The 117,213-nt window shown below is 42.7% G+C and overlaps 1 protein-coding gene across 2 annotated transcripts; it reads right to left on the minus strand.

The window, feature by feature from the left end:
- Positions 1-442: 442 nt before the first annotated feature.
- SYNGR1 (synaptogyrin 1) lies at positions 443-58,206 on the minus strand. Of its 2 annotated transcripts, none has more exons than XM_089674288.1 (4): positions 57,798-58,206; positions 18,354-18,591; positions 16,098-16,243; positions 443-3,339 (listed from the first exon to the last, which is right to left on the minus strand). In XM_089674288.1, the coding sequence occupies exons 1-4, from the start codon at positions 57,894-57,896 to the stop codon at positions 3,127-3,129; spliced, it is 696 nt and encodes a 231-aa protein (XP_089530414.1). In that variant the 5' UTR covers positions 57,897-58,206; the 3' UTR covers positions 443-3,126. The 2 variants fall into 2 exon arrangements, with proteins under 2 accessions (XP_089530414.1, XP_089530415.1); XM_089674289.1 differs by lacking the exon at positions 443-3,339 and adding an exon at positions 5,931-9,280.
- Positions 58,207-117,213: the final 59,007 nt, after the last annotated feature.

The following is a 117,213-nucleotide window of genomic DNA, read 5'->3' on the forward strand; positions in this document are numbered from 1 at the left end:
GACCATTTCAATGATATGTAATTGCTCATATTTGTCCATGATGATTGAGTAATATTACTAGACGAAAAAGTATTATAATATACAGGAGATAATGTCCTCATAAATCATTGGATACCAGACCTTACCTGAGTTCATCCAGCTGCAATACCAACTGCAAACAAGTCACAGCGACATGTTCTACTGAAGAAGGCTTTTTCACTTTTGGGAGCTTTGTTATACAACTGGGCAATTTTTTTAATCAAGAATAAAAAGTAACGATCAGTAACACTTCTTTGTCAAAGCAGCAAAAAGCACCAGATTTGAATAGAGATTACAATACTGATTTTCTTCATTTTTAGTTAAACCCATTCCTAGTTATCTACTCAACACAGAATTACCATACAACAGAATTTTAATTAGATAATAGCTTCCCTTTCAGGTTTCTGTTCAATCAAGGAAGTGCTTCAACCAAAGAATGTTTTATTTAAACAGAAAGATGTGCAATGTCTGCTGAGCTGAAGCATATGTACATTTTGCAGATGGCATATCCAAAATGGCTCTCACAATCTACACAGTCCCCACCATCTGATGTGTTGCTCCTCATCCTTTGCAAGGTCCCATCTGGCTTCAGATTTCTTTTCATCTAGATGGAGCAATTTTTAAAAGAACGGTTTTGCCAGATTTAATCCATGCCATTATAAAAAAAATTCCTCTCCATCCAGGAGACCGTAACAGGTTTATGTGGAACTTGGCTGGAATAATCCAATTTGGGGGGAGGGGGGGGGGGGAAGAAGACGTACCTTATAGCCAATATCAAAACTTTCTATACCTGTCATTTCCATATCAACATTTCTGTAATCAGATTTAAGATGCGTTGTATTGATTTTGTAGAAGAGGGAAAAATCCAAAAAGGGTTTTTTTCTCTTTTTTTTAATGATAAATTGAGTTCGGAGCCTTATAGGTCTTACGGATTTCAGCGGTAAAACACCCATTCCGCCTATCTCTGAAACTCCCCTCTTCCTGCTTCTACTGGACTGTGCCCATGGCTGGTTTAGATCTACTGAATATAATGTAACTATGGTTTATTTCAGAAATCAGGTCAACTCCTGCTTTGCTAAGCAAGGAAAAGCAATGAGTTCACTCAGTTGGTACCCTCCCCATCTGAACATACCTTTCTTTCACTCTTGCTGTGAAGTGAAGTGCCATGTAAGCTGTGGGATGCAGTGCTGGGTGTCTGAGCAGAACTCACCAGTACTGAGCATTAGGAGGAAGGGTAGTAATTCACACACCCCTTATATACACACACAGCAGGCATTTTCGTAGCTCTAACCAGTGTAAGGGAGTGGTAGTGGAGAGAAAGGAAGGCTCAGCAGGTCAGCAGCTAGGTGAACCTGTAGTTTAGCTGTACATGAGCAAAGAGCAGGTTTACTTTAAGCTACAGAATGGACTTTGCTTGTAATGATGCTTAAAGTAACAGTTTCAAAGGATGCATAGTTTGCTTGTAACTTTATAGAATATTTTGCTTACTGCTATTTTTGTACATTTGGTTTGTGGTTTGCCATGGAGTAAAGCTGGGAAATAAATTGGCCAGTCATTTGAAAGCAATTAGTTACCTGCACACCTGGAACTAGCAAATTCAAAATCTTTTACACTATTGCTGGAAAATATCTATCTACCCCGGTACTCACAATCAACCTGCCACAAACCTAGGCAATTGATTTATAAATGCTTAAAGTGTTACTAAACCCACAACAGTATAATTAGTCTGTATATGCAGTAAAGTATGTTTGAGATACCCACTGTGGAACCTAAGGGGTTAATCCTCTGCATTGTGTAAAAAGGCAGTTTGATGTTGACTTCTCTGATCCTCCCCTTCCTCCAGTGTCTCCCTCTTATCTCCTGATAACACATCTTGTGGAGACACTGCACATGCTCAATTTGCTGTGTATTGCTTGAGAGGTTTTTGTTTTTTTTCTTGGGAGAGTGCATATGATCAGCACAGGGCCAATCAACACTGCCCAGACAGAGGTCAAGGGTTCTGCATCCTCCTAAACAAAACTCATCATACAAGCTCTAACCAGTGCTCTGCTGAACACCAATAGAAGTCACAAGACTGCTCTAACTGTTGATGAGAAAAAGGTATTTAGCAGTTTATATTTACAAAAAAAATTGCATTTCCATGTTCTGTGTACTGTGAGAGAGCAGATATAGTGCATCCAGAGTCCTAGGTTTAGTAACACTTTAAATTATATCAATAAGATCTGTTTGGATAAATGAATGGAAAGTTTAACTATGCCCTATTCTAAAACATTCTATTGGCCCTTTCATGTGATAGGCAATTTCACTGATCACTTTGAAAGCTTAGGGCTCTTTCACACCATGAACGTGGTTCCACTTTCGCTGTGATCGCCTAGGCAAATCGGAAGTTGTCCTCCCTCCCTCCCCACAGTCTTCTGGGACACATGACAGGTTGCAGAAGACTACAGGGCCATTGACAAAGCGCAGCACTTCTCACAGCCGCAAACTGTCACAGCCGGCTGAAGATCCCGGCACCAGGGAGAGAAGACAGCCAGTGAAACCAGCAGTGGGGAAGACACCGCTGGACCGAGGGACAGGTAAGTGGCTGTATTTTAAAAGTCAGCAGCTACAGTTTTTGTAGCTGCTGCCTTTTTTTTTTTTCTCCGCTCTCTTTCTCTCAGGAGAAACTCTGCTTTAAGCTCTAATTCATCGTAGGCTTAGTTAGGATTTCCCAGGTTTGTGCTGGTTCACCTTAAACACTTCTCAAAATTCTCAGCCAGGTATTGACAGAATACAATTTGCTTTGTAATTTACAAATGACTGGAGAGGTAGTCATTGCCTACAACTGCCAAACATTAAAATCAACAAAATGTGGATTGCAAGGACCCTAGAAATGGCATGGTATTAAAACTGGCAAAACTGTAAATAGCACATAGAGAGAAAAAAAAAAAAAAGACAAGACTGTATTAACAAACAAATGTAAAAATAAAACCAGATCCTTCCTTGACAGTGTTATAAAAAATAAGGACATACTGTTTTACCTCTTTCACTATCAGAAAGGCCGCAACAAGTTGCAAGGAAAGGAGTTGCTGGCCTGTCAGGCAATGAAAGGTCCTTCTTGGAGGAGTTTTAATAATCCTGGGACTGATAGCCCTGTGAGCCAGCCTCATAGGCATCCATAGGAGGCTGTTGATAGCCAGCAGAAGGGTCTAGATCCTCATTGCTGGCATAAGGGGGGTAAGGAGGCCCTTGATCTTGGCTTGGGTCCATGTAGTCCTGAGAGAACAGTGCCGAATCTGAGCCCAGACTGTAGCGTTGGTAGGCCAGTACAGCTTGTCCCGCCTTGGATCGTTGATGAAGGATTAAGGGGTTAAGGAACGGGAACAACATAAGGTTTGGGCCAATAGAAAAAAAAAAAAAATTGGGAAAGATGGAGGGGACATAAAAAAAAAAAAAAAAAAAGGGGAGAGAAAAAAGACAGACACCCATCACCATGGTTAGTAAGTGTTAAAAACAGCAGTCTCTAGGATCCTACACTTTTACTGACTGGACCCCATTACATATATCTTTAACTTTATATTAAAATGGTTAGCTTAAAAGTTTTTAATAACTTAAAAGAAAGCATCAGTTGCACTTTACTAATGAAATGCAGGCTCCATAAACCCTACAAATATTTTATTTACTGTACTCGTGTGCTGCAGTAAGGGCTAAAATGCCCTGTACTGGCAGCATGCTGAGATCTGGACTGCTGCTCAACACAGTAGGGTGGGCCAAGTCTCCAGCAGGCCAATATGCCCCCAGAACATGAGTGCTGCTGAGTGCAATGTTATGCAGTTTGCATGTCAGACCACTGGAGACTGTTGGCCAGCAGTCTGGATCTCCAGCATGCTGCCAGCACAAGTCATTTTAGTCTTCACTGTAGTACATTATAGGGAAAAAAAATGCAAGATTTTTGCACCCTGACTGCATTGCAATATAAAAAAAAATGAAGCTTTAAAGAGCCCTTTCATATCTGAGCAGTTTAGCACAGCATTACATGATCAAAAAGGAGAAATTAGACAACTTTATTCAAATTTTCCAGTTTAAAACGATATAGTGTCCTCCGCTTGCATATCGTAGTTTGGGTGTACATAACAGAGTGCAGCGATAGTCCATCAAAAACCATCTCCTCACTGCACTTAAACTACTTTGAAAGCCATGGATCTTTAGACCTGCAGTTTTTCTGCAGAGATATAAATGAGTCCGGAAACAAACTTTAAAAGGATAAGTTCACCTTTTAACAAAAAAAAAAAAAAATAAAATGCACTTTTTTTTTACCTACAAAAATGTGCATTATTTTTTGTTTCTGGAGCCTCTAAAGCATTGCCATGCGGGTTGCTTTTTGGCCTATCAGTGTATCTGCTTGCTCGTACATCCTGTATGAAGAAGCAGATAATTATAATTATTATTCAGGATTTATATAGTGCCAGTAGTTTGCTCAGCACTTTACAATATAAAAGGGAGACAATACAGCAACGATACAGTTCAATACAAGAGGGTTAGGAGGGCCCTGCTCCTTGGATACTTGATAAGTACATCTACCAAAAACCTCAAGGTCCCTAAAGATATTATGATTAGGGACTCCCAGAATACTAATATAACTCCAAAAAAGAAAAAAATTTGTTGTGGACTCAATCAGGAAATGTGGGTTTTCATAATATCCATCAAACAAATCATTAATGGGTGGTAAGAGTTATATAATCATATAAAATTTCTTTTATACATACAAAAAAGATAAAAACCGCACATATACAATAATATAAAAAAAAACTCCATGAACCTCCAGCAATTCACATAAGAGGGGTTTTTTTGATGCCATATATCCTGTAGACAAAAATTAATTGTGCAGTCATTAACCACTTTTGAGCCTATCCAATTTGATGTATTTTGAATTTATCAGTCGGCCAGTTGGACTTGTCTAGATGGATCCATTTTAGAAAGTCGAATGCCCCTTGCGGAATGCAACTTGGTGCATGACAAAAAATAAAAAGATAAAAAAGAAAACAATGTGTAGTCCAGGAGGAGGAATATGGGTATTTTATTATAAAATATACTTTGTTTCCATACTAAACCTCCCTCATATACTATGTGTGGATATATAAACAATATCCCAATGAAAGATTTATATTTTTGGGAGTCCCAAAAGATGCCAGAGCCTTTCCAAATAGGTGTGGTCCAGAGGAGGAAACCAAAAATGACACAAAATATCCTACACCTCCCTCAGACGTCTGATGTAAGTGTCATCCTGGGGAGGATTGAGGTAATATATGAATAACCTTCCTCACACAACAATGCATCAAACAGTATTAATCCAGGCTAAATATTTCCAAGCCATTCAATACCCCATGGCAGATGAAGAAGTCGATACATAATGGCCACAGTCCCTCCACAATGTTAGGGATATAAATGGTAGGAGCTATATTGTGGTTAAGTGGGTATAAATATACTTATTCAAGAGTGAATCGCAATGCTGTGAGATCAAGAGAGGTAAGAAGCCATCCTGACTGGTTTCGTCAGGATACTTACTGACAGGAAAGCGCAATGATCTAACACGGCGCTGTGGAGTGCCGTGGTAGTTCATTCAGAACTACAAGCAGACAGCCACAAAGCCTGTCTGGACCTGTAGTTTTCCCATTCATACAATACTGTGAACGAGAGTTTTTATTTTTTCCTTTAAATTGTGATGGCTAGCGGGGAGGAGAAGATGCCCCACTAGCCGTCACAATGGGGATGTTGCATGTTCCATCCCGAATATGGGTGTAACATAAGGTGAACTTACCCTTTAACTGCTGGAACATGAGTAACTAAAGCTAGTCCTATACTAACCTGTATGTAATGGTATATTTTAAAGTTGGAAAAACTGGAAAAAAAAAAAAAACACCACACAAAATAGCTAAGATTTTCAAATAGTCGTTTTACTAGTAACATTTTTATTGCAGTGTACCGACTTATGTATATAAACTTGTAGTCAAAACAAGCAGACAAATATCTGGTCACAGAGTATAAATAAGCAATTCAAAAAACAGTCAGATCGGTAAATACTAAAACTGACGTGCTATTAGTATAACACATTATTAAACAATACTCTGCAAAGCACATTTCTATCCATATCATATTAGTGACGTTTAAAAGGCTTTGGCAAGCAGCAGACAGTATATGACAATGGGACCTGAGTATATAGAAAGGCACATTAAATTTGGCAGTTGTAACAGTTTGGCAACACAGAACTTGGCACTCAGACTACAAAGAAATAGAATGGCTTGTTTGCATGTGTGATTAGGGCAGCTCCCTTCCTTGAAAGAAAGCTAACCCCCCGAAAAAAAAAAAAAAAAAATAATTATGCATATAAAATAATTCTATAAAACAATCCATACCAAAATATCTATCAATTATCAAAAAACTCCAGCCAGAACTTTTTTCTGTATGGTGTGGAGATGGCTGGAAAATGGTTTTTAGTTTCTTTTTGGATTGGGAGTCTAATCAGTGAGTGAAGAGATCCTATTCTCAGTTCCTGTCCCAATAAACAGCATCATCAGAATAGGAAATCTCCTTGCTGGGAACAAAGATGGCAGAAGAAACATGGGTATGGCATGGACTGTAACTCTAACCTACTTTACTAAAAAAAACAAACAAAAAAAAAACCAAAACACCTATATCTATCTATATATATATTTTATTAGCCTAGAATTTATCTTGTATTACAACCTCTGATGAGTGAAATGCAGCACATGCCATAACTAATTTCCTTCTGAAAATGCTTATTTCCTGCCAGTCATGTTGGTCCCTCTGACATTACTTTCTACATCACTGACCTGAACAAGTATGCAGATCAGCTCAGTTAGTCATTAACATGCATATTTGATCCTAATTGGCCAGACTAGCTACAGTGTTTGTTTTTAGTTCCATTTGAGCTTAAGAGAAAAAACAAACAGGTTGTCACTGCCATTACAGCGGCCAATTAAAAAAAAACAACAAAAAACCCAAAGTCTAAGCAGTAGTCACATCAGGTTAAAATGACATTACATTTCTATTTTTCTTACGTGTTAGAAGTCTTTAACATTAAAATCTGTTTTTTGTTTCAGTATAAAGCAATTACTGGCCAGATGTGTTGATCCTAGTTTTAGAAAAATAACCATTATACCAATTCTGTAACATATAATGCAAAGCCAAGCCAGAGAAAAAAAATTTCAGCTGATGAAAATATTCTTTTGATAACAAAAATTGGAAAAAAGTGCTGAAATTACCCTGAGCTTACAGAATAGGGGAGGTTAGAGATGGAACGCCTTTAGATTTACATTATGAAGTGGTATGGAGGTGTACCAGTATTTAAGAAGTGGAAAACCATTTAGGTATACAGCATGTCTGCTTTGGAATACAGCTTTCTGAACATCATGAAAGGAAATCTATGCTGAGGGAAATCTGTAGGCTACCAATGCGGACTGTTTGTTGCCTGGCTCTGTGCTTTCCAAGTCATGTGTTTTAAATAGGTTCACAGACCTGGGAAGTTAGAAGTCAAATTAGAGCTTATCTGCATATTTGTTTAATGATAGAGTCATAGAAAATACTAAAACCGTAAAATCAGAGACAGCCAATGAACTAGCATTTTCAGAAAGATGTCAGAAATTAAAGACTCCATATTTGATTTGTACAGGCTTACTTAAATAAGCTGCATCACTTTGAATATTATTAACATGTTCTGTTCATTGAGTGACAAAGTGCTGCATGTACTTTGATAGCACATAGGAAGATGGGACTGACAGAGTACCCTTCCTCCCTCCATGGCCATTCGACCACATAGCTAGTAATGAAAAGGCCAAATTTCATTGATGGCACTCTTCTCTGTCTCCTGATCCCACACTTTCCTACAAACCTCATGAGACACTTGTCTGGGGAAAGTGCTTGGAGATGGATAACATGTCATCAAAGCTTCTGTTTCCTTACTAACTGCATGGTTGGATTGCCATGGAGGGAGGAGGGACGCCTTGTCCAACCTCACAGCTAGTCTTAGACAGCACAAAAGGAACATGGGACAAAAAGTACAACATGCACTTTGTCCCCTAGGAAACAGAACACAATAATAAAAATTTAGATGAGACTACTTTAAAAAGCAAACCTTTACTGAGCAAAATAAGAGGTTGCCACGGTTAGCCATCTTGGACTAGTGTGGCAACCAGGCAAATGGCATTCTAATGACTTCAATACTTTCTTGATCAAGGACAGACATGGTCAGAAGAAGCATGCAGCAAGTAAAGTCATAGCCAAGTCATAGCTCCCGGTCTACATACTAGTCCCACGTTATGATCGAAATAGCATTGAAGTCATTAGATCAAAGTGACAGCAAGACAACTAGCTTTTTAAAATGAGCAGGTCATCAATAAGACTTTAGAGGTTTCCTTAACAAAATGGGAATGGCACCAGTAACCTCATTAAGACTTATTTAAAAGTATAGTGTGGTCAGCACATTGTGCTGTAATCCAGGGCAGCACATGCTCTAAAATGAGCAAATGCATTTGTAAAATGAAAAGCATGCAACTAAAGTATAACTAAAGACAATTTTTGATACAGTGAAGGGGGGGGGGGGTGATTATATTCACTGTGCTTTGTTTTTGCTATCTATGGGGGGATTCCCCTTCGCTTCCTGTTCCATACCCCAAAAACAAGAAGCAGGAAGAAATCCCTGATCAGCACTAGGGTAGCTGAAACTAGTTCACCTATTAGACCCATGGAGATCCCATCTATTCCTGTTCTGGTGACACCTCAAAATTTGGGATTTTCCTTCACTTTCACGCTCAGTGATAGCAGAATAAATAGAGAGAGTAGATATCCCTAAAAGGGGACACAGACAGCAATAAAAACCTACAGGTGTTCTAAACCCTCTCCACCCTCACCCTACCTTTATTAATAATTTAAAAAAAGCCTTTAGTTCTACATTGAATAAACCAAAATATGCTGAATGTGCTCACTAAAGATCCCAGATTTTTCCTTTCTTTAGCACCTACATGTGTGAAAAAACCTTTACGCAACAAGGCACCAAGCACAATGATGTTGGCATAAATGACCCTAACTTAAAATTGTCTGAAAACACTGAAATACATTTGGACGGAGCAGTTTAAGGCACAATGAACTTTAGTGTGTTAATGAAATGTTAAGGAAAGGGCTGAGGGTTAGAAGGGAAGAGTCTGCTGTATTCTTCCTGGAATGTAATTTCCTTCAGATGCTGGAGCCTCAACACTGCTAGGAAGGCCTGTGGAAGGGATAAAGTTATCATAATGTGAGATTTCTCTCTTTACAGCACTCTCTCACAGCAGGGTCCCAACACTAAGTGGGAAATATGAACAAACGTGTGTAAGCACAGAAAGTTATACTTCTGCTGGATCACATCAACTCTGACACTCCACAGTAAAATAGTAATTGGATGGAACCATGCTAAAATGGTCAACTATCTTACAGTGCAGACTTCTCATCGGAGAATGTTCATTAACCTTTCAGCTTATGCAAATACCATATAAATAGACTAAACCTTTTAGTGTGCATCAATGGGTATGTAAAGAGCACATAGGATGACATTGTCAACTGGGATTACTTGATGGACATCAGTTGCAAGGCCCTCAAAGCTGATGAAATTCTCAAGAACAAGGAAACAGGACAGAAATTCTGGAGCGGCCATTTCAGACTGGCTTTCGAGGATGTTTGTGTCTGGGCTCTAATTTTTCACTACTGAGTAATTGACCTACAGCAACAAATGTAAGTTCAGAGATCAATATTTTGGGCTACCCAGGTTTTCTTTCTTCTGACCAAATTTGTAAGAGTTGCATTGTGAACTTCAGTTTCAACCTTATTGACCATGTAACATGTGCAAACAAGGAAAGAATTATTAAGGCATCTTCATAAAGAAGTCAATGGCATCTTGCATATTTCATTCCTAAAAGGTTCTCTTTAGCTTGGGTTTTGGTAAGAAGCAATGCTGTTTGTAGAGAGGTAACCAGCAAAAATTCAGCTTTAGGGGTCATAAGGACCATTTATAGTCAACAATTAATAATCACAGGAAACTGCAGTGTTTACTCCACACTGCACCTGGATTTTTTTAAAGTCATTCATAAACTGCAGAGTGTTGTCCAGAGATCGCAGTGTCTTTCAACGTATTTTCTGCACAGAGCTGCAAAGACTATACTTTGATAGGAGAGTTAAGTCACACAACTGACAGTCACTGGGAGTGGAGTGACGCTGGCAGACAAAGGCAGCATAGATTATCTCAGGGAACAGTAGTGATCAAGGTAGGCTCTCCAACCTATACTATCATCAATAATCCACCACAAGAACAGGTAGATGGCAGACATCCTCTTACTGCCATAGACATGGGTTTTGTAAATATGTTAATGAAGACCAGAATATCCTACAATGGGACTATCATATGATCTGACAGAAAACCACAAACCATCATCTACAGGTAACTCAAGGCCAATTTTGTTTATTCCAGCATTACTAGGTTCGGTTGGTCTATTAGATCTACATGGAAAACCAATTCTTCCCTCAGCTGTCCATTTACAATAAAAGATAGTCAAGTTGGTAGACAACATTATAAACATAATTGCTTGGGTTGTCTGGGTGTTCATGTGTACAAGTGTATGACTTAGGAAAGCAGAGAGGGGAAGTCACATGCAGAAAAACTGCAAAGCTGTCCAATTTCGCTCTGCCCCAGATATAGAATGCTAGTGCCTGCAGGTGGCTTGAACCATTAAATCATCACCAGGCTAGTAGAACATTGATTTGGGACTATCTCAGCCTGATTCATCCATTTTATACTTACTTTTGTAGAAATGGAAAACATTTGTAAGCAACTTTTATCTACCATTGTCAAGACCGCATATTGTAAATGTTCTTCTCTTGACCACTGATTGCTAGGAAATTCAACGTAAAACATTGTCCGATGTTTGTTCACTGCACTAGTTCAGAGAATGACTTAAGGGTTTGTGCACATGACGACAGCCTTTTACTTTAGATTTTTTTCTTTTTAGAACCATGCAAGTTCTGGTTACTGTTTTAAATGTCACCAAAATGACACTTTGCAACATTTGTCGCACCTGATGCCAGACTTCAACTAGTGTCAGATTTATTTAATCTGTCGCCATACAGGAGGGCAGCACTGAAGCAAGAGAGTGTAAATTCTGGATACTTCTGGCTGATGTCATTTACCAAATATAGCCATTGACATCACGCTCTCTTTCCCCAAATTTACTGAACTGTGAAAGTGACAATTCATTTGTCTTTCTCACCATAGTAGCTTGCTATGCAGTGTACTGTGCCTCAGCATGCTGCTTAAAAAAAAAACAAAAAAAAAAAAAAAACAGGGTACTACATGTCTCACCTTTTTTCAAGCACACACTATTGTGTCTGAATTTAACTAAAAATTGCCTTCTCTGTATGTTTGGACTGCATTGGACAAGGCTACCTAGTGCAGCCTAATGCGTATGGTGAGAACAGAACAGGTCCTCAAACTGATGAAGAAAGACAGTAAAGCACTTTTTGAAGGAAAGGTCAGCAATGACAGCTTTCTTATTTCTGGAAGGTTAAGTCCTGGTTCCAGCCCAAAAAAATAAATACAATTAGTTGGGAAAGGGTACAACCTCTGTCTAGTTTATATTGGTATCCTTGTCTCTTTTGGGGAGGTTTCCTTTCACTTTACCTCAGGATGGGACAAAAATAAACAGCGATGAAAGGCCAGAACATTTGAAAGTATTTTGTGCCTTCTCCTAGTGACAACTACACATCCCATTTCTTGTGTGGGTGTCACAGGGATGGGAAAGGAAGAAAATCTTCCCTATGGGCTCACATACTAAGGCTCTGAAAGGATCCACCTATAAGCCTGGACCGGCACCTGGCTAAACCTCTCAGTGATCCGCTGAGAGCCTGAGTCAGCTGCTCTCTTCCCTTCCACAGCCCAGCGCTCCAATGAGTGCTGGAGAGACAGAGCAGAAAGCCAGTGACTGACTGACTGTCACCAGCTCTCTGTTCACGGAACACTGAGAAGTGAGTGATCAGCGGTCTTTGATTGCTCAGTTCTCAGTCTTCGAGCAGGCGAGGGACAGATGCTGCATCCACCTAGGCGAGTATAATTTTTGTTTTATAGGTAACCAATACTTCTTTTAGGTGTTAGGTTATGCTTTACAGTTATGATTAAAGTGAAACAAAACCTATCCATTTAATAGTTTCCCAAAACAATTACATTCAAGGCATTCCATCAATGATCACTTTAAAATGGTTGCTTGTGCTCTCAGCCAAGCTATGAAATGGCGGGTATCATAACCAACAACATGTGCAACGCCACGGCCACTGCAGATCAAAGAGGCTAAGAGGGCAGATTCCTTGGTTGTAAAGGATAGGAGGGTCTGGTTTCACTTTACGTGTTATTTTTATGGTTTGGTAACAGTGAGGTTATGTCTAACTTTATGTTAATAGTAAAGTTAATTTTCCAGGTGTGGTTAAAAGCTGAAGTTTAGGAAATCAGCTAGGTACTAATAAAAAAAGGTACCTCTTATGAGGTGTGCCCCACTGGTGGCTGCGACTTCCATCTTGAGAAGTGTTATTTACATGCAGCCTCTGACAGTAATGTCAGCACTAAAGATTCAGGAGGTGAAACCTGACATTCATGGCTGAAGCACAGTGATCACTAGGGGTTGTTCACTGTGCAGCTCCTCCATTCAGAAAAAATCTTTTACTCCTAAGAACACAATGGATTCTGTAATTAGACAAGGGAAGATTGATGCTAAAATGCCTCTTGTCTAATCACAGAAAGCCTTGTATTCTTTGAAAGAATACAAAATGTTCTTTGAACAGTGGAGCTGCTCAGCGAACAACCTGGTGTGATCACTGTGCTCGAGCCTCGACTGCAGGTTTCACTATCAGAACTTAAGCAGTGAGATCAACCTTTTCAAGAAATAGCAACAGCCATCAGTGTGGCACAAAAAACTAAAATAATATGGTTGCATAAGTGTGCACACCCTTAAACTAATACTTTGTTGAAGCACCTTTTGATTTTATTCCAGCACTCAGTCTTTTTGGGTATGAGTCTATCAGCATGACACATCATGACTTGGCAATATTTGCCCACTCTTCCTTGCAAAAACACTCCAAATCTGTCAGATTGCGAGGGCATCTCCTGCGCACAGCCCTCTTCAGATCACCCAACAGATTTTCGATCAGATTCAGGTCTGGGCTCTGGCTGGGCTATTCCAAAAAACTTTAATCTTCTTCTGGTGAAGCCATTCCTTTGTTGATTTGGATGTATGCTTTGGGTCATTGTCATGCTGAAAGATGAAGTTCCCCTTCATGTTCAGCTTTCTAGCAGAAGCCTGAAGGTTTTGTGCCAATATTGACTGGTATTTGGAACTGTTCATAATTCCCTCTACCTTGACTAAGGCCCCAGTTCCAGAAAAACAGCCCCAAAAGCATGATGCTGCCACCACCATGCTTCACTGAGGGTATGGTGTTCTTTTGGTGATGTGCAGTGTTTTTGCGCCAAACGTATCATTTGGAATTATGACCAAAAATTTCAACCTTGGTTTCATCAGACCATAACACATTTTCCCACATGCTTTTGGGGGACTTCAGATATATTTTTGCAAAAGATTTAACTGAGCTTGGATGTTTTTCTTTGTAACAAAAAGGCTTCCGTCTTGCCACTCTACCCCATAGCTCAGATATATGAAGAATACGGGAGATTGTTGTCACATGTACCACACAGCCAGTACTTGCCAGATATTCCTGCAGCTCCTTTAATGTTGCTGTAGGCCTCTTGGAAGCCTCCCAGACCAGTTTTTTTTTCTTCAATTTTGGAGGGACATCCAGTTCTTGGTAATGTCACTGTTGCGCCATATTTTCTCCACTTCATGACGGTCTTCACTGTGTTCCATGGTATATCTAATGCCTTGGAAATTCTTTTGCACCCTTCTCCTGACTGATACCTTTTAACAATGAGATCCCTCTGATGCTTTGGAAGCCCTCTGCAGACAATAGTTTTCGCTGTAGGATACGACTAAGTGTGCACACTTATGCAACCACATTATTTTAGTTTTTTTTTTTTTTAGGTTTACTCCCCCCCACTCCAAAAAAAAAAAGATTTCAGTTAATTTTTCAACTGAGTTATACAGTGTGTATTAGGTCACATTCTCCACTTCATGACGGTCTTCACTGTGTTCCATGGTATATCTAATGCCTTGGAAATTCTTTTGCACCCTTCTCCTGACTGATACCTTTTAACAATGAGATCCCTCTGATGCTTTGGAAGCCCTCTGCAGACAATAGTTTTCGCTGTAGGATACGACTAAGTGTGCACACTTATGCAACCACATTATTTTAGTTTTTTTTTTTTTTAGGTTTACTCCCCCCCACTCCAAAAAAAAAAGATTTCAGTTAATTTTTCAACTGAGTTATACAGTGTGTATTAGGTCACATTAAAGGATTAAAAGGTGGAAAAAGTCCTTAAATTATTTATCTTAGTCTTTTTTTTTTTTACATCAGAGAAACCAGACATTTTAACAGGGGTGTGTAGACTTTATTTTCCACTGCAGTATCCCCCCCCCAAATACTTACCCAAGTCCAGCACTGCTCTTTCCTCACTGGACATGGAGACAGCAGCGGGAGCCATTAGCTCCTGCCAATCAAATCAAGTGAGAAGGGAGCAGCCCGAGCCGCTCTGTGTGTCTCTGGACACACCTCCAGACTCTGCAGCAAGCTCATAGTATCTGCCCACATAGCAAGCGGCTTGATGGTGGCAGACACAGAGGAGGAGGAGCACACATCGTGGGCAAGGGGACCCAGGAGAGGAGGTCTGGCCCGCTATGTGCAACACCATTAAATAACATTTTTTTATTTTAATTTAAAAAAAATTAAACTTTAGTAACACTTTAATTTAGAGAGTTTAGGTGTTAGGGTTCAGGTGAGGGTAAAATTATAGGAGAGGGTAAACCCATGGCTGGTGTAGGAGACACTTTTTTAAACCATATTTTGGTACTAAAATGCCTACACTGAGAACCAATTGGCACTTCGTTCTTTGCACAAACAGCCATACTGAAAAAAATTACATATCCGTGCAAGCATAGTTTATAAAAAGAAAAAAAAAAAAAAAACACCTTTACAAAAAAGGATGATGAAAATTAAGTTTTAAGTCTTTATTCCTCCCTATGACTGAACAAATACGTCCATGTGCACATACCCTTAGACAGACTTGAACCCCACAGTAATTAACCGCTTCACGCCTAAGGGTAAAACAAATCTTAAAGCCCAGGGGGGCGGGCTTCACAGTGACTGATCACTGTAATATCCAATCAGAGGCTTTCACAGTGATCATGTGACCCGGAATCAGGAGTTCCAGGTCCCGATCGTTAGCACAAAGACTGGGTTGTCAGTGAAAACCCCGAGTTTTGTTCCGAGAGTGCGCTGCACTCCCAGCACAATGATAGGTATGCAAGTTAACGACCTCATGGAAAAAAGCCCAGTCCAGTGGGGCTGCCAATTTGAGTACACTCGGTGCCAAGGGGTTAAAGATCCTTACAGGATGATTCAGGAAAAAACTGTATAAATTAAGCAAGACACTGAAGTTCAAAGAAGCAGCCAATCAGGTTTCACCCTTAATTTTATGTAAACATTAAATAAATCTATTGGTTGCCATGGCAAAAACTCCAGTTGCTCCAGTTTTCATGAATCTTCCTTACACATGGTGTTCTAAAACATATTATAGCTTATCTAAGCTCTTTTTGCTTAGTTAGTTTTCAAGAAGGCCTGAGAAATGGCATGCTACATGTAAAAGGTGAGAAAGTGTGAGAGCTGGCCTGAAATTTTTATTAGGTATACCTTTACTAGATGAAGTAAATGACAATAATAATGTTCATGATCTAAACAAGGAGCGATACGATCATTTATAAGGCTGACTTCTTGAAGGACACTTCTAACTCTCCCTAGCCTGAAAAAAAAATAAAAAAATGCTGACAATATATATGCAAAGATCTGCTGCTCACTCAGCAACAAAGGAAATTCTGTATGACATATTTAACAGTGCTACTCACCCAGGTGAAGATGGAGAAGAATGAAAAAGCAATGGCTGCACGTGCTGCATCTGCACCTTCATTCATTGGATTGTGTTCTTGTTTCGACACCTGCCACTGGTTGGCTAAAAAGCAGAAACCAACAAACCAGAAGAAGGACCACAAACCTACAGCAAGGATAACACAGTTTGGGTTAAAAACTGCATTATGACTTATTTGGCATGTAGACTTTTCTTTCACCATGTAAAATACATAATCTAAGCGATTACCCATGGTAACACTGCACACTAGAAGAGATGGCAGAAGAGCATCTAATAAACCCAAAAGCCAAGATGTGTTTTTTTTTTTGTTTTTTGTTTAAATAGAAGAGGAAGAGTTACATTTTCTGTGAGGTTTTACTTAAGTCTGTGATCCACTGGGAGATTTTTCCCACACTCTGTTCCTGTGACATTCATACAAGAAATGGGGGTTGTGAGTGACACCAGTCCAGGAAAGCACAGACAGCAATAAAAGAATGTCAAGTTCTAATGCCTCCCCACCCCACTAATTATGTTTTTGATATGTCTGAGTCCCGGTTGGAGAGATTTCCGATCACATCCTGGACAGAAGGAAGGCTAAATCTCCCCAATAAGGAGTACTATATATCCCTTTAAACCCTTCGCCTTTCACATGGGTTTGTACAAATACAATAGCACCAATGTATTTCATTTGGAAATATAAGCCAACATGTATGCACAACAAAAAGGTCAACCTCCAATACACATCAAACAGACAAAACAGAGAATTATCATTGCATTTACTTTAGTATATTGCAATACTGACTTGCTCTGCAGTTGACAGTCTGCATTAAACAGAATTATTTTAAAGAAATTCAGCACAAGATATGGTACTTGTAATGGCGGTTGCTTGTCTTATTTAAATTTTCCATCCTCTACACCCTCAAACCCCTGCAGCAGTTATTTTCCAGAGCTGCAGGAGTTAATAAGGCAACTGGACCAGTCATGGGCACAAATGAAGCTTGCAGTCTTTGCCTGCCCTTTCCACTCCCTGTACTACAGTTTACATCAAGCAGAATGCAAGGCGGACCTTGCATTCATCTGCCCATCCTCCATTCATTGACCACTTTTCATTGATGGAAGTTATAATACAGCTTCTATGAATGGAGGAGGGGAGCGGAAAGGATGGGCATAGTTCACACTCTCTACAAGTCTCTATGGCAGAACCAGTGGCTGTATTACCCAGGAAACACCAGAAGATCACCATTGTGAGGTTACTGGGGGGAGGGATCATATTTCAACAAAACAAGCAGCCACCAGCACAGGGGACACACTGAACGTATGTACTGTTCCTTGTGCGGATAAATTTACAAAAAACCTTAGGCTTTAATAAGAAGCAATCTGTACATATAAACATGTACTTCCATCTGTGTTCAACAGCCTTAAAGTGTATGTATAGGCCATTTTTTCAGGTTAAAATTAGGCAGGGAAGGGTTAAAAACCACTCTGTTTTTTATGCTGTCCATTTACTTGCTGCCCCAAGGATGCAGCTGGAAGTGAGAAGTAATTTCCCAAAAGTGAGGTTACTCCCCCTTTAAAACAGGTGTTCCCGTTGAAAGATTCAACCTTACCTCTTGCTTGGGTGACAACTTTAAAGTGGAAGTAAAATCATAATTACAAAAAAAAAAAAAAAAAAATGCTGCCAGGCAGGCTGTTAACAGAAGAGACCCTAGAGGCCTCTGTCATATATGTCCCCTCTGCCTGTCAGCGGGTAAATGTGATCTGAACCACATTTAAGGCCGTCTGTGTGTTGCTGTGATGTAACCCCCGCATGGAAGTGATGTCACTGCGGCCTGGCCATGCCGGCAGCTGAAGATACGAAACCCAAAGGAAAACCAAGGTGGACACTGAAACCACTGGCGACCAGGGGGAGCTGTGACAGTGCAGCGCTGGAGGGCTCGGTTTGCAGGCAACTCTGTCATAATATGTAGTGCATACTAGTACATGCCAACTTAAATCTGCAGGGGGCCCTAATTTATTTTATTTTGCTCAGAAGACTTCACTGCCACTTTAAAATTTTGTATTTTACAGTTGTCACCAGGACAAAAACCTGACAAAAGGCTCCATCCCTTTCCTACTCCAGCTAAAAAAAGTTTTACAAATTTAATATACTTTAAAAACAAAATATATGTGCAGCTGACACCCAAATAAAAAAAAAAAAAAAAAAAAAAAAAAAAAAACACGTTATAAGAAAAAGGGATTTTCTGTATTTTCTGCTTACCAGACACAGCAATATCAGATATCACAGTTTTCTTTCGGTCTTTGACACTGCTTATTTGTGGAAAGTGAATGTCAACTGCCAGATACAGAATGCAGGTAAGGAACGCCAGCACCCCTACGGTCACTCCATAAGTGCAGGCACTTCGGTTTCGGTTGAAAATGCAATGCTCTTCCTCTTCAGTTGAAAGGTTAATATATCCCTCATTAACTATGCAACCAAAGACCACTATGGAGAAAACCTGCAACACACAAAAGAAAATGTTGAAATACATAACCAGTTACATAAAGTATTCTCTACATAGCATTCAATAAATATTTCTAGCTTCATAAGAAATTGAAAATCTCAGTCTAAGCCAGGTAAAGATTTTGAAAGTTTGGCCACTTACAAAGAAATGAAGGGTCTATAATTCTTATTATAGGTGTATTTTAAATGATAGATGGCGGCATATTGTGTTACCAATGGTTTGTTTGGTGACTGTGTCCCAACTGCCTTGAGATCATTGACAAGCAACTCCTGTGTAGTTCTGAGCTGATCCCTCACTTTTCTCATGATCATCCTTACCCCATGAGGTGAAATCTTGCATGGAGCTCCAGACCGAGGGCAATTGATGGTTATTTTGTATTTCTTCCATTTGCTAATAATGGCTCCAACAATTGTCTCCTCATCAAGCTTCTTGCTGAGGGTCTTGTAGTGCATTCCAGGTTCCAGATTGCAGGTCTACAATCTTGTCCCTGACGTCCTTTGACAGCTCTTTGGTCTTGCCCATGATGTTGACTCTGTAGACTAGTGTCTTTTATACACAAAACGAGTTATCGTTCGGAGCACCTTCTTAAAATTGACAGGACTATACTGTGTGCCACGAGCACATTTAAAATGCACCTATGATAAAAATGATAGACCCTTCATTTCTTACCAAGTGGGCAAATTTACAAAATCTGCAGGGGATCAAATATTTAATTTTCCCCCACTGTATATGCTAGGTGCATTAAAAAAAAAAAAAAAAAAAGAAGGGGATGCGCAAAGTCTTACAGTTTTTCTTCCTAAAGCAGCTGTTGTCTCAGTACGAATGCCTATCCCTTGCCAGCATACGGATGAGGAGCCGTATTCCGTGCCTGGAAGCAGTGGTTACTTCGCAGAGGTCCAGCACACTCCCGATTTAGTCAGACCTATATCTCTTCAATCAGCAAACTCACGCTTCCTGTTGACTGGAAAGCCATGTCTCTGACTCAGCAGGGGGCATGTTGAATCTCAGCAGAGAGATCACAGATGCTACACAGAGAGCAAAGGGACCCTCTCTGCAGCATGCTGGTAGGGAAAAAGCTTTTCTCAGTTGCTTTGGAAAGAAAAACTATTAGACCGTGAACACTGTTTTAATGTACCTAGAATGTATTTAGTTAACGATTTTAAACAAATTTCAATTGGGCTTTAAAACTCACCATTTTATATATTTCAAGAGACAGATTAGAGGGCCAAAAGAATATTGCCCTCTGAATAACAGTAACTACCACAGGCCAACAAATACAAGCAATGCCCCTGCTTGAGCATCAGGCCACAAAAGGGGTTCACTAGAAACAATGGGTATGGGGAAACTAGAAAATAGTACAAAAGATTTATAAAATTGACAGCTTCCTCCTCTCTACAGAAATAGAATAACAGGCATTACCACACATTTGCTACATGAATACACTGGCAGCATGATGGAGAAGACAGTGGAGGTGGTGGTTGGTATGGGTTTTGGCTTTCAGGCGCACATGTCTCACCACCCATCTGTAATTTAAATCAAAATGCAAAAGACTGGGGGTAAGGGGCTTCCACGCTGATCTCATTCCAGGGGTCTTTGAAAGCAATCAGAAGACTGTAGAACTGCTGGATCACTTCCCTCTGCCAGTGTGTGAAGTTTACACTCAGCAGGAAGTGTGTAAAACCTCCCGTTGCTGCCAATGTGTTAAAAGAGTAAGAGGTAAGCGGACAGTGGAAAAGATTGGCTAGAATTGAAATATGACTCTTGGTGGTATTTAAGGCCAAAGGCTGATCCAAAACAGACTGCAGCAGAGACTGGATACATCTTACGGAGTACTTTCTATAAATTCCTAGTCTTGTACCATGCAAAATAGGCCATCCAGGTGTGATGATAAAAACTTTGTTGGAAGTTCACATCCTAGCTTTTAGGAGTGTAGGAATTACTGAATCCAATGGAAGCCTGTTTCTCAGTACCTGTGTTTTAACTGTTATGCCATTAAAGCTAGTAACAGTAGGATGATGTACCGACCCCAGGATAGAAAAGTGCCACTTCCTACTGGGCCAGTGTAGCACAGTAGGAAAACTCTCTCTCTTCATCCTGTAAAGCAGATGAAGAAGAAGCTTTAAACGGGGATAGACAAACTTGAACTGATCCCACGTTGTGTATCTTAAAGAATCCAGGTTCACAATTTGGCATTGATCACCTGCACAGAGGTCTTTAAAGCACCTCTGGGTGAAGAGACTATTCCCCTGGGCACAGTTGTATATGAAAAGACAAAAAAGGGCACAAGGACCTAGTGCATTACCTTTAAAATTGAGATATATTGAGAAAAAGTAAAACGCTCACAAGAGAAAAAAATCAAATCAAATGGAAAGCATATCACAAGAGATGCAGTGTGGTCCAAGACACCTGAAATTAGTCTGGGGACTGTAGACCTCTGGATAACAGATGTCTGACACATTTCGAGGTTGTACCTCTTCCTCTTTGGATTTCCCTGGTCTGTTGCGGGCAGCAAGGCTTGCATTCCTTTCATACACATGTGGGGATATTGACATTGTGGAGTCCCCTGTCCAGCATAGGAGCTCAGGCATTCGGTTGTTTTTTTTTCTCCCTGGGCACAGTTGCCTACAAGTGAGAAAGACAGTCTGCAAATTTGTCCACATCTGACATGTGGACAGCGGACAGGGACGCTACAGAGAGTTTCAAGCATACTAGACTGAAGCTTGCTCCTCTTACAGCTGCGTGACTTTTTGAGCCCCTTGATGGTTGATGTAAGTCATGCATTGTCCAACTGAAAGCTGGTTGGGTGCCCTCATAGTCCAGAGGCTCAGCATGGCAGGGACAATCAAATTACCAACTGCAGCGCTGCTCTGGAAATTATGAGGCTAGGGCAAGTCAATTTGTTGAATTTCAAAGGTCTGGCGTGAAATTGGGTGCACGGTACTGACCTAAAGAAAGCTACCAGCAAGCCTACCACCTTCATGCAAAAAGGGAATGGTGGAGTGTCTGTTGGAATGTGGGAGTGGAGGGCCAGAAACTTGTCTCAAGGGGAAAAAAAATCCTGTCCAAAATCAGACCCAAACAAACACTCTTAACAGTAGGCTAGTTCCAGCATTGACTTCCGGAGATTTAGAATGAATCTGAATCTCTTCAGGGTCTGCATTATCCAATGGACACTGGCTGACAAGGCTTGATCCTTGAGGAGGTTGTCAAGGTTTCCCATGATGGGGATACCTTGAGAGCACAGCACAGCTAGGACAGAGGATCAAAATGCTGTGAAGAGATGAAGTGCCGTGGACAGGCCCAATGGAAGGGCAACAAACTGGTAACGTCCACAGAACAACACAGGTAAAGTGAATGGAGGGGGGGCCCATGTGGATGAGCAAGTTGGCATACTTTATGTCCACAGGGGCCTAAAGGTCCCCAGGCTGAAGGGAAGCAATGACTGATCTGGCAGATTCCATACAGAATATCTGAATCTTAAAAGGAACCTTTTGCAAATCTTTACTGTCCCCAAGGCAAAGGGTAGCATCTTCCCTATTCTGGATGTAAACAGGTTGGATTAGAACCCCTGAAACCTCTTTCTTTGATACTAGGGCAATTACCTACTGTGAGAGTAGCCTCTTTCAACACTTCTATAAACCCAAGGACACTAGTAAATGAATGAGGCTTGCTGGGAGTGGGAGAGGTTATGCTAAAGAAGACATTACAGCTTTGTTTACCAATGTCCAAGTACATGAAGGTAGCTTCATAACACATGGTCTAAAGACTAAGATCCTGTGTCCTGTAATGTACGAATAAGAAATGCACGTGTGTATAATAGGATACAACATGCAGAATTCCTAGATTGTAAGCTCGAAAGAGCCTCGAACTCCTCGTGTATTGTATTGTTACCGTTTTGTCTCATGTTCTGTCCCCCTCGCTATTGTACAGCGCTGAGCAAACCCTTTGGCGCTATATAAATACTGTATAATAATAATAATTCCACTAGCAGTGCTAAAAGTCTGCCTACTCTGAAGCACATGTAGGCTGCACAGGTCTCACACCCCAAGCGCAGGTATCAGATAACGCATTAAGAAAAAAAAAAAAAAAAACCCAGGCATAGAATTTCTTCAAACAAGAGTGTAAAATATTAATTCACCTGTCTCTACTTTAAATACAGGATAGCTGTCTTCCCAGCATCTTTAACAGTAAACACAGTGTGTTTCATATATCAAGTGATATTCAAAAAGAAACCTGTATTAAGAAAATGTATACCACACGGATTTTAAAAAGGGAAAAAATTATGTATTTTCAGAGAATACATGTATAATTGTTGCAACGTCTTCCTTAAAGTGGTTCTAAAGGCTTTTTTTTTTTTTTTTTTTTTTTAAGGGACAAAAACATGTCTATACTTACCTACTGTGGGCAGTGATTTGGCACAGAGCAGCCCAGATCCTCCTCTCCTCAGGTCATCAAAAAAAACACATTGACAGTAGGTTACATGGTTTCCAATGGCATAGTTCACACCAGTGCAGTCAGTTCCAGAAAAAAAAAAAAAAAAAAAAAAAAAAAAAAGTAGAACATGTTGCATTTTTTCTGCACGGAACTGCACTTGAACACAGTAAAATGCATCAAAAATGCACTGGAACGCACCTAAAAAAAATGCACCAAAATTGCACTGGAACGCACATGTCCTTATTTAAGTTGAACTAAAACTAAAGGGGAAAAAGGGAACCGGAACGCATCAAAAACCCACATACAGAAATGCATCTATACTGCGTGTCTGTGGTGTGAACCAACTTTTCCACATAAGAAAAAAAAAAAAAAGTAAATATACATTTATAAAACACATTTTACCCTTTAACAGTAGCCATCTCATCCCTATGGATAAGATAGAAGCTCTCTCAGGGCAACGACAGATGGTTGGCCTTATTAAAAGAATTCCAAAGCATCTAGTGTTCGGTTTAGTTTGTCAACGTTATACCAGGTAGAATATCTAAAACAGGGCCACAATGTCTTTGATTTGCAGAGGTGTTAAGAATGTCATTCAGGAGGGGGGGGACCACACATGTCTATACATTTTAACAGTATTCATAGACTATTTTACATGCATTGACTACTTACTTTACAAGAGTTTGCTTAAATGCTTAAATTCTGAGTAAAAAAAAAAAAAGTCACCCTTTTGAAAAGAAAGCAGTTAATAAATCTGAGTAATATAGCATGACTAATACATATTAGCGGCTCTGCTTGCTCTTTAGGTCAGGCCAGACTCACAAATCTTCAGACTAACTAGAGTAAGACAAGAAATGTATTTGTCCCAGAAGCAAAAGAACTCCTGAGTGTCACAAGGCACTGGTCACATTGACTACTGTAATTCAGTTAAGGGGGAAACAAAGAGCATTTGGCATGTGACCCTGCAGGAAAATGATGGAACACTAGGCCTATCTCCGGTATAAAATGACCGTTCTAAGAGAACTAGAAAGCACATCATATGCATCCATTTGCAATATCCTTAGGAATTAATGTACTGTACATAAATTAAAAAGTACAATAGAAAAAAAAAAATAGTAACATTGGAAGCAAATTAGATCTAATAGTATATAGATCATGGGAATATATGCACTATTTAAGTAAAGTATCATTTAACCACTTGCTGTCTGGCCGCTGTATATAAAAACAGCCAGACGGTGGCAGTCCAGTTGCCGTTCATAAATGGCGCCAGCCATTTTGGACTGTGCGCGCTCCCTGGGAGCGCGCAGCACCACAATCTGGTGCGTGCTGTGTCCTCCAGACACAGTGGAACACCGATCGTCGTACAGGACCTCTGTGCAAGGTCCCGATCATGTGATCACTGATTGGCCAATCAGTGATCACATGCAGTGTAGTACGCAAGATGTCACTTCCTGACATCATTGCTTACTACGTGTGAAATCTGTGAATGATCACAGCGGTCACATGGTACAGCGCTATTCACAACAGCCTTGTACTATGACAAGCTGTGACCAATCGCAGCTCACACAGTATCTCTCAACGGCTGCAAGAATGCAGCCAGAGACAAGGAGAAATGATTGCTTTTACAGCCTTTATGGGCCTTAAAAAATATATATATATAATATAGTAATGAAGATTTATAAGCATTTAATGGCCTGTGCACTTTTAAGTTCACCCCTCTGACAGCATGCTTAAAAAACAAAAAAAAAAAAAAAAACCCACACCTAACTACATGGTCCTTTTACTAAGCCAAATCATTTTCATCCCGATTCATCTCAGGAGGAGGACACACACACACACACACACACACACACACACACGCACACACCTGCAGATTTTGTAAGTTTGCCTTAACAAAGCCGACCCAGTCTGCGCTTGGGTACTTCTATTATAATACCGATCCCCGTCTGAACACCGACCACAGCTGACCAAACAAGACTAGACGACACCAGTCTGTCTGAACATGATTGTAAACCTGCACAAGGCTGGAATAGGCTACAAGACCATCAGCAAAAAGCTTGGTCAGGAAACAACTGTTGGGGCAATTATTCACAAACGGAAGAAATACAAAATAACCAATCGCCCTCGGTCTGGAGCTCCATGCAAGATTTCGCCTCATGGGGTAAGGATGATCATGAGAAAAGTGAGGGATCAGCTCAGAACTACACAGGAGGAGTTTGTGAATGATCTCAAGGCAGTTGGGACCACAGTCACCAAACAAACCATTGGTAACTAAATATACCACCATGGATTTAAAATTCTGCAGCACCCGCAAAGTCCCCCCTCCTCAAGTAGGCACATGTACAGGCCCACCTGAACTTTGCCTAGGAACATCTGAATGATTCAGAGGATTGGGAGAAAGTGCTATGGTCAGATGAAACCAAAATTGAGCTCTCTGCATTAACTCAACTTGCTACGTTTGGAGGGAGAAAAAAAAAAAATGCTGACTATGATCCTGAGAACACCATCCCTAAAGTCAAGCATGGAAGTGGAAACATTATGATTTGGGGCGGTTTCTCTGCTAGACGTACAGGCTGACTTTGCCACATTGAGGGGCCAATGGACGGGGCCATGTATTGTAAAATCTTGGATGGGAACCTTCTTCCCTCAGTCAAATGACCCAACACATACCACCAAAGCAACAAAAGGAAATGGCGCAAGAAGAAGCACATTAAAAAGGTCATGAAGTGGCTTAGCCAGTCTCCAGACCTTAATTATATAGAAATTTTAAAAATGTAAGCTGAAACTTCAAGTTGCCAAGTGACAGCCAAGAAACCTTAAGGATTTAGAGAAGATCTGTAAAAGGAGTAGACCAAAATCCCTCCTGAGATGTGTGCAAACCTGGTAACCAACTACAAGAAACCTCTTACCTCTGTGCTTGCCAACAAGGGTTTCTCCACTAAGTACTAAGTCATGTTTTGCTTGGGGATCAAATACTTATTTTACTCACTGAACTTCAACTCAATTTATAACATTTGAATCATGTGTTTTTTTTCTGGATTTTTGGTTGATATTCAGTCTCTATCATTTAAAATACACCCATGATAAAATTAAAGAAGCTGAAATTTTTTTTTTTTTATAAACACGAAAAAAAATAAAACCCAAAACACACACACGCGCTGCAGCATCAATGTGATGCTGAAAACTATCACACGCTGGCTCTAAACCTGAGAACTGAGATTACATAACTGCTGTCCGCTCCGTTTTTGATCTTCACTGAGCAGAGAGTGGTGACACCGCCTCTCTACTCTGCCAATCGAGCGCACACTGGAGTGCCAGACAGGACAGGGGTTGAGAGTGGCTGGCTCATTATCTCAGTGGTGCACTGAGAGGCTGAGCCAGCTACCTGTAAGGCATCTGGGTGGATCCTAACATTATCGTCAGGATCCCTCCAGAATCTGGAGCGGATTTGTGACTAAAGCCCACTGTCTTCTGAATCGGAGTTACAGGACAGCACAACTAAGGGCACTCCTGTGATTAACATGAGACATGGGCAAAAAGTTCCTTTAAACCTATGGTTCTAAAGTAGTAGTTAAAAGGATAAGTTCAACTTTTGGACAAAAATAATAAAAATGCAAATTTTTTTGCAGGAAAAAAAAAAAGTGCATTTATCATTTTTTGTCCTAAAAGGAGCCTGGAAAGGATTGCGCCAGAGATCTCAGTAGATTGCTGATGCCATGCAGGTCTCCTGCAGCCCTGTCAGAAAATCTGCTTGCCGTACGGGTGTACGAGCAAGCAGATATTATGACAGGAAGCTTCAAAAGTTCATTGAAAACTACAAACCCACAGCCGCTAAGGCTGCTGGGACTTGCAGTTCATTTGTTCATGGAAGTCTGGGGTCCGCCCACACAGCCATGCTGTTTTCAAATCTGACAATGCGGGGAGACCTCTCTCTCATTCTCTCTCTCTCTCTCTCTCTCTCAACAGGTTATATGTTCCATCCTAAAAACAGGTAGAACATGTAGCATGTTCCAAAGGTGAACTTATCCTTTAAACACGATTCTAAAAGTAGCAGCACCAAATAAAAGTGTTGTTTGTTTAACAGTTTGGTAACTACTGCTTTAGAAATTCTAATTTGTTCAAAAGTACTAGTTTCTACATCCTGATCTAAAGTAGTAGCTTCCAAGATCTGTTATAAGGCTACACTTAAACAGGTGTTTAGCCACAATATGAATGGCAGCGGCAGGAATCTGCTGGTTTCTGCTCCTGTTTTTGACACCTGTGGCCACCGACCCAGTATATTACACTTTAACCACTTTAAATGACTGGTTAAAAGTACATATATGCCATCAGGTCTAAGAGGTATCATCCTGGTATTGTTTATTTTCTGTAGGCGATTCTTATGTAAAAGCAACCCTAGCACCTAATTAGCCACTGGATTGCTTTTACAAGTGGTGGAAGGGGGTCCCTCCCCATCCCGCCATTCTCTGGTGTCTCTTCGGGCTCTTTCGTTCCGGGACAGAATCTGGTGGCTTACCATAGAGGTGATCAGGGACCGGATAGTCTCTGGTCACCTCTATGGTATTAGAAACCAGAAGCAACAAGTATTTTGTCACTTCCAGTTTACCCAGCATGCAAACATTGCCCAGCACCATACAACAAAATTGGTGTGATCAGATGTGAGATCTGGGGTCTTATAGACACTAGATCTCTCCATAAACAGGGCCTGTCACTACTTATTGCTATCACAAGGGATGTTTACATTAAATAAAAGTAATCAATAAAATTAAAAAAAAAAAAAGACAGTAAAAATAAAAAAATTAAACTATAAATACAGTGGGTAAAATAAGTATTGAACACGTCACCATTTTTCTCAGTAAATCTATTTCTAAACTTGCTATTGACATGAAAATTTCACAGCTTGTCAGTAACAATTCATGCAATGCATACATGTAAAGAAACGAAAATAAATAAGTTCAGACATGAAGCTGTGTAATAAAATGGAATGACACAGGGAAAAAGTATTGAACACACTAATTGAATTGTATATAATACTTCGTACGAAGTCCTTTGTTGGTAATGACAGCGTCAAGACGCCTCTCCTGTAAGGAGGAACAAGTCACATGCTTTGCTACAGTGCGATTTTTCCACACAATCTTCAAATCATGAAGGTTCCGTGGGTCTCTTCTATGAACTCTGACCTTTAATTCTTTACATAGATTTTCTATTGGATTCAAGTCAGGTGATTGGCTGGGCCATTCTAGCAGCTCCCTTTTCTTTCTTTGAAACCAGTTGAGAGTTTCCTTGGCTTTGTGTTTGGGATCATGGTCTTGCTGAGATGTCCATCCTCGTTTCATTTTCATCATCCTGGTAGATGGTAGATTTTTATCAAGAATGTCTTGGCACATTTCTCCATACTTCCTTCAAGTACATGAAGTTTGCCAGTACAGTATGGTGAAAAACAGCCCCACACCACGATGTTCCCGCCTACAAAATTCACTATTTGGGGTGATATGCACAGTGTCATTTGTCCTCCAAACATGGTGCGTATTATGGCATCAAGAGAGTTAAATTTTGGTCTCATCTGACCAGACTAGATTTTCCCAGTATTTCACAGGTTTGTCTAAATGTTGTGCAGGAAAAAGCACTTAAATGAGCTTCAGCATGCTTTTTCTTCAGCAATGGAGTCTTGCGTGGTGAGCATGCATACAGGCCATGGCAGTTGAGTGCATTACTTATTGTTTTGTTTGATACAATTGTACCTGCTAATTGCAGGTCTTTCTGAAGCTTTCCATAAGTGGTCCTTGACTCTTGGGCAACTCTTCTAATAATTCTTTTCACTGCTTGGTCAGAATTCTTGCGAGGAGCACCTATATGCGACTGGGTTATGGAGAAATGATAACAGTGCTCAGTGGAACATTCGGAAGTTTACAAATCCTTCTATAACCAATGCTATCTGTATGTTTTGTAACAATAAGGTTGCAAAGGTCTTGAGAGAGCCCTTTGCTTTTACCTATCATGAGAGATTATTTGCGTGACACCTTGGTAATGAGACACCTTTTTATGGGCCATCAGTTGAGACTGAACCAGCTAATATTAATTTGCACTGACAGGGGGCAGGATTACTTTCTAACTACTGACAGATTTCAGTTGGTATCTTGGATTTCCATGCCTTTTTGCACATCCCTTTCTTCATGTGTTCAATGTGTTTCCCCTTTGTCATTCCATTCCCCCCCCCCCCCCCCCCCACACACATAAAAACTTAATTTCTGAATTTATTTGTTTTGGTTTCTTTGTATGCATGAATTGCATGGGTGTTACTGACATGTGGTGAAAATTTCATGTCAATAGCACCTTTAGAAATGTATTTACTGAGAAAAATGCTGATGTATTCAATGTTTTTTTTACCCACTGTAAAATAAAAAATAAATGTAAGTCTGTTGCCCGAAAAGAAGCTCATGCTCCTTTTTGAGCAACAAGCTTCAATTTTTAAAAAAAAAAGGTGTGGATTGCCACGATTGCTCTGTGATCCTGTCATTCGGCAGAATTGCATTTGAAGTGCCATTAAAAAGGAAAATGGCACCCAAGAATGTGTTGTACATTGTACAGTAATTGGCAAGCAATTTGGAATCACAGGCAGTATTAGGCGATTTTGCCCATGATTTCAAATCACAAAGTGTGAATGGAGCCTAAGGCATGGCATAAACACGCTGAAAAAGTAAGCACAAGCTTACGATAACTTTGTTGTATTTTTCCATTCTTTTATGTCCTTCTCTTTTCCATAAAGCTTCAGAATCATCCTTGAGACGTCAGAGACGTCATCCCTAACTGATTTCATGCAAATTGGCATTTAAAAAAAAATATATATATAACTGTTCTATCCAGTTTTTACAGTTCCATTAGTGTTGGTCTGCGCGAAGTCTGATTAATCAACTCCTGACTCGCAATGTTTGTAGTCTGGCATGCAATGGTTCTGGTCAATAGAATTTCCTTTGGCAAAGAAAAAGTGTAAATTGTAATTGTGGCTAGTAGTGAGTGGTCATGCTAAGTGGGTCTTTGGTAATTTAAGGCCAATTCCATTCTGATCTATGGGGATCTAGTGAATATCATGGACATGCTGTCCTATGATGAGTATTTCTTACAATCAACGCTTTTTCTCAATCTCTGCACTACAAGTTTGGTTAAGATGTCTGCATACTAGTCAACACTGAGCAATATGCACAAACAATTATCCCATAGCACTGACACCTGCAAAACTGAGATTTGAATAGGAGCAGCTACTGTGCTTAGCCAACCATATACTGCATGCAGATGGCCTAGTAATGAATGACAGGAGTGGCAGGGGATCAACAATCCTGTTATCCCAGCCAATCATCACTGCCCACAACCTACTACAGCAAGGAACACAAACTACACCTGTTCAAACAGTTTTGGTTCACCTTCAATGCTTGTTACTTTGTCAAGGGCATGGACGAGACAGATAACTCCTATAAGGCCTTACCTGGCCAAAGTCCATCTATCAGGATTTCCTTAACGTTACATTAGAATAACTAACACACACACAATATTGAGTAGGTCCTCCTTTTGCCTCCACAATAGCCCTGACATGGCGCCGGTTGCCACTAGCCCTTTCGACCACTAGATCTGGAACCAAGCCATCAAAAGCAAATCCTTTAAGTCCTGCAAGTTGCATGGTGAGGCCCACCATTGATCACACTAATTTTTCCAGCACATCCCACAGATGCACTGAGATCTGGAGAACTTGGAGGCCAAGTCAACGCCTCAAACTTTCGGTCCTCATTTTTGCGGTATGACAGCACACACTATCCTGCTGAAAGAGGCAACTCATCAGGGAACACCATTTCCATGACGGTTTCCATGATGGGGTGTACTTGGTCAGCAACGTTTTGGTAGGTGGTACATGTCAAAGTAACAGCCACATGAATGGCAGGACCAAGGTTTCCCAGCAGAACATTGCCAAAAGCATCACACTGCCTCAGCCAGCTTGCCTTCTTCCCATACTGCAGCCTGGTGCCATCTCTTCCCCAGGTAAACAATGCACATGCACGCTGTCATTCACATGATGTAAAAGAAAATGAGATTCGTCAGACCAGACCACCTTCTTCTGTTGGTCAGTGGTCCAGTTCTGATGGTCACGTGCCCATTGTAGGCACTGTTGACTGTGGACACCCTGAATGGTCTGTGGACAAGCAGCCCCATATACAAATTGCAATGCCCAATTTTCTGCTTTCAACACATCAACCTCATGGACAACATGTTTAATCTCATTACAATGGCATCTGAAAGTGGGTGGGATATAAGATATATTCGGCAGAAAGTAATCAATGCTATTCACTTTACCCATCAGTGATCTTAATGTTGTGGCTGAATGGTGTATATCACAGTTGTCTGTTAATGATCTGCAATGCTGTATGGCCCCATTTATAACAGAGATCAGACATCGATATCCAGTCTCCAATGGACACTGCACTGTTTACTCCACATTACAAAGTAGGGTTATAAAACAATTTCAAATGCCTGGGTTTGCACTGCATGTAGTTTTGAGAAGATAATTTATACCTTTTATCCAGGAATTGTGGTAACAAAATGGAAAGGGAAGCTCTGCACTGGTGACCTTGTGAATTCTGTCTCCTGTGCTGGTCTTCTCCTTGTCACCCTAACATTCCTGTCTTCTCACACCATGATCTCTCCTTTCTTCCTTCCTGTACAGGAGACTGCAATTCAAGTGTGCATGGAACATGTGAGAAATAAAACTATGGGGCGAATTTACTAAAACAAGAATGCAAAATCTTGTGCATCTGTTCATGGTAGCCAATCAGCTTCAAACTTCAGCTTGTTCAATTAAACAAAACACTGGAAACTGGATTAGTTTCTATGCAGAGTTTCACCAGACTTTGCTCTCTTCAGTTTCAGTAAATCAACCCTTAGGCTAGGTCCACACTAGTGTTTGCGCAAGCACGGCAGCCCAGTCATTTGAATGGGTTCCACGCAAGCACCAAAAACGCGTACTGCAGGGTTTCCCTGCACCTGCAATTGTGCTGCGGGCTGAGAAGCCGTGGGGGTGCCATTCAGAATAAGCGAGATTCAGTTGTGGGTGGGGGGGAACAGGTATGATTCCTGCACTTGCAACCTGTGGGCTAGTGTGAACCAGGACTTATGCCTGGAGGTGTTCAGACATGGCATAATATTGATGCAGAGCAAAGAATCAATATGTGAGCAAGAAACCCCCATTAAGAAGTTCCAACAGAGAACCAATCTGCGGCTTGAAAAATATTGATTGAAAATATAAAAATGTCGATCGTAGCCGATATCCCTCCACAATAAAAACTAAAATGACAACGTTGTCATGCACAGTAACTCCGCCCGGGCTCACAGACATACAAAAAACACACACACACACACACACACACACACACACACACACACACACACACACACGCGCGCGGAAACAGGAGTAAAGCCAAAAGGCAATATAATTGTGACTAGCTGTACTGGACCAACTATGTCATCTATGGCACTATTTCAATGGAAATATAATTATGCTGGCCCCTTTGAAAACTTGGGCCAGAGATATGGCCAAGCTTGGAATCAATAGACATATATATTAATAACAGTCCATAAATCAGAATAAATAAATGCTGGAAACTCAAGCTTATATTGAATTGTCCATACATGCAATCAAATCATGCTGCATAGGTAATCAGTATAGCAATGACTCCACTGGAAATAGCAGCAGAAAGGCATCACAGTTAACAGATTGAGCAGATAGGATGAGGCTTAGGCAGCAAGCTGGAGCTCAATGGCAAAAATGCAGATATGCAATATTGGTAGCCATTCACTTCATACAAGCAGACAGAGGATACCAGGTGTGTAAGGCTCCACAGAGCAATCATAATCACAGGATCAATCCCCCGATATAATCACAACCTGGTCCTAATGTGAGCTGGCTCACCACTCCAGATACGGTCGTTCACATTAGTCGATCCTGACCCTCTGTGTGATGCTGATGCTGCTTTAGGTTTCCATATGGGGATGCAATGCATGTAGCTACCAAGTCCATGCTCCATGTGGCACAGCAGATAGGAAAACAAAAAATTGCGTGGTGAAGCTTGGAGCGTGGGTGGCATGACGTTGTGATGTCAACACGTTTCGTCCACTGAATCACATGAGTTTCTTCAGGATCATAATCTTGATCACAATACTGATGCAACAAGAATAAAGTCCTGACATTGCATGGTCATTAATTTGTAAGAAAATAAGCCTACAATTATGACACAAAACATATATCCTACCTACATCAGTAGACTGAGCCACTAATCTGTAGGTACCGAAACTCATGGAACAGGCTGAAAATGATCAAACTATGGATTATGCTGTCCAGGAGTTAAGGCTCATCACACCAGCCTGCATGCTAAAAGCGTGATTGCGCTGGTCTACGTGGTATATGGGAGGTGAGGTGTAATTCATTACAACATAATCACACTGGGGTTGATTTACTAAAGGCAAATAGACAGTGCACTCTGCAAGGGCAATTGCTCCAGAGTTTACATGAAGAGAGGAAGGCGCCTTGTGTGGTGTAATAAGATCCAGGTGAGACATCCAGCCGTCCAGCAGCAAACTGTCTATAGATCCTATAGAGAGAGTTTGCTGCTGGACGTCTCACCTGGCTCTTATTACACCACACGAGGCGCCTTCCTCTCTCTCACGTTTACTGCATTAGAGCCTTGCTTCCAGTCTAAGAAGAGCTGCCTCAGTGTTACTGCTCCCATCCATCCATCCATCCCTGATATCCATCTGGCACCTTTATCCTACAGCTACAGAGGTCAGGCTCTAACAAGCGCACCCTATATAATATACATACTCCAGAGTTTAGTACAAAAAGGTAAAGCTTCGCTTTGCAAAGAATACCCAATCACATGCAAGGAAAATAAACTGCATTGGATAATAGAAAATCAGAAGAGCTTTTATTTCAGAGCTTGGCCTCAGATCTAAAGTAACTGCACTTGTAGTGCACAGACTATTTGCTTTTATTAAATCAACCCCACTGAGTACTTTTTTCTTAACTTTAGTGAAGTGTTACAAACGGACATTAAATTTACTTCGATGCCTCATAGCACGTTGCCAACGCAGTGTGGCGAGTTGTGTTGTGGGGAAGGATTTAGGACAGGGGAAGATTTCTACTGAAATTAGTCAACATAAGAGACACATCAAACTAAAAATTACCTTAGATTGTACGTCCCTTGAGGGTTAGGGACTGATGTGAATGTACAATATATATGTAAAGCGCTGCGTAAATTGACAGCGCTATACAAGTACCGGAAATAAACTAAGTGTTTTATTTTTTAACATGGTTCTAAAAAGGCATTTTTTTTTGGTTTTTTGATTTTTTACTAAAAAAAAAAAAAAAAAAAAAAAAAAAAAAAAAAAAAAAATGCAAAAAACATGCCTAAAAAGCAATAAAATACTGGTGCAGCAAACACACAAAGAAAATATCTCTTCCAATATTAGCGACAAAGTAATGTGTTGCGCTCACTATAGGTAATAATGAAAAACAGAAAATAAAAATATATATACAAAGTTTGTTTTTTTTCCTTTTTGCACATTGATATTTGTTGATTTGTATTTCAAAAAATACACAGATTATAAATAAGTGTACAGATAAAGTCCCATCACGGTCAAAAATAAGTGCTCCAAAACACTCTTCCAATATACAGTGTAAGATAGTGTGTGTGTATATAACATGGAGGGCCAGTGGGAGAACCGAGAAGAGGGGAATCAGGCCTGCTCTGTGCAAAACCGTTGCACTGAACAGGTAAGTATGTTTGTTATTTTAAAAGGAAATATGGGTTTACAAATCACTTACAGTAAGTAACTAACACTTTCAGGTCAATCTGTGCCACCCATGCTAGGTTAAAATGATCAAAAATGAACAAAGGAAATGGTGCATTTTTCAGTATAGAAAACTGGTGCATGTACCTCCCAGGTCAGTGAATGCAAAAGAAAAAACAAAAAGAGTGCACTGGCCTAGTGTATTATCGTAAAAAATATTTATTGGAAGGAACAAACAAACAAAAAAAAAAAAAAAAAAAAAAAAAGTAGGCATCATACTCACAATGGACATATAAAAACACAGGGACATCACAATGAACAGTGGTGTTCAATCCATATAGCATCTGTGATGGAACCCTGGATGACCAACTGGCTGACACGTTTCGAGGACTCAGCCTCTTCCTCAGAGCCAACACTCCAAGAGTCCTAGGGAGAAGTGCACACTCTTGGGAGTGTTGGCTCTGAGGAAGAGGCTGAGTTCTCGAAATGCGTCAGGCAGTTGGTCAACCAGGGTTCCATCGTTGTGGAATCAGATGCTATATGGATTGAACACCACTGTTCATTGTGGTGTGCCTGTGTTTTATATGTCCATTGTGAGATTGCAAAAACATTAGGCGTGGCCAAAACAACTGTTTGGAACATTCTTAAAAAGAAGGAACGCACCGGTGAGCTCAGCAACACCAAAAGACCCGGAAGACCACAGAAAACAACTGTGGTGGATGACCGAAGAATTCTTTCCCTGGTGAAGAAAACACCCTTCACAACAGTTGACCAGATCAAGAACACTCTCCAGGAGGTAGGTGTATGTGTGTCAAAGTCACCAATCAAGAGAAGACTTTACCAGAGTGAATACAGAGGGTTCATCACAAGATGTAAACCATTGGCGAGTCTCAAAAACAGGAAGGTCAGATAAGAGTTTGCCAAAACTACATCTAAAAAAGCCTTCACAGTTCTGGAACAACATCCTATGGACAGATGAGACCAAGATCAACTTGTACCAGAGTGATGGGAAGAGAAGAGTATGGAGAAGGAAAGGAACTGCTCATGATCCTAAGCATACCACCTCATCAGTGAGCATGGTGGTGGTAGTGTCATGGCGTGTTTCAGGCAATATTATCTGCTCATATTCAGCCAAATGCTTCAGAACTCATTGGACGCCGCTTCACAGTGCAGATGGACAATGACCCAAAGCATACTGCAAAAGCAACCAAAGAGTTTTTTAAAGGGAAAGAAGTGGAATGTTATGCAATGGCCAAGTCAATCACCTGACCTGAATCCGATTGAGCATGCATTTCACTTGCTGAAGACAAAACTGAAGGGAAAATGCCCCAAGAACAAGCAGGAACTGAAGACAGTTGCAGTAGAGGCCTGGCAGAGCATCACCAGGGATGAAACCCAGCGTCAGGTGATGTCTATGCGTTCCAGACTTCAGGCTGTAATTGACGGCAAAGGAATTGCAACCAAGTATTAAAAAGTGAAAGTTTGAATTATGATTATTATTCTGTCCCACTACTTTTGGTCCCTTAACAAGTGGGAGGCACATATGCAAACTGTTGTAATTCCTACACCGTTCACCTGATTTGGATGTAAATACCCTCAAATTAAAGCTGACAGTCTGCATTTAAAAGCACATCTTGTTCGTTTCATTTCAAATCTATTGTGGTGGTGTATAGAGCCAAAAATGTTAGAATTGTGTCGATGTCCCAATATTTATGGACCTGACTGTATGCTTGCCCATACAGGCAAGCAGATATTCTGACAGGTCTGAAGGAGACCTCCATGGTACCATTGATCTGCTGATCGCTGGTTCAATGCTTTACAGGCTCCTACAACAAATAAAAGCACATTTATTTTTACCTGAAAAAAAAATGTGCACTTATTTTTGGTCAAAAGGTGAACTTATCCTTTAAAGCTTTATTAAACCCAGGACCCTGCATTCACCATCTGGTCTCCCACAGTACACAGAACATGGAAATGCAATTATTTTAGTAAATATAAACTGCCAAATACCTTTTCTCATCAGCAGTTACAGCAGCCTAGTGACTTCTATCAGTGTTCAGCTAAGCACTTGTTATAGTTTGTAGGAGGAGTTTTCTTTCTGCTGTAGGAGGATGCAGAACCCCTGACCTTTGTCTGTACAGTGCTGATCACATGCACTCTCCCAAAAAAAAAAAAAAAAAAAAAAACCCTCACAATACACACCAAACTGAGCATGTGCAGAGTGACTCTACATGGTATGTTTTACCAGGGGATAAGAGGGGGACACTAGAAGGGGAGGATCAGAGAAGTCAGGATCAAACAGCATTTTTACACAATGCAGTGGATTAACCCCTTCCACCGTGAGTATAACAAATATGATTACTGCATATACAGACTGATTTTACTGTTGTGGGTTTAGTAACACTTTAACTGCTTCTCAATGCATACTGTGAATGATAATGGTCAAAGTTGCTTGAGCTCTCAACTTAACGGTCAAGCCATTAAATTGCTTGTGTCATAACTGATGCAGCACCATGGCAACTGCTACAGCGTTCTCACAGTCCACTGGCACATCCTCTGGATTTCAAACAGAAAGCCTGTATAGAGGTACAGGCTGAAAACTGGAGGACATGTCTGCAGGAGCCCACATTGCAGGCTCCTGCAGGGAAAAAAAACCCAAAAAACAACAAAATGCACTTTTTTTTTTTTTAACTGTAAAGTAAACCTTTAATAACCCAGAGAACAGACTAACAAGTGACAAGACTAGTGCATATACAACACATTCTCACATAACAGTATTTCACAAAGAGCATTTGTGATATTTTTGTATTTTTCTCGGAGAGACTTAGATTATGTAATATGGTCAGATCCATATAAAGCTGAGTACAGCTCTACTTTTTTTGTTTGAATTTAATGATGACAAAGTAGTATCTTTTTATTTTCTAGAAAATCCTTTCTTAAACACTTTATCCTTGAAACACTTAAACACAATCCAATCCAAGAGGATTCCTGGAGAGAGATGCCTCAGAAAGACACAGGCTTCCAAGAAAAGGCTATCAGTCTAAAACCAAACATCTCTCAGCGGAAAAACCTTACTAAAAACTGTGCTTACCTAAGAATCATAGGAAATACCACACCCGGGTGTCAGCCTCAGGCTGGTGAGAGGGACAGATGGACTCTGCTCCACTGTGCTGTGCTAATCCCCCCTTCTCATTACCCTTTTCTCTTAATCTCCATCCTGTTCTTCATTTGACATCTCTTGTGTTCTCTGACCACGCTGTATTAGAAGATCAAAAGTATAGTAATATATAAATATGTATGGCCAGGTCATGAGGCACATGTAATCCACATTAACGTGAAAGATTTATTTCTATATATAAAAATATATCCCAAAATGTCAAGAGGAAAGCTCCAGTCTAATCTGAATATAGAAATGTTTAGAAATTAGAAGCTGTTTAGGTCATTAAAAGTGGAACTTTAATCAGAAAATGAAGGCTCCATTCACACAAGGGAGTTTCAAATAGCAGTCGGAAACACTGATTCTGCCCGTGATTTTAAAATGTGAAAGCACACATTCACATGTTCAGGTGCCATTCATTTCAATAGCACCTGAAAATGTGGGACATTTTTTCTCACAATCACGGTGCGTTTTTCCATGCAACAAAACACGCCACAATCGCGCAAACAAAATTAAGGGACACACAACGTCCAAAAATAGTTATGGAACTTTATTTGGGCATTGTGCATCCCGCAAGTTTGTTTACATGATTGTGGCACGTTTGTCACATGGAAAAACGCACTGCGATCATAGCAAAACGTTCTGTGTTTTCAGGTACCATTGAAATGAATGGCACCTGAACACGCGAACAGTGCGTTTTCACATTTTTTAGAGCACATTTTCAAATCACAAGCAGAATCGCAGCAATTCCGCTGTGAATGAAGCCCAAGTCCTGCTAGGTCACTTCAGGCCCCTTTTCCAGGTATAGCTATGTAAAACATTAAAAATAAAGTGCCTATACTGTTTAAAATCCAGTAATACACTAGCTCAACCAGCTCTGCACATTCGCAGTTGCTTTTTTTTTTTTTTTAAAAAACCCTTGAAAATGTAGAGGCTGATCTGCTGAGCCTAAAAATTTACTGCTGCTCTGGGCTTCAGCAGAATAGCAGCCTCCAGCAAGAAGAAACAGGAACAATGCTGGAGGAAAAATTACAGCACACACCAATTGTGGTAGCATAAATTATTATTGTGAAATGTTCCTTGCTAAAGAGTTTTATTATTATTTTTTTTTTTTTAAATCAAGTTGTTATGGGTAAAGTTTTGCTTTAAATATCTTACCAAAATAAATATTTTAGCTACTGCCATTGTAGAGCATTTAGTCTCGGTTCATACTACTGCTACCTGAAGGCCACGCGACTTGAGTACTACTTTGAAGAAACTTTTCAGGGAATGCCTGGGTAATCTTCCTGTAAATGTCGTATCCAAATCATAGCAATACAAACGAGGATCCAACTTCTATTAAAGTCTATGGGCACAAGTCGCCTTGAAGTGGTACAGGAAACTTTTGTAAAGTTGGAGCAACTTCAGTAGTGCTAATTAAGACAGTGCTCATTGACGAACAAGAGACTTTACATGCCATGTGACTTGAGGTCTCACAAGTCCGAACCGAGCCTTAGGCCTCATGCATACTGAGCGTTAAAAATGCTGCTTTTGGGGTGTCTGGCGTTCTTTTCTGCCCCTAAAATGCCCCTCAGTGCGTCCATGCACACATAAGCGTTCATAGGCAGGAAAAACGGACAAACACACACACACACACACACACACACACACACACACACACACACACACACACACACACGCTGAAAAACTTGCTTTACCAGCATTATTAAACCGCCCAGTGTGCATGGAGCCTAAAAAGTAAAAACCCATATTTGTATTAAATTTGCCAAACACCTAATGACCTGCCTGAGACAGTAGTGTTCTTGTGCACATTATAAACACTACCTACCCATAATCAAATTTCGTGCAAGAACAGAGCATAGAATGTTCCCATTGCATCATGGGAGCCTAGTTTGTCATATGCTGAGGAATTGAAGTCCTATACAGGTATTTATATTTCAGCATGCTTGTATTTAGCAGGTCCTATGGAGAAGTTTGAAAGAAGTGGTTTGGCCTGTTGCTCTAGACAAAACCCAGCTAGAAAAGGTAATGGCTGAAGAGCAAGTGCCCCTTCACACATGTGCGTTTATAAAAATCCTGCTTGCTGCATCTTTGACACACTTACGTTAAAATGCACTTTATATAGAATTCATAAAGGTAATGCACCTAAATCAGCATAAATTTGGAGCGGCCTAAATGTAGAGTGAACTACCTTCAGATATCCATGAGTTTGCACAGTTCGGTCAGCTGCATGTTAACTTTGTCTTAGAAAATGAGAGGTTTCTTTTAGGGCTCATTCACACAAGCACCTAAGACACTGCGTGTAGATTATTATTATACAGTATTTATAAAGCGCCAATAGTTCACTCAGCGCTGTACATTACAAAGGGGGACAGAACATGTGACAGAACAATACCAATACAATGCAAAACATGAGGGGATCGAGGGCCCTGCTCTTTCGAGCTTACAATCTAGAAGGGATGGGATAGTGGTACAGGAGGAGATAGCTGTGGGGGATGGAATGGTAGGAAGAGTGGAGGAGGTCGGCAAGTTAGCAGGGGGTGGGGTAGGCTTCCCTGAAGAGATGGGTTTTCAGGGTGCGCCTAAAGGAGAGGAGAGTAGATGATAATCTGATGGGTTGGGGAAGGGAGTTCCAGAGGATGGGTGACACCCTGGAGAAGTCCTGGAGGCGGGCATGGGAGGAGGAGACCAGGGAACTAGAGAGAAGGAGGTCTTGTGAGGAGCGGAGTGTGCATGTTGGGTGGTACTTGGATATTAGGTCAGTGATGTAGTTCGGGGCAGTATGGTGGACAGCTTTGTACGTCAGTGTTAGGATTTTAAATTTGATCCATTGCGCAATCGGAAGCCAGTGGAGGGATTGGCAGAGGGGGGTGGCGGAAATGGAGCTGTTGGAAAGGTGAATGAGTCTGGCAGCCGTATTCAGGATCGACTGAAGCGGGGATAGCCAGCGGCGAGGCAGGCCAGTGAGGAGGGAGTTGCAGTAGTCGAGTCGTGATATGATGAGGGAGTGGATGAGCTGTTTAGTGGTTTCTGGGGTTAGGAACGTGCGGATTTTGGCGATGTTGCGGAGGTGGAGTCTGCACGAGTTTGTTAAAGATTGGACTTGGGGCTGGAAGGATAGGTTGGAGTCCAGAATGACACCAAGTACTCTGGCCTGCAGAGCGGGTTTGATATTGGCGTTGTTGGATGTGATGTAGAAGTCAATGGGGGGTGGGGTTCGGGCTGGGGGGAAGACAAGGAGCTCGGTTTTGGAGAGATTCAGTTTAAGGAAGTGGAGCGACATCCAATCTGATATGTCGCTCAGTAGGTGTGTGATTTGGGCAGAGACCGAGGGGGTGAGGTGGGGGGTTGATAGATAGATTTGTGTGTCGTCGGCATAGAGGTGGTAGTTGAAGCCGTGAGAGTGTATGAGTTGGCCAAGGGAGGAGGTGTAGATGGAGAAGAGAAGGGGCCCAAGGACAGAGCCTTGAGGGACCCCAACAGAGAGGGGGAGTGAGGGGGAGGTGGTAGCATTATAGGTAACGCTGAAAGAGCGTTGTGACAGGTAGGATGAGAGCCAGGAGAGAGCAGAATCTCTGAGGCCGAGGGAGTGTAGTATTTTGAGGAGGAGGGGGTGGTCAACTGTGTCGAAGGCCGCAGAGAGGTCAAGGAGTAGGAGCACTGAATAGTGGCCATTAGCTTTGGCGGTTAGAAGGTCGTTGGAGAGTTTGAGTAAGGCGGTTTCGGTGGAGTGTAGGGGGCGGAAGCCAGACTGTAGGGGATCGAGGAGGTTGTTGTTGAGGTGAGAGCATAGGCGGGTGTAGACGAGGCACTCGAGGAGTTTAGATGTAAGTGGGAGCAGGGAGATGGGTCTGAGGTTGTTCGGGTCATTGGGGTCCAGGGAGGGCTTTTTAAGTATGGGGGTGATGTGTGCATGCTTCAGTGGGGAGGGGAAAGTGCCGGAGGAGAGGGAGAGATTAAAGATGTGGGTGAGGGAGCGTAGGATGGAGGGGGAGGGAGGTCGTAGGAATTGTGAGGGGATAGGGTCGAGGGGGCAGGTGGTGAGGCGGGCATCAGAGAGGATCTTGGAGACTTCCTCGATGGTAGTAAGGTCAAAGGTGTGGAGTGTTGGGGGAGCTTCAGTATGAGGAATGTAGGGTGGGGTGGGAGTGGAGGTCAGAGCAGTGGTGGGGCCGTGGGAGAGGGGTGATGAGGGGGTAGCTGAGTGAGGGTGAAGGGGGTTGGAGAGAGTTTGAGCAGCGATGAAGTCCCTGCGGGTTATGTCGAGGGGGAGGGGGGATGAGGGGGTAGCTGTGTGAGAGGGGACGGGTTGAGAGGGCGTGTGAGTTGCGGCAATGTCCTTGCGAATTGTGTCAATCTTGTTTTTGAAGTGATTGGCAATCTCAAGGGCGGTGAGTGAGGTGCTGGGTGGAGGTGGGGGTGGAGAGAGTAGAGAGTTGAAGGTGGAGAAGAGTCGGCGAGGATTGGAGGAGAGGGCCTTGATGAGGGTCAGGAAGTAGGCTTGTTTGGCTGCGTGGAGGGAGGAGGTGTAGGTGCGGAAGGCAGATTTGTAGCAGGTGAAAGCTTGTTGGGATTTTGTTTTGCGCCATAGTCGCTCCAGGGCACGACTGCGTCGTTTGAGGGTTTTGGTGTGATCAGTCTGCCAGGGCTGGAGCGGTTGGAGTCTGATGTTGCGTGTGGTTAAAGGCGCTAGTGAGTCAAGGGCTGCTGACAGCGCGTTGTTGTAGGCAGTCATAGCCAAGTCGGGGCAGGACAGGGGGAGGATGCGGTCGTGGAGTTGATCAGCTGCAGAGTGGAGGGGGGCAGGGTTAAGGTTGCGGAGGTTACGGCTGGTAGTAGTGTGACATTTGGAGGGGTAGGCGTTGGAGGACGAGGAGATAGAGAAGGTGATCAGGTTGTGATCAGAGAGAGGGAAGGGGGTGTTAGTGAGGTTGTGGGGAGCGCAGCAGTTGGAGAAGACAAGATCAAGGATATTACCGTCGGAGTGGGTGGTGGATTGTATGCACTGTGCAAGTGCAAAGGAGGAGGTTAAGTGGAGGAGACGGGCTGTGTCTGGGTTGTCAAGGTTGACAGGGATGTTGAAATCCCCAAGAATGATGGTGGGTAGCTCAGAGGAGAGGAAGAAGGGTAGCCAGGAGGAAAAGTCATCCAGGAAGCGGGGTATGGATCCAGGAGGCCGGTATATCACAGCAATCTTCAGGGGGGTTGGGGAGAATAGTCGGACGCAGTGGGCCTCGAAAGAGGAGAAGGATAGGGAGGGGGGGTTTGGGAGGACTCGGAAGGTGCTCTGCGGTGACAGGAGCAGACCAACCCCACCACCTTCACGACCGTTAGGTCTGGGTGAGTGGGTCCAGGTGAGACCTGATGTGTACAAAAGTAGTTTTGTACACGTTTAAAGACAGCACTATAGGAATCAATGGGGCCATACATACAGCTGTGTCTGAAAGAATGTGTGCTGAGTTTAGCGGTGTACAAAAATAAAATTATATAAGACAATACAGCTGCATTTGGGCCATACATATTAGCGGATTTGATGCATGTAAACATGCATAAACGTGTAAACTGTATGTACATGATATGTATAAACAAGTAAAAGAAGAATCACGCGCATCTAAATGCAAGTACTCCAGGCATGTGTTTTAAATACAGCATCTTTTTCTAGCATCCATGCAAAATGCCCACGTAAAAAATACGCATATTCCCATGTGAATGAAACCTTATACAACAGGGAAAGTGAATATTGAACACATCACCATTTTTCTCAGTAAATAGATTTCTAAATAGGGGCTACTGACATGAAATTTTTACCCATGGAACCTTCAAGATTTGAAGACTGACTGTGTGGAAGAATGGGACAAAAATCACACCCGAGTAATGCATGCGACTAGTTTCTCCATACAGGAAGTGTCTTGAAGCTGTCATTACCAACAAAGGATTAAATAAATTTCAGTTAGCGTGTTTAATACTTTTTCCCCGTGTCATTTCATTTTATTACACATAATTTCAGAACTTATTTGCTTTGGTCTCTTTGTATGTAAGGATTGCATGGGTTGTTACGGATATATGGTGAAAATGTCATGTCAATAGCACCTTTAGAAGTATATTTACTGAGAAAAATGGTGATGTGTTCAATACTTACTTTGCCCGTTGTAGGGGGGGGTCTTTGGAAATCAAGTAGTTGGCGAGAGAGGGCTTTCATTGCAATCTAAATGTTAGTGTAGCATCTTTGCACACAACTGATCCATCTCATGAAGGGCTTTTGATTCCTGAAGCTGGTCATACACTTGTCGAAAGCATGGACCAGCTGAATTTCAATCAGTGTGTAGTTGTCACTGCTTGACAGAAGTCGATCATTTTATCAACTTCTGTTGAAAGGGACATGCTGGAAAAAACTTTGACAAGCGACAGGTCCCGTTAACAGAATACATTGTCGCAGTGAAAGGGGGGGTTGGGGAGTTTGTTCGATAGCACATTGTGAATCCGAAGACCCCAAAATAAGCAACACCTGAATGCTGTTCATTTATTGCTTGTATGCTCATTTGACCAATAACTGGATGGAGAACCAAGGAAGAAGGGTAGGGAGGGTGGGACCTGGGATCATTTGTTTGACCCAACGCGACATGCAGGCGAGTGTGTGCGTTTGGGGATCTGCACCTGCATGTCGTATTAAACCGCTGACACAGGGAGACATGCAGCACCTGCATACGCGTATCCTTGTGCCAGGAAAGCTTGGACTTGCATTAAAGCGCCCCATGTGAACGGGCCCTATAGTTAATGAAATGAGTGCCAGAGATTTCTGAACCTAACGGCATGCCATTTTAAAGAACTATACTGCCAGAAAAGTGTTGTTTTACGGAATTTCCCCCAATGCATGCAGAGGTGTTAAAGGTGCCCTTACATTTAATAATTTTTTTCCATGCTATTTTTTTTTACTCAATGTCATTACTATCAAACGAGGACTGTGACAAGCCCACTTGTGATACCATTGAGGTGGGTACAGGTTCTCTTTATGGATGCCTCCTCTGCTTCCAAGATTCTACAGATTGGGTACACAGAGTCCTAGATCTGCATATTACCTGGCTCCTGTACCCCTATTCTGGAGTGCTGAACCTTGAAGAGTGAAGAGCCAAAACACTGTAAACTAGTACATTCACCACATCCAAACCAGAAATCAGCTGGAGAGCCAAAAGAACACCTTACAGCTAGGGTCAATCCACTGGTTACGTGGTTGGCATTCTGATCTCTCAGAGCTAGTGTCCTTGGTTCAATACCCACCATGGACCTTTGATTTTATATGATCTCTTTACACATGTTCAGGGTCCTAAACTTCCCAGCACCACACAAGTAGCAAATGAAAGCTTTCAATGTGATTCCAATGCTTTTATGCCACTTAATTTTATTGCATAGTGCACATGACAGGTTTTCTGCAGAAGACATCTAGGGTCTATTATTCCCTCAACTGTCATCCCTGTACTCTGTTGTAACCAAAGTGAGCAGAGAATGACCGCTCTAAACATGGAAGTGCAAATCGAGCACTTCTGTGATCACTTCTCACAGGGGAGATCAGTAATGGTGTATTCCAATCTCTCACCACGCTCCATCCTAAATACTCAGCAAGATGGTCCTGGGCACCATCTTGTCGGGTGTCATGATGGAACAGCTGGGAGTTTGTTTACATGCCAGAGCTGCCCCAGACATAGTACTTACATCTGTGGCACACTGAGGATCTTCTAAATGCTTTTCTCCTGCCTGGAGAAAGAAGCTCAAAATAAATAAATAAATAAATAAATAAAAAAAGGGAAGAAGTGCATTTATTATTTTTGGTTGCAGAAGCCTGGGAAGCATTGCACCAGTGATCAGCAGATCACTGGTGCCATTCAGGTCCTGTCAGTATAGCTGCTTGCTCGTATGGGATGTATGAGCAAGCACATATACTGACAGCAAGATTCAATGAACTACCAAGGCAATCCCCAGCACTGTGGTAGTTCATCGAGAACTACAAGCTGGCAGTCACGAAGGCCATCAGGACTTTTAGTTCATTTATTCACAGAACACTGAATGAATGATGCAGCCGTGCAGGGCTATGCCACTGTTTTTAAGTAGCGACAGCTAGTATGGGTAACTTCTCTCCGTACTGGGTCAACTTTCGGGGTCACCTTTGTCATACTAGCCAGGGAGGAATGTACTGCCCTGCAATCTGCATTGTAAAACTTTCAGTGGAGCACAGAGGAGACATGCAGGGTCTTATAGACCCTGCATGTCTCATTAAAAAGAGGCAGTCACCAAAAATTTTGAGGCCCCATATATACATACAAACGTGAAAGCATGCATCGGGGGCGCCTACGCGTGAAAACATAGATTCCAATACATGTTACATATCGCTGTGCACGCAGGAGTGAGAGCAATAATTCTAACATGAGACCTCCTCTAAACACTAAACGGATGACCTATAGGGGGCTTTTGAAGCATCACCTATATAAAATATAGGGTACTGAAGTTTGTCAGCATTTCACTGGCGCACACAAAATGTAAGGTTTGACATGTTGTTTGGCATCTATTTACTTGGTGCAACCTCGTAAAAAAAAAAAAAAAAAAAAAAAAAAAAAAAAAAAAAAAAAAAAAACACACGACAAACTGGGTAATTTATTGAAATGGTTTGTCCTAAAATTCACTTTAGTGCATTTTTTTACTGAAAATTTTCCTAGACCTTTGTGGTAATATCGTGACAACAGAATTTAAACTACCACCATTTTATTCTCTAGAGTGTCTGCTTTCAGAAAATATATATAATATATATTTTGGGAGTTGTGTGTAATTGCCAGGCCTAAAATTTTTTTTTTTTTAAACATGTGTGCAAAAAAATGCAAATGGTTTAAAGTATTACAACGTTAATTTCTACAATGAAAAAAAAAAAAAACACAAACAAAAAAAAAAAAAACCCCCCACACACACACACCACGTGCCATTTACCACTCTGCTGTCATATCATCTGATGTTCAGAATTTGGCAGTTTTCAAAGTCTTAATCCTCATGCACACTGGAGGTTTATACAGCTGCTGTTTTTGGCTTTTGATGTTTTTTTCTACAGCCAGTAAACGCCCCAGCATGTTATCCTATGTGTCCATGCACACAGACTGCAATCAACACTTTTTTTGCAGGAGCATTTTTTGGCTGGAAAAAAAAAAAAAAAAATGCAATGCAAACACGCTAAAAAAAATTCACGTTTTTAACGTGACTTTACACAGCTAACGTTACCAGTGTTATTAAAATGCCCAGTGCGCATGGAGCCTTAGAAGAGACTTGTCATAGCACATGCAGTACACACCGATGGTTACAACTGCAGATGCTGTGTCAGCAACCTCTTGAAAAAAGAAATCCTAGAAGTGCTGAATACTTAAAACTACTTCAGTATCACTGGATGCACAGAACAGCCAAGTGTAGCAATCGTACCCACAGTGATGGACGCGGTTCAACCATTTTGCTCCAACCCTCCATCTTGTAGATCTCTCTCCCCCCCCTTTGCTCATCCCCCTTCCCTCTCTGTTGAGCGACATGCGGTTGGTGTGTGTTTGCAGAGATCACAGGCACGAAACTCAGTGGGAGGGCGTCCTGGCTATAAAACCTCACTAGCTGGGTACCTCTCTGTCTAAGAAACTGTGCAATCTGGGACATCGTAAAAGCGTAAACCAAGCCCTTCACCGAGTTAAAAGACATTCTAGAGCAGTAATAAACTAGACACAACATTCAAAAACCAATTTTACCCCTATGATTTCATATCTGGGAATATGAGGGACTTACACAAAACACAGGCATATCTTCAGATTGGTCACGTTGAGGCAAATCGTTTGGTATATTACCTTCCCTAGCTGAGATCAACAGGAGTGCAGAAAATAAAATCTCCTTAATCATCCCAGCAGGTTTGTTATATTTCATATGTAGACCTTCAGCAGACAATTCTACATATTAATCTACCCGTGGGTGGAATGTTTCATGTACCTAGGAAAGGTTATGGGCCAAAATATAAGCTATGAGAGTTTCTGGTTATAACTTAGGTCTCCACACAACACCCCTCCCCAAATAAGGCAATTGGTTCTCTGATTGTAAGGAGACACCCTGCTGAGATCCTAGAAAAAGGCTGTTATGCTTGGAGTGTGAGAGAGAAAGAAGAGTCTCCCGTTTAACACTTAAACTGACAGTGCGAGACAAGAAATCTTTTGGGCTCATAAGACTTGAAACTGTTTAACCCAAGGCTGACTGACAAGTACTTTAACCCTTTAAACTCCTGTTATCTCCTCGCTGTGCTATTCTCTGTGTGATATATATATATTACATCTTTTTTCTGTAAATATTTTTATCGCACCCTTTTGACCTTTTAGTAATAAATCTTACTTTCTGAAAGTGTTAAACTGTTTCTACCGCCTTTAATGCAACGACGAATTCATGCCGCTGAAGAACGCTACTGTGTGTGTTTAACCCTCTGTATAACCTGCCTGCGGTGACAGTGGTATACAGATGTTTATCTAACCATCATAGCATTATTGCTGATATTGCCAAGTTTCCTCTCTGTACAAAAAGGAGGTATGGCAGTGTGAAGGGTTAATTGAGTAATTAACCTGACCCAGTAACAATCGCGCTCAGGATTCAAGTACACAGGTCGTGGTCCATTAGCTGGAAAATCTGTGTGCAGGGTACCGCTGGGCCTGGCATTGTTACGCACGTGACATTGCGGTTTTAGATTGGCTATTCATTTGGTCACGAGTTTGGTGAGAAGGGCAGGGGTCTGACGCCGTGATTGTCACACCAAGGTCTGAAAGATCCAAACACTACAAGCTTGTTCATATCAGCACCATTAGGCTAGAACAAGGCAAGCAAAACACAACAAAGAAGAAATCACACTAAGAGGCTTCCTGAGCAGCTGGCACAACAATTGATAGAAATTGTGTAAAAAAAATATGAATCAAAAAGTGCAGCAAAAAAAAAAAAAAAAAAAAACAAACACACACACACACACACACACACACACACACACACACACACACACACACACACACACACACACACACACACACACACACACACACACACACACACACACACACACACACACACACACACACACACACACACACACACACACACACACACACACACACACACACACACACACACACACACCTCAAAAAAATTTAAAAGAACACTTTGAAAAACACATCAGATCTAAAATGGAGGAAAAAAATCCAGCTGGATATCTATACTGGTATGGACTGGGTAATATGTTGTTAGGAACAGAAGGATGCCCAATCGTTTGATGGAAAATGAAAATTAGCAGCCTACAGAGGACTGAATTCAAGGACACCACAAAAATCAAAGTGAAAAAATTATGCAGCAGGCTAGTCCAATTGCTGACATTTCATTGCAGCAACTCAAAATGGTACTCAGTTGTATGCCCCCAGGTGCTTGTATGCATGCCTGACAACATCGGGATGGATGGAGAACAGATGGTGTCCTGGGGTATTTCCTCCCAGATCTGATACAGGGCATCATTGAGCTCCTGGACAGTCTGAGGAGCAACCTGGCAGCGTCGGATGGAGTGAAACATGATATCCCAGAGGTGCTCTATTGGATTTAGGTCATCCAATCCAGGAACTGCCTGCATACTCTCGCCACATGAGGCCAGGCATTGTCGTGCACCAGGAGGAACCCAGTACCTACTGCACCAGTGTAGGGTCTGACAATGGGTCCAAGGATTTCATCCCAATACCAAATGGCAGTCAGGGTGTCTGTAGAGGTCTGTGCATCCCTCCATGGATATGCCTTCCCAGACCATCACTGACCCACCACCAAAATGGTCATGCTCAACAATGTTACAGGCAGCATAACATTCTCCACGGCTTCTCCAGACCCTTTCACGTCTGTCACATGTGCTCAGGGTGAACCTGCTCTCATCTGTGAAAAGCACAGGGCACCAGTGGCGGACATGCCAATTCTGGTGTTCAATGGCAAATGCCAATTGAGCTCTATGCAGTGAGCACAGGGCCCATCTAGATGTTGACAGACCCTCAGGCCACCCTCAAAGTCTATTTCTGATTGTTTGGTCAAGACATTCACACCAGTGGCCTGCTGAAGGACATTCTTTAGGGCTCTGGCAGTGCTCATCCTGTTCTTCCTTACACAAAGGAGCATATACTGGTCCTGCTGATGGGTTAAGGACCTTCTACAGCCCTGTCTAGCTCTTGCCTGTAACTGCCTGTCTCTTGGAATCTTCTCCATGCTCTTGAGACTGTGCTGGGAGACACCACAAACCTTCTGGCAATTGTACGTATGGATGTGCCATCCTGGAGGAGTTGGACTGCCTGTGCAACCTCTGTAGGGTCCAGGTATCACCTCCTGCTACCAGTAATGACACTGACCCTAGCCAAATGCAAAACTAGTGATAAACAGTCAGAATAGAGGAGTAGGGCTACAAATGTCAGCGGCCTCCACCTGTAAAACTATTTTATATAGATCACATATGTACGCATACACACACGAAGTGACAAAAATAAATGCGAGTCCTTGTGTAGGTGCACAAATATTATTAATAGCCCCAAGGAAGTCAAAACAACACAAAATGCCCCAAAAAATTAAATAAATAATGAAAATTCATGATATGCATAAATCGGTTGGTGTTCCAAACACCATGACACCTTAAATGCTCAACCACCCTGTGCACAATAAAACTTTTAGAAGAGCTAATGGACTAAGACTTTAGACATAAAAAGAGAAACGCAATTGTGCATCCTTGCGTTCCCTGCTTGGGTAAAGGAGTCTCCTCAGGGTTTCCACTACATCCTCATGGGTGCCCCATCCACAAACAGAAGGCATACAATCATGACGTGGTAAAAGAGCCAGGAAAGCCTCAGTGTAAAACAATATTTGTAAATTTATTAAAAACTATATTAACCACTTAAAAGGATAAAAAAAAAAAAAAAAAAAAAAAGCGCTCATCTATAAAGACCAGTTCCGGGAGTCAGATGGACCACTTCCTGGTTACGAGGTGCAAAATGTCACAAGCGATGGATCTGTACCTCGCAAAGCAGGAAGTGGACTGATGCAACAGGAACCAGCATTCTATGAGTGCATGGAGCCAATGGCTGAAGTGCTGATCAGTGTATTCTGACTGGGGGAATCACTTGTGTGGATACGGGGGTCTATGAGGGTTTTTTTTTTCCTTCAACCCACTAGTTAAAGCAGGGTATACATGAGCAGTTTCTCTTGTTCAGTCTCCATTCACACTTGGGAATCCCTGTTCACACGTACATTTTTAGGATAGCCTGTGTGTTTCTGCAAATTTATAGTGCCTGAAGAACTCTTCTTCTCCAACTGCCCAGTCAACAAATTCCTGAAGCTGGATACATGTGCAAATAATGCTTGTAAATACCTGAAGGTTTGTTCACACCAGAACGCAGTGTGGGAAACCTACATTGTGTGCGGGTTTCCCGCACAGCATTCATAATGTACGCACTAGGTGTGCGATCTGCCGTGCGTGTGAAAAGAATCCTAATGACACTGTAAATGCAGTGCATTTTCCTGCATCAGATCGCATGGCATCACAATACCATGTGATATGTTACAGTGCATGCACTACTTTTGGTGCAATATCAGCCCATTCAAACAAATTGCCTGGAAAAAAACGTACCGCGTTGCGTAGAAATGGCACGTGAACGTGGTGCACGATTCAGGTGCCCCTAAAGGAAACACACACGGAATGTGCTCTGCTCAGGTGTGAACGCAGGCTTATGTACTTTAATGTATGTACACAGGTTAGTTTCTGGTATGATTGGTGTTGCTTCACATCTGTGCAAAGTGTTGATGTATGATGTCCATTTTATGCTATGGAGCCTACTCGTGACAATGGAGATTATAGGGCCTATTAATGATCATGACAGTGGGGCAACACATTAAAATGTATGACTGTAGTTAATGTTTGTAAAAAAAAAAAAAAAAAAAAAAGGGAGGAGGAAGGAAGCATGAATCCAATCTTAGACAGTGGAACATGTAGTTTTGTCTATAGAGACACCTAAAATCTACTGGCAGATTACTAAACATCACCAATCAGAACAGCTGTACATTAGTGTGCGTGGTGCTTATGAAGATGGAAGATTGGAAGCGTGCACAGACTTCTCCTGCCATTGGCCTATAAGGCAAACCAATGGCAATTAGGCCAGAAGGTTTTCCATCATCTAATCACAGTTTACCCCAAGAAGTGTCGACCAGCTGAATCTTCCAGTGAGCTCACACGCAAGAGATCATCTCTTCACCCTGAATAAGCAGATCAAGCAGTGTTCATCTACTGGCTAATAATCAAAATGAGAAGTGGAGTAATGCATATCTAACAAATGTAAGAAAGATGAGAGAATACAGTATGAGCAATACAAGAGAACATACTTAATAGGGACATAGATTGTATGCTCCTTGAGGGCAGGGACTGATGTGAATTTACAATATATATGTAAAATGCTGCGCAAATTGTTGACACTATATAGGTGCCTGTAATAAAGAAATAAATAAAGTGAAGGGAATAGTAGCATCAGCAACATTTGATAAAAAGAAGCACATCTCCAATCTAGTCTAATGCTTTTCTCATTGGAAGTGACCTTGACTTCTCGCCACATGTCATTACAATAACGTTCTCTGCTGATCTTCCTTCCAGCCATGTGGAAGAAGCAAGAGTCATCTCTCTTATGTACATCTCCTTTTCTGCCAGACAAATACAGGCTGGTAAGGTCATCTACATTATCTGTAACCTGAAAAGCAGGTACGAAGCCAAGAAAATGACTGGATATATACAGTTGTGTCCAAAATTATTCAACCCCCAATGCTGTAAAGGGGTTTAGGGACTATAGTGTACATTTGGAATTGTATTCAGAATCAAATCCTACAAGGACGTTGTAACTACCCAAATGCAACTAAAATGACATCAATTGTTTATGTAATACAGTAGTAAATGGTTCTTATGTGGTTTCTTCATTGCCACAATTATTCAACCCCTTAAAGACTACCACTCTGAAGAACAGAGGTTCATACAGGTGCTTTCCATCAGGTATTGAAAACACCTGTGGATGTCACCGAGCAGCAATCAAGCATAATAAGCACCAATTAGGCAGCTTTAAAATGACTGTGATACTCAGCTCCTTCTAGACATTTACTGGTGTGGTTACAAACATGGTGAAGGCAAGAGAATGGTCCAGGAAGACAAGAGAAGAGGTGATTTCTCTTCACAGGAAGGGCAATGGCTATAAGAAGATTGCAAAGATGTTAAACATACCAAGAGACACCTTAGGAAGCATCATTCGCAAATTCAAGGCAAAGGGCACTGTTGAAACGCTACCTGGTCGTGGCAGAAAGAAGATGCTGACTTCGACTGCTGTGCGCTACCTGAAGCGTAGAGTGGAGAGAAGTCCCCGTGTGACTGCTGAGGAACTGAGAAAAGATTTGTCAGATGTGGGTACAGAAGTTTCAGCCCAGACAATAAGACGCACACTGCGTAATGAAGGCCTCCGTGCCAGAACTCCCAGGCGTACCCCCTTGCTGTCTCCAAAGAATAAGAAGAGTCGACTGCAGTATGCCAAAAGCCATGTGGACAAACCACAAAAGTTGTGGGATAGTGTTCTGTGGACTGATGAAACAAAATTAGAACTGTTTGGGCCCATGGATCAACGCTATGTTTGGAGGAGGAAGAACAAGGCCTATGATGAAAAGAACACCTTGCCTACTGTGAAGCATGGTGGAGGGTCAATCATGCTTTGGGGCTGTTTTGCTTCTGCAGGTACAGGGAAGCTTCAGCGTGTGCAAGGTACCATGAATTCTCTTCAGTACCAGGAGATATTGGATGGAAACGTGATGCAGTCCGTCACACACCTGAGGCTTGGGAGACGTTGGACCTTTCAACAGGACAATGATCCCAAGCATACCTCCAAGTCCACTAGAGCATGGTTGCAGAGGAAAGGCTGGAACATTTTGGAGTGGCCATCGCAGTCACCAGACTTAAATCCGATTGAGAACCTCTGGTGGGACTTAAAGAAAGCAGTTGCAGTGCGCAAGCCTAAGAATGTGACTGAACTGGAGGCCTTTGCCCATGAAGAATGGGCGAAGATACCCGTAGATCGCTGCAAGACACTTGTGTCAAGCTATGCTTCACGTTTAAAAGCTGTTATAACTGTAAAAGGATGCTGTACTAAGTACTAAGATTGAATGTCACTTGGGGGTTGAATAAAACTGATAATGCTGTGAGCACAGAAAAGACATTTGTGGTTATTTCATTATAACTGTTATGTTATATTTGTCTGACCTACAAGTGCCTCTTTAATGTAAATGTAAGCAAGATGACTGAATGATCAAAAGCAATGTCAAACTGGCCAAAACACTCAATTTCAGTGGGGGTTGAATAATTTTGGACACAACTGTATATATATAAAAAAAACACATTTCCAATGTTACATCATATACATCACATACATACACGCTAGCATAGCTACCGGTAATAAAGTAATACTAATAAAAATCAGGGGTTATGTCAGACATCGTTAAGTGACCAATGATTGGTTATACTCTTCCAATACAATATCATAGGAAATGGTAACCAGTAGTAATGTCAGCATGAATTAGTGACATAGCATGCATTAGTGATTAGCATCACAGCATACACAGTTTATTGGTCATATGAGAATGTATTTTTGTTCTGCTGGAATAACAGGCTTCATTTAACAGATCACATGATTCTGCCAATTACACATGGCTGCACAGGACTAAAACTAATTTCAAGATGTAGCTAGCAGAGATGGAATCCAGTAATAGGGGAAAAAAACAGATCAAGTTTAAAAACGTACAAGCATAAGTACAACATTGACACATATACTGCAGGTACATACTATATATGTTAAGTGTATCTAAATTCAATATTTGCTTCATTTTGGATAGGATAAGCAAGGCTCTGTTGGGTTATTATTGCATGCTGGGGAAATATGTCCTATTTGTCTTGGTAACCATTGTTGCTGGAACATAAATTGAAGAATAATGCTAAAAAAATCTGAGATGTCACAGCAACAAAAAAATAGAGAGGAAATTGTCCAATAGGAAGGTTCCAGTGGCAAATGTCAAATATATGTTTCTGCTTACTTTGGCGAGATCCCCTCTCAACTTTTGTGGTGTTTGGGGACAAGACGTCAAGGAGTGAAGGAAAATCTCCCCAGTGAGATATAGATGAAAAGAAAAAAAAAGAAAAAAAAAAAAAAAAAAAAAAGTATTTTGACCAATACAAAAACTAAGGGCTCATTCACACTAGAGGCCACAGGAGAAATTATATCTGCTTTCAACAGGTGTAGGGGCATAACCAAGCAATTGGCGCTGTTCCGCAAGTGCCCCACAAATACATGAAGGGGATAGAGTGCAAACACTAGTGTGGGGTTCAGCTGGTTAAGCAGGCAGTAAGGAAGCGATGCAATGACTCCTCACGTCCAGTCAAATGCTCTCTGAACAGCAATCCAAAGAAGAGGACACTTCAGAGAGCAAAATTAGTGAAAGAGCAAACACCTCATACACAGATCCAAGTTCTCTAGGACCAGTTGTGTCATTCCAAGCATTTAGGTCTTCCCAAACAAATGCAAAAGTAGGCAAACAGCTTGTCTGAAGAACATGGGCTTAAAGGCAAACCACCATTACAAATCACAGACCATGTACAACACAAAAAAGTTTTACTGAGCCATTCCCAATCCCAGAGGAGTAACACCAACCAAAAAAGAAACATATCACTGAGTAACTAACACACACACACACACACACGATTTTTATGGTCCGGTTTTAAATAATACCACTTTATAAAATAGTACACCAGTAAGTGCTATACCATAGAAATCAAATGTAAACTGTGGAAAAATACAGATGTATGTACAGCCCTTTTTGAGTATAGAAGGGTTAAACCCCTGCTAGTGTTTCGTTGCTGTCTGTGTACCATTGGAGAAACTTCCCTTAACTTTCTGTCCCAAGGCCACAACAGGAATTTAGTGGAAATCTCCCTTAGTGAAAGGAGTTCCTGTCTAAGGTCATACCAGCCTATTCTCTGAAAAGTGATCCATGGTTTATTGCTTTTGCAGAATTCTGATCTGAAATGTACAAAGGAACTAATGTGCCACTTGAATGGCCATGTTTGACAGGCTGTGGTGTCAACTTGACATGCCACATTGGATTTGCTGTGGTTGCGATCCAGCTGTATTGTAGACAGCATGTTGACAGTTGGGAAATGTGGGAACCTAAGAGAGTTGTCCCCATTAGAAGATTCCCCACGTCTTTTGTTATGAAGACAACTATGAAATGTTAGATTTTCCCCATTTTCTTTTTTGGTGACAATAGTCATTCATAAAAGAAAAAAAAAAAAAACCCCACAGAGGCATGAATCTCACCACCAGGAACTCTGTCAGCAACAAAATCCTGAAAGAGTGTCTAACGCTTCCCCACTTTATTAACAACTAAAATAAAACATTTCTCCCTGGAGTTACACTTTAAAATGGGACCCATCCTACTTGTTTGATTGTAATTTTATTCCTTAATAATACAGCAGGATGGCCTATAGGATGAGACTTGAAGACAGGGGAAGTAAAGCTGCTCAGAAGGGAGCAGCCAAATGTTGATCCATCGATGGCCGTTTCCGTTCAAGAGGAGTCAATTGAAGGCTCCGTGCACACTGGACATTTATTTTAATAACGCTGGTAACGTTAGCTGTGTAAAGTCACCTTAAAAAAAGTGACTTTCAGCGTTTATTCACGTTTTTGTTGACAAAAAAAAAAAAAAAAAACACACACAACATGTCCACAAATGCAGTTTTTTCCACGATTTACCGTGTTTTGCCACATTAGAGCGTTTTTACAACTAAAAAACTCCTCTCGAAACCCACCAGTTGTTGGGGTTTTTTTCAAGCCAAAAAAACGTTGGATTACAGTCTGTGTGTGCATGGACACATAGGATAACATGCTGGGGAGTTTACTGGCTGTAGGAAAAAAAAAAAAAAAAAAACACACCACCACATCAAAAGCCAAAAACAGCAGCTGTAAAAATGTCCAGTGTGCATGAGGACTAATGATTAACTCTTCTCCCATGTGGTCTTTTGGTTTATTTTCATTTGATCATTGCTTGCAGCACAGATCAGTGTATTCTGACAGCAGAGGAGTCTCACTGTCAGAATACAATAGTGCGGTGTGGATGATTCCCCCATCCACTTCAATTGTGGGGACGAAGGAGTCCCAAAAAAAGGAAGAAGAAGAGGGAAGGAGAAACTGAAATGGTATTAGTGTCCGAAAGTATGAAGTAAAGAAGTCCTGAATAAAATGAACGGATAGCATTTGTAATAGTGATTTTAGAACCAAAATTAATACACTTTTAGAATACATCTTTTGCTGATCTTGTGAATGTGTGAACGCAAATGAATTGCGTGCCTGAACGACTGAAAGGGAAAATGCCAGGCAAGGATTTACCAAACCTGGAGCAGCCATGCATGGCAACCAATCAGATTTTAGCTTACATTTTAAAAGGCTTCTATGAACAAGCTGAAGTCCAATTGATCAGTGTGCACAGCTGCTCCAGTGTTGGATGGCAGAGGCTGATCATTAGCAATGACATGGCTGTCAGCTGTCACCGAACCTTCCTCAATGCAGGATGATGTGAAGACACAGAGGTGACAGGTGTGAGAGCTGGAAGCCAATGAACAAGCCTGATGATAGTAAAGATGTGATGAGGGATCGGTGGGACTTACCCAGGACACCATCCTCAGGACAGTGTGTGGTTGTCTGATAAACGTCTGGGGGTCAAAGGCTCCTCCAGCCTTACCGGCTCCATAAGCACCTCCCTCCATAATGATCAGTTCTCTTCCAGCACGAATGTCCTTGTAGCGATTCCGATGGAGGAGCAGAGAGCAGATCAGATAATGGCTACACGGCTCAAGGACATGGACAAGCTCTGTGCAGGTGAATCGTGCCCAAGCGCAGCAAGCAGCGATGACAGATCACCACGACGAAGCAGACGATGGAGATCCGGGGGTGACAGCCGGGGATGCGGTGGGAGCAGCTGATGGGATCAGAAAATGCAGCCAAACCCCGACCACGGCCAGTGCGACAGCTATAGGCAAGAGCTGTGTCTGTAGCAGAGCCCCGCGCATGCGTACTGAGCCCTCCTACCCAGCTGCCTCAAATAGAACCATGTGATCCCACTCCCAGCCTTCGCGATCTTGGTCCGAGACGGCTACTTATCCCCATGGCAACAATAGGAGGGAAAAAAGATGGTGGAACCATGTATATTAGCACCATAAAACGTGTGCTGCGCTTGTTTTACGAAACAGATATATTTATAATCCATAAAACAGTAGAGAGAGTTCTGTATTCACATCACAAATCTTCTCAGTTGTATCTGAGGTGACTCCAGGGATTGTCCTGCCATGAGCCCATGTAATACTCTGCACAGCAGCCATGTTCTGGGCCTGGGAGCAGCACTAAAGGCAAAGCTTCTCGTTCTGAGAGGGATTAGGACCCCTGCCAGGAGTTTATTGCTGTGTGTTGCCCCTTGCAGGGACTCTGTTAGTCTCTATTGTCAATTATCACCCAAAGTGAAAGAAATTCCCAAATTTTAGGTTGTCACCAGAACAGAAATACAGGCGTACCTCGGTTTACGAACGCCTCGGTTAACGTAATTTTCGGTTTACGAATGAAAATCTATTGAATATAATGGCTCAGTTTACAATTTTTTTTCGCAATACAAATGGATTAATTGGTTTTCAATGCATTTACGAATATTTTTTGTAATCATGTCCCTGTACAGTACTATGCCTTAAAAGGGCACTTTATAAAGAGTTTTGAACAGATAAAACGATTTTTGACTTTTTTCTGACCTCCGGAACGGATTAATTGGTTTTCAATGCATTTACGTATTTTGTTTTAATCATGTCCCTTTATGCCTTCAAAGTGCACTTTATAAAGAGTTTTGAACAGATAAAAGACTTTTTTTGACATTTTTCTGACCTCTGGAACTGATTAATTGGTTTTCAATGCATTCCCATGGGAAACCGCGTTTCGGTTTACAAATTTTTCGCAATAAGAAAAGTCCCGCAGAACTAATTAAATTCGTAAACCGAGGTATGCCTTTAGAAGAGAATCATACCAATAGGGGGGCACCGATCTGGTGACAACCAGGGATTCCCTCACTTTAGAGGGATTTCTTCTCACTTCCTGTTTAGTCAGGGCCACAACTATTATTATTATTTTATTTATTTATTTCAGGTACTTATATAGCACCGTCAATTTACGCAGTGCTTTACATATATTGTACATTCACATCAGTCCCTAACCCTCAAGGGGTGTACAATCTAATGTCCCTAACTCACATTCATACATACACATACTAGGGCAATTTACACAGGATCCAATTCACCTACCAGCCTTTCTTTGGAGTGTGGGAGGAAACTGGAGTACCCAGAGGAAACCTACACAGGCACAGGGAGAACATGCAAACTCCAGGCAGGTGGTGCCATAGTTGGGATTTGAACCAACAACCCTAGTACTGCCAGGCAGAAGTGTTAACCATTTAATCACTGTGCTGCCCGATATTATGAGGTGGACCCATGGGATTGCAAGCCCCTGGGACCCATTGTTATAATCAGGTGAGACCTGTTTTAGTTGTAATAAGGTTTTTGTACTGGGCAGTTTTTTTTTTGGCTCTTCTTTTGTCTGTTTCAGGCACCCCCTTTGCTGTATCCTGTCAGAATTTCAACTGTTGCTAAGCAGATCAACTAGTTGTTTTTCAACCTTTGATTGGCTATGGACTTTCTGCGGTAAACCTGTCATCCAACCAGATTTCACACTCAATTTTAAACATTTTCTCCCTGAGGTGTTGTCAGCAGTTAGACCTTCAATCAAGAAAAGCTGTTCCCAACCTTCCTTCTCTTTGTCGTGGCCAGGGCATTTTTTCAATGGGAACGTTGGGAATGCAGTTCTGGCACCTCCAGCACTGGACGTATGTAATGGCAAGGGGTGCTGGAGTGTACTGGGGAGTCTAGTGATTCTTTCTGATTGGGGATCTATTGTTGCTGGGGGAAATCTATTTTTGAGTGAGGGGTCTAATGTTTCTGTGGGATCATTTGTTGCTGGAAGGGATTTAAAATTGACAGAGGGGTCTATTATTTCTGGCTGCTGGAGGGTTTAGAGATGTGCTGTTGGGGTCTATTAATCCTGGGCAGGGGCGGACTGACCATTGGGGAACTCGGGCACTGCCCGAGGGCCCGGGGTCAGTAGGGGTCTATTGTTGCTGTCTGAGAAAAGAACAAAGAGAGGGCGCACAGGCCTAGTGCATTACCATAAAAAATGTTTAATAAAAAATAAAATGGGTGTTGTACTCACAAATGAGAATAAAGTCAAGGCACATCATAAAAGAACAGCTGGGTCAACACTGCGCTAACAGTCCTCAATGGGGGGTGTAGACATCCAATAGGCTGACGTGTTTCGAGGACTTGCCTCTTCCTCAGAGCCACCGAGGAAGGCTCTAAGGAAGAGGCAAGTCCTCGAAACGCGTCAGCCTATTGGATGTCTACACTCCCCATTGCGGACTGTTACTCAGCGCGATGTTGACCCAGCTGTTCTTTTATGATGTGCCTTGACTTTATTCTCATTTGTGAGTACAACACCCATTTTATTTCTTATTAAACATTTTTTATGGTAATGCACTAGGCCTGTGTGCCCTTTCTTTGTTCTTTCCTCATTCAGTATATTTGGATTTCCCCGGTCCATTTGAGGGCAGCAAGGTGTGCATGTTCCAGGACATTCTTAATGTGGTTGTAGCCTGCATGGAGTCCATCCCCAAGCGCAGGAGCATTTGTGTTTGCTGGTTTATTGTTGATGTCTGTAAGAAATCTATTTTACTGCTTTTCTTGTTATCAGTAACAAATTCCAAATTACTTAGCACAACAATATTATACTTGTTCCTGTATTATGGGGGAAAGGGGTTCCTGCACCTATTCTCCGAGGAAAAAAAAGCCCTGGTCGTGGCTTTTCTTTTTTGGGGGTATTGTAGCCCACTATTGTGGGTGGAGAGTGTGGTTAAAGGGATAGTTCACCTTCACCAAAAAACTGCCTATGCAGGTAAGCACCGTCTGTGGATATAAACAAACTGTGTGTCTAAAGTTAAATAATGTCATTGCTATTTACGTACCTCATATAGCTTAGCTGGAATACTCCCAGCACGTTGCTAGGACATAGCTAAGTGAGGCCTAGTCATTACTGCTCACCCCCACCATCACAGGGGTGAGCTTTTTCTCTGATTCAGACCCCCTCTGTAGCAATATGTTATATGCTGTGTATGGCCTCTAGGGGTCTCACTACTTAGATACTGGTGCAACTGTGTTATGGCCTCTCTTTAGTTGTAGTTCTAGGGCAGACACATGTATAATGGCAGCTAGAAGCACCTAATAAAATGTCTCCTGTTAACTACAGTGTGTGAGCATCTGAGCAGGATCCACTAACAGAACATGGTGGCAGCTGGGCACTGAACCTCTGAATAGCAAGTCTTCTGTCTACAAATACAGATTGTGTGACACTGGAACTGTACAGAGAATCAGCAACTGTAAGTACAGAGTCCCTATCAGACTGCACTATGGAGAGTGGCCTGAAACCCCCTCAGAGACTGGATGTCACTTCTGACAATCTCTCACAGACATGGAGACACTGGAAGGAAGAGTTTACTCTGTATGTGGACCTGACAGTGGCACCCAGAGATGAGCAGAGGGAAGTAAAGCTGTTTTATTACTTGATTGGGGAAAAAGGCAGAGAACTAGCCGAGACCCTGCTCACAGACAGCATGGCACTGACAGACATACTGCAAGCATTTGATAAGCACTGTGACCCCAAAAAGAATGAGACGGTGGAGAGATACAAGTTCTTCTCAAGGAATCAGGAGATTGGGGACAGTGTGGACAGATATGTGACAGAGCTGAGGAGACTGGCTGCAACCTGTGGATTTGGGGACATCAGGGACTCCCTTATCCGAGACAGGATAGTGTGTGGCATCAGAGACTCTCACCTCAGAGAAAGATTACTGAGGGAGGAAGAGCTGGCGCTGGAGAAATGTATACAAATCTGCAGGGCTGCAGAGCTGACTAAAGACAGGCTGAAGATGATGGAGGGCACCAGTGATGCCTCAGTACATGCAGTATCTGTGAAAGGCAGAGCAAGGTCCAGGCTCCCTGTGAGCTCAGTCCAGTGTAAATACTGTGGCAAAAGACATGAAAGAGACAAAGAGAAATGTCCAGCGTATGGGGAGTCCTGCAGGACTTGTGGCAAGATGAACCACTTTTCAGCTGTGTGCAGATTCAAAACCAGCAAACAGTACAGACAAGTCCACACAGTGACCCAGGACACAGACGAGGACAGCACAGAGGGCATCACATGGCTGCAGCTGCAGTCTGCAACAGAGAACGTCAATGTAGTCAAACAGCCAGTAGCCAATGATGCAAAGCAGCTCTTTGCCATATTTATGGTGGATGAACAGCCCATAAGATTTCAGCTGGATTGTGGAGCAAGTTGCAATGTCATTCCATTTACTCTGCTTAACAAACAGGTTCCCATTGAGCCCACTGATAAGGTACTGGTCATGTACAACAAAAGTGTTCTGAAACCCATGGGAACATGCAAGCTAAAATTAAGAAATCCACGTAACAGAAAGAGCTACAGAGTGGAGTTTACTGTGTTGCAGGAGGACGATCACATTCCTTTGCTGGGAGTTAAAGCAGTTCAGGCTATGGACTTAATAAAGGTGCAGTCCCATAACATCATGGCTCTGGAAGTTTCTGACAATACTCAAAATCCTACACAAAAGGCAGAATACATTTTGGATTTTCACCACATAAAAACAGAGTATGCTGATTTATTTGAAGGTGATGGGTGCCTGGAAGGTAAATACAAACTAGAAATTGATCACACAATACAGCCTACCAGACTGCCTACAAGAAGAGTACCTGTAGCCTTAATGCAACCGCTTAAAGAGGAACTGCAGGATTTGCACAGCAGAGGTATGATAGCACCAGTACAGGAAAGCACAGACTGGATAAGCAGTTTGGTGATAGTGAAAAAACCATCAGGCAAGTTAAGAATATGCATTGATCCTAAGCCACTGAACAAGGCCCTTAAAAGAAATCACTATCCAATGCCAACAATAGAAGATATTCTACCTGATCTATCAAAGGCTAAAATATTTTCGGTATGTGATGTGAAAAATGGGTTCTGGCACGTGGAACTGGATAAAGAATCAAGTTTATTAACAGCATTTTCTTCCCCATTTGGATGCTATAAGTGGCTTAGAATGCCAATGGGAGTAAGCCCAGCTCCAGAAGTGTTCCAACAAAAATTGATGCAAGCTTTGGAAGGACTGTCTGGAGTAAAAATAATAGCAGACGATATACTAATAGTTGGGGAAGGTGATGATCTAGAATCCGCAACAAAGGATCACGATAAAAAGATGATACAATTCTTAGACAGATGTAGAAAAAAACAAAATCAAACTGAACCTGGAAAAATTCAAACTAAAAATGACAGAAGTACCATATATTGGACATCTTCTTACCTCAAATGGTGTTAAAGTCGATCCAGAGAAGGTGAGGGCGATACAGGACATGCCGACACCTACAGATATACGTGGAGTACAACGATTCCTGGGCATGGTGAATTATCTTTCCAAATTTTGCAAGCATTTATCAGACATGTGTGAGCCACTGAGACAGCTAACTCACAAAGACGTACTCTGGGAATGGACAGAAAGCCATGAAACTGCTTTTCAGTCAGTGAAAAATGCTATTGCAGACGCAGCAACGCTAAAATATTTTGATCCAGATCAAGCAGTGGTAGTACAATGTGATGCCTCAGAAACCGGCCTTGGAGCCACACTAATGCAGGATAAACAGCCAATCACATATGCAAGCAGAGCGTTAACTCTAACAGAGCAAGGATATGCTCAAATCGAGAAGGAACTACTAGCGGTAGTATTTGGGTTAGAGAAATTTCACCAGTACACCTACGGTCGACAAGTGGTGGTGCATTCAGATCACAAGCCTTTAGAAAGTATTACAAAGAAGCCACTACTGAATGCCCCAAAAAGACTGCAGCGTATGCTGTTAAGGCTTCAGAAATATGATTTTAACATTTGTTACTGTCCAGGGAAGGATTTACTGATTGCAGATGCCCTAAGCAGAGCTTACTTACCCATCACAAATGAAGAAGAAAAAGACATTGAAAGCATCAATATGTGTGAATATCTGTCTGTCTCAAAAGACAGACTGAAACAAATACAGACCTGCACAGCGGAAGATAAAACTCTACAGATCCTATCGACTGTCATCTTGAAGGGATGGCCAAAACACAAGCAGCATGCTCCAATGGAGGTTTCTCCATTTTTTCACATAAGAGATGAACTCTCTGTGCAGCATGGAATCATCTTTAAAGGAGAAAGAGCTGTCATACCACAATCACTTAGAAGAGACATTATAGAAAGATTGCACTCGACTCACTTAGGTGTAGAAGGATGTCTACGTCGTGCACGAGAATATGTTTATTGGCCTGGAATGAATGACCACATAAAAAACTTTATAGCACAGTGTGAAATATGTGCATCGTGCAATGATAAGCAACCGAAAGAGACATTGCAACCACATACAATTCCAAACAGACCATGGTCAAAAGTAGGAACAGATCTGTTCACGTGGAACGACAAGGAATATCTGGTAACTGTGGACTATTTTTCCAACTTCTGGGAGATAGACTACTTACAGGACACAAGGGCCAAAACAGTAATTAAAAAACTCAAGGCCCATTTTGCCAGATATGGCATTCCGGATATTGTGTTCTCTGACAACGCCGCTCAATTTACATCGGAAGAATTCAAAAAATTCAGGGAGAGGTGGGAATTTGAGCACCAGACATCATCTCCTGGATATCAGGCAGGTACAGAGATATACCTGTCTATACTGGACCACAGAAACACACCCACACAAGGCCTAGACACCAGTCCAGCACAGCGGCTTATGAGTAGACGTACAAGGACTCTCCTACCAACTGCAGGTCAACTACTAAAGCCAAAGCTTGTGGGCAATGTTAAAGCCAAACTAACGAAGAATCAAGATAGGCAAACTTTCTATTATAATAAATCTGCAAAAGATCTGCCTGTTCTCCAGAGCAATGACAATGTACGGATTCAGCCAATAGGGAAATATGACAAACACTGGAAAAAAGCGAAGGTTGTACAGAAATTGGGACCACGGTCCTATGAAATTATAACAAAGGAAGGAAGAAGATGGAGGAGAAATCGGAGACATCTGAGAAAAACACAAGAAGGAGATGATACAGGGCCCTGGGAACAGTATATGGACACTCAAAGCGATGAGACTATGAATACCAGCAACAAAGAAACAGGAACTGCTGAGGAGCATAGGGAGGTCTCTAGGCAGAGAGAGACAGTCCCAGAAAATAGACTGCCAGAATCAGAAGAAACCTCATATGTTACGCGAGCTGGCAGAACAATCAGAAAGCCGGCTCACCTCAAGGATTATATCTAATTTATAGCTATGTTCTACTTCACCATTTTGTGTTTGTTATATTTCATTGTTCTTTTATTTAAAAGAGAGGATGTAGCAATATGTTATATGCTGTGTATGGCCTCTAGGGGTCTCACTACTTAGATACTGGTACAACTGTGTTATGGCCTCTCTTTAGTTGTAGTTCTAGGGCAGACACATGTATAATGGCAGCTAGAAGCACCTAATAAAATGTCTCCTGTTAACTACAGTGTGTGAGCATCTGAGCAGGATCCACTAACAGAACACCCTCACATGCTCTATCTCTCCCCTGATACAGTAGATCTGAGCTCACTGTCTAAGAACTCATTCCTGTGATGGTGAAGGTGAGCAGTAATGACTAGGCCTCACCTTGCAATGTCCTAGGAGTATTCCAGTCAGGCTTCATGAGGTATGTAAATGACCTACACCTATAGCAAGGACATTATTCAACTTTATCAGAGCTGCCCAGTTTGTTTTTATCTACAGACACCCTGTACCTGCATAGGCAGTTCTTTGGTAAAGGTGATCTATCCCTTTTAAAGACTTTAGCCACTTGCCCTCCAGAGGATTTATCCCCCCCCTTCCTGACCAGGCTATTTTTTGTGATGCAGCGCTGTGTTATTTTAACTAACAATTGCACAGTCATGCAACACTGTACCAAAATGGAATTGACGTCCTTTTTTCCCACAAATTGAGATTTCTTTTGGTGGTATTTGATCCCCTATGCATTTTAATTTTTTTGTGCTATAAACAAAAAAAGACCGACAATTTTGAGAAGAAAAACAATATTTTTGACTTTTTGCTATTAAACATGTCCAGTAAAAACATTTAAAAAATCAAATTTTGTCATAAATTTAGGCCAAAATGTATTCTGCTATATGTCTTTGCTAAAAATAAATCCCAATACGTGTAAATTAATTGGCTTACATGAAAGTTATGGCGGTATATATACTGGAATTTTTTTATTTTCACTAGTAATGGTGGCGATCAGCAATTTATTGCTGGACTGCGGTGGGCATTCTGACACTGGGGGGAACTGACTTAGTGCCACCAACATCCCCAGTGACACCAATACAGTGATCAGTGCTAATAAATGCACTGACACTGTACTAATTGCACTTTGCAGGAAGGGGTTAACATGTGGGGTGATCAAAAGGTTAACTGTGTGCTGTTTCACAGTATGCTGTGTGAGTGCTTTCCACTGTAAGCACACTGCTTTGTATGGCTCTGCTATGGAAAACCATACAAAGCAGTGTGCAGAGCTGCTGTTTATACACAGGTCTCTCCCCTGTCAAAGATACTCGGCGATCACAAGTAATCACCGTCCGAGAACCAGTGTTTGCAAGCGTCAAGCGTTTTTTCTGCCCAAACTCTGCTGCTCCTGGATGCACTGGCAGTGGGTTTTTTCCTGCCTCTAAACTTTCCTGTCACAAAACGCTGCTAAAAGTCTGTGTGTGTATGGACACATAAGTTAACATGCAGGGGAGTTTACAGGCAGGAAAAAACAAAATGTCGGCTGCCTGTAGAAGCAGCTGTAAAACCGTCCTGTGTGCATGAGGCTTTATTGGTTTGTTTATAGTTATAAAGTTTAACAACCTGCCAACTGCAGATAGCCAAATGACGGCTTCACTGCAGCCAGCCAGTTCTGGGTGGGCGTCATATGACGTCCTCCCAGAATGCGCTCTCCTGTGCGCCCCTGGGGGTGCGCACCTGGCGATCTCCATGATCCCTGTGTCCTACGGACACAGCTGATCACGTGGTATGGTAAAAGGCCAATCACAGCGGTCTTTTACCACGTGATCAGCCGTGTCCAGTGATAAAATGATCACCGGGAAATGCAATTGCTGGTTATCGGCTGCACTTTCCTCACACTGTCACAGCTTGAGGCAAGTACTGCTGAAAACCGGCAGTTGTCAGAGGAGGGATCGGCACCAATCATCAGGGCACTGCTGATCAGTGCCCTGATGATCGGTGCCCAGCAGTGCCGCCCACAAGTGCCCAGCAGTGCCACCCACCTGTGCCCAGCAGTGCCACCCACCAGTGCCATCCATCAGTGCCGCTCAGCAGTGCCACCCATCAGTGACGCCAGTCAGTACTGTCAGTAAGTGCCACACATCAGTGCCGCCAGTCAGTGCCCATCATCAGTGCCACCTATCAGTGCCCATCAGTGCTGCCTATCAGTGCAGCCTCATCAATGCACATCAGTGAAGGAGAAAAATTACCTGTTTGCAGAATTTTATAATAGAAACAAGAAATTTTTTTTTTTCACATTATTTGCTTTTTTTTTGTTTATAGCACAAAAAATAAAACACCCAGCGGCGAGTAAATATCACCAAAAGAAAGCTCTATTTGTGTGAAAAAAATGATAAAAGGTTCATATGGGTACAGTGTTGCATGACCACGCAATTGTCATTCAAAGTGCGACAGCACTGAAAGCTGGAAATTGGCCTGGGCAGGAAGGGGGTATAAGTGTCCTGTAGGCTAGTGGTTAACTTATTTCCGCCGGAGGTACGCATATATGCGGCTTCTTGGCAGGTGGGCTTTAACGTCACCTTATCTAAACAGTTTTCTGTTTCGAGAGCACGTGCCCCTGCGCACTCCCAGCACATTTACTAGCAGGAACCAGAAAGCTCCCAATGCATACTTACAGCTTTTTGATCATCTGACTGCTAATCACAGCGGTCACATGAACACAATGTCCACCTCCACAGACATATAGAACCTATTAAAGGGCCAGGATGCAGCAGTAGGAGGGTGTTAAAGAAAGCTTAATCATTTTACTTATATAAACCAATGACTCTTGTTCTTTCATATAAGTATCTTTTCTATTTCAGGTGGTTTTGTTATTATTTCATTGAGTGCTTGTGAGGGTCTGCAATCCCATGGCTATTGACAGGGGTTATAACCCTCCTACACTCTATCCAAAAAAAAGTCTCTCTCTAGTTTTAATTCAACTGGGTACACAAAATACAAATTTTGGCTGGTTTGTGAGGAATCAAAAATCAGTTTGTAGTGAATTTCAACATATGGGTGGCCCTGTTGGCCATCTCCTGTCTGCCATCCTTTAATTGAAAAATCCAAGGAGCCAGGCAGAGCATTTTTGCCCAAACAGTGGCTGCATTTTGGGCATTCAGACTACAAAAGCAGCAGTAGTAGATTCCTCCTTCCATGCTGTATAACATCAATGTTAGGCTTCTTTCAGACTTGTAGTACTGCTTACTGACCTCTGAAAATTGATCGCCTTACAAAAGGCGGGATAACAGTGGCTGACAGGAAATCAGGAGGCACTACTGCTGATTTCTTAACACCTTTGTTTTGTTTTTCAACTGTCAATCCAAGGACAGCTGAGAGAGGGGTGGGGCCAGAGAAGAAAATACACAGCAACAGAGATGGAGAAGAGAGGCAAAGCCATCCCAAGCCCAGCTTCTCATTGCAGTCTGCAGAGAGAAACACTCCATCAGACCAAGATTTTGGAGGAGGAGGAGATTTAAAGTTACACACCTTTAAGGACATTGGTGTTACTGCTTGATATATATGCCATGGAGAGGAGCCCTCATTTGTCTTACCACTGAGATCATCGGCCTGTGTTTATGCTTTGTGACCCATTGTGGGTCGCAGTTGGAAGGTGAGCGTGCACACTAGCTGGTGAAGGATTGCCCGTTTGTTGGGGTCACTGATGTCTCATGGCTTGTGCTGAAGATTCACCTTTTGTAGGGTTTTTTGGGACTATTTGTTCGATGCCACATTTTTGCCATTGACATTATTTGTTTTCTGTTTATTTATTAATTTTTTTTTTTCATGCATCTTTTATTCACTGAACACTTTTTTCACTTGATGATTTTGTGATTTTTATTGTATTTACCATTTTTTGGTCACAATTTGTCTTGGTTGCTACTTGTGGCACTTATTGTTGCTTTTACACACCTGCTGGGATAGTTTTTTTTATATGGGTTGTTCCCTTTGCACATGATTTATCAGTTTCTATGCTGATTGTTCTCCCACTGTATAAATAAGTAGCACAACACTTTTTGCACATTCTTTATATGCTTTTATGCTGATTGTTCACTCACTGTATGAGTAAGTAGCGCAGCACCATTTCATTTATATAAGGTCACTTTAAACATGGCCCCACAACATAATGGCCCCACAGTGGATATATTCAGAGTTGTAGGGGGTAAAGCAGGTGCTCTATAGTCTTGACACATTTTTGATAAAACCATCATACTTTTTAAAACATCCTATAAAATATACAGAAAAATGGATAATATAGCTTCCTTTCATTTCACATTTGAAAAGACTTGAAGCTCTCCAGAACATAATATGAACTCTGAACTTTAATGCAAGGTTTTAGAACCGAGACAGTGCCTTGAAGTTGTTTAAATGGGAGTTATAACTTAAACAGCAGCCTTTTCAAAAACTTGTACTAAAATATTTGAAATAGAAGAAAAAACATCCATTACAATCTTCAATAGTAATTGCTCACTTTCGGATCAAGTTCAAATAGATTTTGAAGGTTGGTAAATTTTACATAAAATACCTTAAAGCAAACCAGTCACAAATGATCATGCACAAATGAATACTCACAGTATAGCAGATCTCATCCAGCAGGTCTCCCATGTGCTGTGGGTGTACTGCAAGGTACTGGGTGTTCAAAGATGGCATCTGCCGAAAGTGCATAACCAGAAGTACGTTACCGCGCTCTACGCGTTACTCCATGATATCACGTGGCTTCATCAGGCTCCACGTGATAACGTGGAGTAATGCGTAGAGCGCGGTGACGTACGTCTGGTTACGCACTTTCGGCAGATGCCATCTTTGAATACCCAGTACCTTGCAGTACACCCACAGCACATGGGAGACCTGCTGGATGAGATCTGCTATACTGTGAGTGTTCTCTTTTGGCTTGTTTTCATCTGCTATATGGAATAAGCGGCATTTCACTATGGAGGCTCTCTTTGTCTACCTCTCTATGGCCTTGTGATTATCCCGGCGGTATTACCATCTGAGGGCATAAGTGACCTGGCAGAGGAGATTGAGTGGTACTACAGGAGTATTATTACAGAGATCCCCAGTCTGGTGGAGCTATATTACCTAAAGCATTGTGGCTCTTAGCGGTTGCACTGTTAAGGTGAGGAGGCACTTTAGCCACTTTTGGAGTACGATATACACGTGTGGCATGCTAATATGCATCATGTTTGGAGTGAAGAATTGAAGCACTGACATTGCGGTGTTTGTTTGCACATGAAATGTCAAGCACTTTGTTATTGCACTTTATTGTGGATTTTACTTTTAACCAATATTCATACTGAGCACCTGTCACTTTTAGTTAGTGTGCAATGTCATTGTGTATTATTTCACTGTGCATATATTGTATTTTGGCACGATCTAGTCAGCAAACGCATGACCTGTTTTGCACTTTATTGTGGATTTTACTTTTAACCAATATTCATACCCATACTGAGCAATTTCCACTTTCAGTTAGTGTACAATGTTATCGTGTATTATGTTTACTGTGCATATATTGTATTTTGGCACGATTTAGTCAGCAAACGCATGACCTGTTTTGCACTTTCAGCACTTGGCACTTATATATTTTTTGGGGGATTATTTAGCACTAGTTATCTATACCTTTCAAAACAGTGTGGTCACTTTATATGTATTTTTATATCTTTGCATCTACTTATTTAGTTTTTTTATGTGAAGCGCTTCACCAATATTGTTGTTTTTTTTTTTTTATACCTTTATAGGCTTACCTATAAAAGTTTGTATTTGCTCCTTTTCTAGTTTTACTTTTTTTAAGTGCAACTCTAGGCTGTGGAAGTCAGAGATAGGAGATCATGTGAGCCAGTTCAATGTGGTTACTGGGTTCTTCTGGGCTATGTAAGGCACTATGTGGGTGGGGTTACTTGTCCTGCACATGGGGTACCTTTATTGTGCTGTGGTCATCAATGTCTGGGATGATGTTTTATTAAAAGTCAGCAGCTACAAAAACTGCTGATTTTAATAAAACGCAAACGTACCTGTCCCAGGATCCAGTGATGTGCTCACCCGCGCTGTCCCTTCTCTTCTTCTTCTTTCCCTGGCTCCAGCATCTCAACTGTGGGCACCAGGCTGTGACAGCTTCACAGCCAGGAGCCCACTACGCATGCGCGAGTTGCACTGCACCTCCTGATTGGTCTGGCAGTCTTCTGGGACCTGTGAAGGGAATTGCTAGGGGAGGGGGATCCCAAAGGCAACCCCCCTCACTACCAGAAAGTGCCTTGCCTGCCACAGGTACTACGCTTCATGACAGGCTGCTTGTTTGGTTTACTAGACTTCCATTGTCCTTGATAAGCACTTGTTGTACTCCACACCATGTTAACTCCTGCAAAGCTGTCTTCATACTCCAATGTGCTTTAATTGACCCTAGCTGCAGATTAGGTGTAGAATGTGGGATACTTTCATACACCCTTTAGAATAACTGTAGACTAGGCATTAGGATGTTTCACAGATTTAAATTCTAAACTCTTCAACAGAACAGAGTCCATAATGGCAGATCCCAAGTCCCAGCAGTCCCCCTACATGAAGGTAGTTGCAGGGCTCAGCAGCAGACAGACTCCCGAGAAACCGGCTAAAGCCGCTGACAGTGACCATGTGCTTGCCCCCCCCCTTTTATCATCACACAGGGTAAGTGGGCTTGTCCCAAGAAGCCTAGTAAATTCACCCGGGAATGATGGCAGTAATTTTAACCCATCCCTCCCTTGCTAGGGCAGCATCCTGGCTAACTACAGTACAGTAGGAAACCTGCCTACAAGCGTAACTGCCGTCATGTTTACTGTGCCCAGGCAGCCCAGGTGCAGCGTACAGCCTGTCATTGACATGAGTGCCCGTGTGCTGCTGTACTTGTATATGAGACAGTGCTATTGTAAATGTAAGTACAGCGTACAGGCATATAGGCAGCTCTCTATACATACCCTCCCTTTGTTCCACTGATACTCTGCTTGCTGGTAGTGAAGAGAGTTAGCTCAGTTTAGGCTTCAAGTTGTGATTTACAACTAACACAAGGCTGAGGACACATTCCCTGCCCGCATGTGAGCAGCTAATCAGAAAGCACCAGCACAATCGTATGGGAGGGGAATAAATTGGATGCTCCCCTAAATCCATAAGTTCTGGATGGTAAATCAGCGGAAGATTGAGATAAATGTGAGTACATACTGCTTGAAGTACCACCTGTTACAATTTAGCCTGCAATTTTCCTGCCTGTGAAATTCTTACCTCCTTGCTGCAGTGCTTTTCTTAGACCTGTGATTCCATTCACATGTGTTGTTTGTGTAGCCAAGTGCTGGCTAGCTCACATGCACAACCAAGGTACATTAACAAAGACTGCTATGAGCTTGTTTTCCTCTAGTGATAAGCCTAATAATTGTGACATTGTGCCCAGGAAGCAGTGAGAGGAGGACTACTACTGAGAACAGGGGATCATGGGACATGAAGTCGTGGGCTGGGTTTTCCAATGTAGCCATTGCTGCATGGGGAAAGCTTGCTCTCTTGGGACCACCTCCAGAGGTTGAAAGGAGTGGCCTAGCCGCACTGGAGAGTTAGAGCCGACCCTACGGCCCAGACAGTGCGTGGAATCTTCAGCGGGTGATCCATATACCTGCGGGCAGGCAATCTGTTCCAGCTCCCTGGTGGTTGAGTGTTGGATGTCACTTACATCATCACCGTGACAGGCCCAGCTGAGACCCAGCATCGCCAGGTGCCCAGTTCAGGCGCCTCTCACTGGACACGGATTCTTCAAGAGCCTGTTCTGGGGCGTCTTCTTCTCTTGAGCCCCGGTATCTTCCGCATTATTGAGTAGGCAGAAGCCCACAGTGATTACACACTAAGGATTCCTAAGGACACTACATGTAGCTACTAACAGGAAACACTTGCGCATGCTATTCATTATTGCTGGTCGCCATTGCACAGCAAACCCTTTTTGGATCTTGATTGAGCTAGCTGATGAGTCTGAGCACAGCACCTTGGCAAGACTTTTTTCTCTTATTTTCCCGCTCTCACTTAAAGGACTCTGTGTTCCATCTCTGTGTTTATTAGGGGGAATTCTCATTCAGAAATAGTCTACTGCAATGCTCACATATTGACTTATAAATTGTGTTGATATTTTTCTGGGCCCGTGACATCAGTACTTTAAGGGAGACGATTGACACAGGAATGTCTTCCTTCTTCTTTTTATACCTGGGGTCATTGGTTCTACAAGGGCCTGTCTATAATTGCTTTTTGATTTACCTTCATTGCATATCTTCATTGCTTGAACAATTTTTTATTTTTTTTGTCTATTGACTGGATAACTTCTAGTAATTACCCCAATTGCTTTACTACAATTGGTGTTGTTGCAAGTGTAATTCTTTGTAAACCATGTCTGAACCCAGGGAATCAGAGGTATTGGAAGGCTTGCAAGGTCAGGGCAACCTTTGGGGACCATCATCTTTCAGCGGCCCTTACAGGGATGTCACTACATTTGGGGGTTCGTCCAGGATACCCCTTATAGTTGGCTCTAGCCAGGGGCTGACTGACCATTTGGAAACTCGGGCACTGCCTGAGGGCCCGGGGTCAGTAGGGGGCCCCATGAGATGCCCCTGGTACCTTTTTCATAGGCTTTTTTGAGTTTGGGTGAGGACACAGGGGCCCCATGATCCCCTATTGCCCGGGGGCCCCATGACTTATCAGTCCGCCCCTGGCTCTAGCAAGTAGCAAAATAAACTGAGAGATGGAGAACGAATGGACTCAGCTGCAACAGCCACATGGAGCAAAGAGCAAGGTGGCCAACTGGAGTTGTGCACAGTGGTGGATATACTTGGAAGTGAGTGTAGCTGGTAAGGAAGGCTGTGCCAGAGCAAGGGGCGTATCATGTTGACACGAGGAACGGGTTTGGCTTAGACTCTACCCGTGCCTTGCTAGAGTAGAGAGAGGCTATACCGGAAAGCTTCCAGAAGGACATTGTGAATTTGGCAGAGGGAGTCGAGGCACGAGTAACACCCCTGCTGCCGCTCAGAGACCTGATGGAGGATCGCTCACAGGTCGGGTCAGTAAGCCCGAAGCCAATGGAAGCTTATGTACCCGCAGCCAGTCTGCCTCCTGCCTCCCTTTATACCAATATGAGCAAATTGATCGAGCGCTTGGTGAAGAATTATGCAGCTTCGGCCAATCAAGGATACCGAAAGTTCTTCTCAGGCTGGATCCCAACCCATGTTGGAGAGGAAGAGTTTGAGAGTTGGATGGATCAGGCCATACAAGCAGTGGAGGATTGGGGTGTCCCAGAGGCAGTGAAGAGACAGAGACTGAGTGAGAGTCTTAGGAGCCCATCAGTTGAAGTGATTCGTAGTCTGCGGATGGGAAAACAAGACTGTGCGGCCATGGACTACATTGAGTTCCTGTATGCTGTATTTGGCAGAGCTCCCTGATCCATAGTACATTGTCAAACACACACATAAATGTAAATGTGAGAAGCTGTCAGACTGTATCAATAGAGTAGATCAGATCCTACATCAGATCATCCTAAAGAAAGTGATTGACCACCGTGATGCTGACAAAGTCCTTTTTGGTTCCAATCCTGCAAGGTGCCAGGCCTAATCACCCGATCATACTGAAGTTGTTACTCAAGGAAAAGCAAGTAGTTCCTACCTACCCTGCTAGCTGAAAAAAGAGCCGCCAAAGCCTAATCTGAAGGAGGAGAGGGTGTCCGCCCAGATGATTCAGGCGGTGCCCTGGCTGAGAATAATAATGAGATGGAATCAGACGAATATTCTAACCCTCTCAGTCTTAAGTCCAGGAGATAGCCCCAGTTGAACTGCTGACCCAAGTTGTCCAGGCTCAGGACAAGATGCAGCAGGCTCTGTACCGAGCAATGGAGACCTGAGCAACCCTGCAAGTGACTAAGCCCGACCTGAGAATATGCTTCCATTTTAAAGTACCGGGATATTTTTGAGCTCAGTGTACCCAGAAGAGGGTTGAGCCAGACCTCACAGCAGAGTATTGAACGCTTTACATAAACTCTTCCTTGCTCAGAAGGTTGGAAACTTCAAGGGGTCTCAATGAAGGAGCCAGCTGAGAACCCCGACAAAGTCCAGAGATACAAAAGTAGAAAGAATGGGAAATCCCTACCTCTCTTCCTGAGTGAGACAGCAGACCATCTAAGTCAGGAAAAAGGACACAGAGAGTCAATACTTCACCACATCCCAAAGCAATGGTTAGGTCCTTTCAGTGGTTAGCAAAGGAAGAAGGGAACATAGCACACCCGAAGAAATGGGCTAACTTGCTGGAAAGGCTCATAGGCCCCTCCCCCATAGTGTCAGCGCAAGTAGAAGATATCTACACCAAAACTGTACTGGACACTGGAGCACAGGTGATCCTATTATTATACAGAGAATTCTATAACAAACATTTGAAACATATCCCTGTGTATAAGCTGGAATTGCTGGAGATCTGGGGAATTGGGTCTGAGAAATTCCCTTATGATAGATACACCCCAGTCATGATCACTTTTGGGCCATCTGTAGCAGGAAAGATGGAAACATTAGATACACTGGCCATTGTGTGTTCCCGACCTCCGGGACTGAAAAAAACTTGATCCTGATTGGGACCAACACTGACCTAGTGAGGATGTTGCTGACTCCACTGGCTGGAAGGGAAGATTCCGTGCTTCAGAGGATACATACCCAAATACATCAAGCCTTTAATCAAGTGGTCCAAAAACAGAACGCCCCAGCTGAAGGGGTGGGGAGACTATGAAGGCAGGGAGCAAAAGAAAGGGTGCTGCAGCCAGGTGAGAGTCTGTAAGAAGGCGAATGTCAAGTTGACCTGGAATCAGCCAGGACCCTTCGTTTTCTTTGAGACTAACCAAGGTTTTGTCCCGGAATGAAGGGAAGGTGCCAGTCAGCCTTCGGAATGTCACAGATCACTCAGTCACATTGCAGGCTCAAGTGCTGATTGGGCGAGTAAGTTCAGCTACCCCGTTGACGCCAGCAGAAATGGTGGAGAAAGGGGTCTCCTAAATGGCAGGAAATAGTCCAAGATCAGATGTCCAGGTGGAAGAAGATGTTCTCCAGGAATGATTTTGATGTAGGTTGTGCCAAGAGTGCTCAGCATTGGATTCGGTTACAGGAGGACAAACTTTTCCGAGCGAGGCGTGTACTGTTAAATGACCTGGAGGATCTTAGGAAACAGCTTGCTGAGCGAAAGAAGTCAGGAGTAATTGGAGAATCTAGGAGTCCTTATGCCTCTCCTATAGTGGTAGTAAGGAAAAAGAATGGAACACTGCGAATGTTCATCGAATATAGAACCCTGAACAGGAAGACTATCCTTGATCAGTACACCACCCTTTGTATCAAAGATGCCCTTCAGTGTTCATCTGGGGCAAAGTGGTTCAGTGTCTTAGACCTGAAGAGTGGATACTGCCAAATCCCTATGCACCCAAATGACACTGAAAAGACAGCCTTCATATATCTGTTGGGGTTCTTTGAGTTCAACGGGATGCCCCAGGGGTTGTCTGAGGTCCCAGCCACGTTCCAGAGGCTGATGGAACGTACCACTGGTGACATGAACCTGATCGAGGTACTGGTGTATCTGGACAACATAATTGTCTTTGGAAGGACTTTGAAAAAGCATGAAGCAAGACTCGAAAAAGTCTTTGAGAGGATGCGTGAAGATGGGATAAAGCTGTCGTTAGAGAAGTACCAATTTTACCAAACTTTTGTCACCTATCTAGGGCATGTCGTTTCTGCCATAGGCATTGCTAAAGATCCGTGAAAGCTGAAAGCCATAACCACCTGGCCCCGACTGAGAACTGTGACAGAATTGAGGTCCTTCCTGTGGTTCTGCTCTTATTACCAAAGATTTGTGGTGAACTTTGCAAAGAATGCTTGACCACCTAATGAAATGATCAAGAATGAGGTGGAGGATGAAGACTGTAAGTTACGGCAAGTGAGACTGGGGGCTCGAAAGTCGAAAGAATCTATAAAAGAGCATTGGACCCCTCAGTGAAAGAGAGCTTTCCATCACCTCAAGAGGAGCCTTACAGAAGCACCAGTACTGGCCTATGCAGACCTGACCAAGCCATATGAGCTTCATGTGGATGCCAGCTGAGAAGGGTTGGGCGGGGATCTGTACCAGGAACAGGAGGGTGTACTTTGTCTCATAGCCTATGTGAGTCGAAGCTTGACCCCATCTGAGAAGAATTATTCTGTACACAAGCTGAAGTTCCTTGCCTTGAAGTAGACTGTAGTAAACAAGTTGAAAGATTATCTGTATGGGGCTTCTTTTTTTGTGAAAACCGATAATTAAATCCACTGAATTACCTGTTGCCCTCGGCCAAGCTGGATGCTACTGGACATCGATGGCTGGCAGCCTTGTCTGGATTCCAGTTCAGTCTGAAGTATCATCCCAGAATGGGGAATAGAGATGCAGATGCTTTGTCTTGGAGGCCCCATTGGCTGGATAGAGAGTGTAAAGACTGGACTTATGTGTCGCCGAAGGAGTACAGGCTATGTCTCACGGCATCACCCAGAGGCAGAAGGGTCGGTTGGAGCTGAATCCATTGGAGCCACCCCCTCCGGAGTACCAAAAAGCTATTGCGACCTGACACAAGTGAGATGCTATCCCAGCTATTCAAAAGGGAACTGAGAATGGATAATAAGGAAGACTTGCTGTGTCAATGGCTATGGAAGCGATAGTTAAGCAAAACCTCAGTTTACTGTTGAAGAGTTCTGTTCCAGATTCCAAAATAGTTCATCGAGAATGGAACCAGTTACAGATGCAAGATGAACTTCTGTACAGGAGAGGCCCCTCTGAGGACTCCGAAGACACGTGGCAGTTATTCCTCTAAGAAAAACACAGACCGTGTTAGTTGCTCATCATGATAAACGCAGACAGTTAGGCCTCGACTGGACCTCTAGGTTAGTCAGGGATAGGTTCTACTGGCCCAACATGAGAGATGAGGTGGAGAACTATTGTCACTCTTGTCTACCATGCATCCAGAGAAATACTTTACCAGTGAAAGCTTCACCCAAGGGGCATTTACAAAGCCAAGGGCTTATGGAGCTAGTTTGCATTGACTTTTTGTGCCTGGAACCCGATGCCAGTGGGAGAAGCAATGTTCTGGTGGTGACTGACCATTTCACCCGATACGCTCAAACCTATTCCAGCAAAGATCAACAAGCCCTCCAAAAAGTATTCACAGCACTTAACTTTTGCCACATTTTGTTATTCAGCCTTATTCCAATATGGATTAAATTCATTTTTTCCTCAACATTCTACAAACAATATCCCATAATGACAACGTGAAAGATGTTAGTTTTGAAATCTTTGCAATTTATTAAAAATAAAAAACAAAGAACACATGTACATAAGTATTCACAGCCTTTGCCATGACACTAAAAATTGAGCTCTGGTACATCCAGTTCCCACTGATCATCCTTGAGATGTTTCCACAACTTGATTGGAGTCCACCTGTGGGAAATTCTGTTGATTAGACATGATTAGGAAAGGCATAAACCTGTCTATATAAGGTCCCACAGTTAACAGTGCATGGCAGAGCGCAAACCAAGCCATGAAGTCCAAGGAATTGTCTGTAGACCTCCGAGACAGGATTGTATCAAAGCACAGATCTGGGGAAGGGTACAGAATCATTTCTGCAGCATTGAAGGTCCCAGTGAGCACACTGGCCTCCATCATCCATAAATGGAGAAGTTTGGAACCACCAGGAATCTTCCTAGAGCCGGCCACCCAGCCAAAATGAGCAATCGAGGGAGAAGGGCCTTAGCCAGGGAGGTAACCAAGCATCCAATGGTCACTCTGAAACAGCTCCAGCTTTTCTCTGTGGAGAGAGGAGAACCTTCCAGAAGAACAACAATCTCTACAGCACTCCACCAATCCGGCCTGTGTGGTAGAGTGGTAACATCTCAAGGATGATCAGTGGGAACAGAATGTACCAGAGCTCAATTTTGAGTGTCATGGCAAAGGCTGTGAATACTTATGTTCATGCCAGCATATAATGTATATTTCATTACATGGCTCACCACCCTGCTCTCCCAGATGGTCATCAATTCAAAATGTCTAGGGCTTAGCTCCATCCACCTACAGTTGCAAGAAAAGTATGTGAACCCCTTGGGATTATGTGGAGTTTTGCATGAATTGGGCATAAAATGTGCTCTGAACGTCATCTAAGTCACAACAATAGAAGAACACAGTCTGCTGAACATAATACTACACAAACATTAGATGTTGCCATGGTTTAATTGCACATAACATGTAAACATTCACAGTGCAGGGAGGAAAAAGTATGTGAACCTTTGGACTTAATAACTGGTTGACCCTCCTTTTGGCAGCAATAACCTCAACCAAATGTTTCCTGTAGTTGCAGATCAGACCTGCACAACGATCTGGAGTAATTTTGGACCACTCCTCTTCACAAAACTGTTTCAGTGTAGCACTATTCTTGGGATGTCTGGTGTGAATCGCTCTCTTAAGGTCATGCCACAGCATTTCAATCGGGTTGAGGTCAGGAATCTGACTGGGCCATTTCAGAAGGCGTATTCTGTGCTGTTGCAGCCATTGTTTTGTTGAATTACTTGTATGCTTTGGGTCATTGTCCTGTTGCATCACCCATCCTCTGCGGAGCTTCAGTTGGCGAACAGATGGTCCTACGTTTTCCTGCAAAATGTCTTGATAAACTCTGGAATTCATTTTCCCATCAATGACAACAATCCGTCCAGGCCCTGAGACAGCAAAGCAGCCCCAAACCATGATGCTCCCTCCGCCATGTTTTACAGTGGGGATGAGGTTTTGATGTTGGTGTGCTGTGCCTTTTTTTTCTCCACACATAGTGTTGTGTGTTCTTCCCAAACAACTCAATCTTGGTTTCATTTGTCCACAGTATATTTTGCCAGTAGTGCTGTGGAACATCCAGGTGCTCTTTTGCAAACTTCAAACGTGCTGCAATATTCTTTTTAGACAGCAATGGCTTCCTCCGTGGTGTCCTCCCATGTACTCCATTCTTGTTTAATGTTTTCCTTATTGTAGATGTGTCAACAAAAATGTTAGCATGTGCCAGAGATTTCTGTAGGTCTTTAGCTGACACTCTGGGATTCTTCTTTACCTCATGCAGCATTCTGCGCTGTGCTCTTGCAGTCATTTTTACAGGAACGACCACGCCTAGGGAGAGTAGCAACAGTGCTAAACTTTCTTCAGTCTGTCTTACCGTGGACACATGAACATCAAGGCTTTTGGAGATACTTTTGTAACCCTTTCCAGCTTCATGCAAGTCAACAATTCTTGATGGTAGGTCTTCTGAGAGCTCTTTTCTGCGAGGCATGGTTCACATCAGACAGAGCTTCTTGAAACCAGTAAACCCAGAACAGGTGTGTGTTTTTTAAGGGCAGGACAGCTGTCAGCAACACATCCAATATCATCACACTGATTGGAGTCAAGGTTGGCTCACTGCTGGCTCCAATTAGCTCTGGGAGAAGTCATTAAGCTAGGGCCTCACATACTTTTTCCTCCCTGCACTGTGAATGTTTACATGTTATGTGCAATTAAACCATGGCAACATCTAATGTTTGTGTAGTATTATGTTCAGCAGACTGTGTTCTTCTATTGTTGTGACTTAGATGACGTTCAGAGCACATTTTATGCCCAATTCATGCAAAACTCCACGTAATCCCAAGGGGTTCACATACTTTTTCTTGCAACTGTATATGCACTATGACCCAGATTCGGGCTTCCTCAGTAGGGTCTACTGAGGAAGCCCGAATCTGGGGTGTAACGTGCAAACAGTGGGTTTAATGAAAGAAAATTAATCGATTCCGCTATCCACATATTCAAGGTGGATGGGGGAATCCCTCCCATGGTGCTATTGTATTCTAACAGTAGTAAGAGTTCCCCGCCATCATGATACACTCATCAGCACTGACTGCTATAGCCGGCAGCACTGATCGAGTGAACGTTTTCCAACAGGCTGGTTGTACAGAAGTTCACAGAGAGGGGTGGGAGCTGCATGGCCTAGACATTGTGACCACGTCATCAGAGATCTCTTTGCTCTCTGCTGTGTGATTAGACAGCACAGCAGGGGTATGTAGAGTGCAGAAAGGAGGACTGTGATTGACCACAGCAATGGCTGTAAAAATTAAATCCTGCCCACCAGACCAAGGTGTGTGGGGTCATTGCTGGCTGAATTGTGAGATAACCTGGCAGGACTGTGCAGGTGTGTGCTGCCTTGGATCTGGAAGAGACAGACTGACTTCTGCAGAGACAAAGGACTTTGCAGCAGACTAGAATGAAAGCCTGGGGAGAAACAAATAAGGCTACGCAGGGGCGACAGTAAAAGCTAGGTACACACTGGAAGTTTTTTTATTGATCAACACAAACAAAGGATTTCCCACCAACACTTGCCAGCCTGCAAAACCAACCAATTTGGCCCTGTCTAACAGTTTGCGGTAAAAACAGAGGGTTTTGTTTGCACACAATAGCAAATACATGTGTAAGCCACAGTCCTGCATCAAGGGTCCTCTGTATACGGTGGACCTAACTCTTGCCCGCCCATCCCCGCTCTCTCCTCATTGGCTCAATGGCTGTGATTGATATTGAGGAGGAAGAGTCCCCAGACAGCAGAGGCTGTCAAGAATGTTGTTTGATCGGAGGAGGCTCAGGTAAAGATTGGGGGGGCCACTGCACACAAAATGTTTTGTTTTTTTTTTTTGTTCTTTTTTTATTTTTACCATGAATAGAATACATGAAGGTTAAAAAACTTGAGCCTTTACCACTTTAAGGTTCCATGCACACTGTGCCTTTTAATAATGCTGGTAACATTAGCTGTGTAAAGTCGCATTATAAATGTGAGTTTTTCACCGGTTTTTAGCATTTTTGCATTAGCGTTTTGCCACAATTGTGTTTTTAGCACCAAAAAAACTCCCTGCTGGTTTGCCACATTCTGTGTTGTTTTTCAGCGGGTTTTTTTTTTTTTTTTTTTTTACAGCTAAAAAACTCCTCTAGAAACCCACTAGTTCTGGGAGGTTTTCTCCAGCCAAAAAATGCCCTTGCCAAAAAATGCTGATTAAATCCTATGTGTGCATGGACACATAGGATAACCTGCTGGGGAGTTTTCGCCAAAAGCCAAAAACAGCAGCTGTAAAAATGTCCAGTGTGCATAAGGACTAAGGGCTCATGTACACTGCAGCTGATAAACTCGCGTTTAGGAGCTGTTCAGCGTTATTTTTCAGCAGCCCCTGAACTCGCCCTAATGTTTTCCTATGTGTCCATGTACACATCTTCATTTTCAGTTGTTTTACAGGCATTTGAGTTTACAGTCATTTTTTAGAACGCAGAAAACTTGCGTTCAGCAGTCGATTTTTATCAGCGTTTCAAACACAAAACACTTGTAAATGCGGATAAACGCTGCAAATCGCATTTATAAGCGTTTTGAGTTTGAAATATTTTTTTTTAACTCTTCCAGTTCCCAATGCTGTCCAGAGCCATTTTTCATCATGAAAAATGCATGCAAAGTGTTTTCAAGGTACTCAGATGGACAAAACACTGAACACTGTAGGATGTTCCTACAAAGCTTGTCACACATTGTAATGACCAATTCACACCTCAGACCTCTCCCACCCTTGGAAACAAAAGATATGTTAAAGACCATTCACACCTCAAATTCCTCATGAAGACCCCCTGCCAGGTGGCCTTAATGACTCCCTCCACCAGACACCTTTCCCACCCTTGGAAACAAAAGAAATGTTAATGAGCAACTCACACCTAAGCAAATATCAACACATACTGCTCTTTCTGCTCTACTCTCTGTATTTCTCTGAAACATTCTGAAATAGTTAATTAACCACTTTTCAGTGTGTTCTGGGCATTTGGGAGGTTCTCCTGTGCTTATCTTTAAAAACGCTTCTAAAATCAAATGCGCATAAACACGTTATGCAAACGCGGCTAAACAGACTTTTTTTAACTTACGTTTTCCAGCAGTCAGTTTCCATTGTTCAGAAGTGTTCTGTGTACATCGGGCCTACGAATATGCACCAAGAGAGCAGGATGACTGCTGGTGCTCTGCTGTGTGTAAAGCAGAGAGAAGCAAAAGGTGGGCTAGGCTGTGCTGCTGAACTCTAAGCCCTTTCCCTGCAGAGAGGGATGGCTCCTCAGGGACAGTTTCTTCCCCTGACCTTTTGTCAGAGAGACAGCAAAGCCTACCACTGTGATGAAGATAATGCAGCCTGCTTTATTGGTCCTCATCCAACTTACTGGAGTGACCTTTTGGGAACTCCAGTCAGAGACATTAGTGGGCAAAGTCACTTTTGGCAGCCCCCTTTCATTAAAGCATATAGGCCCACCAATACTTTGACCCCAGGATACACAAAACTATACTCTGGCTGTAGAATGTTGCTAACATAGATGTACAATACAGTGAAGGAACAAAATTAAAACCACTCTGGATAAGTCAGGACTGGGAGCTGACAGCAGGCGTAATCCATAAATGAAGCTAAGGTCTGATAGGCAGCAGACAATAGAGATGTCCAGCAGCATAGAAAATGCCAGGATAGGCAGCAGACAGGAGAAGTGTCTGCTAAAGTAGTGTAGCACTACCCCCTTAGGAGTCGCAAAGTTTTCTGGGTCCCCCTACAGTCCTGCACAGCCAGGAACATGCAGCTTCTTCTTCCACTATGTACAAGTCTATGGACACGAAGAAAAAAATCTGTCTTTTTTCAGTTGTTAGCTGTGTATCGGGGTGGGTTCCCCAGGATACAGTGAAGTCACGAACGAGGAAAGCAACCCCGACACCAGCTTTTGCCACAACAGAATTTTACTTAGATGTGGCAAATAAGCACAACCACAAATGCTGGAAACATACAATAAATTTACATACACCCAGCCCAAAGGCTGAGACCCTTGTGCTGCACAGCACTGCACCTTCTGATGGATGAAGGTAGAAAGTGAAGTAATTTTATCTACTGGCGGGCACAAATAAGCTGCCATACCTTACCTGTTATTACCCTAAAAGAGCAGGAATCAGTGTATGGGTGTACGGTATGGGCTAGCCTGCGCTGCAGCACAACAGCTTACAATCTTACACAAATCTACAGTATTCCCCCAACCATAACTGGTCCTGTAGCACGTGCCTGAGTATTCCCTCTGAGCAAAACACCAGTCTGGCTTGAGTTTGTAGGATTTTATCAGCTCTCCAATATGAAATGTCAATTTAAGTTGTGGAGTCCTTCCAATAATCAGTAACAGCACTTGTGGCCTGACCCAAACAGAGACCCTAACTTACTATAGGCCTGGACTCAGTCTCAAGGCGCCAACACTGAAATGAGGTGCGTGCACGATCTTACCGACCCGGGTCTGCTTTGCATCCGCTGGTGACTCTGAACAGAACAAATGTCTCTCCAACAAGCATGCGGTCTTGCCGTATATGTTGCTTAGTTCCTCTGCTCTCATCAGCCTTCCTGGCAGCAATCTCTGGTTACTGAGGGATGCTTTCACACCTGAATGTCATCAGATTCTCAGCTCACACGGCCCCTTATTCACCATGCTCCAAAACATGGCTTCTCTCTCTCCTTCCTGTTCTCTCCAACTCTGTGTGCAAAACCCCACCTCTTCATGAATATACAAATATCTATGCAGTCTGAGGCTGTGCTAGAAAAACAGTGACATGTTGTGGCTAAACCGCAGAATGTCAGTCAAAACATTAATTTACTTCCACACAAACCGTGTTCAAACAATGAGAGCTGTTTCCCCATCTCACACTTTGAGAGCACTTATGCTCTCCAGTGTACCTCCTCAGACCCCAGATTAATTCTCTTCATCACCCAGCAGTTCTAAGGGTATTCCCTGGGCAAGGCAATCCAGAAGCTGCCCAAAAAGCAAACCGTCCCTGCTGAGGAGCTAGTTGGGTTCTCCACCTGACTGCCCTCTCCCCTTATCCAGCCCAGGGGATGTAAGACTACTCACACTGTCCTTCCTGATAGCTTTGTGGGTTGGTGGCCGCGTTCAGGTCTTCTGCTGGGCTGGCTCCTTCCCTGATGTTCAGGCTGTCCCTCCTAGTAGACAGTGGCACAGTGGAGGTTCCCTCTTCCAGAAGCTGCCTGTAGGTAGGTGCCTTCCCAGGGCCCCCCCTTGGCTCCACACTCCTGCCTCCTACTCCATTTCCACTCGACACACACTGACTACTTCCTGCTGATCAGACCCAATAATATCTGACCCCAGGTGACCTGGCTGACTCATACCCAGGCTGACTCATGCCCAGGCTGCTATTCAGCCTAAAAACCTAGTCTAGCTCCCCCTGCCTAGAGGGACGCTACACTAGAAAAGGTCACAGCAGGCAACAAAGAGTAGAAGTATCAGGTAACATAGCAAAGGTCAGCAGCAAGGAATTGTTGTAAACAAAAGGTGCAGCGTTATGGAATCCAAGATAAATGAATAAAATAAAAATAGGTTATAAAACCAGTATCTCGTTTTGCATAACGTATTGTGAACAACACATAGTGCAGAATACATTAAAGTGCAATAATTATAGTCCACATAATATATGTCACTATGTCGTGACTAATTCAGAGATAATCGTGAGTGCCCAGTCCACAGTATCCCAGTGGGTTGAGTGTTGAGAGGATCATGAGGATCCCTATTGACAAATCAACGTGGTGATATCCAAAATTGATATAAGATTGCGCACTCACCAGATGCGCAATCAATATGCGCATGTAAGAGATAACCCCTCTTAAGGTAAGAATCCAGGAAACCCTCTGGAATGTGGTCTGGTCTATTCTCGTACTCTGCTCACCCAGCTATCAAGCATGGCTCTGTCCTCCTCAGACGTGACTCTGTGGGTAGTGGGAAGCTCACCGTGAGCCCCAGAAAGAAAGGAGGCCAAAATAGTGTGATACTGCTTGCTAATGTAGATTTATTCCATCCACCAAGCATCTGTAAACAAGAAAAACAGATACTGACCAGATAAGTCAAGATGGCCACCGGGACCCACGTGGTGCCGGCGGCGGTGTGACGTCACTGTACTGCAGTTCCTCCCTGACGCCCTCTTTGTTGTATAGTAGGATGAATGCAAAGGGGATCATCTGGGAGTGTGGGAGGATGGGATTAACCAGCTGTCTTGATCTTCCACAGGAATCTCCCCTATTCATCCAAACACAGCTTTGGTGCATTGGCTAGGCAATGGATATCACCACATTTATTTGTCAATAGGGATCCTCATGATCCTCTCAACACTCAACCCATTGGGATACTGTGGACTGGGCACTCACGATTATCTCTGAATTAGTCACGACATAGTGACATATTATGTGGACTATAATTATTGCAGTTTAATGTATCTGCACTATGATGTGTTGTTCACAATAATTTATGCTAAATGTGATACTGGTTTTATAACCTATTTTTATTTTATTCATTTATCTTGGATTCCATAGCGCTGCACCTTTTCTTTACATATGAGTTTTGGAGGTTGATTTGGTACCTTTTTGTGTTCAGCGGCTATAAGCTACTTTTAGCGCTCACTTATCTGTTTTTTGTGTAGCAAGGAATTGTTGTGCAGGGCTGAAGGGCGGCTTCCAATTGCGCAGTAACTGGGACTCGCCTTGCAGCTGGGAGGAGAGAGAGATGTAACCAGACAGCGGGGGGCACCAGTGGACGTGTATGCAGACATTTTAACAGGAATGGACTGCTGCCCAGAAGACATCTGCACAGCCTTGGAGTGTTGGGTGGGCTTTGGCGATTTTTGTGTACAAGGAACTTGTTTGCTATTGCTGACCTGAACTTTGTTGTAGCTAGTAGAATCCGCCTGGAAACCTTTTGGGAGCATTTTCTCCTTTAAAGTATGTAAACACTCACCTTGCAACACAACCCATTCAGTTTAAAATGGAAATGAAAGGCAAACCATATAAGTATACATATAAAAAACACTATAAATATTGTTTCAACTTTTTAAAAAAAAATCACATATCTTCTTTTCTCAGTGGCATAAGAGCTAGGGGAGGGGAAACAGCAGTACACTCGTCTTCCTTACAAAAAAAACAGGATACTTTTTCGTACAAGTACTGTACATGGTACAGCCAGTGTTGCCAACCTCCCAAAGTGAAATTTACCGACAGGACGCCAAAGATTTACTGACAGTACCAATTTGTTTACTCACAAAACTCATTAAATTTACTGACATGCAATTTTTTTACTGATACTTCAGAAAGTACCTAAAATTACAATTTTCAGTGCGAAACAGCGCATATCAATATTTAAGTTACAAACGTGTTTAAGGTATAACAAAAGGCAAAAACAAATTTCTCCATTTACATGAAGGTCAGGTTAATATAACTCGCACAGAGTTCGCCCTAACATCAGAGTCTGCAGGGTTCCCCTTTGCAGTGTAAGGGAGAACTCTGTGGGTTTTGATGTAAAAGGGAACTTTGCAGACCCTGATAAAGAGAACTCTGAGGACTCTGATGTTAGGGGTAATGATGCAGACTCTGGTGTAAAGGGAAACTCTGATATAAGGTGGTCTCTGGTCACCAGAGTCCCCCCTTACATAAGAGTTCACAGAGCTCCCCTTATCACAGTCCACAAGGTTCTCTCTCACATCAGAGTCAATGGAGTTCCCCTTTACATCAGGGTCCGCATAGTTCCCCCATGCACAGCAGGGGGAATCCTGCAGACTCTGATGTAAGACTCTGCTCTCCCCCCCAATCTGACCCCAACAAAGACTATAGTAGACAAAATGATTAAAATACACCCAAATACCTCCAAACACCCTACCCGACTTCATACAGTACAGAAGATATATTCTATCATCTCCATCCTCCTGTATTCTACCATCATCTTCATTCTCCATGTGTAGTCTATGAATTGAGTACTCTTTACACATCAAATTCATTCTTTGATAACAACCCCCGCTCTCTTGGGAACTAAGCCTAGGGTCTATTTTTCCAGGCTATAAATATTCAAATGTCTGCTAGATATAAGCACTTCATCTGCTCCCCCCAAAGAACAGCAACAGCATTCACCTGTCCAAACAACACTTGGGCCCATAACTTCACTGAGGCGTCAGTCCATGGTGTTGCGAATGCTGACGGGACTATTCCTTGGACCTTCTGTTCTTGAATGCCGGTCAGCATGGGGTACACATTCTCTAATGAAGAGTCACACTTAGAGTTGATGTGAGGGAGCCTTCTGCATTTGTGGCTGTATCTCTACCGCTGAAGCCACTGTCTTATGAATATCAGTGGGAAATGGTTGCATTTGCTTCTAGCTAAGCCTGTGCAGCTTGGACTATTGCATTTTGTGTCTCTGAAATGGATTGTACCTCTGATACCCAGCAGCTCAATGGTAGGGTAGTGGTCACATTCTTATAGCTGCTGTAGGCAGAAGCCAGAGATACAGTTACAGGGCTCTAATGCTGGGAGGTGGGGCAGCTTAAGGATCAGAAGACCAGAGTGACTGCTGCTCACAGTGGTCATGCGATTGAGAGCCCATCCCACTGGCTCTCGATCATAAGCTTGCTCAGGGTGCTTGGAGTGTTCAGTCTGTACTCTCTCAGCACATACCCTCAGACTGTCCTAGACACATACTGTATGTGCTGTGGCTGGATATTAAGGGCCACTTTTCCTGACGCTAAATATAATGGTTACGTGATCAGGAAAAGGTTAATGTGGAAATGTATCCTGGGGGTTTGGGTCCCTGGTGAAGTGGACCTTGCTCTTTAGTGCAAGGTCTGCTTTAATTTTCTAAATATTACCTATTATTTTCAGTTCTTTTAAACTTACCTTTGCACACTGATGTTGGTACTCAGGGCCCTGTTTCCTTAGCAACTAATCAGAACTCATTTGCGGGTCAGTGCAGCCAAGCACGCTTAGAGGCATCACTATGCAGACAGCAAGCAGCGCAGTAAAGAGAAAAAAGGGACAAATCAGCCCTCATTATGTCTTATGAATGTAACATACTCTTACAGGTCACTGAATAGACCCATGGTGAGGACTGCAGCCAGTATTTTTAAAGTTTGTAGCATGATATCAGAAGTAAATTACGGAGAACCTGATAATTTTGAATACCCTAAATAATAGTGAATATAGAAAATGTACATGGAATTGTGATAATTACGGTTTATTTTTATTGAGTAACATACTGTAGTTTGCAGGAAAACCAATGCACTGTTCTGGCAAGAAAATACTTTATTATTTATTAACCCTCATGTTTTGGTAAACTACTTTAAAAAGCTAGTTATTGATTGCTAAGACACACTAGAGGTATTTAGCTGCCTTTGGGCTGTGCTGGGCTTCTGGTGTTTCTGTCACACTTTAAAGAAAAATTCCAGGTATGGGTATTTTTACATAATTATATTGGTCTAATTTGGTTCAGTGTAACTATGCATGTACCATACCTGTGGGATCCCTCTAGAAGCTGGAAATTGCTGTAGCAGACACCGCTACTACAGTGAATTTCACTAGCCTCCAGGTCCAGTACTAATTGGCTTCCCTGCTGCATAATAAACAGAAGAGTTCACTCCCTTGGAATTTGTGCCATTTAGAGAACACTTTGCAATATCTTAATGAATGCATAGTATTCTCTGATTGGACGAAGTGAAATGACGGTGCAGTGACATTATCTTCTCCCCTGCTTCCCCTAGCTTTCAGTAGAACACAGAAGCCCGCCTCCTCCAGACCGCCTGCTCCAGACCTCCTGCACCTCCCGCCCTCACTGCTGGAGTCAAAAGGTAGGGCTATGATGTGAAGAGAGGACTGTGAGATGGGGGGTGAGGGCTGTGTCATTAGTAAGCTCTGCGATTGGGGGACTTTGATGTGATGTGGAAGCTCTGTGGTGATAGGTGGACTCTGATATGATGGGGGGACTAAGAAGTTATGGGAAAGCTCTGATGTGATGTGGAGGCTCTCATATTTAGGGAGGCCTCTGATGTATAGGTGTGCTCGAGAGCTACTAGCAACAAGACAGGGAGAGGAAGTTTTGGATTGACTGTTGAATGGCCAGGAGAGTTGCCATGGTGCTTTGGAACTGTAAGTGAGCTCCTTCCCACTATCTTCCATGTGTTAATTGCTACTTTGGCATTACCAAATAATAATTGTGCCACCTTCCTTGGTTTCTGTGTACCTTTACTCCATCTCGGATATCAATCAACTAGCTTTGACTACAACGTGACGTAGTTGGCAGGATATGCGCTGCACCTAGGCTGGCACAGTTGGAGGTCTAGAGACCACTATGGCACCCTTAGGAGCAGCCTTAGCACTAATCCCAAAGTTTAACGGCCCCAATTTCTTGCTGAAGGAGTAGAAAGAGAGGCTGGAAAGTGCAGTACGCCTCTGGCAGGTGCCCACCAAGCTAATTGCAGAATTAGCTATTAACTCCCTGGAGGATGTTGCCTATCAAGCTATCATGATGCTGCAGGAGCATAATAGCATGGAACAAATAATTGCATTGCTAAAAGGCCTATTTGGGGACTGAGCTGAGATGCAGATTCTTTATTTGCAGGCAAGAGGAGGGTGAGAACCCTACTTACTTTGAAGTAGCCCTGCAAAAATTATGGAAACGACTGGACAAAAAAGGATCTACAGAGGCATGCTGATTATATATTCACTGGTCACTTTAAAAGGTACAGAAAGAAGAATAAAGCAACCGAATGCATGTACTCCTGCGCTGGACAGTGGACTCCACAATGTCAATATCCCCACATGAGTAAGAAAGGAATGCAAGCCTTGCTGCCCTCAACAGACCAGGGAAATCCAAAGAGAACTGTATATAGGAAACCAAAAGAGGGCACATGGGCATAGTGCATTACCTTTTAAAATTAGATTTATTTATAAATAGTGAAATATTCACAAGAGAAATAAAATCAAATTGTAAGGATGCAATGTGGTCCAAAAACCCCTGAAGGTGGTCTGGTGGGGGACTGTAGACCTTTTTTGGATAGCTAGTGGCTGACGCGTTTTGAGGTTGTACCTCTTCCTCAGAGCCAGTGTGTGTGCAGTCTGTGTCCTCTCTTAAATGGGTTGGGAACCATGTGATAAATGGTGGTGGGGTCTGCCCCTAAGGAACTACAGTCCCCCACCAGACCACCTTCAGGGGTTTTTGGACCACATTGCATCCTTTATGACATGCATTCCATTTAATTTTATTTCTCTTGTGAGTGTTTCACTATTTATAAATAAATCTCATTTTTAAAGGTAATGCACTAGGCCCGTGCACCCTTGTTTCTTATATACACTTTATAAGGTACACCTGTTTAATTGTTTGGTAACACAAATTGCCAATCACATTGCAGCAACTCAATACATTTAGACATGGTGAAGACAACTTGCTGAAGTTCAAACAGAGCATCAGAATGGGGATGAAAGGGGATTTAAGTGACTTTGAACATGACATGGTTGTTAGTGCCAGATGGGCTGGTCTGAGTATTTAAAAAACTGCTGATCTACTGGGATTTTCATGCACAAACATCTCTAGGGTTTACAGAGAATGGTCCGTAAAAGAGAACATATCCATTGAGGAGCAGTTGTCTGGGCGAAAATGCCTTGTTGAGGTCAGAGGAGGATGGGCAGAATGGTTGCTGTGAGATTCAGATGGTAGGGTCAAAATTTGGCATAAACAACATGAAAGCATGGATCCATCCTGCCTTGTATCAACAGTTAAGGCTGGTGGTGGTGTCATGATGTGAAGGATATTTTCTTGGCACTAGCAAGGTGTCGTTAAAAATAAAAAAGTGTTCAAAAATCAACTCGCCAGCCAGCTTGCCAACAACCAAATTAACCTAACAGTATGCGTTTAAAAACAGGGGTTTAGTTAGCACACATTTGCAAATACATTCGTAAGCCACAGAGCCACATCACGGCACCCTGATATTCTGTGGTCCTAACTCTGCAAACTTGAGTCCCCATAGTAGAGGCACATGCATTTAATGGATAGACCTAGGGCAGGTGCTCATCAGGGAGCCCACCCCTCTTAAAGGCACAGGAGCACAAAGAACACCCAGCATATAGCACAATGGCAGCCAGGGTGCCCAGTTCACCCACTCACCTAAAAACTAACAGTAAAGTAAAATATGGCACCTGCCCAGGTCTATATACCGGGCAACGCATGTCTGTAAAAAATAAAAATAAAAAAAGTGTTCAAAAATCAACTCACCAGCCAGCTTGCCAAAAACCAACCCCTGTTTTTAAACGCATACTGTTAGACAGGTTAATTTGGTTGTTGGCTGGCTGGCTGGCTAGTTGATTTTTGAACACTTTTTTTTTTTTTTTTACACTGACATGCATTGCCTGGTTCACATAGTCCTTACTTTATAAGCCAGTTATAGACCTGGGCAGGTGCCATGTTTTACTTCATTAGCAAGGTGTACCTAATAAAGTGGCCGGTGAGTGTAGGTGCTCTGAATAAGTTATTATGGGACCAGGTCATAGGTGAATGAGCACTGGCTTAGTCTGGTGGGCCCTGCAAGAACGATCCAAACTTTCCCTCACCTTCAATGATGTAGTGGTGGAAGCGGTGGCCCCGGAACAGAAGGATGTGACAGCCACTTTTTCAGTGACAAAGAGGTAAGCTAATGTCCTTTAGAGAGGAAGTTTTGGCTCCTTCCCCCTTGTTGGCTCTGCAGACAGCCATGTGAGAGCTGACACAATATATGGCCTCCATGCGGAAGGACATGAATAGTCAAGCAAGAGTTGGCCCAGTTTTCCAAAGGTGGGAACCCTTTACGAAGGGATCCCGATGAAGACAAAGGTGCTGTCTGTGTGGGAACATGGCTAGAAATTGCAATCGCCTTGAGAAAAAGGGCGCCTCTCACCAACTGTTAAACTAGGGGTTCCCTGAGTGGAGGGACAATATTTAAGAACGCCACATGAATGTCCCGTGATGCAGGAATCAGCGGCTGTCCCAAGCCCTGTGATCACCACCTTGGTGAATGGGTAGCAGGTTCCATGTCTTATTGATACCAAGTCTGAAGTTACCACTATGGAATATGACATTTATGTGCAATGATTCAGGACCCTGAGCCAGCAAGACCCATCAAGGCTGTCACTAAAAGTGGCCAACAACTTACCCATCATGGAGGAAGGGGCCACCTGGGTGATGGTGCATGTACTCAAAAAGGTGGTGGAGCGTGTAGTTGGTCATTGTCACCTGCAGTCTGGTGGTCTCTTCTAAACCCATGATCCTGGGTATGAATGCCCTTAAAGACCTGGAATTATCCCGATTGCTGACAGAAATGGAGAGACTCTGGGGCCTTAGGCAAGGATGTGGCCTTAGGGCCTAATGCAGGGAGAATCAACACCAGACAGAGCAAGTGGGTGTCTTCTGCATGCCACCAAAACAAAGGTTGCTGGCCCCCCACCAAGAGGTCATCTGGTCATTGCCCGTTGGGGCCCACAGAAGCTCTAAGGGGCTTCAGTTATGGTTGAACCCCATAGAGAGGTGCCAGGAGAATGGTTAATGGTCCAAAACCTTTTCAAAGTCCATTGCGGTAGGGTGCTGGTTCAGCTAAATAACCTGGGAACCACCCCCGGTTTGTTACCCAACTGGGTGATTGTAGCAGACATATGTGTGGTACCCAAGCACTGTATCGCTATTTCTCAACCCATGGTCAAGACCATCTGTGCCCCTCTAGAAGCCACAATATCCTCCTTGAACAAACTACATGCAAATCCAGTGTTCACAATAAATTGAAAAAACAAAAAAGCTAGAAGTGAACAAAATCCATAGAACCAATATAGAACCATGGAAGTGGTGGCAAAATGGCAGTGAGTAAATCCACAGCTGTTGACACCAACCGACCTACTATAAGGGGGTCTGAAGGAACATGGATCCAAGGGGAAGGGGAACCACAATTATAGATCCGCAGCACTTGGTAGCGACAAATCCAGGGAGAACCAGAAGCTTGCAAAAATAATGCAGGTGCCAAGGCACCGAATCAATAAAAGTATCTTAATTTATTAAAACAAATATATGCAAACTTACACTTAGGCACAGGTAGAGTAGCGTATGAGGAGAAGGCGAAATACCAACAGCAAAGACCTGCAGAGATGTATGAGCTGGGTAATGGAGAGCCAGTCCCACCAAATGATATGTAAAAACAGTGTTCTGCAGTCAGCCTGCCTCTATGCACTCAGAGCTGTACCGATACTACGAGCAAGAAGGGGGCTGGCAGATGCATTTCGGGGCACAACACTTTTCTCAAGGACCACCCATCGCATGTAACATACTGGCTCTGTAGGCAGCAGGAGGGGAATGAAAAATATCACAGCTGTGGGAAGAGCAAGTCAACTGACATGTGAAGACAGGGCTGTAGCAGCGACGGACAAATGGGCACATCTTACAGGGTTTTTTCTTTAACTGGAACATCCTTTCCAGTTTGCAGAATGCCGCCATAGGATGAGATGAAGGGTTTAGGGCTTCCCTAAGTTTGCTTGGGGCTATAATATTTTTGTATTTGGGGGCTTTTTTATAAACAAACCGCAGCCTAGGTTGAATGACTGTCTTACGTTTAGGATCCTTGGTCAAAATGGTCCAATGTTTAGTTATAATTCTTTCCATATGTCAGAAATGTGTGCGAAAATTGGTGATTCCTTTTAGCTCAGCATGTGGGGGCTGCAAGAGATTCATCTTGCACACTGTCTAAGAAGTCATTATTATAGCCTTTTTCCAGAATTTTGTTTCTTAAAATGGTTCTAAAACCTCGACGTTTTTTACCTGAATGCATTCTTTGTGTGTTACATACTCCCTTTTTACCCCCCCCCGTACTTACCTGAGCCCCATTTCAGTGGCCAGTACTAGTGCCACACTACCTTTTGGTGAACTGGCAAGCACCAGTGGCCTAGTACATGCTGGTCTTTCACATACCAGCACTGCAGTATCACTTGGTGACGTGGCGAGTCCCATAAGTGCAGTACAACCTGGTGTGTTGGCAAGCACAAGTATTGTGTGTTGGCAGCCACCAAGAATTCGCACACAGGCCCATAGAGCCCCTAGTATCCTTCCAGATGTGCTAGCAAATCCCGATTGGCAGCCCACGAATTCTGCAGCACCCGTACTTCACCCATTCACTGCCAAACCTGGAATTCAGGTGGAAACCGCTAATGTAACTACATTTTCATTTTTTCATTTTTGGAGCTGTTTTTCACCGAAGATCTGTATGCATTGATTGTGGATCAAAGCAATTTATATGCACAACAGTTTATCGCCACCAACCCAAATTCAAACCTTGCCAGACCATTCACGTGGAAACCCATTATGGTTTTAGAATTTAAAGGTTTTTTTGGCCTAACCGTCAACATGGGCATTACTAAAAAAAATGGCCGCCTTGCATTCAAACAATTTTCTCCCCAGCAAGCGTGTCAGATATGGGGTCAAGATGTATAAGACCTGTGAGAGGGCAACAGGCTATACATACAAGTTTCAGATTTACAAGGGAAAAGTTACATGGAGCCTCCCAGATGTCCAGACTACATGAGGAGTAGTGGCAAGATAGTTAGGGAATTATCATGCTTTTTCCCTATGGGGTACTACTTTTACGTGGACAATTTATATTCAAGCATCCCACTATTTACACATTTGTACAATCTTGGAATTGGCGCATGTGGCACCGTATGACCTAAGCGCTGGGGCTTCCCCCAGCAGCTTGTAAATACCCATCTTAGAAAGGGGGAAAAAGCCTGCTTGAGAAATGAGGAATTGCTCGCAGTGAAGTGGAAGGACAAGCGGAATGTTTTTGACCTGTCTTCCATTCACGCAGACAAGACCATCCAAATTGCCACGACAGCTGGTATTGTTGAGAAGCCCCTCTGTGTCCATGACCATAACCTTAACATGGGAGGAGATGATGAAGCCATACTTAAGTTTCCTGAAAAGCCAGACGCTGGTACAAAAAACTCTGTTTATTTATTTCAATTGGCTCTATATAATGCTGTTATGCTTTAAAAAGCAACTGGACGAAGTGGATCCTTCCTAAAATTCCAGGAAGAGATCATCACGGCCCTTTTGTACCCTAAAGGTGCTGTGGACCAAACCCCTAACCCAGATGCAGTTAGCCAGCTGCATGACAGGCATTTTCCCGATGCCATTCCTGGTACCCCAACCCAAAGGACACCCCAAAAAAGATGTTTTGTAGCAGACATGGAATTAGGCATGACACCCACTTTTTTTTGTCCCTCCTGTCCTGGCCAACCTGGTCTCTGCCTCAGGGACTGCTTCCATCGCTAACACACACCAGCGGAGTGTTAGTATAGGGCACAGCACAGTTCAGGGCACATACATACACAGGATCTCAAAAGATTTTAGGTAGTCAGGAAACTTGCTATCGCATTTTGAGAGACCCTACAATCTGGTTTAAAAAGAAAAAGTTAAAAAAAACCCATAAAAAGTACAAGTTCAAAAAAAAAATTTTAATTTTAAAAACCAAAAATAGTTTATTGCTGTTACTGTTCTACTGTTACAATTTTCCTGTTTTATTGTTACTGTTTAATTGTTAATCATTGCTGTTTTCTTTGCAGGAATGCCATTCAGCTGCAGCACTGACTTGTTTATTCTGACAGCAACAGGCTCTTGCTCTCAGAATATACAGAAGTAGGTGTGTGCAGTGCTGTTGGCTGTGATTTTTCATCCGCAGTTAAAAAAAAGAGCATATATGCCGAAGCATGGGGGTCTGGGGTAGCCAGTGGGTGGATGGCCCCTATGCTTCGGCATATATATTTTATAATATTTTTTGGCACATATTTCAATAAAAAAGTTGTTTTATTGTTAACCATTGCTGTTTTCTTTGCATGAATGCCATTCACCTGCAGCACCGACTTGTTTATTCTGACAGCAACAGGGTCTTGCTCTCAGGATATACATCAGTAAGTGCGTGCAGTGCTGTTGGATGAGATTTTTCATCCGCAGTTAAAAAAAAAAAGAGCATATATGCCAAAGCATGGGGGCCTGGGGTGGCCAGTAGGTGGATGGCCCCTATGCTTCGGTATATATTTAAAAAAATACATTTTGGCAGAGATTTCTTCATCCACATTGACCGATGTGAATGGAGTTATCTGTTAGGTTCTGTTTTTTTTTTTTTTTTTTGTTCAGCCTACGGGCTGAATGATAAAAAAAGAACATTTCATGTGTGCCCATTTAGAAGTGGATGGATGCAGGGTGGTATATTCTAATGGTGGGCATACCATACACTTTTTCTGGCAGAGACTTCTTCTCTTTTTTCCATTCAGCCCACAGGCTGCATAAAAAAAAGAACATAGCATATACACTCAACAAGGACCAACGACGTACTGGTACATCACTGGACTTTGAGTGGTTATACCAGGATGATACCTCACACAAAATAAGTATTTTTTTTTTCCACAAAATTGTCACTTAAATGATTTATTGCTCACACATGCCATGGGTATATGTGTAATTACTCCCCAAAATACATTCTGCTACTTCTCCCAAGTATGGGGATACCACATGTGAGAGACTTTTTGGCAGTCTAGCCAAGTACAGGACCACAAAATCCAATAAGCACCTTCAGGCTTTTAAAGGGCTTTATTCCTCATTACACTTCCTGACTACCTATCACAGGCCCTGAAATGCCAGGATAGCACCAAACTCCCCCAAATGACCCCTTTTTGGAAAGCAGACAGCCCAAGGAATTTGATAAGAAGCATGGTGAGTATTTTGCAGATCTCGTTAGTTGCCACACGTTTTTGGAAGATGTTGAAAGAAAACAAAAACATCTTTTTCTTTCCTTTTTTTTTAGATTTTGAAACCTTGTGAGAAAAAATTAGATCTGTAAAATACTTACCATGCCTCTTTTTAAATTCCTTGGGGTGTCTACTTTCCAAAAAGGGGTAACTTGGGGGGGTTTGGTGCTATCCTGGCATTTCAGGGCCTCCGAAACCTGTGATGGGTAGTGAGGAAGTGAAATTGAATTTCAGGGTCCTGTATGTGGCTAGGCTCCCAAAAAGTCTCACACGTGGTATCCCCATACTTGGCAGAAGTAGCAGAAGGTATTTTGGAGTGTAATTTCACATATACCCATGGCTTGTCTGAACAATATATCATTTAAGTAACAACTTTGTGCAAAAAAAAGAAAATAAAATGTTTTTGTCATTTTTCCAAAAACTTGTGGAAAAAAAATAAATCTTCAATGGACTCAGCATGCCTCTCATCAGATAGCTTAGGATGTCTGCTTTCTGAAAAGGGATAATTTTGGGGGTGTTTGTACTGATATTCCATTATCTATACCATAGTTTGTAGATGCTATAACTTTTACACAAAGCAATCAATATACACTTACTGGGATTTTTTTTTACGAAAAACATGTAGCAAAATACATTTTGCATTAATTTTGATACTCTGATATATAGTTTGTACTCAATTGCTTGTTTTGATTTTTTCCTTTTTCAATTAATTTTTGATTAAAATAATCTTTGATAATGTATTACATCTTCGGATATTTATGAATATATAATATTATATATATATATATATATATATATATATATATAATCTTTTGTATTTTATACAGTAGAGGTCTGATTATCTACAATTAGATATATGACAGGGTATTAGTTCCACTGTTTTAAATGCTATATTATTATTATATAGGATTTATATAGCGCCAACAGTTTGCTCACCGCTTTACAATATATCGGGAGACAATACAGCAACAATACAGTTCAGTACAAGAGGGATAGGAGGGCCCTGCTCCTTGGAGCTTACAATCGAGGAGATCTCCATATACACGTTTTCAGTATGTCCCTTCTTTGAGATGATAGTGTTCCTCTTGCCCTCTGTTTGAGCAACCATCGGAGCACACATGCGAGGAATATATGAAAGTGAGGCTCCCTGTGAATATAAAGGACTTCACAAACATGGCTGCCCTAATTCTGAAGAAGCCCACGTGACTCGGTGGGCGAAACGCGTTACGTCACATCCAGGTGACGCTTGCGCAGTCCCGGCTGTTCGGCAGCCACACACTGGATCTCTTACCTACACGCTCTGCCTGGATTCTCACATGGTCTCCCACAATACCCCTAACACCGAAGGTGGACCGGACCGCACCGCTGCACATTCCGCATTTATCACTGGAAGGTTTGAATATATTATCCCACGGCTGGTACAGCTATATGTATACTTAACATGTATGTGCTTCATTACTCTGGGTTATCCAGCAAGCCGCAATTATAATCATTACACCTTTGGAAATAGGTGTGGGATGGCATTTTCATGATATGCTTGGGCAGGATGTGGTGAGACCATTAAGCTTTTTACAACCTACTATATGGCTAAATTACTGGCTACAAATAGTGAATACTTATTACCATCTTATTTATTCAGCTGGAAGCATGTGACATCTATATATTGATTCAAGCCTATTAGTTTATATTGCATCTATTGCTGCACTTGCCATTATTCAATATAACCATAGTACATCCCTGATTGGGCTCTGCTATGCTGGGAACTGTTCTGATGCTATTCTCTGTATCCAGCTATTCAAGGGAGAGCCTATGATATGTTACTATTTCAAGTGGACATTATTATCTGTCATTACATTTCCATATACAAGAAGGAACCTGTTCATTCATGAAATTTGTGCTTCCATGGGACATTTTTCTAATATGCATCTTTGCCTCTCCTCTAATTAGTATTATGATTGATTCCTTGGAATAAGGATAGTTTTTTAGAAGAGAGCATATATAGGATGTAGCATTACTGTTCACCATTATCTATGCTATATCATGTATGATTAACATTGTCCTATAGATCATATTCACTTTTGGCTCTTCTATTATCTTCACATCTACATAGTGCATGATCCCCTATGGCATAGTATTCCAACTGAGGTGCAGGGACTTCTCAGCGTGTGGTGTCACCTTGGATGACCATGTCATCTCCATCCTTCATTTTTCTCTGTTTGGTGGTGGTGAGGTCTTATTTTGTATGGTTTTTACATGTTTGCTATTTTCATTCTGCATTAAATGGTTGAATGGTTTTTTCAAGCAAGCTGCAGTTTGTCCTCATTGGGACCTCTTGACTCAAGAGATCCCTTTCCCTTGGTCTCCTTTTCCTTTTCAAAATACAGTTTGTCCTAAATTTATGACGAAATTTGAGTTTTTTGGATATTTTTTATGACAGAACTGAGAAAATATTGTTTTTTCAAAAGTTTCATTTGTTTTTTTTGTTTTTTAGCGTGAAAAATAAAAAGCGCACAGGTGATCAAATACCACCAAAAGAAAGCTCTATTTGTGTGGAAAAAAAGGACACAAATTTCTTTTATGTACAGTATTGCATGACCATGCAATTGTCAGTTAAACTAATGCAGCGCTGTATAGCAAAAAATGGCGAAAATTGCAGTATCTATACCATAGTTTGTAGACGCTATAACTTACACAAAAAGCAATCAATATACACTTATTGGGATTTTTTTTTTTTACCAAAGACATGTAGCAGAATACATTTTGGCCTAAATATATGACTAGCTTTGAGTTTACTGTATATTTTTTTTATAGCCGAAAGTAAAAAATATAATTTATTTTCAAACTTTACGTTCTTTTTTTGTTTATAGCACAAAAAAATAAGAATCACACAGGTGATCCAATAATACCAAAAGAAAGCTCTATTTGTGTGAAAGAAAGGACATAAATTTCCTTTGTGTACAGCTTTGCATGACCGCGCAATTGTCAGTTAAACTAGCGCAGCGCTGTATAGCAGAAAATGGCGTAAATTGCAGTATCTATACCATAGTTTGTAGATGCTATAACTTCACACAAAGCAATCAATATACACTTATTGGGATTTTGTTACCAAAAACATGTAGCAGAATACATTTTGGCCTAAATTTAGGACTAATTTTTAGTTTACTATATATTTTTTATAGCCGAAAGTAAAAAATATTGTTTTTCCAAAATTGTCTAACTTTTTGTTTTATAGCGTGAAACATAAAAAGCGCACAGATGATCAAATACCACCGAAAGAAAGCTCTATTTGTGTGAAAAAAAGGACATCAATTTAATTTATGTACAGCATTGCATGACCGCGCAATTGTCAGTTAAACTAGTGCAGTGCTGTATAGCAAAAAATGGCATAAACTGCAGTATCTATACCATATTTTGTAGACGCTATAACTTTCAAAACAAAGCAATCAATATACACTTATAAGGATTTTTTTTTTACTAAAAGCATGTAGCAGAATACATTTTGGCCTAAATTTATGACTAACTTTAAACTTACTATATATTTTTAATAGCCAAAAGTAAAACATATTGTTTTTTTTTAAAATTTCAGTCTTTTTTTGTTTATAGCGCAAAAAAAAAATAAAAGTGCACAGGTGTTTATACACCACCGAAAGAAAGCTCTATTTGTGTGAAAAAAAGGACATACATTTTGTTTGGGTACAGCATTGCATGACCGTGCAATTACCAGTTGAAAAAGTGCAGCGCCAAATAGAAAAAAAAAGGCCTGATCAGGAAGGGGGGTAAATCCTCAAGAGTGCAAGTGGTTGAAGAAAAACAATAATAAAACAGTTTATAGTGCAGCAAGCACAAAGGTATTGCACCAAATTCCCATCCCACGCTCTAAAATAAAAAGTTATAAAGATCTCAGAAAAAAAATCCCTGTCACAGGCAGCTAAAAGAGCTCAAGCAGCTTCTGTGTTCACAGTGAAAAGTGGTGGTCATGGACATAGTGGGGTTAAGTTACTAAAGCTGGAAAGTGCAAAATCAGGCTCACTTCTGCAGAGAAACCAATCCGCTTCTAACCTCAGCTTGTTCAATTAAGCTTTGGCAATAAAACCTGGAAGCTGATTGGTTTCTATGCAGAAGTGAGCCTGACTTTGCACCCTCCAGCTTTAGTAAATAAACCCCAGTGTGTCCTCTGCAGGCAAGGCACGCTTGTCCTTTTTTTTTTTTTCTGGTGCTGGCTGTGTTATTGAGCCACAACATGCAGAAGAGGTGGTAGAGTGGATAACTAAGCCATCCTCATCCTCTGTCACCCCAGCTCATACTAGATCACCTGAAGTGGCCTATTTCACAGGCTCCTTGTCCACAGTTACGTCTTCCGTAGCCCCACCATCATGCACGGAGGAGTCACCTGAATTATTCGATCATAGTGTCAGTTCCATGCTGCCGGAGGATGCACAGCAATTTGACTGCTCCAATGTTTTTTCCCAGGTTGAGGAAGAGAGTGACGTGAACCTAGAGAGATGGGGTGCCAATGACAGACAAGAAATTAGTGGTCATGTTCCCTCATCAGCAGCATACTGCGAGCTTGGCTGCAGTGACGAGGGGGGAGGGGATGATGAGGTCACTGACTGTACTTAGGTGCCTGAGAGAACAGAGGAGGAAAGTGAGGAGGATGCCCAACTCCAATGAGTCTGGATGTCCTCCAGGGGCAGGCGTAAGAGCAGCACAATAGAGCTCCACAGGTGCAGGGCACTGCTGGCTCCCGCTGACTTCCAAAATGTAATTCGTATGAGTTTTTTTCAACACGTGCAGCAAACTGCAACGTTTCTGTTTTGTAATCTGTCTGAAGCGGATCAAGTGTGGCCAAAACACCAGCCACTTGGGCGCCACATGCTTGACAAGACATATGATGACCTGCCATGCAGCCCGATAACAGCACCTGAAAGACCCACATCATAAAACAGTGCAGACTTCTCCTTGCTCCTCATCTGGGATCTCTACCCCTACTATACCTGAAGTCTTCTCAACAGCCTCCACTGAGAGGGATGATGGTATAGCAATGGGTGCCACAGGTCCTTGCACCCACTCTGCTAGAAGTACACCACCTGTTGCTTTCACCAGGCAAATTTTGCTATCCCAGTTGCTGAATTGTAAAAAAAAAAATACTGTCCTACCCATCCACATGCTCAGCATCTAAATGCTAGCTTGCCCAAATTGCTAGGATTACAACTGCTGCCTTTCCATCAGGAGGACTCTTCTGTGAATTTGCAAAATGTGCTGTACCACAGTGGCAGGTTCAGAAAAGAAATTTCTTTTCATGGAAGGCCATTCCATCTCTGTACCATCATGTGGAAGGCAATGTTTTGGCCTTGTTGGCAAATAAGCAGCAATAAGCAGCAAGGTCCACATTACTGCGGACATGTGGTCTTGCAGGCATGGTCAGGGACGTTACATTTCCTTCACGGCGCATTGGATATCTCTGCTGGAAGCTGGGAATGATGCAGAACAGAGTTCAGTGCTGGAGCTTGTTCCGCTCTCATGCCTCCAAAAAGCTGGTGGTGATTCTGCCACATCTGTCTTCTCCCCCCTCTACTCTTTCTCCTCTATGGCATCTGCTGCTGAATTATCCTCTGAATCAGCAGTGCTCCCTAAGCGTTCAAGGGGCTGCGCAGTCAGGCTAAAAAATGCCCTGTTGTGCTTCAGCTAGTCTGTCTGGGGGACAGGAGCCACTCCGGGGCAGAGATTCTGTCAGCTCTCTGGAGGCAGGTGCAGAAGTGGTTGACGCCACAGCAGCTTGAGCCAGGAATGGTTGTATGCGACAATGACATCACTCTGACAGGGACACTTGACACTGTTCCATGCTTGGCACACATCTTGAATTTGGTGGTGCAGCATTTCTTGAATAGGTACCCAGGCTTACAAGATCTTTTGAGGCAGGGCATAAAAGTCTGTGACCTTTTCCAGTGGTAATACATGGCCAGTGTTCGGCTGGCTGACATTCAACCAGAATTCAACCTGCCTACCAACCTCCTAATTTGTGAAATGCCTACCAGGTGGTACTCAACATTGGCAATACTGCAGCAGCTGCCCACACAGCAGAGGGCCATCAATGAGTACCTGTGTGAGTATGGCACAAGGACAAGCTCAGGGGAGCTTGGCTTCTTTTCACCATGCCAGTGGCTGCTGATAAAGGATGCATGCACTGTCCTTTCAGCATTTGAGGAGGCCACAGGGATGGTGAGCCATGACAATGCATGCATCAGAGACACTATCCCTCTAGTCTTTCTGTTGGAGCACATGCTATGTGGAATCATGGACAGGGCACTTGTGGCAGAACAGTGAGAGGAAGAGGAGGACTTCCTTTACTCTCAAGGCCCCCTTTATGCAGATACCATTCTTGTGGGGCCACAGGGCAGACAGGAGGAAGAGGAGGAGGAAGATTGTGGAAGCATGGAAGTAGAAGTTAACATACGGCAATCTTCATGGGATGGTTTTCAGTCCCCAGAAACCCAGCCAGTAGTACATGGCTGGGAGTAGGTAGTTCCTGACAGTGTCATCCTCAGTGACCCAGAGGTCTCAGAATCTCATGCCTCCTCAAACTTATACTGCATGGACTCCCTGATTCTGCAAAGCCTACGAAAGGACCCAAGGATTCGTGATATCAAGGAGAGGGATCATTACTGGTTGGCAACCTTTCGTGATACACGTTACAAGGGTAAAGTTGCAGAACTCATCATGCCTTCACAAAGGGAACAGAGGATGAAACATCTTCAGGATGCCTTGAAGAAAAATTAGCATAACATATTTCCAGGCACTGGGAGGTTATTATTTCCTTGACAATGTGTTTCCGAGGCTTCGTTTGGTCAAAGGAAGAGCGGTGGAGAAGACGGCCAGCTGACCGATGACTTTAAACAATTCTTTAGTCCTCAGTGCCCAGGGCACCCATTGGCAGCGTCTGCATCATATGCTGCAGGATTATCTTGGGGCAAAATCAGACTTGGAGACCTTTCCAGTTGAGGAGTCACTAGGTTACTGGGTCTTGAGGATGGATCACTGGCCAGAACTTGCTCAATATGCAATCGAGGTACTGGCCTGTCCTGCATCCAGCGTGCTTTCCAAATGGACATTCAGTGCTTTAAAATAAATTGAATAACTCAAGCGCTAACTATGGTGAAATTAAAAACAAAAAATTACAATTCAATGCTGTAGCCGCTAGTGCACACAACCCATGTCTCAGTGGGGCAAATTATACAATCATAATGTGAAGTGAAAAAATGCTGCGCTACATGAAACAATGGTACAAACCATTATATAACCAGAAAACAAAGTGAAGAAATAAATATATATTAGAAGAAAAAATAGATATATATAGATATAATATAAATATATATTAGAAGAAAAATATTAATATTGAAATAAAAAAAAAAAAAAATATATATATATAATATATTTTTTTTTTATATATAACAAAGACCACACAAAAAAAATAAAGAATATTTTTAAGTATGAATCAAACAAGTCATTCAAAAAATCAAGTTCAATCAGTAAAGTGTTCATTCAGTGAACCCTCCTTTGGATAACGAACATTATGTGCATCTGTCATCAATTCGGTCACCGAGTCATCTGGCAAGACTGCGGGCACCGAGTCATCTGGCAAGACAGCGGCCACCGAGTCATCTGGCAAGACTGCGGGCACCGGGTCATCTGGCAAGACAGCGGGCATCAGGTCGTCAAGCAAGACAGCGGGCACCGAGTCATCTGGCAAGACTGCGGGCACCGAGTCATCTGGCAAGACAGCGGGCATCGGGTCGTCAAGCAAGACAGCGGGCACCGAGTCATCTGGCAAGACTGCGGGCACCGGGTCATCTGGCAAGACTGCGGGCGCCGAGTCATCTGGCAAGACAGCGGGCACCGGGTCATCTGGCAAGACAGTGGGCATCGGGTCGTCAAGCAAGACAGCGGGCACCGGGTCATCTGGCAAGACAGCGGGCATCGGGTCGTCAAGCAAGACAGCGGGCACCGGGTCATCTGGCAAGACTGCGGGCACCGGGTCGTCAAGCAAGACTGCGGGCACCGAGTCATCTGGCAAGACTGCGGGCACCGGGTCATCAGGCATTGGATCGTCTGGCTCGATAGCGGGCACCGGATCATCAGACATCAGGGTATCAGGCTGAATTGCGGGTGCCGGGGCACCAGGCTGAACCACGGAAGGCGGGTTCTCAGACGGCAGGCTGACCGGTTTGGATACTGGCAGGATGGTACTGGTTGGAAAGAATTTTTGCTTTTTCCTGGTTTTAGTTACAGGAAGTAAGCGCAGGTTTGTAAGTGGATAGAGCAGCTGTAGGCAGAGAAGAGCTGGGGGATGGAACAAAGGAGGGAGCAGTTGCTACAGAGGACTTCTTTACAGGGTTAAAGAAAGGATAGGTGCAGCGAGTGGGAGCAGGGGACTGATATGTGGTAGTTAGCAGAGTATACTGGGCCGTCACTGGGGGTGCGGTCGGGGATGCAGGAAGAGTGCCTTGAGCAGAGGAACGACGTTGCAAGCTGACTGAGGCTGGGTGCAACAAGTCTGACCATGTCTGCAGTATGGGTTGAACAAAGCTCAGCTTACACAAAGCCTGTCTGGTCAAAGACTGCACTGCGTTTATACAGTCTCTTAGTACCTGTTCTGAACATGCAGAATAACGCTCCAGAAAGTAATCCACGTCATGCTCCAATAACCATACCAGGGACTCTACCTGGTCGGCACTAAATGGCGGCAAAAATTCATCCCTGCTTTCGGGGGTACCAGATGAAACCAACTCTGCACAAATCTGAATCAATGGTTGCACCTCAGAGAACTCTGTGCCCTGATCTACTAGGCAATGAGCGATCCTTATGCACTCTAGTAGTTGATCCCGGGTATACTCCTTCAGAGTCTGATAAGCATAATCTCTAGCAGATTCAAATACACCACCTCATCAAGATGCATCCTTCCCAGCAACAATAAGCCAAGATGGCTTCCCTGTGCAGATACTTCTGGTCAGGATTGGCCTTGGTGTAATGTCAGGGCTCCGGGTATGACCAGAAATGTGTGGACTGACACAGGGAAACGCAGGCTTCAGATATAGTATAAACAATATGATTTATTTAAGACTAGACAATACATAAACGCAGTGCAAGACTAAACATAAACACAGTGCAAACAAACCAAACCAAAAACCAACAGATAACAAAAGAACAATACTAAGCATAGTCGGGCAGGCCGGGTCGGTAGCAAACGGGCAGGCAAGGTACAAAGGAGCAGGTAAAGCGTAGTCAGACGGGCCGGGTCAGGAACAATCAGGCAGACAAGGTACAAAGGAGCAGACTGGAGAGTGGTCAGGAATAGCAGAGGTCAGGACAGGCGGAGTTCAATCAGAGTCAGGGATCAAGCAGGATCAGACAGGATGCAGGTACAGGGACTCTTGGGAAACATACACCAAGGCCCAGATCACAGGCCTGGTCATTCCTTATATGCACCTTCTGCAATCAGCCTCAGGTGTTTTGGCTGACTGCAGGAGTGAGCCTCTGGTTGCTGAGAGCACCCGCTGGCCAGTCCTGGTACTGCAACCCACAAGGCAGGTGAGTCCCACCACTATTGGCGAGTCCATTCCTGACAGGGATCTGGGATCCCTTGAAGACTGCCTATGCTGTCTATCCTATTCCTGAAGCCTGATTATGCTAGCTTCCAACAATGTTTTTGGTTTAGGCCACCACAAACACCCAAGGTCCAATTTTTCTGCACCTGTTCGACAGGTTCATCTAATTTAAATTTTTTAAATTATTTTATAATTTTTAACAGCAGGGCCCATTCCTTTGCTCACCAAGAGTAACTGTGAGGGGTTACAGTGTTCAGGCACCACCAACCCCCAAGGTCAAATTTTTCTGCACCTGTGTGAAAGGTGCATATAATTTCAGTTTTTTAGAGCAGTGCCAATTCCTGCGCTCATCAAGAGTAACCTTGTCCCCATCGGCAGACAGCCGAACCCGGGGTAGGGCTCCCCTTAAAAGTCCTACCGGGCCTAAATGGTACTTTTGTTTTTGAATTTGTTACTGTGGGGTCCTTCCTAACCTTCTGGATTGGGGGGGGGGGGGAAACCCCACACTGTTTTTTTTTTTTTTTTTTTTTTTGTTTTTTTTTTTTTTTGTTTTTTTTTTGTTTTTTTTTTTAATTTAAGAAAAAAAAAATGTCAGTCCTGCTGCAGCAGGTTCTATACATTGTACAGATGTGCAACTTTGCAGTTAGTTTAAGGGGACCCCCCAGGTATGATGTTTACAGGAATTTTTTTTTTTACGTTAACCGCTTAAGGACCGCCCTATAGCAGATATACTGCTACAGTGTGGCACCTGTGCGCAAAATCACGTGATTTTGCATTTCCGGGTAGGTATCCGCAGTCGTGGATGTCAATCACCGGGTCCCGGCCGGTAATTATCGGCCAGCTCCTGGTGATTACTGAGCATCTCCGACGGGAAGGAAGATTGTTTTGTTTACAATCTTCCTCCCTGTCAGCTTGAGCACACTGCTCAGGATGGCTGTGCACAGTGCCATTAGTACAGTGTCATTGCTTTTTTTTTTTTTAGCACTGATCATTGTATTGGTGTCACTGGAGATGTCAGTGACACTAAGCTAGTTGCCCCCAGTGTCAGAATGTGCCCTGCAGTCCTGCTAAAAGTCGCTGATCGCCGCCATTACTAGTAGAAAAAAATCCCATTATCTATACCGCCATTTGTAAACGCTGTAACTTTCACGTAAACCAATTCATTTACACGTATTGGGATTTTTTTTTAGCAAAGACATGTCGCAGAATACATTTTGGCCTAAATTTATGACAAAATTTGATTTTGAACATTTTTTTACCGGACATGTTTAATAGCAAAAAGTCCAAAATATTGTTTTTTTTATCAAAATTGTCGGTCTTTTTTTGTTTATAGCGCAAAAAATAAAACACGCACAGGCGATCAAATACCACTGAAAGAAAGCTCAATTTGTGGGAAAAAAGGACATGAATGCATTTGGGTGCAGCGGTGCATGACCGCGCAATTGTCAGTTAAAGTAACACAATGCTGTAACGCAAAAAGGGGGTCATGGAGGGGGTAAATCCTCAGGAGGGCGAGTGGTTAAGCAATGAAAAATTACTACCCCTTTAAAAATGGTACTTCATAAAAAAAACATTTTCACTGATTCATGTTCCTCAATGCAGTACGTGAGTCCCAATACCCCTTTTATGGCCAATAACTTGCATACAGTGAGGAACAGAAGTATTTGAACACCCTGCGATTTTGCAAGTTCTCCCACTTAGAAATCATGGAGGGGTCTGAAATTCACATTGTAGGTGCATTCCCACGCTGAGAGACAGAATTAAAAAAAAAAAAAAATTCAGGAAATCACATTGTATGATTTTTAAAGAATTTATTTGTCTTACACTGCTGAACATAAGTATTTGAACACCTGAGAAAATCAGTGTTAATATTTGGTACAGAAGCCTTTGTTTGCAATTACAGAGGTCAAACGTTTCCTGTAGTTCTTGACCAGGTTTGCACACACTGCAACAGGGATTTTGGCCCACTCCTCCACACAGATCTCCTCTAGATCTGTCAGGTTTTGGGGCTGTCGCTGAGCAACACAGAGTTTCAGCTCCCTCCAAAGATGTTCTATTGGATTTAGGGCTGGAGACTGGCTAGGCCACTCCAGAACCTTGATATGCTTCTTACGGAGCCACTCCTTGGTTATCCTGGCTGTGTGCTTTGGGTTGTTGTCATGTTGGAAGACCCAGCCATGACCCATCTTCAATGCTCTGACTGAGGGAAGGAGGTTGTTGCTCAAAATCTCACAATAAATGGCCCCATTCATTCTCTCCTTAATACAGTGCAGTCGTCCTGTCTCCTTCACAGAAAAGCACCCCCAAAGCATTATGTTACCACCCCCATGCTTCACAGTAGGGATGGTGTTCTTGGGATGCAACTCATCCTTCTTTTTCCTCCAAACACGACGACTGAAGTTTAGACCAAAAAGTTCTACTTTGGTCTCATCTGACCACAAGACTTTCTCCCATGCCTCCTCTGGATCATCCAGATGGTCATTGGCAAACTTCAGACAGGCCTGGACATGTGATGACTTCAGCAGGGGAACCTTCCGTGCAATGTATGATTTGAAACCATGACGGCGTAGTGTTCTACCGACAGTGACCTTTGAAACTGAGGTTCCAGCTCTCTTCATGTCATTGACCAGCTCCTCTCTTTGTAGTTCTGGGTTGATTCCTCACCTTTCTTATCATCAGTGATACCCCACAAGGTGAGATCTTGCATGGAGCCCCAGTCCGAGGGAGACTGACAGTCCTCTTTAGCCTCTTCCATTTTCTAACAATTGCTCCAACAGTTGACCTATTTTCACCAAGCTGCTTGGCAATTGCCCCATAGCCCTTTCCAGCCTTGTGGAGGTCCACAATTTTGTCTCTGGTGTCTTTTGACAGCTCTCTGGTCTTGCCCATGGTAGTAGTTGGCGTCTGACTGACTGGGGTGGACAGGTGTCTTTAAAGAGCTCAGACAGGTGCTACTAAGTTAGATTAATGAGTGGAGTAGAGGTGGACTTTTTAAAGGCACAGTAACAGGCCTTTGAGAGCCAGAATTCTTGCTGTTTCTTAGGTGTTCAAATACTTATGTTCAGCAGTGCAAGACAAAAATAAATTCTTTAAAAAAAAAAATTTCAGAAAATCACATTGTATGATTTTTAAATTCTGTCTCTCAGAGTGGGAATGCACATACATTGTGAATTTCAGACCCCTCCATGATTTCTAAGTGGGAGAACTTGCAAAATCACAGGGTGCTCAAATACTTCTGTTCATCAATGTATAAGCCTTCCCAATGGGCACCTTTTGAATGTACAAGTTCGAGTCCCATAGAGTTGCATTGAGTTCGAAGCTCACGGTCGAACTTTCGTTAGGCTCGAACCGAACAGGGTGGTGTTCGGCCCATCACTAGTTACAATATCTGGTTTATTTTGTAGCTCTTCTGCTCATGAATCAATACAAAAACCCACTGGAATTTTATGATTGTGTTTATATTTATTATAAAATTGTTACGACGTTTTTGAAAATTAACTCACTCTAGTACCACTGATTTGCATACACATTCTTTAATAATTTTCTTACACAAGACATAGTAGGATAGTACGAATATACAGATGTATAAAGTTTTTAATTTTATTCAGTTTTTTAATTGCACTATTTTTATAAGTTTGTACGTGTATATGAAAAGCTCCTTTTAATAATGATTTTTTAGGATCCATATGAATAATTACATGTTTCCATTATATATACTGTATATATACACTGCTCAATAGAAATTAAAGGAACACTTTGAAAAAATGTCCTTGAATGTTGAACAATACAAACAGCTGCTTGACTAGTTGGTCATATCCTTTCAGGACTATCCGCTGTGCCAGCAATGCTTAGTCCATCAGCTGCTGGAAAAACACATATTGGTGCGGTGTGATTTAAGCCCATTTAAAATTAATAGGGCTGAAATGCACTGCACAGAACTGCATGGCAATCGCACAGGAACCGCACAGCTGAGACTAAAGCGCAACTAAAAGCATTTTACTTATCTCCTCTCTAAGGCTACTTTAACACTGATCCACTGCAAAAATGCATAGGCATTTTTACTGTGCTTTTGCCAAGTTTTCTGAGTGTTTTTAAAGTACACATGGCTTAAAAACTGCACCAAAAACGCTTCTCAGTGTTTTTGAGGTGCTTTTAAGGCGTTTTTCAGGCTTATCCATTGATTTTAATGGGAAGAGTTGTTTTTGGTGCTTTTTTTTTTTTTAACTCCCTAAAGATCTCTCCACTGATCCCCGCTGAGCAAGCGGATTTCAGCTCTGTGTCCCCTGTGCCACTGCAGAGCAGACACAAAGCTGCTCGCTCTCCTCAATGGGCGGTATGGATGAAATGGACCGTCTGTCCATTTTCATTCGATACGGCGGATGTAAAGGGAATTGGATCTCCATCCGTCCCTTTTTGGTGGATCGGATGTCAGTGGATGTAAACAGACACATGTCCGTTTACACTTGCCACGCCATAGAGGAGAATGCAGATTCCGATTGGGCATTCGAGTGAAAGAGCCCTTAGCAATTTTAGCACTACAGTGTTGAGCCATAGCTTGCTTCTTCATTCACTGTTCATTGTAGATATCAAGATGGCCGCCGGGACCTCCGTGGTGCCGGCGGTGTGACGTCACGACGCTGTAGCTCCTTCCCTGATGTGTTTCGTGCTAATCGCACATCATCAAAGGGGGTTCATAACCTAGGTATCGGCACATTGATTTCAGCCTGCTGCACTGAGATACAAGGGGTCAAAGGAGATTGACGTCACACCGCCAGCACCACGGAGGTCCCGGCGGCCATCTTGATATCTACCTCATGGTCAGTGTTGTCATTTTTCCTCATACCATACTGCAGCCAATAAATTTACTCCCTAAAAGGTATTACGCTATTGGCCTCCTTTTTTCTTTTGGCCCTTGGTGAGCCACTCATTACCCAGAGAGCCAGTTAAAGGAGAGAAAAGGATTACCAGCAGTATTAGAGCGGGGTGATCAATACCTGACCAGACCGGATCCATATCTTTAGGAATCATCAGCGGATCCAATAGAGAAATTTGTCTCTAAATGCGCAGTTACACTGTGCATCTGGTGAGTGCACAGCCTTCACTTTCTCATTATCACAACTTGGAAGAAGCACTCTGATGGAGAGGGATTTTCATCTCCCACGTTTTCACCAAGACTGTCATTTTACACCGTATAATCACACTAGTCACTTGATATATGTTCACCATATATTAGCAACGACTATATTGACACTGTGGTTATTAGACACTTTCTATGATTGTTCATAATTATTTGTATTTAGCGCCGCATCTTTTTCACTCTGGATGTAAACAGATGATCATCTGTTTACATCCATTAATGTTCGCATCCGTTAACATCTGTTTTTTTTAATGGAAGAAAACCCTATATTTCTTCCATAAAAAAAAATGGAAGGCACGAAAAACGGATGTAATTGAACAAAACAGGTTTAAATGGACAAAAACTGATGTAAATGGACGAAAAATGGATGTAAATGGACATTCTATCCATTTTTGCATTGCTAAAGGATGTAAAAAACTGATGATAAACGAATAAAAAACTGATACGAACTGATCCGTTTTTTTCTTGGAAAAAATGTGACTGAACTGATGAAAAAAATGGAACGATCATGTGAAAGGACCCATACAGTACATTGGAACTTCAAAGTAGCAAGTTGCATAACAAGTCACATTGGTGTGATCAGGTCTAAATTTTGCATAAATTACTGAAGTTTCTCTTAGAGGAGCTACAGTTGTTTCTACAAAAGTTAGCAGTCACAAATGCTGTAGCTGCTGATTTTTAGTAAGCATGCACTTACCAGTCCAGGGATCCAGAGCTGTCCTCACTTGGGTTAGTTCTTTGCTGGTCTTTGGGTCCCTGGCGGCACCACCTTGCTTCTGGGAAGCTGGCTGTGATTTTCTGTGGCTTCACAGCTGGCTCCCCACTGCACATGTACGAGTTGTGTTGTGCGTGGGGTGAAGGGGCAAACTCCTGCTCCTATCGCCAACGTGAGCAGAGTGGAAGTGGAAGTGGGAGCGGGTACCCATCAAAAAACAGATACCTGCTACCTCAAAAAAAAAAAAAAAGACCATGCAAAATCTGTGGTGGCGGCTGGGGGGGATTGGATTAGGAGGAAAATTTCCCTTTTCAGGTGAAGTTCTGCTTTAAAGTGGTTGTAAATCCTCACACATAGCCAGTGCTACACAGAGACAAAACAAATCCCACTACATAAGGCGTACCTGTTTACTTGCACTCTTCTCTTCTCTACTCTATATCTGTTCAAAATCCAGAACTTATGACGCTCTGAGAGCTGATTGGAGGGAATGGACCCCCCCCCCTTTACACATCACTCAAGAACAGAGCTGAGGCTGTCAATCACAGTCTGTGTACTGGAGCCCCCTTCCCTGTCACCATTTTTCTCATGGTGTCAGGAAAACTTATCAGAAGTGACTCATGCAAATAGCAGAGGAATGAAGCAACAGACACAAATGACACTTACACCCCGGTCACATCAAAGCAGATTTTGAAATTGTATGACTTACAGTGAAGTCGCACAAAAAATCGGATGACTTGCCGATTTCATTGCGATTTGCAAGTCATCTGACACAGATGTCTATGCAAATAGCACCAAAAGTAGTGAATGCACCACTTTAGAAATCGGGGCGGCTCCGACCAAGTCGGAACTGCACCAATATGACCGCTCTAATAGCAGACAATAGGGTGTGACTTGGCATACGATTTTCAAGTCACATGGCATGCAAATTCCATACCAAGTTGCACCCGATGTTGCTGGGGACTTAGGCTGGTCATACACTATACAATTTTCTGTCCAATTTCTGCCCAATTTCCCTTAGCTTTACCTTCCTTTTTAAAGGATTTATTTTCCTTTAGATGTAGTGCAAGGGCCTGCCTAATTGGATACAATTGAAAGTGTTGTTTAGGTTTGATGTAGTAATAGTGTGCACAAAGATGGACGCGAACATCCATTTTGTTAAAGATCCTCCATCTTGTATCATTCTCACTCCAAAATCAGCCCCCCTCCCTTTCTGTTGAGTGGCCGGTGGTCTGTGTGTGTGTGTGCTGAGTTCAGGAGTCCACAGGGCACAGCTGCATACGCTTCATGGTTATAAACCCAATTAGCTGGTTCTATGAAGTCTGCCAGACTCTTGCTTTGAGCTGATTGTAAAGCTATAAACCTGTCAGTCACTGGACTTGAAAAGCATTCCAAAATAGCAGTAAAACATATATCTCATTCGGGAAACCACTTTTTTTCATACACTTTCATAACTTCTCGTAGGAAATGCATACAATAACACAAAACATATATTCAGATTGGTCAGTATACTGCGAGTCACCTGATATCTTGCACCCCTAGATTACGTCTACCCGAGTGCAGAAAGTGATATCTCCTTAACCGTCCCAAGCAGATATGTCATATCTGGTATCTGGACGTTCAGAATATCATTCTGCATATTATCCTACCAGTGTATAGGATGCTACATGTACCTATGGAAGGTTATTGACCATGATATAAACTGGGAGGGATTTGGTCATAGCCTGAGTTCCCCGCCTAAACACCCATTCCCAAATGAGGTGATTGGTTCTCTGCTTTAAGGAGACACTCTGCTGGGTTCCTAGAAAAAGGCTGTTATGCCTGGGGAAGGAAGAGGAAGAGATTTCTCCTGTGTAACATCAGGAACCAACTTTGTGAGAAATGGTACCCTTTTGCTCAGGACCCTTGAATCTGCTTAAACTCAGTACTCTGGCAAGTACTCTACCTCTCTAAACTTCTTTCTGTTATCTCTCTGCTGTGTTATTGCTCTCTGTATTTATATACCGTATTTTTCGCTCCATAAGACGCACTTTTTTCCCCCCAAAAAAGGGGGGAAAATGTCAATGCGTCTTATGGAGCGAATATAAAGCGGCCGGTCCGGTATTTCTGCTGCCACCATGTCAGAATACCGGGCCGGCCGCTCAGCTGTTCTCTCCTGCAGGGCCTTACCTGTTCCTCGCTCCAGCGCTGCACAGTCTTCCCGCGCTGGCTTCTGTGACAGCCGGGTGCCCACTGCGCATGTGCTGCGCTTTGTGAATGATCCGGTGTCTTCTGGGACACATGACAGGTCCCAGAAGGCCCGGGCCATTCAAAAAGCACAGCGCTTCTCGCGCATGCGCAGTGGGCACCGGGCTGTCACAGAAGCCGGCCCGGGAAGAAGAGGGAAGGACAACTCCGCGGAAGTGGGAGCGGGTACCTGTCAAATTCAGGTACCCGCTCCCCCTCCCTCCCCAAAGGTCAGCAGTCTCTGGTCATTCCCTGCACTGTCTGCAGTCTCTGGTCATCCCCTGCACTGTCTGCAGTCTCTGGTCATCTCCTGCACTGTGTCCGCAGTCTCTGGTCATCCCCTGCACTGTGTCCGCAGTCTCTGGCCATCCCCTGCACTGTGTCCGCAGTCTCTGGCCATCCCCTGCACTGTGTCCGCAGTCTCTGGCCATCCCCTGCACTGTGTCCGCAGTCTCTGGCCATCCCCTGCACTGTGTCCGCAGTCTCTGGCCATCCCCTGCACTGTGTCCGCAGTCTCTGGCCATCCCCTGCACTGTGTCCGCAGTCTCTGGCCATCCCCTGCACTGTGTCCGCAGTCTCTGGCCATCTCCTGCACTGTGTCCGCAGTCTCTGGTCATCCCCTGTACTGTGTCTGCAGTCCATTGGTTCAGAATATTTTTTTTTTCTTGTTTTCGCCTCTAAAACCTAGGTGCGTCTTATGGTCAGGTGCGTCTTATGGAGCGAAAAATACGGTATATATATTGGCTACATCTTTTTCTGTAAATAATTTTATTGCACCATTTTGACCTTTTTAGTAATTAAATCCTATTTTCTGAAACGTGTTGAACTATTTCTAAATCTCTTTACTGCAAACAAAGAATCCCTGTCTCTGAAGAGCGCTACTGTGTGTTTTAAACTTTTGCATACATCTGCCTGTGGTGACAGTGTGTATACAGACGCTTATTCAAACATCATAGTGAGGGGCGGATTGACCATTTGGAAACTTGGGCACTGTCCAAGGGCCCGGGGTCAGTAGGGGGCCCCATGAGATGCCCCTGGTACCTTTTTCATAGGCTTTTTTTTTTGGGCAAGGACACAGGGGACCCATGATCCCCTATTGCCCGGGGGCCCCATGAGTTGTCAGTCCGCCCCTGATCATAGTGTTACTGCTAAGATTGGCGAGTTTCCTCCTTCTCTGTACAAAAAGGCGTGGTGGCAGTGTGAAGCGTTAATT

This window comes from Staurois parvus, unplaced genomic scaffold (assembly GCF_062004578.1).
Source record: "Staurois parvus isolate SC_StPar_1 unplaced genomic scaffold, SC_StPar_1.0 ptg000149l, whole genome shotgun sequence".
In the NCBI taxonomy this organism is placed as follows: Eukaryota; Metazoa; Chordata; class Amphibia; order Anura; family Ranidae; genus Staurois; species Staurois parvus.

Excerpts from the sequence above, each read along its gene's own strand:
- SYNGR1 (XM_089674288.1), bottom strand. The coding sequence starts at position 57,896 with ATGGAGGGAGGTGCTTATGGAGCCGGTAAGGCTGGAGGAGCCTTTGAC. Across the intron at positions 18,592-57,797 it reads TCCTGAGGATGGTGTCCTGG|GTTTTCTCCATAGTGGTCTT; the intron begins GTAAGTCCCACC and ends TGTGTGTTGCAG. Across the intron at positions 3,340-16,097 it reads TCTTCTCCATCTTCACCTGG|GCGGGACAAGCTGTACTGGC; the intron begins GTGAGTAGCACT and ends CAACGATCCAAG.